General features: G+C 40.4%; 3 protein-coding genes and 1 long non-coding RNA gene across 7 annotated transcripts; 2 read left to right on the forward strand and 2 right to left on the reverse strand.

Annotated features, from left to right (window-relative positions):
- Positions 1-19,091: 19,091 nt before the first annotated feature.
- On the reverse strand, positions 19,092-29,835 carry FBXO4 (F-box protein 4). 2 transcript variants are annotated; one of them, XM_058172563.1, is made up of 7 exons: positions 27,328-29,835; positions 26,314-26,549; positions 24,221-24,441; positions 22,461-22,533; positions 20,907-21,073; positions 20,638-20,813; positions 19,092-20,009 (listed from the first exon to the last, which is right to left on the reverse strand). In XM_058172563.1, exons 1-7 carry the CDS (start codon positions 27,529-27,531, stop codon positions 19,932-19,934), a joined length of 1,155 nt encoding a protein of 384 aa, XP_058028546.1. In that variant the 5' UTR covers positions 27,532-29,835; the 3' UTR covers positions 19,092-19,931. The 2 variants fall into 2 exon arrangements, with proteins under 2 accessions (XP_058028546.1, XP_058028547.1); XM_058172564.1 differs by having other exon boundaries at positions 26,314-26,506; positions 27,328-27,464.
- LOC131192938 (uncharacterized) lies at positions 29,193-31,929 on the forward strand. The gene is made up of 3 exons (XR_009153816.1): positions 29,193-29,324; positions 30,463-30,513; positions 31,328-31,929. It is a non-coding gene; the product is annotated as an uncharacterized LOC131192938 (long non-coding RNA).
- RIMOC1 (RAB7A interacting MON1-CCZ1 complex subunit 1) lies at positions 29,903-40,358 on the reverse strand. Its single transcript, XM_058172566.1, has 6 exons — positions 40,201-40,358; positions 36,176-36,282; positions 33,701-33,847; positions 32,966-33,097; positions 31,369-31,483; positions 29,903-30,282 (listed from the first exon to the last, which is right to left on the reverse strand). Exons 1-6 carry the CDS (start codon positions 40,292-40,294, stop codon positions 30,017-30,019), a joined length of 861 nt encoding a protein of 286 aa, XP_058028549.1. The 5' UTR covers positions 40,295-40,358; the 3' UTR covers positions 29,903-30,016.
- A 5,264-nt stretch (positions 40,359-45,622) lies between these two features.
- OXCT1 (3-oxoacid CoA-transferase 1) lies at positions 45,623-121,501 on the forward strand. Of its 3 annotated transcripts, none has more exons than XM_058169907.1 (17): positions 45,624-45,858; positions 52,555-52,663; positions 56,289-56,379; positions 69,125-69,260; positions 70,478-70,627; positions 71,009-71,115; positions 75,493-75,553; positions 85,148-85,255; positions 93,507-93,621; positions 93,730-93,824; positions 94,074-94,122; positions 95,873-95,945; positions 96,610-96,685; positions 106,870-106,959; positions 112,519-112,599; positions 113,789-113,890; positions 118,456-121,492. In XM_058169907.1, exons 1-17 carry the CDS (start codon positions 45,748-45,750, stop codon positions 118,489-118,491), a joined length of 1,590 nt encoding a protein of 529 aa, XP_058025890.1. In that variant the 5' UTR covers positions 45,624-45,747; the 3' UTR covers positions 118,492-121,492. The 3 variants fall into 3 exon arrangements, with proteins under 3 accessions (XP_058025891.1, XP_058025890.1, XP_058025889.1); XM_058169906.1 differs by lacking the exon at positions 112,519-112,599 and adding an exon at positions 111,285-111,365 and having other exon boundaries at positions 118,456-121,491; XM_058169908.1 differs by lacking the exons at positions 93,730-93,824; positions 112,519-112,599 and adding an exon at positions 111,285-111,365 and having other exon boundaries at positions 45,623-45,858; positions 93,507-93,566; positions 118,456-121,501.
- The last annotated feature ends 16,148 nt before the right edge of the window (positions 121,502-137,649 follow it).

Below are 137,649 nucleotides of genomic sequence, written 5' to 3' on the forward strand. Positions count from 1 at the left end.
CTACCAACCTGCCTTCCACTGAGGACCTGTATACTGCACCAGTCAAAAAGAAGGTTGTGAAAATATTTAAAGACCCCTCGCATCCTGGACATAAATTGTTTCAATTCCTACCCTCAAAACAAGTCTATATAGCACTGCACACCAGTACAACTAAACATAAGAACAGTTTTCCCCGAATGCCGTCACTCTGCTAAACAAATAATTCCCTCAACACTGTCAAACTATTCACTAAGTCTGCATTACTATTACTATTAATCTTCTCATCGTTCCTATCACCCATCTCCTCCCACTTATGATTATATGACTGTAACTTATTGCTGTATCCTTACAATTTATATTGATTGTTTCCTACTATGATTCGATTGCTTATTTGTATCTATGAATATCATAAAATGTTGTATTTTATGATTCTTGACGAATGTATCTTTTCTTTTTATGTACACTGAGAAGATATGCACCAAAGACAAATTCCTTGTGTGTCCAATCACACTTGGCCAATAAAGAATTCTAGTCTATTATTTAAAAAAAATAAATTCATGCACAGACAAAATTCTTGATATCCCCCTTCCATCTTCTTACCTCTCATATGAAAAGATGGCTGGGAACTGATTGGGGATGGGTTGAGAGGTACCTGGCTTTTTTTTAAGCATTTAAGAATAGATTCTAAACATCGGCAGGTGGAATCTGGATCAAAGAAGTGAAGATTGTTATTAGCACTTGCTCAATTTGCTAAATAAACTAAGTTTGTAGCTTAAAACAAACAGTATACATGCAAATCCATATGTACATGGATTAGGATTACCACACCTTGATGACCAAAATCTGAGGAAAGGGTTAAAATTTCCTGTTCCCATTTGTTGCAATTTAATGGTAAGGCATATTTGGGCTAACTTGCGATGGGACTCATAATTTACATAAATAAAGGTATGCACTTTTAGCAATTCTCACAGCAGGAGAAAGGAACAGTGGTAATTGTGTGGTCCATTTTCCACTGTCTGCGCTCAGAAAAGTCAAGATGACATGATATGAAATAATGACAGCACTCTTTGGCTCCATCCACATCATTGCAGAAGGTTCTTAGTGCTTCAGTCAATTCTTTAAACACCAAATTAGGAGAAGAAATTACCTGTGAATAGAAACACAATTAGAGGAAATGTTCCTTCTCTTTTGTGCAGTAGTATGAATTGGCTGAGCATTTCCAAAAACTGCATCAAATAACCAGGGAATTGACTGTTAATAGTGACTGGTTTGTTTATTCTTTCTTTTTCACAAAAGAAAATGTACCCGAGATGTAGATTTTGGGTGATTTGCAACAGTAATGAGGTTCTTTGTTTTTGACAGGTGCAGGGCACATTGTGGTTTGCCTATGTCTAAAAAACTTATATTGCTTGGTGTCACAAATGCAGTTTTTTTTATGAGGGTTCTAACTCACATTTTATGACTGATTGAAGCATTCTGCAATAACAATACCACAATGTGTGACTTTTTTGCCGTTTTCCAGCAGAAAACGGCGAAAATACTCATTGGATATGTTGGATTTACTTAAGGATCACATGGTTTGCTTATGTTGTGACCCAGGCCCAAGTAGGTAGTAGGAAACTCAGTCCGTGAAAACAAACAAACAAACTTTATTCAAACAGCTGAGAATTACTTCATTCCCAGTGTAGTTCAACTAAATTAAAACAAATTCCTCCCAACACAAATTCCTCAGTCCTATTGCAAACCTTGGTCCAATTGGCAAACTTCTTGGCAAACATTCAGAAGTCACAAAAATAAATGCAAGGCGTAGATGAAGCAGAAGATGAAGTTACCAAAGTTGTTTTCCGGCAAAGCCCAAACACCGTTGCTGGTCTGTTTTAAGTCTTACGGGAGGCGCCAATCATCTCTTGGTCCTACTCCCGAGTTGTCCTTTTTGCTTGAGCTGCTCTTGCCTTCTGGCAGCTCTTCTCATGCGTGCATTAGGAACAGGCTCCTCCTGTTCCTCTGCCTCACTACTATCAGACTCTGGAGGTTCTGGAGTCCGCACCTCACTCCCCGATGGCCCTGGCCTCATCTCAGCCTCATCGCTGTCCGATTCCGTTGCCAGCTCCGCAGGCTGCTGGTGGACCACAACACTTTAACGATTACAGTGACTCACTTTATGTCCATTGTAAAAACCATTGTGCATTTTATGGATCCTTATTGTATACTTCTGCATTGTCCCTCAGACTTCTATACTACTCTGTCTCACATCTTCTTTCTGTACTATCTCTATCTCTATCTCTTCCATGAAATTATGCCAAAGGCTATGTTAAGTTCTTTGTCCTGTTTCAGGCACACAGCCAGAAAAAAGTTTTTCCTCCATGCAGATGTATGCTACTGGCATGATTAGTGAAACCATGAGGATGGTTTTATTTGCATAAGATTTTCCCAAATTACGGTGTGTAAAAGATCAACCTAATCACTTCCATCATCTGAATTCACACGCATTTCCCTAAATTCCTTATTTATTTAAAGGATTTTTTAAGCCACGCTTTGCCTAGGGGAAAAAGAACAGCAAAATTGCAACAGTCTGTTGACACATGAAATTACTTAATAATGAACCAAAGTATCTTTCACCCTATTTTGTACCTTACCAAATTAGAGGGATTAGTGACACGATGCGAAGGTGCCTGATTTCTGATTTAGAGGCATGTTGACTAAGAGGCAGAAGTTTGAAATAATAGAATGGGGGGGGGGGAAACCTTCGTGAAAGAGACACTGTATTCATTGAAATTGTTGCTCAAGTTCTTAAGAAGAATAATTAGATGACTAACGTAATGCATGTGGCTATATAACCATCTATTCATAACAAAGTGATGATTAGCTCTGCAGATTATTTGGTTTCCGTAATTAGACACTTTGACACTCATTTCAGCAGGTGTTGACTTCTGCTGAAAAGCCTACAGTGTGTAATAGACTGCAGAGGCTAGCATAGAATCTGCATAGGAACTAGAACTAAGGCAATTTGCACCTAGGAACTGCAAATGTCTACTCACAATTATATTTATACTGTTAGGCTTCTTTTTATCATCTTGGTGACCTACAACTCACATACCAAAAGTAAAAGCAGGAGCTGGGCCACCACAAAACCAAATGTTAGCCCTTCCTATTCCATGTATAGAGACTGGCTTGAAGCTTGATTGGCATCCTCTACTTCAGGGGTCTCCAACCTTGGTCCCTTTAAGACTTGTGGACTCTGGGAGTTGAAGTCCACAAGTCTTAAAGGGACCAAGGTTGGAGACCCTGCTCTACTGTGCTCTACTGATATTCTAGAACAGGGGTGTCAAACTTGATTTCATTGAGGGCCGCATCAGGGTTGTATTTGACCTTGGGGGGTTGGGTGGGCATGGCGACTGTTGGTGTGGCCAGGATGAGCATGGCCAGCTCGTGTCAGGGACACCTATGGTGGCCCAGGCAGGGCTGGGAGGATCCATTAACCCTCCCTCTCTTCCTTTCCTTCTTCCCTTTCCTTCTTTTTTCTTCCCTCTTCATTCTCCTTTCTTCTTCCTTCCCTTCTTTCCTTCTTTTTCGATCCTTGCTCTCTTCCCATCTTCCTTTCTTTTTCTTTCCTCTTTCCCTTTCTCCTTTCCTGTCCCTTCTTGGATGCTTAAATGCAAAGGGGGAAACATTTCTGGATGCCTCCTTGCCTTGTGATCAAATGCCACTTTTGCTAGTAGTTTGTTTTGCTAGCATTCTACCGGCAAAAACAGAGCTCTGGGCTCCATTTTTGGCCCCGACAGCCTCCTGCAGCCCTCTGCCAGCAAAAATGGAGCTTGGGAGGGCCACACATGCGGCCTCCCAAGCTCCATGTTCACTGGCAGAGGCACTGTGGGCCGGGCCTTTGTTGTTTACAGGCTAGCCCAGCAGGCAGATGCGGCCTGTGGGGCTTGAGTTTGACTCCCCTGTTCTAGATTTTGGGTGGACTGGGTTCAGTGGCAGAGGGTGGACTTCAAAATGGACGTCCCCACTGTTAGTCTATTACTATTTATATTACCTTGGTTTTAATTTAGTAAGTTGTATAAATGAAGTGCTAGAGTAGTATAAAAAGTGTTTTCTGCCAGCACACAGTGCCGTATGAGGTCTCAAATTGGTAGACGTAGCAGTAATGTTCTCATGAATGAATGACGGTCTCACCAGGCAGCATATCTGGCTTTCTTACTCAGTTAAAACCAACTTTTTGTGCAGCACAAGGCAAAGCCTTTTTTCTAGAGTGCACCCAGCTTGTGAGTATAAGGAGCTTTCACAGGACCTAAGAATCTTTGGAAACTGCCACTCACATATTATGCAGAGAGATATCTCCATAGAAACCAGATTTTTAGCTAGATCTTTCTAGCCAGATTTTTCTGCAGCCTATGTCAAAATGGCCATGCCAGACAATTTCCAGCAGCCAGCAGGCTGATCTCTCTTTTAACTCATCCCAGTGGTGGGATTCAGCTGGTTTGCACTGGTTTGGCCGAACCTGTTGTTAATTTTTTGCATAGTTCGGCGAACCAGTTGTTCCCACCACTGGCTGGCCCCGCCCCACCCACCCACCGGGGTTGCTATTCAGGGTGGGGAGACTGAAGGGGCATGGCTGGGAACTGTGCTGATCAACTGGGAGGCAGCAATAGACCAGCTGCACTGATCAGCTGGGAGGCTGATCAGTCAGTTCAGTCAGACCTTCCAATTTTGCAAGATATTCCCCCCCCCCTGAGAAGTTGGAAGGTTTGACTGAACTTGTAATGTATCTTTAAATGTTTTGGCGGGAAACAAGCACGTTGCTGATTGGTTGAAGCCGCCGGCTAAACTGTATTTAAAGAGAGGGTTTTTCCCAGCCCGGTTGCTGGGTTCACCATATAGTAAAGAGCTGTTGTCACTATCCTGGTCTCCTGCCTCGTTATTGCCCGAATCTAACACTGGCGACGAGGATGGGATCTCGAGGCTAAGAGCGCCAGGAAAAGAGCTGAACTCACCAGAGACGCGAACCCAGCAAAACAAGGGCGGAAAGCAGTGATGTCCGGCTACACACCGCCAGCGCCATTCGACCCAGCCAAGGAGAAATGGGGGTCATACATGGCTCGTTTCGAGTGTTTCCTCGAAGCAAACGAACTTCAAGGGGTTTCCGACAACAGGAAACGAGCCTATTTTCTGAGCCACTGCGGTCCAGAAGTCTTCGACACCGCAGAATCCCTGGCTGAGCCAACGCCGGTACAGTCGGTACCGTGGCAAACTCTACAAACTCTGCTGAAAGCGCATTTCGCACCGATGCCATCCAAGTATGTGCAACGGTTTGAATTCGGGGAGCGCAGACAGCAAGAAGGCGAGTCCATTAGTGCATACATGGCCGCCCTAAGAAAAGCCTCAAAACATTGCGAGTATCGAGATTTGGACGAGGCATTGCTGGAGCAACTCATTCGCGGGGTCAGGGACATCCGTTTGCGGAGAAGGCTGCTGGCGAAGAGCAACCTAACGCTGGCAAACGCCCTGGACGAAGCCAGGGCTCAAGAGATGTCCACCCAAGCGGCAGAGACCTTACAGAAGCAGGTCACACCAACGGCTGGTGCGAAATCAACCCCGGTCCACAGTGAAGAGGTCCAGGCCGAATCGGAAGGGGAGGACGAGGAAGGAGTTTTCCACACCGGGAGGCCGGAGAGAGACGACCGGGGCGACTGCGCGAGTTGCGGAGGGCAACACCAACGACAACAATACAGATTTAAAGATGCAACATGTCGGCGATGCGAAAGGAAGGGGCACCTAGCACAGGTCTGTCGAGCTCCTCAACCTTCCCGCCAAAAATTCAAACCAACCAATCAGAGCGCGGGAACGACGAAACGGCCCGCGAGTGGTCAGTTTAAAAAAGGCGCGAAATTAAACCAAACTGTCGTGAGAGTGGGTCACGCATCAACTCGCCTAGAAAAGAAAATCTTCACAAAAGCAAAGATTGAGGGGGTGCCGTGCCGACTGGAGGTGGACACCGGCTCATCGATCACGATCATGTCCTGGGACAACCTCGTGAGAGCCTTACCCGCCATCGCAAAGCGCAAGCTGCAACCACAAAGACTAAAAGTACAGGACTACCAGGGGAATCGCATCCCTGTTCGAGGGGTAACGTCCGTCCACGTCGAATATGGACACTACAAGAAAACTCTGCCCATCACCATCGTCGATGGGACCCTGCCAAGCTTGTTGGGACTGGACTGGTTCTGAGCGTTGGGCATGGGAGTGACCTGAATCTTCAGAAACGAAGTCGACCTCAAAGACGCACTCACGAAGGAGTTTGGGGACGTTTTCAAAGACTGCCTGGGCAAGTACAAGGGGACCCCTATATCCTTTAACTTAGATCCCCAGGTTGCCCCTATCCGCCTAAAGGCTAGGAGGGTCCCGTTCGCCCTAAAGCCCAGGATTGACCGGGAACTGGACAAACTAGTAAACCAGGGAATTCTAGTGCCAGTAGACCATGCCAAGTGGGAGACCCCTATAGTCACCCCAGTAAAACCGGACGGATCGGTCCGGATTTGTGCTGACTACAAGGCAACGCTTAACAAAGCGTTGCAAAAGAGTGCTTACCCCGTTCCGGTGGTACAGCACTTACTGCACTCAATGGGGCAAGGGCAAGTTTTTGCCAAGCTAGACCTTGCCCAAGCCTATCAACAGCTGCCCGTAGACAGCAGCACAGCCGAAGCACAGACAATTGTGACTCACAGAGGGCTTTTAAGTGTACCCGATTACAGTTTGGGGTTAGTGTGGCTCCAGGGTTATTTCAGAACCTGATGGAGCGTCTATTGCAGGGATTACCAGGGGTGGTACCATACTTTGACGATGTACTGGTATCCGCTGAAAACCTAGAGGAATTAGGAGCGAGGCTGCGAAAAGTTTTGGGCATTTTCCGGTTTGCCGGTCTCACTGTTAAACTAAACAAATGCCAGTTCGGGGTTGAGTCTGTGGAATTCCTAGGCTACCGGATACACAGGGAAGGGATCCACCCCACTGAGAGCAAGGTACGGGCCATCAGGAAGGCCCCGGTGCCCAAGAACAAAACAGAGTTACAGGCATTCTTGGGTCTGGTCAACTTTTACGCAGTATTCTTAAGGAATAAGGCAACAGTAGCAGAGCCGCTGCATAAATTATTAGCTAAAACGGCTGCATGGTCTTGGGGAAAGGCGGAAGCTAGGGCATTCGAAGGGATAAAAAACCTCCTAACGAGTGATAGCCTCCTTATCCAGTACAATGGCACACTACCTCTAGTGTTAAGCTGCGATGCATCTCCCTATGGGGTGGGGGCTGTGCTCAGCCACAGGTTACCTAATGGCACGGAAGCCCCCATTGCATACTACTCCCGAACCATGTCATCAACGGAAAGGAATTATAGCCAGCTCGATAAGGAAGCCTTGGCTATAGTCGCAGGGGTAAAGAAATTCCACGAGTATGTATTTGGTCGTGATTTTGAAATCATCACAGACCATAGACCCTTGCTAGGTCTGCTGGCAGGCGACCGCCCAACGCCCGTGGCACTTTCGCCAAGACTGACCCGATGGACTATATTCCTGGCAGCGTATTCTTACAAATTGCTACACCGGCCAGGAAAGGATTTAGGGCATGCAGACGCACTGAGCAGATGCCCGTTACCAGAGAATATTGAAGACCCCACTCCAGGAATACCAGTTCTGCTAATTGACTCTTTGGACTCTGGCCCAGTCACATCCAAAGAGGTGGCTAGGGCTTCGTATAAGGACATTACGATACGAACTGTACTTGGTTGGGTACAAAGAGGTGGCTGCTACCGGCGGCTTTTTAAAGATTTTGTAAGGAAACGAGGGGAACTTTCGGCTCAAGGGGGGTGCCTGCTATGGGGGGATCGAGTAGTGATCCCAGAGAGATTGAGAAAAAGGATGTTGGATCTCCTTCACGAAGGTCACCCAGGGATCGTAAGGATGAAGGGTCTAGCGAGAAGCTATGTGTGGTGGCCCTTAATGGACTCGGAAATTGCTGAGAGGGTAGGGAAATGCCAGGCCTGCCAGGAGTCCAGACCGCTACCCCCAACGGCCCCGGTTCGGGAATGGGAGAGACCCCAAGGGCCCTGGTCTAGGATCCACATCGATTTTGCCGGCCCCTTCCACGGCCAAACCTTTCTGGTGGTAGTCGATGCCTACTCCAAATGGCTGGAAATCATTCTCATGAGATCCATGACAGCCGAGGCAGTAATCTCAGTCCTACGGCACCTATTTGTAACCCATGGGTTGCCCGACACGTTAGTATCTGATAACGGCCCGGAATTCACGGCAACCCAGTTTGAGGGGTACTTGGCAGAGGAGGGCATCCGGCATGCCCTCTCGGCGCCTTTCCACCCTGCGACGAATGGCCTTGCAGAACGTTCCGTCCGGAGCGCAAAAGAGGCATTGTCCAGAATCAAGCCAGGCGACTGGCAAACAAAAATAGATACCTTCCTGGCCGTCCAACACAGAACCCCCTGTGTCACAACTGGCAGAAGCCCAGCAGAGTTATTGATGGGTCGGAAGCTCAGGTGCCCACTAGACCGTTTAAACCCGAACTACACACCAGACGGTTACAAGGGGGCACTTGGCAAGACAAGAGGGATGGAAATAGGCGACCGAGTGTGGGCACACAACTATAGCGAAGGCCCGACCTGGTTAGCAGGAAAAATCTTAGAAATAACAGGTCCCAAATCATATGTAGTGGAAATACAGGATGGCCGGGTATGGAAACGCCACATAGACCAAATAAGAAAACGCATAACCGAACAATCCGAATTAGACGAAACAGGCCCTGACTATACAATGTTTGAATCCACAGCTGACTCAAACCCGGGGCAAACGCGGGACTTATCTGACTTCCAGAAGGTCCAGCGACACCAACAGGTTCCGTCAGAAAACAGCAGGGACGACTCTGCAAATAATCCAGGGCCGGATGGCCCAGAGGAGGAGCTGAGAGGAACAAACAGTCCCTCCGGTCAGCTCGACTCACTCCCAGGAAATGAATTGCGCAGGTCCGAAAGAGTCAGGAGACGCCCAGTCTACTTGCGTGATTACGTTGAAAAATAATATGTAAATCTCATGTAAATAATGGTAAAGTGTTTTCTGGGAGGGAAGGAGTGTAATGTATCTTTAAATGTTTTGGCGGGAAACAAGCACGTTGCTGATTGGTTGAAGCCGCCGGCTAAACTGTATTTAAAGAGAGGGTTTTTCCCAGCCCGGTTGCTGGGTTCACCATATAGTAAAGAGCTGTTGTCACTATCCTGGTCTCCTGCCTCGTTATTGCCCGAATCTAACAGAACTTTTTAAAAACTGGTAGTCACATGGTGTTTTGTTGCCCTGCACGCAGGAGAATGGAGCTGGAAAGCAGATTAGTGAGGGAATGGTGGCTGCTCTGGAATGGGGCGGAAGTGAGGATTTTGCATTATCTTTGCTCTGGGATGGGGTGGAGGTGAGGATTTTGCATTATGATTGCTTATAAGAAAGTAAGAACCAGTAAAAGAGGAATGGAAAAATCCCTATCTGTAGATCAGCTTTTTTCAGTCTTGGCAAGTTTAAGATGGGTGAACTTCATGCTGCCTTGGGAATTCTGGGAATTGAAGTCCATGCACTTTAAAATTGCCAAAGTTGAGAAGCACTAGAGTTTAGGATTTTCCATTCCTGTTTTATTTAGAGTTTGGTGTAATTAAATAAATCAGTTGTGGTTTCCTTAACTAATAGTGATTAAAGCGGTATGAATCATTACTGGACTTTTTGTGAGAAACTGAAATTAAAAATTGATCTAGGCTTTGATGATTAGATATGGGATTATGGAAATAATGTAGACAATGTAGTTAATCTTAGAGTAAGAGTTTGATATATTTTTTATTTATATCTGTACCAAAGAAAGTTGGAGTCATTCTTTTTCAGTTTTCCTTCTTTTCCTCTTTCACTCTTTTTCTTTCCGGAGCCTTTTCTTTTTTCAAATCTGTTTTTTGTTTATCCCTTAGCTTTGTATTATTATTTTTTTGATGTATGAATGATCAAATACTCAGCCATTATAATTCTACATTCCTTATTTACAGAAATCATATCAAAATTTAGAATGAAATCCACTGGGAGCCATCTCATATAACACAGGCTCTGAGTCCCTCTAACCAAAAAGTGTTTATCAATAGAAGAGAATATTTGTAGCTCAGGGTTGAACTGTGGGGTCCTTGAGGCTCTCTGTGCTTGATGGTTTTCTTGCAGATGTTTCATTACCAAACTAGGTAATATCATCAGTACTATAAGGGAGTGGAGTTTGCTCTTATTTTCATATACTAGTGGCTTACCTTGTCAGCGTTGATCAGTTGCTTCACGAACAGTGTTTTGATTGGTGCCTTCTCAGGCAGAGAAGGGCTATTCAGCACCCCTCCCTCAAATATTCTTTAAAATACAGAGTTTCTTAGCATTCCTTTAGGAAGCTCCAACATGCAAATTATGGTTACTCATCCTAAAATGAATCCTCTTTATCTGGAGCTTCAAAATTTGCTGTTTCCTGGGAAGATGTGTAGCTAAAAGTCAGTCTACATCAGGGGTGAAATGCTCCCGGTTCGGACCAGATCGCGCGATCCGGTAGTGATGGGGGCAGGTAGTTCGGAGAACCGGTAGCAAAAATCCCTGGCTCCCCCCCACTGCCCACGCCTCGCTGTTCTTCTTCTCTGTCCCTGAAGCGCTCGGTGGTGATATAGCTGCAAACAGCCTTAAATGACTGCCACGGCACTTCAAAGGGCCGCACTACAGCTGATCAGCACTGTAGTATTTTTAAAGAAGGTAGACCGGGGCCTGTCAGTAAAAGGCAATTGGTAGACCAGGGTCTGTTTTTAAAGAAGGTAGACCGGGGCCTGTCAGTAAAAGGCAATTGGTAGACTGGGGCCTCTATTTTTAAAGAAAGTAGACCAGTGCCTCCTAAATTTTGTATACTTTATTATTTTTATTATTTATTATTATTGACCATGCCTATTCAGTCACCTGACCACCAAGCCACACCCACCAATTAAGCCACGCCCACAGAACCGGTAGGGAAAATTTTTAGATTTCACCCCTGGTCTACATTTACTGTACAATTGACTTTGGGGATATTTCTTCATAACCAAACAAAAGTATATTTTCTGTGCAGTTCACACCCCTTCCTGTCTGGATCTGGATGTCACAAAGCAAAGACCACATTTTGTAATTAACCCCCCACACCCTCTTTTGACTGGCAGAGTGCTACAGGAGGCCCACCCAGCCACGCCTACCCAGCTGGTCATTAGGGCAGAAAATCAGTTGTTAAATTATTTGAATCCCACCACTGCTCTGCCCCCAGGTTGTACCACTCCTTCTCTTACAGTGGCAGAAGCCAGCCCCTAGCTGCAGCATCATCCATATCATTAATTCAATATCTTAGATTGCATTAATGCAAGAACTACATCAGGAGAAAACGGAAAGGGCTAGTTTAAAACTGGAATAAGTAAATTTCACCTTGATCTCAGCTATGAGCTGGGGATGATATTAAAGCAATGATCTGAGGACATGCATATAAAATTATCTACCAGAACAAGAAGGGTCAAGTTATTTGAAGGACCACCTATTTCCCATGTCTGTCTGTCTGCCTGCTAAAAATTGGCGAAGTTGGTGTGCTCTGTGTCCATTCAGCTAGCAATAGCAATAGCTCTTAGACTTATATATCATTTTATAGTGCTTTTATAGCCCTCTCTAAGCGGTTTACAGCAGCGGTCACCAACTGGTGATCCATGGACCACTGGTGGTCTGCGAGAACATTTTGGTGGTCCGCAGAAAAATTATTTGCATTTTTTATATTGCACTAAATCAGGGGTTCTCAAACTACAGTCCCTGGGACAAATAAGTACAATGAATGTTTGTGTTGCTGCAGAGAGTCTTCCCCTTTGGGGTCTCTTTGTGTGGGTCAAAGGGGGACAGAAATTCTGACTTGGGGTCTGCTTCGGCCTCCTGGTGCGGGGCTTTGGGTGAAGGCTGGAGGGAAGTGCCGCTGGTGGCAAAGAACCGGAGGGCCTTGTTCCAGTGGGACTGCCTCATGGTCTGAAACTGGCTGACCATCTCAGCCCAGTGAGCCTCTAGGCACCGGCACCTGGCCTTGCACTCACGCAGGTCTTCCCTCTGCTTGGAAAACCTATGCTCGTAGTCCTCAGTGAGGTGGTTCTGCTGAGCCTCCTTCTCGACCAGATCCAAATTGAACTGAGCTGTTTTGCCAACTTTTCTCATGGTGGCTACTTAGCTCCAACAACTGCTTCCTGTTGGGGCCCTAAGGAGCCCAGGCGGGGAGGCGAGGAGTGGCTGAGAGGGGAGGGGCGAGTACAGGCTGGCGAGGTGACCCTCGATGTGACATCGAGCTGCCCATGCCCACCCAGCCGGTCATTAGGCAGATCATATTAGTGGTCCACAGGATTTAAAATTATGAATTTAGTGGTTTCTGAGGTCCGAAAGGTTGGGGACGCCTGGTTTACAGAGTCAGCCTATTGCCCCCAACAATCTGGGTCTTCATTTTACCCACCTCAAAGGATGGAAGGCTGAGTTAACCTTGAGCAGGTGAGATTTGAACTGTCGACTGCAGCTAGCAGTCAGCTGAAGTAGCCTGCAGTGCTGCACTCTAACCACTGTGCCACCTTGGCAGTTAAACTATTGGGACCCCAGAAATATCTCCTCTGTTGCGGTTCCTGCTTTTTGGAATGATTTTACTTCCCAAGATTTGTTGGGCTCCTATTTGCTGGAGTTCCAGGTCTTGACATATGTTGAATTCTTAGCTATTTTATCACATATACTTTTTTTTTTTTTTTGCATCGTTGCTTGGTTTATGTGAGTCCCCAAAGTTGCTTTGGAGTTGAGCAGCATTACATTTTAATTTTAAATTGAAAATATTTCTTTAGCAGAAATATTTATTTACTTAATTATTTATTTGAGTAAATAAATATTTCTGCTACAGCTGGGGAACATGAAAAGCTCTTTGACTAGGAAATAAAAACCAAAATATCAAATCTCAATTGCTTTATTCCATGTAGGTTACATTACTCAGTTACTCTTCCAAGACACTTTTCACCTTGGACACTAACACGCCCAGATTAATATTGGGATTCTCTGTAATTTATCATCTACATTTTTTATTATTGCCTCCCTAAGTTGTAGAAAATATTTGTGTTGTAACTGAATTGCCAGCAATCCCCTAGTAATTGAGAACATATCTTAAGTGGAAATAATGCATTTGTTCTATTATAAGTGCCCAGAATTGGTGGAATTCAAAGATGGTAGATGTTGTAGAGAGAAGTGCTCTTGTGAAGCATATATGCATTTTTTGATAGGGAAAGGAATCTCATTTAGATGAAAATTACTTATGCCTACAGATTGGAATTTGCTGATTGTCAAAACTGAGTGCCTTGAGAATGTACAGGTTTTTAACAAGAACAACATTTTAAAATATATATTTTAGTGAAGGTGTTTACATGAATAGAACACAAAAATGATACAAAGCAAAATATATACAAAAACATATACAAAGCAAAAGGGGAAAAAAAGAAAGGAAGAAATGTAAAAGACAAGACACATAAAGACAGAAGAAGAAGAAAAAAGAAATGGCTCTCAATTTCCATTGCATAAATTACAAAAAGAAATAATATCTCTCCTCCCTCTCTAAGATTACATTTCAGTTTTCCTCTATCCCATTCAAGCCTCTTTGATCTACAAATGTCACCAACATTTTCAGCAAAAAAGGGTAATAAAATCATAATCAATGCCAATGAGTATGGGATTTGGTGGTCCCTGTTTATATTCAGTAGCTTGGCCTACCAGTATTGTTGGTGCTGTGATTTTCTTCTTAACATCATTTTCTGCTTGATTGCCTGGTGTTAATTTTGCTTATCTGGGTGTAGGCTGCTGGAGAGGATGTGTTCTGGACTTTTCCTTCTTAGCTTCTTCATTGTTTCTTTAAAGATATAACAACACAGGGCTGAGCACGTAGGTCAGACAGCCAGCCAAAAACAAGCCAGCAGGAGACTTAGATTCTAAACAGTAATGTACCTCACTGTGCATTTGAGTAGAGGCTTGATTTGGCTTATTTCCTGACAGAAAATGTTGAGGACAAATTTTCCAAACTCAGTTCTGTTGTGTTTACCTCACTGTACCACACTTAGAACCCGGGATACCAACTCACCATGTCTCCTGTCTTTTTCCTTGTTTTATGTTGTACCTTGATGAACGTATCTTTTCTTTTATGTACACTGAGAGCATATGCACCAAGACAAATTCCTTGTGTGTCCAATCACACTTGGCCAATAAAATTCTATTCTATTCTATTATTACTGGTCTACCGGATTCCTAGTCTCAACCTGTGCCAGTTTGTGCCAAAAGAAAAGGCCACTTTTCTTTTAAAAGTTCTGCCTGAGCTTTGCCTATCATTGGATTATGGCAGGCCTCCAGCTTGCTATCTTGTTGGCTGGCAGACAACTGTGCTAGCACAGTAAAAAGTTGGCTTGTTTCCTTGTCGTTCAGAGCTACAAAAGACTTTTCCATGATAAAGGAAATTTGTTAGTTTATTCAGTCTCATTCATCACCTGGATTGCAATCTAAATTTGTTCTCAGCTTTGCTTCTTCATCTATGGACCTTGAGGCTATATAACACTTTTTGGTTCAAACAGGTACAGACTAATACTTACCTATATTAAACTTAAATGTTTCATCATTTTGAACGGAATCTAGATTTTTTGGGAGTGTTTCATGGGAAACAAAAGTATCCCAGATCTTAATGAAAATTTTTCAAGCCATCCATTTCATGTTTTTTAAAAAAAAATTCAGTGTACACAGAATAATATTTTTATTAGACCTTCCACCGTCCACCCCATCCCCACCAATGTCTGGAAAGAATCAGCAACCAGACTGAGTGGATGGTCCTTCACCAAAAAGCTACCTCCAATTTGGTTCTTTTCTGATCGCAGTGTTCAGCTCTGTGACTCACCACATAAAATAATCTGCCTCCAAATCCTTCATCCTTTGCGACGTGCTGATGCACAATTGTGCATTAAAAAGTCTGAAATCCAGAAAATTAAACTTAAGTCACTGTGATACCTTAGATACATAGATTCCATGTTCTTGGCAACAATGCAGAACTTTCTGACTTACTAGTCTAGTGTTTCTCAACTTTGGAAACTTTAAAATGTGTGGACTAACTCTCAGAATTCCCCAGCTGGCAGCAAGATTGAGAAACACTATTCTGGTTTAATTTACAACCCTGGAATTTTCTGTTTCCATGCAAGTATTAAGCAGCCCTGTTCCTGCCTAGCTTCCGAGCCCAGACAAAATTAAAGGTGAAAGGTGAGAGCCACTTCAACAAAAAGTACATATCTTAAAATTGTAAATATTGGGTACAGCTTTCTCTTTCTTTTAAAGAGATCTCTTTCCTCACATATGAAACCTGAACACATTCATAAATATTTGTTTATTTTCCTAAAGCAGGGGTGTGAAACTTGTGGCCCGTTGATCGGATGCGTCAAGGGCTGGCCATACCCAGGTTTAGCGAAGGGAAAAAAAGTTGTGATATGTCACGTGACGCCGCTGTTACAACATGAATTTAACACCCTTGTCCTAAAGCAGGGGTTGGCAACTTTAAACACTCAAAGAGCCATTTGGACCCGTTTCCTAAACAAAAGAAAACTCCAGGAGCCACAAAACAAAGCCAGCATATGTAGTTGAATTAAACGTTCTGCTTTCTTCTGAAATGTTTCTTTTCTTGGATTTATCCATGGTTGGCCTACCAGGAGTTGAAAAGCTCAATAAATCGTGTGCCGGCGGGTGTTGCACATTGGTGGTTGTGACTCATATTTTGAGTGACAGGGAGCCGCAGCAGAGGGATGAAAGAGCCAGATGTGGCTCCAGAGCTGCGGGTTGCTGACCCCTGTCCTAAAGGAATGAACAGTTCTATTCTGCTTCCAAGCTTTCCAAGGAATTACTGGGAACAGTTTTGCAATTAAAAAACAACAACAAAAAACTATTATTCAGTTTCCTTTTCATAAAATATTTAGTGCAAAATAAATAGAGGGTTTTAAAATATTTCTTGCAAATTTTCTGTCTCCAGAAACGACTTACGCTATTCAGAAGAAATTTGAAGAAAGCAGCTCTGATTTCTAAAATCTGTGAAAGTATTCATACTTTTATGTCACAAGGATGACATCTGGTGGTTGGTAAAGAATGATACAGCAATGATATGGTGATGCAATCCATATTTCTTGGAACTATGTTCACCAAATTCCACAGAACCCATTTCTGAATTATATGTATACAGGAGATCAGTGAGTCTACATATCCAGTTTTTAAATGTACAGCATACTGTAAATATTTTCAGTACTTGAAAACGAAAATGAGGTCATCCATTATTATTTTCACATATATTAAAACATGTCTGCTTGTGTGTTCAGCCTTCGACTTAAGACCACAAATGAGACCAAAATTACTATTTCTAAGTAATTTGATTATTAAGTGAATTGCATCTGATTTTGTTGCCACCGTTGCTGAGAAAATCACTATAGTTGTCACTGAATCATACAACTGTTAAGTAAATCCACATTTCCCCATTGCTTTGCTTGACTGGGAAATGTAAGAGATGACTGGGCTAGAGCCTGAGGGCGGGGTCAAACATGCCATCAGTCTTGAGTCCCTTTGCACCCACAAAAGATCTAAATCCAGCCCACCTTGAATTCTAGTGACTCTTATCTATTGCCAATTTGCTTTGACCATTAGCAATTCAGATTCTTGGGAGATCTGGCAATGAACCTTCATATTTGTGTGAACTGCCTGGCCTTCTGATTTTCCCGTGCTTGACAGGAAAATTGCAGGTGGCAATCACATGACCATAGGATTCTGCATCTGTCAGAAATGCATCCTGATTGCCAAGCGCCCGAATTTTGATCACATGATGCAGCAATGTTCGTAAGTGTGAGGACCAATTGGAAGTCACTTTTTTCAGTGCCGTTGTGACTTTGAATGGTCACCAAATACACCAACCTGTATATTAAATCACAAATCAACTCCTATTATTTTTAAATTTCATTATTGAAGTGTCCCGAGGAATGCATGTATGCTTTTTTTTAAATTCTTTGAAACTTTCCTTATGAAATATAAAGGGGTTTACATTATGCAAAATCAAAATCAAAACCATTCAGCAGGCATTGATGTTGGCTGTTGGTTCCAATTGTTGGGGAGCTTTTGCAACCATTTTATACTAGCAACAGATAATATGAACATGAACCTCTGGAGTTAGCTTAATAGCACATCCTTATCAGGGTCTTGATCATAATTTTAGATGGCAGAATCATTGCCAGGAATATTTTTAGGAAAAAAATGCTCTCTGGTGGATAGCACCTATGGATGATGTGATGACATATTTGGGAAATAACTTAGGAATCTAGAGAAGTTCCTATTTATGAGAACATTGCTTTTACATAGCTATGATTCCTTCTCACTTTGGCAGATCTTAGATTAGGAATCTGGTTTTGTCCTCTTTATCTTAATGTTATAAGGTAGTATGTTGTCAGGCATGAAATACCAGGTTTAGATGTGAAGGTTCAATCAAGGTTCAATCAAGGGTCCTTGAGTGGCTCAGACTGCTAAGACCGTCTGTTATTAACAGCAGCTGCTTGCAATTACTGCAGTTTCAAGTCCCACCAGGCCCAAGGTTGACTCAGCCTTCCATCCTTTATAAGGTAGGTAAAATGAGGACCCAGATTGTTGGGGGCACTAAGTTGACTTTGTATATAATATACAAATGGATGAAGACTATTGCTTGACATAGTGTAAGCCGCCCTGAGTCTTCGGAGAAGGGCGGAATATAAATGCAAATAATAATAAAAAAATCAACCTGATTGCCCAGGGGTGTCAAACTCAATTTCATTGAGGGCTGCATCATGGTTGTGTTTGATCTTGGGGGCCTGGGGTGGGCATGTCTAGGGTGGGCATGGCCAGCTTGCCGTCACTTGTGTCGGGGGCGCCTGTGGGGGCCTGAGCGTTCTGCCAGCGAAAACAGGCTCTGGGGGTGGTGGTCAGTTTTCACTGGCAGAGGCCTGCAGGACATTGTCACAGCCACAGAAAACATGCTCTGTTTTTGCTGGCCGAGGCACCGTGGGCCGGTCCTTCTCTGTTTCCAGGGTGGCCCCACAGGCCAGATCTAAGCACCCCGTGGGCAGCATCCAGCCTGTGGGCCTTGAGTTTGACACCCATGTCTATGTACAAGAATCTTCTAAACTAAGGTTAACACTACTTAGAATAATTCTAAGCAGTGCTAACCTTAGTTGAGAAGATTCTTGTACATAGACATGGGTGTCAATGGTAGTCAAGGAAGTTTGGACTTAGTTCACTTGCAGCTATGTAGGGACTAGTCCAGGGGCTCCAACCTTGGCAACTTTAAGATTTGTGGATTTCAACTCTCAGAATCCCACAGCTGGCTGAGGAACTCTGGGAATTGAAGTCCACAAGTCTTAAAGTTAGCAAGGTTGGAGACCCCTAGACTAGGCTGATTCTTCTTTTCACCCCACCCTCCAGGTACTGCCACTCCTTTCCCGACATATAGAAAGCAAAAATGATCAACAGTAGAACGGTGTAATCTGCAAGAGTTGCTAAATGACAATTTCTAAATGCATGTTTAAAATAATTTGTAAGACAGATGTCAATTTATGACGTTGCCATTCAAAGTTACTATGATCCTCCCCAGGGCTACATATGACCTGAATTGTAACTAAACCTAAGAATTTCACCGACCCTTTATTTTCTAAGAAATCAAATAAAAACTGAGGGGGAAAAAAGCAGGAGAATGCCTTTTCAAGAGCTGTTTTGTGTTTGTTTTGCTTTGCACTATGGAAGATTGAAGACTGAAGAGGAAATACTGGTGTGGGTTTCCTTACATAAAGAAATACTTGCACAGAAAGGGTTAATTGGCTAGCAGTAACTCGGGGCTCAATTTCAGTCAATAATAATAATAATAATAATAATAATAATAATAATAATAATAATAATAATAATAATAATAATAATAATGATGTTTTAATTTGTATACCGCCCTTCTCCCGAAGGACTCAGGGCGGTGAACAGGCAAATAAAATACAAACAGAAAAATACACCATAATTAAAACAACCCTTAAAAAACTGATTCAAATTTGCCAAAAATTTAAAATACATTACACCGCATAAAATTACAGAAATTTAAAACCCATCAAAATTCAATTAAAATTTAAGATTTCGAGTTTAAAATCAGGCCAGTCCAGCCATACAAAATAAATAGGTTTTAAGTTCGCGGCGAAAGGTCCTAAGGTCAGGTAGTTGTCGAAGCCCGAGGGGAAGCTCGTTCCACAGGGTAGGAGCCCCCACAGAGAAGGCCCTCCCCCTGGGGGCCGCCAGTTGATACTGTTTGGCTGACGGCACCCTGAGGAGTCCCTCTCTGTGGGAACGCACCGGACGCTGGGAGATAGAGGCCGGCAGTAGACGGTCCCGTAAGTAGCCCGGTCCTAAGCCATGGAACGCTTTAAAGGTGGTAACCAATACCTTGAAGCGCATCCGGAAAACAACAGGTAGCCAGTGCAGTCTGCACAGGATAGGTGTTACGTGGGAGCTCCGAACCGCTCCCTCAATAACCCACGCAGCCGCATTCTGGACTAGCTGAAGTCTCCGGGTGCTCTTCAAGGGGAGCCCCATGTAGAGAGCATTGCAATAGTCCAGACGAGAGGTAACGAGAGCATGAGTGACCGTGAAGACTGTATGTAAAGGAATTACATTTGTCATTGCATAATCTTCTTTCCTTATTTCCATGTCTCCATTAAAACTTGAGGAAGATTTTCCAGCTCTTACTAACTGAGATAAATGATACCCTCATCATATTTGGCCATGTAAGATAATTTTTTATTAGAACTGACTTGATTATTATGGATTTTAATGTTTGACATGTTCCAGGAGCCACTGAATTCCATCCAACAGTCCCACCAGTGTGGCAGCTTCGATGTCCTGAACCTGTAAAACCCAAGAAAAAGACAGATCCAAACTGAAACAAGTATTGTGGAATTTACAGTTGCTCTCAAAGAATTAAAACAAAATGATTTAATGATTCTAATGACCCTCAAATTCTGTAGCCATTGCTACCACATCTTGTAGCAGTCACAAAACTTAATTACATTTAATTACATGAATGTGGGAAATATGCCTTTTTAACCTACTGTCAATCAATTTTGTAATGCAAAGTTGACTACAATGCAGGAAAATATGCTTTAAAACTGAGAAATGAAGTAGCAGAAGCCATTCCCTCTGGTTGAATAAGAGAGGGAGAACAAAGCAAAATCAAGCTGAGCTCTTGACTCTTTTTATTAATCACTTAAGAGCAGCTGCTTCAGATCATTTGAACATGTTCAGCAGTAGCCGTTCATTATATTCAGTATCAATTAAAAAACTGGCATGTGATAGATTTTTCCTTCTCTTCCTTCTCCATCTATCCTCCTTCCTTCTTTATCTGTTATGTCTTTAGATTATAGGCTTGAATGCAGGCCTATATGTCCATCTTGAGCTATATACTCTGGCAATGTGTATGCATGTCTGCATATGTGGTTAGATAACTGAGTATATAGTTTCAAAAAAATTACGGTACCATCCATGGTCGGTCAAGCAGGTTTAGTTGCAGCTGATGTGCCAGGTAAACACAAGGAATCCTTTCCTTTGAAGCACATGAAATGCAAGACAAAATCAACAGAGGTCTGGTCGAAGGCCCAAGTGTGGGATCAAGCATTGCTGACATCCGAGCAAATTCAATTTGGCGATTGTGTCCTGCAAAGAGAGATGGTTGTTTCATTCACCTCTGCCTGATGCACCTTAAATGTCATCCTTTGAAAAATGCCAGCATCGTTCAAAAACTCTTACCTTTATTGTCCTCCGCATCTGCAACGTAGATGAATCCATCGGCTAGCCTGCACACATTCTGAACATGTTCAATTAGCTTATATTGTGTTGTCCCATCCACATGGCTCACTTCGTAGAACATCTTATTGATGGAATTTGTATCTGTTTTGTCTCTTTGCCTTTCTTTTCTGGAAAAAAAGACATCCATTATTTCAAAGACTCTGGGAAAAAGTAAAGCAGGGTTGCATGAGTTCTTTTGGGATTTGTGGCCAGATGTGGGTCTTATGGAATGTATCAGGGGTCTCTATAGCTGGAGGGGGGTGGGAAGAGAGATGAGCATGATCAAAGTGGAAAATAAACATATCCAGCATTAAAAATGCATTTTAAAGTCAATCTCCTGATTTCCTCTCATCTCCCAGTTAAACCTTAATTAGTTACAAAACTCTCTGTGTGTCTTAGAGTCAGTGTTGATTCTTGGTGGCTGTTTGGATTAATCCCTGCAGTTTTCTTGGTAAATTTTCAGAAGTGGTTTGCCATTTCCTTCTTCTTAGATCTGAGAGAGAATGACTGGTCCAAAGTCACCCAGATGGCTTCATTCCTAAGGCTTTGTGGTCTCCCAGTTTCTAGCCTAGTGCCAACCACCACATTAACCTGGCCCTCAGTCATAAAACTCAATAATTTTAATTTACTACAAATTGATCTCAACTGTGGAGGGGAGCAAGAGTCACCAAGTAACCCTTGAATGAGTCTCATAACCTCGTCCTATCCCAGTTTTACAGCCTTGATTTAAATGATCTGATGACAAATGGTTTTGAATTGTGATGGCTGACGTGTGTCACAGATAACATGCAATGTCATTTTTGGTGACATGCCAGGAAGTTATGAGACAGGGCCTCCTCTGGAGCTTCTAAAAAACATGCGAGAATGGGGTGTGCTTTTTTGCTCTCTTTGGAGGCAGCAAGACCACACAAGAGCATTTTCAAAGCATTCAGTCTTCAAATAACCTGGAACTGCCTTGGATAGGCATTCTGAAAAATATTTACGAGTCTGTAAATTTTAATTTATTTATTAAATAAGAAATTTAAATAATACTACTCTTTATGATGTTCCTCTGTTTTTGTTCTCTCTCTCTCTCCCTCTCCCCCCCCCCCGTGTGTGTGAGACACCCACCCACACCAGTAGAATCAAGATACACATTTTCTGAATTTTTAACATGCCCAGCCCAAAAAATTCACCATCACTGACTCTGAAAGAACAATGTGGTCTCTTCAAGGCTAGCTGATGTACTACTAAATAATTATCTTGTCCACTGGAAAACTGTTGTTTGGAAAATACAATGATATGACCCTTAATTCCAGCAAAGGATCATATCTAGGAATGTTCTTTAAAAAACTGTCCCAGGCAAATATTTTTTTCAAAAGAAGAAAGTATCTATGGCTCAGGATTGAACTACAGAGTTCAAAGTGCTCTCTTAGCTTGGTTGTTGAAAGGTTGTTCAAAGTTTAGGGAGCACCAAGAACTCAAAACAATTTTTCGAAATTAACTTTACCTCAGAACAAGCTCAACAAATCTTACCTAGTTTTTGAATACAGTGTCAGAATGTTAAACTTCTGGTCATTCAATTTAAATGAGACTCCAGAGCCTATTCCTATTAGATGAAAATTAAAAATAAATACAGTGTATAAATCAGAACATCTGTTTTTAATGAAGAATGTATTCAGGTTCATACAAATGTCTAAAATCAATTATTTCTGGATGCCTGAAAATGTTTTCCAGCTGTGAATCATAATGTAATTGATTAGATGAGATGTTTAAAAATGTTTAATCTTTCAATGTTTAAAAATCTACAGAGAAATGCCCACACCTTGGTTGCACCAAGATTTGCTGCATCTTGACCTGAAAATTGTAAGATTAATTTTAAATCAAATGACTTTAATCTCCTTTCTCATACTAAACTGACACTAGATACATGGTCTTAAATGGATAAAAACGTTTTCATGGAAGATTTGGGTAACTGCTGGGATCTAATGACTAAAATCAAAAAGTTTGTAGCATTTTCTGTAGGAGATGACCTAGCTGAACCAAAGGATGGGTCAAATGCATCACCAGTTTAGAGTCACTAGACCCCTGTAAGAGACCTAAATCCAGCCCCCCTTTGAAGTTTGTTGACTCTTATCTGGCAACAATTTGCCTTGACAGTTAGTAGATCAGATTCTCGTGTATAGGTTGCATGGAATACAACTCATACTGCTTTTGAACTCTGTCCTGACTCCTGATTTCCTGCACCTGACATTTTCTAATATATAAATACAATTTGTCACCTGGCACCCATTCTCACAATATTTAAAATTATGTCTATGTTATTAAATCCTATGAGACTAAAATGTCATTAAATAAAGTCTGGATTATAGAAAAAATGTAAATCATACTCTAACAACATAGCAAGAGATTAATTACATGGTATAGGACCAGGCTATCTGAGAAACCATATCATCCCAATAGGATTGACCTGTCCCACCCGCAGTGGAAGAATGGGCATGTTGTGGACAGCAATAGCACTTAGACTTATATACAGCTTCAAAGTGCTTTACAGCTCTTCTAATCGGTTTACAGAGTCAGCATATTACCCCAATAATCTGGGTCCTCATTTTACCAACCTCAGAAGGATGGAAGGCTGAGTCAACCATGGGCCTGGTGAGAATCGAACTGCTGGCAGTTGGCAGTTAGCCTGCAATACTGCATTTTAACCACTGAGCCACTACAATTCCCATTGGTCAAGGAATTCCAGCTGGTGGTGTTCAGAAGAGCCTTTTCTGCCACGGCCTTGCCCTTTAGTACAGTGTGTCCCTCTAAATCCGTACCCATCCTTTTGCACCCTAAATCCGTACCCATCCTTTCTAAAGACTTGCTTCTGCCAATTTGCCCAATGGGGGTATCTTATCCTGGAGGTGATTAGCAGGTTGAGATAGGATCCCATCTCCTTCCTGGGTGCATCATGTTCCCTTCCTTCTCATCTTGCTAATATTAAACCAATTTTAACATTATTTTAATGTTTTAGCTTGTTTTTATGAGTATAAGCTGCCTAGAATCTCTTCTAAGCAAGGCGGCACATGCTGTACATTTACCAAAGAAATACAAATAAAAAATAAATTTACGTTATGCTTATAACAGGAAGTCATTTCTTCATCCACCCCACCCCCCAGTTTTCTTTGGTTTCTGCAGTTTTGCCTTTTTTATTTTCTTCTTTCACTCTTAATATTCGTTCTTGTTAGTTTTATTCATTTTATATTCTCACAAAGATTATAAAACAAAAACGAAAAAGAAAACCACATTACCCTGTATTTGTCTAGAAGGCATGCCAGCTAGCGGCAGAATGTCTGGGCTTGCCATCATTGTGTATACCAAAGATTGATCCAAATCTTCCAAACCAGGCCCAAACATAGCAAAGCAAGGCTCTGTCTGTGAGATCAGTGACTGTAGAAGAGAAGACAAGGTGCTATAGGTAGTCCTATTGGGTTTCAAAAAACGTTTATGGAAGGAACAGCATTTTTTATACCTGCATTTAAAAAAAATAGCAATCAGAGTTAGTTGACAATGCCCAATAAACATGGTGTGTTACTGTATTATACTTTCTTTCTTAGCAGTTTCTCCCATGAGAATCTAGAGCAGGGGAGTCAAACTCAATTTCATTGAGGGCTGCATCAGAGCTGTGGTTGACCTCGGGGTGTGTGTAGCCAACTGGGTGAGTGTGGCCAGCTTGACCCCACTCACTGGGCATGGCCAACTGGGAGGGTTTGGCCAACTGGGTGGGTGTGGCCAACTGGGCAGGGTGTGGCCAGCTTGACCCCACTCACTGGGCATGGCCAATTGGATGGGTGTGGCCAGCTTGACCCCACTCACTGGGTTTGGCCAACTGGGAGGGTTTGGCCAACTGGGTGGGTGTGGCCAACTGGGTGGGTGGGGCCAGCTTGATGCCCCTCCCCAAACAGTTGGCATGTTTCCTCTTTGCACTGGGTAGACAGGGCTGAAGAAACATGGGCTGGTCCCTGACATATTTCAGGATGGCCCCATGGGCCAGATTTGGCCCGCGGACCTTGTTTTTGACATCCCTGATCTAGAGTCACTGAGGTGAGGTGAACAGTGTAGAGATGAAATAAACAAATAAACAAATAAATTGGTGTCCCTGGGGTGAGGTGTGGTGGGTGGGAGGAACTGGCTAGAAAAAAAACCAAAATGTGGTAAAATGTAATTTTCTATCACACCACTGGAAATTATCATAGTATAATATACTATTAAGGGATGTGGTGGGTCAGTGGCTAAGACGCTGAGCTTGTTGATTGAAAGGTCAGCAGTTCAGCGGTTCAAATCCCTAGTGCCGCGTAATGGGGTTAGCTGAACTCCCATTACTTGCCCCAGCTTCTGCCAACCTAGCAGTTCGAAAGCATGTAAAAAATGCAATTAGAAAAATAGCGACCACTTTTGGTGGGAAGGTAACAGCGTTCCGTGCGCCTTTGGCGTTTAGTCATGGCGGCCACATGACCACGGAGACGTCTTTGGACAGCACTGGCTCTTCAGCTTTGAAACGGAGAGTCGCCCCCTAGAGTCGGGAATGACTAGCACATATGTGCGAGGAGAACCTTTACCTTAATATACTATAGTTGTCATAATATAGTTGTGTAAAGACAAATGATACCAAATATGTGCCATGTTACATACAGGTAGTCCTCAACTTATGTCCATCACTGGAACCAGGAATTCCATTGCTAAGCAAGGTGGTTAGTGAGCTGTGCCTAATCGTAATGACCATGGTTGTTAAGTGAATCACTGCAATTGTTAAGTTAATCATGATTTAAAAGACAATCTAGTTTTCCCCTTTGTTTGCTAGAAGCCTCCTGGAAATGGTGAGCGCATGACCCCGGATGCGGCATGCTGTGTTGCCAAGCACCTTGATTTTGATCATGTGATCATGAGGATGATCACATGATCATCCTCATTAGTCATTAGTGTGAGGCAGTGATGGGATTCAAGTAATTTAACAACCGGTTCTCTGCCCTAATGATTTCTTCCAACAACCAGTTTGCCAAACTGCTCAGAAAGTTAACAACCGGTTCTCCTGAAGTGGTGCGAACTGGCTGAATCCCATCACTGGTGTGAGGACTATTTGAAAATCACTTCCCCTCCAAGCTGTTATAACTTCGAATGGTTGCTAAATGAATGGCTATAAGTCAAAGACTTGCCATATTGTATAACTAATGAGTTTATTTTTTAAATTTACTTGAAAATGAGAGCCTGCAAAGCTATTCATATTCAATGAAGCTTTGCTTCATTAAATCAAATGGATTTTATTCTGGCATGGAATGCCAAAATAAAATGTGCATGGAATTAATTTGTTACTTTACTTTTCATCATTAGATGATCAAATACTTACGCTGCCATGAAATTGCTGTGGCCAATATCATCTAGCTCCGCAAAAGGCTGGTTAAATATCTTTGCATCTGGGAGGGATTCCCAATCTATGGAATTCCAAGAAGGAAGATCCCGAATGAAGAAATATCTCCAAAGCAAGGGATCCTGGACCGTTATTCTCCAATAGTGGTTGGTGCTTCCCAAATAAATCAGCTCTTTTGGTGTGAGAAAGGACATAATGTATAATTTCACATATATCTGTAAATGAGACAACAAAAATGCAGTTCAACCAATCAAAGAAAAGCTGATTTTTTAAAAAAAACAACATAAGAACCTGTGACTTCAAGAAAAATCGCAAAGTTTTATGGAAAGCTCCCCTGTTTACAAGATAAAAGCAGTGCCCTTAACATTTGCAGGATTTGAGAACTGTGTGAGAGAAATTGGAGATCTCAGTTTTTCCACCAAAAGCTACAACAAGTTTGTGGCTTTTCTCCAGCCGGTTTTTCTCCAGTGTTATCTTAGGACAGCGGTCTGCAAACTTGACTCTTTTAAGACTTGTGGACTTCAACTCCCGGAGTTCCTTTGGGAACTTTGGGAGTTGAAGTCCACAAGTCTTAAAAGAGCCAAGTTTGCAGACCCCTGTCTTAGGACATCCTCAACCGTCTTCATTTTTTGGGAACATGAAGATCTGAGATGCTACACAGGGTGCCTCATTTGACTTCCACCTGGAGAGCAAACATCAGCTGGAAAACAAGCTCTTAATTCATTCCCTGCATTCTCCCAGTGCCTTGCCTCCGAAAGAAAAGCAGCCGCGGGGAGGGCTCGCCTGAGCTCAGCACCTCTTTCGTGAACGGAGCTTATATATTACTGGACTCGCCTCGCCCACTGAACTCTGCAAAAGCGCGATTGGCTGAATCAGGCCAATGAAAAGGTGAAAGGGAGTCGCGGAAGAACGTAGAACATACCCGTCACCCTCCCCAACATAACGGGAAGCGGCCGCGTTGGAGCTGGTGAGGTGGCTCGGGCGAGTTCTTACCGGCAGGGTTTCCAGGGCGCTGGACGGGCTCGCATGCCTCCCTATTGCTTCCTCCGCTTCCTCCTCCTCCTCCTGCTTCTCCGGGGCACAATCGGTATTTCTCCATAGCCTCGTCCGTTGCTCCCACTTGTCCCGAAGGTGTTGGAGGCTGTTGCGCAGCGCGCATTCAAAGGCGCGCCGGTCTCCGCCGGGATTCGCGGACATGGCAAAGCCGCCGGCTGTAAAAGCTACGCCTGGTTTGCTTTCGCGGAAAGAAGCGGATTGCTTTCGACTCCTCTACACTGCAGGGCGGTTCTGGCTGAGGGCGAGTGGACTTAGCCGTCCGGACCGATGGAGGAGCCCAGCACCTCTGTCTCTCGGCGCGCTCTCTTTGCCGATGGTTTATCCGCAGGTGGCAATGTTGGGGTTGATCAGTCAACTCGCTTCCCTTTCCGGGCGTCCCGCCTTCTGCCGCGATTGCCCCGCCTAAAGGATGCTCAGCCTCCAGTTTGTGCAGTTTGAGAAGAGAAGAGAAATAAGAATTAGTATTAGAATAGAATAGAATAGAATTTTTTTATTGGCCAAGTGTGATTGGACACACAGGAATTTGTCTTGGTGTATATGCTCTCAGTGTACATAAAAGAAAAGATACCTTCATCAAGAATCATAAGGTACAACACTTAATGATAGTCATAGGGTACAAATAAGCAATCAGGAAAGAATATCAATATAAATCATAAGGATACAAGCAACAAAGTTACAGTCATACAGTCGTAAGTGGAAGGAGATGGGTGACAGGAACGATGAGAAGATTAATAGTGCAGATTTAGTAAATAGTTTGACAGTGTGTTGAAGGAATTATTTGTTTAGCATAGTGATGGCGTTTGGGAAGAAACTGCCCTTGTGTCTAGTTGTTCTGGTGTGCAGAGTGCACTGTAGCATAGTTTTGAGGGTAGGAGTTGAAACAGTCCAGAATGTCCAGGATGTGAGGGGTCTGTATTTTCACAGCCCTCTATTATGATTGGTCTACAGTAGTTTTCAAAGTAAAGCTGTAAGAAATACGTCCAAAGTATTTGTGTGTCTTGAATGTTGCTGAGGATATTTTTTAGAACAGCGAAATGCTCTATTCGTTTCAGGCCCTTTACCAGTTCTCAGGACATTGGCCACTTTTTGTGGAATATTTCTTTAGATTTCAATTTACTGAAATCTTCTAATCCACTAAACAAAATGTGAAAAAAAAACCAAATACTGAAATATGTATTTCTTTCCATTTTAGCCAGAAAGACATGTCATTCCGTATAATTTTCCCTTGAATAAAAAGTGATTAATACTTCGTGCAGACATCTCTAGCACTAAAAATGTCACAAAAAGCTAGGTTAAACAGCGCAGTTTAAGGTGATGCATCCTTTTTACACCATGGCAAAGAAGTCTGAGAAAAATAGGGCAAAGCAATGTGAAATGGAGTTTGTGTACCTAGAAGCATCAAAGGATAGTGGGACCCTGCAAGTAATGTACCCTTGGACTATGACATGATTTCATCTTGCCATAGGAAGTGAAGACCGAGCTTACGAGGAATCACTTGATAGCTTGATAGAAGAGCTAGGAGGGCAGGGCAGGGCAGAGCCCATTAGTAGAAGCAAAGCAACTCCCTGTTCAGCGGTCAGTGTTTTTTGGAAGGTTGGCATGGCTGCTTTGAAAGTCATCCTCAAGCTTTGTGGTGCAAACCATCAGCAAAACTCCATGGCTGTGCATCCTTACTCAGACGGCTGGGATTAGTTTTTGAAACAGCCCAATAAGCTTCTGAAAGAAATGGCCACTTTTAGCACTGAAGAATCACCTTGTGCTAGCATCCATTGCAAAGGAGTCTTTTGGGTGCTTTGCATAATCCTAATAAAGGCTTCTCCTCTGTCTTATGTAGACAAATCTTAGCAGCCTGCCCCCTGAAAGAAAAAAAAAATCCCTCAAGGTTTCAAGCACCCCTGAACACTGACAGCCGTATTACTGCTCCACAGCTGCAGGTAATCCTTGATTTACAACTGGCTCTTTAATGATGGTTCGAAGTTATGATGGCAACACATACCTGTCCCATTTCCTGTGGTCATCTGGGCCCTTGGCAACCAGCTCACCTTTATGGCTGATTGCAGCATGCTACGGTCACATGACCATGGGTTGCAATATTTTTGCTGATTTCTGACACTTATTTCCAGTTTCTGGCAAAAAAAACACCAATTGGGGACAATTGATTTGTTTAATGAGACCAAGTTTGCTTAAGGGCCGCATTTGCAGCTCTCCCCACTTTCTGATATTCATTTATTTCCTCAAAAAAGTGACACAGCTTTAAGCAAACTTTTTACTCCCCAAAATGAGGCAGAAAACTGCAGCACAAGTATTTGGCAGTTTTCCCTAACCCTCATAAAAATTTCAGGAACTTCTGGGAATACAACAAGAGTAGGGGCTTGGAGGGACCATCTACAATTCATAGGTACCTCCTACCTGAAATCAATCTCTACCCTCTAACCCTTCTGAAATTATTCCAGAGTAATTTGTATTACAGTTCCAACAATTTCTGTATAATTGAAATCAAGAAATGCACACCATCGTTAGCTCATTTTGAAAGAGATGCACCCACGGTTCAACCATAAAACAAATTTATATAATTTTCTTCACTTTAATACTTGTTTTCAGTACACGCACCATATGCTTATGTCAGTTAGGATGACAATTGTTTAAAATAATCCAATATGCGCTTTGCATTCTTTGTATCCCAACCATGTGATCTTAAAGGTCCTTCACACACTGCAATGTATTTTGTTAACATTTTCTCTCCAATTTCTTGAAAGTCCATGATGATGTTTTCTGAACTGCCCGGCGATTCTCTATGCAGTTCTGTGCCTTGATCTCCACAGTATTTCAGCCCCCAGTAACACATTTCTCCACAGTACATCATTGCCAACAGGTGGGTATCACTAAAAATACCTGCCAGAGGGGAAAGAAAAGAACATTTGGAAGGTATTATTTGCATCAAGCAAACGTTAAGTCTAGTTAGAGTTACTTGCCCTTCCTTTCCAGTATCTAAAAAGATAAAGCCTCCTTTATGTTATCATAATGAATGTAAGGGTGACATGTAAGAGACTGAAAGATGTATTCATTCTACAGGTAGTCCTTGAGTTTTGACAGCAATTGGGAACAAGATCTCCATCACTAAAGGTAAAGGTTCCCCTTGCACATATGTGCTAGTCATTCCCGACTCTAGAGGGCGGTGCTCATCTCCGTTTCAAAGCCAAAGAGCCAGCGCTGTTCAAAGACATGTCCATAGTCATGTGGCCGGCATGACTAAACGCCAAAGGCGCACTGTTACCTTCCCACCAAGTTTTCTACTTGCATTTTTTACGTGCTTTTGAACTGCTCGGTTGGCAGAAGCTGGGACAAGTAACAGGAGCTCACCCCATTACGTGGCACTAGGGATTTGAACCGCTGAACTGCCGACCTTTCGATCGACAAGCTCAGTGTCTTACCCACTGAACCACAGTGTTCCTCCATCACTACACGCAGTCATAAAGCACAGTGTCATAGCAATGAGCTGCAGCTGAGAAGACTGCAGCATAGAAATCAACCAGCCCAATTAAATCATTTAAATTATATTTTTCCTTATTATACTTAGCTTTCATTCTATATCACTGTGGTTAGTAAAAATCCCTTTTTGCACAAAACTGAAAACTTTCATCAAAAACCATGAAGAAAGCTTTACGCTAAAAAAAAGCTATGAAAAGATGAGGGGTTTTGGAGTGGGGGAATTAAAGGGTAGAATGAGGGTGTAGCCCAAATAAGAAAGGGCATGCATGAAGTAATAATTATATTAAGCAATAATTATTACAGAATTCCCTAGTTCCCGGTTTATTTTACAGGGATGATATGAGAGAAAATGAGACCTAAAGCATCTGAAAATAATGCGCAAATAAATGCTTCCAACTTGCAAGATTTAGCAGCTTTCTCTTAAACATCCCTTTATTTCAATGTGCAGCTGAAAATCCTTTCTATTAAGCATTAATATGGAACACTTACCTCCATTGACCAATATAGCTGTGCCTGTATCCTGAACTACAAATTCCTCATTTGGGTTGTCAGAACATCTAAACTCCAGCATCTTTATCAAGTAATGGATTCCTTCCTTAAGAAACTGAAGTGAAAAATAAATGGCATTTAAGGTAGCCTTTTCAATACATAGTCCTCACAACAGAACAATCTTCACGAAACACACAAACAAATTTCCATGCGATAAAAGTTACATTATTTACTTTCTATTTATCAGTGGACTCAAAAATAAGACTGTGGAAATAAGAGCAATGTACTTGATGGATGCTATCAATACATAACTAAGCCAAGGGCAAGTATTTGTATCTTACAAGAGGCTGTTTTTTTTTGATGCAGGTGTCCTGCATATGAAATGTTCTCTGTGCTAGTTATAGCTGATGCTAAATCTTGCTAGGTTTTGGCCATAAGGACTTGTTTGATCAGGCTTGAGATGGAATTTAAGCTACTGATATAATCATTATGTTTGCCACCTTGAATTGCTTGTAATAGATGGGATAAAAATCTAATAAAATAAAGATTTTAACTTTTGTAATTTTTATATGACTTCATTTGACATTGTCTGGTACTCTACTTTTACTAAAAACCAGGCTGAATTCCACTATAAAAAACTTAAAAGTTCATACCAAAACACGTCTTTTTTTACTCTAGAATAAAGTAAATACAGGAAGCAGTTTCTACTGAGGGAGATTACTGTCTTCAAAAACTATGACACTTTCCTTGATGTGAGCATCCTTCAGATCAGGGGTCTCCAACCTTGGCAACTTGAAGACTTGTGGACTTCAACTCCCAGAATCCCTCAGCCAGCAAAGCTGGCTGAGGAATTCTGGGAGTTGAAGTCCACAAGTCTTCAGGTTGCCAAGGTTGGAGACCCCTGCTTCAGATCAGTGATGGGTTGCTCCCGGTTCGGTCCGGATTCTATAGAACCGGTAGTAAAACCGGCGGGAGGCTCTGCCTACCTGCCACGACATCATCATGGGTGATCTGCGCATGCGCAGAAGTGTACGTGAGCAAAGCAAGGCTGCACATGCACTCCCGTTGCAAATCAGTAGTACAGGTAAGTAGAATCCACCCTTGCTTCAGATGTGTGAGCTTTCAATTTCTAGAATTTTCTGCAATGAGAGAATGCTGGCTAGAGAAGTCTGGGAGTTGAAATCCATACATCTGAGGAACATGCAGTATTTTTTCTTCAGTCATGATCGGGTCTATACTACAAAGCAGCATTCTCAATCTTGGGCATTTTAAGATAGGTGGACTTCAACTCCCCAAATTTCTCATCCTGCATAGGGAATTCTGGGAGTTTGAGCCCACCCATCTTAAAGTGGCCAAGATTGAAAAACACTGTTTAAAGGGAACAAGAGGGGAAATTCAATCTATGCTAAGCCATACATTTTGATTCACTGCCTTTTATTTGTACTGGAAAAATATTTAAAGAATTGTCAATTTCTCATAGTCCAAATTTCAACTGGTTCTTGTCTATGTAATTGGACCTGGAACTTATTTTGAAAAATAGGCATCATTTTTGCAGGAGGGGGCAATATTTTTATTGTGATGGAATGGGAAAATGTACCTTTTTAAGTAAATCAGTCTCCTTCCTCAGCCATTCCTTTCTTCCTTTAACTGTATGGCAAAACATGTAGATCAAAGCTCCTCTTCTCCAATAAAGGCATTCCAGCAACTCAATTCCAAGTACTTCAAGCGGCTAGAAAAAGATGCCCATCAGTGAAAAAAATTGAGCTTCATATAAAAGGGAAGAACAGATGCTTCAAACATGTAGCTAGAGCAAATTCCTATAAAACGGGGATTAGCATCCTTTCCAAATATCTGGCATTATCATGCCACCTACTGGTAGCATTATATGGTCAAAATATTAAACAGTATTAGAAATCTAAATATTTAAATGTTCAATAAGGCCAGCCTCGTGATAGCTTGAAAAAGCTATTCTTATTTTTTGTCATCTTTCATTTTAAAAACTGTCATTATTTGTAAACCAATAGGGCATAAAGTAAGATGTTATGTGACACATGGTGCACACAGGTATTACAACACCAATTCCAAGTATTAAAAATGTGTTTTTTACTTGATAAAATTTTAAAAAGTTAAATGGCACACAAAAACCAATTAGACATTAAGCTAGCTTATACTGATCTGACAGAGAAACACACTGCTGGGTATGATTGCTGCAAAATATACAATAAAAAGTGCAGAAATGAAAGATCAGCAAGTTTTTTGATAATGGAAGGGTTTTATTCAATGTTGATCATATTCTTGAACAAAAAGTGATTATGGCTGACTTAATACTTACTTCTTGGAAAATACCACTTTCATTGACCAGGTTTTCTGGCTCGGAAAGTGCACCAATTAGTTCCTCAACTTTCTGCAGAGAGGATTCTTCTGGAAACTCTTCATCAACAAGTTGGTTTTCTTCAAAATACGTGATATCTAATAGTGCCTTTAAAGAGATGGAAGAGTTTAGGTTTTGTTAGATACAGCCTGCTTAGACCTTCCTAATTTTGCCAAGAAATATGGCTGCATTAAGTCAAAGGTGGATTTTAAGTTAATTTTCTTTGCATTTCAATGGTGGCACTTTCCCTTATTAGTATGGCAGCTATTTTAAAAACTATGCAAAATTGGGTTATCAATTTACTGAAGGGTTCACAGTTTTGCAACTAGAAATTATTATTATTTGCAGATTACTGTTTTCCAAGCAGAAAAGCCCATTGGCCATAATCCTGTGCTCCATTATCAAATCATTCCACTGAGATCACTTGGAACACTCTTGGGAGGAGGGACCTTAGGAAATCTAAGAACAGAAAAAGAACTATCGATATATTGCACAACATTTTGGGCTGGGATGGTATTTGGCTTCTTGAGAGTTGTGCTAGGCAATGCATGCCAACAAATGGATGGGGAAAAACAGATCTTTTGGAGCAATAAGTTCCATATATGGTCCTGAGCAGACATATGATCCATATTGTCGTGGCTGTCAGCTGCCAGCCCCTCCAGCAGCCAAATGCTCTCTACATGGGGCTCCCCTTGAAGAGTACCCGGAGGCTCTAGTTGGTTCAGAATGCAGCTGCGCGGGTGATAGTGGGAGCCACACGTTGCTCCCATGTAACACCTCTCCTGCGCAGTCTGCACTGGCTACCTGTGGTCTTTCGGGTGCACTTCAAGGTGTTGGTGACTACCTTTAAAGCACTCCATGGCTTAGGGCCAGGGTACTTACGGGACCGCCTGCTGTTACCGAATACCTCCCACCGACCTGTATGCTCGCACAGAGAGGGACTCCTTAGGGTGCTGTCCGCCAAGCAATGTTGGCTGGCGGCCCCAGAGGAGGCCTTCTCTGTGGGGACTCCATCCTTGGAACGAACTTCCCCTGGACTTGGCAACTGCGGACCTTGGACTTTCCGCCGAGAGCTGAAGACCTATTTGTTTGTTCACGCAGGACTGGCATAGGATTTTAATAGGATTTTAATTAGTTTTAATGTTTTAACATTCTATAATTCGGGGTTTTATTTTAAATGTTTTAATTCGGCCATTTGTATAATAAGTTTTTTAATTATGGTTTTATGTGTATATTGCTGTTGTTTTTTATTATGGCTGTAAACCGCCCTGAGTCCTTCGGAAGAAGGGCGGTATAAAATTTTAATAAATAAATAAATAAATAAATAAATAAATAAATAAATAAATAAATAAATAAATAAATAAATAAATCAGACGAGGAGGCAGCGTGGAAGTCAGGGTCAGCATCAAGGCAACCTGAGAGCTCCGAGGGGGAAGAGGGAATGGAGCTATCAGAAATAAAAACAGAGGCGGAACCTGGGTTGTCCATCAGCCCTCAGATGGAGTGTCAACAGCCCCCAGGTCTGGAGATGGCTGATGAGGAAAAGGAGGAACAGCTGGGTCCAGTGCTTGATGCACGGATGCACAGAAGGCAGAGGAGAGGAGAGCAGTGGAAATCTATGGGCTGATCCTAGGGACGGAAGAGCCACTGCTGCTAGTGAAGCCCCACTTTAGCTCTGGGGATAAAAGGCAGGGGGTGGAGATGAATAGGTGTGGCAGACAACTATTCATTTCCTTTCCGGAGAAGACTTGCTGGGTGTGTGTGAGAGATATTTTTTGCTGGGGTTGCTGGCGCTCCTAATAAAGGGAACATTTATTTAACTACAGAGGGTTTGTTGTGTTTGGGAGCCAGATTAGAACACATATGTGGCCCTGAGCAGACATGTGGATTTCAACTGTCAGAAATCTCCAGCCAGCAGGAATTCTGGGAGTTGAAGTCCACATATCTGAAAAGTTGCCAAGTTGGGGATTTAGGTGCACAAAGATGCACAACACTGATACAGCTTTTAAAACTTCTATGAGCATTTACCAGTTTTAATAACCTGTTTAGAACAATATGTTATGTGCAAAATGTGTCATCTACATAGCCATAAGTGAAAAAAATGCACTGAAAACAGCTTTAATCAATGAAGATCTCAGAATGCATATACAATCCTAAATCATCCAGTTCACTTTCAGTATTTTAATAACTAGTTCAAAGGTTAGACAAGTTGGTCTGGTTTAATCATATTTAAACATACAATCCTGGTTTTTATTCCCGGTGCCATTAATTTTAGCTCTATTCTAATTCAAAAAGAAGATAATTCAATCAATTGGTTCAATATCCCTTTCATATTTTGTTTTGAATGTCTCTCTAACTTCCATTATCAAGTAAACATGTTTTGATTTCAATGAACTATATTTGCAAGCGTGATGAAAATTCTTTAATTCATAATACCTGTGTATAAAGTTGTATAAGTCTAGAGTGTGTGTAGTTGTCCCCGGATTCTTCCGAAAATTCTGCTAGGTTTCCCAGGGTAGTAGAGGCCTGAATTAAGAAAGCATCTATCGAAAGAAGACATTTGATATTTCAATAAAACAGAGCAAAATTATCTATGCAATCAAAACTCAGCTACACTATTTTTCAAGAGCAAAGCATGATAGCAAAATGTTCATATTATCTGAGTCTATATTGAAGGCCAGAAAATATAAGCTCAATGTATACCTACTTACAAAAAAAGCTCTACTTTAATATACTGTGGCTTATAAAGTAGCTGTAGCTTATAGTCAGTAAGCTACAAGTTACAATGGCTTTATATTAACTGAAAGAATTAAGAATACAGAAATTCCTGGGTACTATTACTGGGGAAGTGTTAACTAAGAAATACTACTACTTTTATATCCTGCTTGTGGGGTTTTCAGAGGTAAACAATAATGAGACCAAAGTCACTTTTCCAGTGTTGTGAACCAGGTAAGATCAAATCAGTGAACGGAACTGGAATTGTAATGAACTCCAGAAATGAGGCATTCTAGCAATCTGGAACCAAAGCCAATATGGGATGAAGTGAAGCCTGGCTTTCCACAGGCTCTAGGAGAGAATTACAGTGCCACAAAAATAAGACCAAGTTCCAAGGTATTATGGAATAATTTAACTAAATATTAATAAATGTTTTAAGAAGTGTTCCCCATGGAAGTCACTATCTATTCTCAAGGGTCAATGGAATTATCATTGTTATGATCATTGTCCAAAGTATTATTAGTTAAAAAGCAGAAGTTTTCATTTATTAAAATTTCATGAAGAGGTGGATGATTTGAAGAGTTTGGGGATATTGGTTTTAAGCAAATATTTACCAAGCACAAGATGCAAGTAGAGGGGGTCTTTGGGTAATGACCACTCATTAGTTACTGTGGTCATGTGATCATGATTTGCACTTCCTTGCCAGCTTCTCATAAGCCAGGTGGGAAGCTGGAGAAAGTTGTGGTCATTTGAGATCCTTGTTTAATATTCACAGTCACTTTATGACCAGACGCTTAGCCAAAGAAATCCTGGTCCCAATTGCCATAGTTAAAGCAAGGTTTATATGTAGGTATATAAGAATAGTTTCAATGTTACCCCTGTGATTGGGCTTCTAAAGGAAGCTGGAGTAGCTAGAAGTAATTGAAGTTATGATTTGACATTTAGGCAGTAGATTTAGTTGGTGAAGCATAGCAACTGGGTCCTTTTAAACACTGTCTTTTTATAATTTAGAATTATAACTTTATGATCCTATATTTTCTTTTCACTTGATTATCTGTTTCCTGGGTATAAGAGTCTTGCCCACAGATTCCAATACATGTTTGACTTGCTTTTACAAACCCATCATAAAGCGTTTGATGCTGAAGTACTCAAGGGCCTGCTTGGGTAGACTAAACAAATCTCATCTTAAAAAGGGAGAAGAAACTTGTAAGTCACAAATGGAATAGAACAGGAATTCCTTCTTACAGAGTTTTCTCCCCCAGTGGCTTTTCAGCCAAACTACAGGGCTATCAAATCACAGAGCTGCTGAGAGCCACACAACAGTGTATACTGAAGTACACATTGCTTTACAATATTTGTTGTTGTCATTCAAATGTATCCAGTTTCTGTGTTTTGCAAAACTATAGCTAAGTATGTTATACAAGATCAAGTCATTCCAAATCATTCAGTAAACTACAGATAGTTCTTGATTTACGACTGCAATTTGAGGTGATGTCCCGTTGTCTGGAGGCCGTGCGGGTCTGGATGGGGGAAAACAGGCTCCGACTCAACCCTGCCAAGACTGAGTGGCTGTGGATGCCGGCGTCCCGGTATAATCAGCTGAGGCCATCGCTGTCTGTGGGGGACGAGTCATTGGCCCCCACAGAGAAGGTCCGCAATCTGGGCGTCCTTCTGAATGCACGACTGTCATTAGAAGAGCATTTGAGGGCCGTCGCCAGGGGAGCTTTTTATCAGGTCCGCCTGATACACCAGTTGCGTCCCTTCTTACACCGGGATTCCTTGTGCACAGTCACTCATGCCCTCGTCACTTCCCGTCTGGACTACTGCAATGCTCTCTACATGGGGCTTCCTTGAAGAGCACTCGAAGACTTCAATTAGTTCAGAATGCGGCCGCGCGGGTGATAGAGGGAGCGACTCGTTGCTCCCATATAACACCTCTCCTGCGCAGGCTGCACTGGCTTCTGGTGGTCTTTCGGGTGCAATTCAAGGTGTTAGTTACCACCTTTAAAGCGCTCCATGGCATAGGACCGGGTTACTTACGGGACCGCCTGCTGCTACCGGCGATCTCCCATCGACCAGTGTGCTCCCATAGGGAGGTTCTCCTTGGGGTGCCGTCGGCCAGTCAATGTCGGCTGGCGACACCCAGGGGGAGGGCCTTCTCTGATGGGGCATCAACCCTCTGCAACACGCTACCACCAGGTATCCGTCAACTCCCTGATCTTCGGACCTTTCGACGCGAGCTGAAAACATTTCTGTTTCACCATGCAGGACTGGCCTAGTGGGGTTTTAATAAGGGGTTTTATTGGTTTTAAGTTCTTCAACCAACTCTAAATTTTCCTTTGTATTAATTGATTTTACTTTGACTGTAAACCACCCTGAGTCCTTTGGGAGAAGGGCGGTATAGAAATCGAAACAATAATAATAATAAAATAATAATAATAATAATAATAATAACTGAACTCAAAATTTATGTTGTTAAGCACCATTTCATGACCTTTCTTAACACAGTTGTTAAGCAAATCATTGCAGCTGTTAAGTTAGTAGCGCTGTTAAGTGAATCTGGATTCCCCGTTGATTTTGTTTGTGAGAAGGTCACAAAAGACTATCATATGACCCCAGGACACTGCAACCGTCATAAATATGAACCAGTTGCCAAGCATCCAAATTTTGATCATGTGATCGATCATTGGTCCCAAGTATGAAAAAACTGTCATAAATCACCTTTTTCAGTGCCATCGTAACTTTGAATGGTCACTAAATAAATTGTTGTAAGCCAAGGACTACCTATATGCTCTAAGCATATGATCTGTAGTTAATATTGTCATTATCATTCCTTGGATTTCTGCTTAAACCCACCCAGGTGATTACAAGGATGTATCTATATAGTTTTTCTTGTAATCTGTAAATCAAGGACTACCTGTACAGTTAAGCATACAAAAGCTTATCCAAATGTATGAATAAGGCTTTTGAAGGGAGAAAACTCTGCACCATTCTTCCAACATGGCAGATGGGCATATCCTGGTTATGGCGTTTCCAAGAGATAAACAATAACAGTAACAGTAACAGAGTTGGAAGGGACCTTGGAGGTCATCTAACCCAACCCCCTGCTCATGCAGGAGACCTGTACTATGGATTCAAACCACCGAACTGCTGACCTTTCTGATCAACAAGCTTAGTGTCTTATTATTTATTTATTTATTTATAAATAAATAATAAGCCACTGCGCCACCTAGTCAGTTTATATATAACTGTTTATATAACTATATAACTATAACTATATATAACTAACTATATCTATATCTATATATATAAACTCTCTATAAAACTATATATAACTCTCTCTATACATATATATAAAACTCTATAATTATATATAACTATAACTAAAACTATATATATATAGTTATATAGTTTTATCTCTCTCTCTCTCTCTCTCTATCTATATATAGTTATAATTTAGTTATAGTTATAGAACAATAAAGACAACACTGGTAAAGTGACTTTACTGTGAACCAGGCACGATTCAACTCTCTAATCACACCACGGCCATCCACCTCTTTCAAAAAGAGCACCTCGTGAAGAAAACACGCCCTTCCACCCTCCGTATCCAGCCTGCTCTACTCCAAGGGGAAAAGAGACCACGGGATGCGAAGGTCCGGCGTGCCGTGGAAGCGGCCAGCCAGACTTTGCGGCAACAAAGAGAACCGTATCGGGGCAGATCCGGGAACTCCGCCGTCCCTTCTTACCGCCAAATTCTCCGCCTTCTCGCCAACGGTTCAGTCTCTCCGTTAACTCGGCGAGCCGCCGCTGCAGAAGACCGGCAAAGGCAGCTTCGGCCATAAGGAAAAACCGGGGCCGGGCTTAGCTTCAGTTACACATATCACGTGACTCATCTGCCTCGCCGCGGCCACGTGATCACCACCCTCTGTCACGTGGGAGGCCCGCGCCAAAGGTTTCTCTTGTTGAAGTTTGGCGACGCAACGTGGGTTTTTTTTTTAAGAGGCGGCGTTGGTTGCTAGAGATAGGAAACTTTAGAGGTGCCATTCCTTTCGTGTTGCTCCTTGCTCTCATAAAACAAACAAAAGGCACGTGGGAAGTTCGAAAGCATCCATAAATAGGTCAGTGGGGCAAAACTAGTTTTATATTTTGTCCAGAAATTTCACGCGTAGGGATCGATATCTAAATACAGAGTCACCTTACCTCTCCTTTATGGAAGAAAAAAGGGAAAACTGCCTTTGAAATTATTTCTATTTCTCATTTTAAAATCAGAATGGCATAATAATGATATTGCGCCCCCCAACACATGTTTTTATACTTCTTAATGTAGATCCTTTTCGGATTTTTTTTCCTAAATTCCTAAACTTCCACAGAAGTCAATCAAATAACATTTTTGAAGGATTGCAAGGCTTGTATGTGGACCCAGACGGTAGAATTGGAACAAAAGTCCCTGCTTCTTCAATACTATTTATGTTTCACTGAGTTCACTTACATTTTCTTCTAAGAAAAAATGTATAAATTTATAGTCTCGATGGAAGTGGGGAAAGGAGGATTGCTGGGGGTCATTTTGAATAGAGAATTTGATGCTGAGAGTTCAAATAAGTTTCAGGATCCCCAGGAACCATTTAATAAAATATAATTATGTCAGTGTTAACAATTATTTTATTTTATTTTATTTATTTGTCAAGCATGTATAAGGTCACAGATATAAGTATAAACACGATTATGAACAGGAAATGGATACGATTAAATGGGGACATTAGGACAGGGACGGTAGGCACGTTGCTGCACTTATGCATGCCCCTTACAGACCTCTTAGGAATGGAGTGAGGCCAGCAGTAGACAGTCTAAGGTTAAAGTTAAGGGGGTTTGGGGAAGAAAGTAAAAAAGTCAAAGGATGGCTTGAGTCTGTTTGATGATGACTTTTAACATGGTATAAAGTTGTAGATCCATTAATGTCCAGTCTTTCAAAAACTGGAAAAGTGTTTTGCTGAATAGTACAGGTACCTCTGCCAATTGGAACCAGATTTCTGTTTGTAATCATTACAATTGTAAGTTGAGACACCCATATGACTGGATTCGCTTTACAACATTTGCAGCAGTGAAGCCATCCTTTTAAATGGATGGTTTTTGCCAGAAGCCAACAAAAACGTTGCAAATTGTGGTGATATTACTGCAGGATGCTGCAACTGATCATAAATGCAAGCCAGTTGCTATGCACGTGAAATGTAGCCACATGACTTTATGTGTTTGCACTTGTGTTTACTATGATCAGAAATGCTTTAATAAAAGCATTAGTGTAAAGCACCCCTTTTGGCCCCATTGTAATATTGAATGGTCATTAAACGACCAGACAAATTGAAGATTAACAGCAAAATTATAAATGACCTATTGGTAATACTAATAAAAATTTGCTTAAGCCAGAATACCTCTGATGAAAGTTACTATTTGTAAGATAAAACTTTTCATCAGGGTGGTTCACAATAGTACGTTTATCATTTTAGAGCAGGGGTGTCAAACTCAATTTAATTAGCATTAGCCTTAGCATTGTGTTTGACTTTGGGGGCCAGGGCAGGCATGGCCAGGGCAGGCATGGCCAGGGCAGGCATGGCCAGCTTGACATCACTTGTGTCAGGAGTGCCAGTGGTGGTCCCAAGCTCCATTTTCGGTTGCGATGGCCTCCTGCAACCCTCTGCCAGCGAAAATGGAGCTTGGGAATACTGCCTGCAGCCTTCATGAGCTCCATTTTTGGCGGTGATGGTCTCCTGCAACTCTCTGCCAACAAAAACAGAGCTCGGGAAGGTTGCATGCAGCTCTCCTGAACTCCATTTTCGCTGTCAGAGGCACCGCGGGCTGATCCTTTGCTGTTTCCAGAGCAGCCCTGCGGGCCAGATCTAAGCACCCCGTGGGCCAGATCCAGCTTCCGGGCCTTGAGTTTGACACCCCTGTTTTAGAGGGTCCAGTACTGCTAGAGTTGAAAGCATCTCCCTTAATTCACACTATAGTGGAACTGGAAAGCTGTGGAATATGCCCAATGTTTCTTTTTAAACTAGGGTTGTGCTCATTTAGAAAATGCCTCAGATCTCCCCTGAACACAATTCTATTATCACTACTATTCATTAAAGCTGGCCAAGTCTAAAAAATGCCACTGCTTTAAAAATTACACTAGATTTAATAAGCATATTTTTTCAGTTATATGTGGACATTTCTAAAAAGTTGGACGTGTGTGTGTTTAGTGATTCTTGGAAGCTTACAGTATTAAAATTCTCAAACCCATCAAAAATAAATCAAAGTGCCTAAGGATAAATAAATAAATAACTCTACTTACCAATATCAAAATGAAATAAAACAGTTCTTTTACCCACCTGACCCAAACACCAAGGTAAACAGCCAGGTGTGGAGTTTGGAAAAAAAATGGATACAAAATATCTCATGGATTTATAATTATTTCACTTTAATTTGTTAAAGTTCAAACAAATTAACATATTTATATGTAGAAGAAAACGTGATGAAGAATGCTGATTTTTATAGAGAAGAAAATATCAAGCAAGCAGAGTTAGCAAATAATAGAGTAGGAGATCTGGACTGTAAAACTCTAGATGACCATTAGATGGCAGCAAAGAGATACAGAAACAAGTTTTTGCTGCCATCTAATGGCTGCTTAGGGATGCAGTGGCTCAGTGACTAAGACACTGAGCTTGTCGATCGAAAGGTCGGCAGTTCAGTGGTTCGAATCCCTAGTGCCGCGTAACGGGGTGAGCTCCCGTTACTTGTCCCAGCTTCTGCCAACCTAGCAGTTAGAAAGCATGTAAAAATAGGGACCACCTTTGGTGGGAAGGTAACAGCGTTCTGTGCGCCTTTGGCGTTTAGTCATGCTGGTCACATGAACATGGAAACAGTGGTGGCTCTTCGGCTTTGAAACGGAGATGAACACCGCCTCCTAGAGTCGGGAATGACTAGCTCATATGTGCGAGGGGAACCTTTACCTTAATGGCTGCTTGGATTTTCAATGTCCTTATGTGACAGCTCTAATAAAGAGCCAGCAGGATTAAAGTCTGTGTAATATAGACTTGAATTTAAAGCCCTGGTTTCAAGCTGTGATTTTAAGAATTCTACTGGGTGATTTCTTGCTGCCTTTCCAGGTTTGGCTACAGTCCTGCTTTCTTCCCAGATGTTGCCACATAGGCCCGCTTCCTCCTCAGATATGCTACCAAAAGCCACTCACGGCCTATAGCTTGCCTTCCCACCACTCTAGTACTATGGTGTCCAGCTCTTTAGGGCAGCAAGGACAGAACAATGGCAGACAAAGCTGACCAAATCGGAAGTGTGCTTGAAATGTCAATAAGTGCCCCTTTAAATCCACCCATCTCTGGCCACCAAACTTCACTGCAACTGTAAACTAGTAGCAAAATGCAACAGATTTTACACATGTTGCAGTTGCAGCCCCCTCAAGCTCATTTTCACTGGCAGAGGCACCACAGGCCAGTCCTTTGCTGTTTCCAGAGCGGCCCCGAGGGCCACATCTAAGCACCTCATAGGCCAGAGCCAGGCCCCGGGCCTTGAATTTGACACCCCTGGTCTAGGTAATGGTTGCACCATGGTTAGGTGCAAATAAAGAAAACCTTGACAAGAAAACCCAAGTTTATAAAATTATGTATGGAAAAGTCTAGGTTTTTTTGGGGGGGAACAAACCAAAAGAGTTGATAAGAGGATAGGACTAGTATTCTATGCACATTTGTGGCCTTTCCTGGATCAGAATACCCTGTACTCAGTTCAGTCCCTAGTCAGCTCACAGCTGGACTATTGTAATAGCTTTGCACTTAGACTTATATACTGCTTTATAGTGCTTATACAGCCCTCTCTAAGCAGTTTACAGAGTCAGCATATTGCCCCCAACAATATGGGTTCTCTGTAATGGTCCTTCTACATGGAAAGGCACAGAACAGATTGTAGGCAGGCAGACTGGTAACATATGCTTTGCTGGGAATCTGTTCTTTACTGTTGATACTGTGGTATGGAATAGATGCATAGGTCAGTACATCAGTGGTTACTGGAGAAGGGAAAAGATTGGGTTGAGGATGTAATCAAGGCAGTGAGATGTGTTGGGCTGGGAGAGGCAGAAAGGGAAGACAATAGTGGGAAATGCATGAGGAATTGCTGAGAGGTAAAGAACATTAATCTTTATTTCACACACAATTTCACACACTATTGTGTTTCACTCGCCACATAAACCTCTCTGGATTTCGTCCCTCTGTGAAGGAGATGGATGGTTTCTAAATACATGAAATAAAATTTTGCACTATCTGAAATCCAAAGCAAAGTAGAATGTTCCCGATTTCTGCCAAATTGCAGGCAATTCCAGGTGTCTGAGCTTAGTTCTTGAATGTAATGATTTATTATAGATTCTAAACAACTATTTTCTGTGATAAAGGAGAACATTTGTAGCTCAGCGTTGAAATAAGGGATCCTAGATGCTCTCTGAGCTTGGTTGTTCTCTTGCAGGCATTTCATTACCCCAACTAGGTAACATCCTAACAGGTAACCTGACCAAGGGCCCTTCAACTATTTTCTCTTTTGTGTAGAAACTTAGCAACAGCAAATTACAACAAAGCTGAAAATAAAACATGAAACCAGTTTAGACTGCCTTTAATAGGGGTTTAAGTTGTAGAAAAGGGAAAGCTTCATAGGGTGTGAAACTAAAATGGAAGTTTTATGTGGGAATTCTACTTCTAACCCCAACTCCATTCATTTTCAGTGGTTTTTAAGTCTGAGTCACTGCTCTGCACTCTTAAACTTGTGTATTTGTTTATTCTCACTGTAAAAATGTAAACATGGTTACTTCCAAGTGATCTGCCCCATTTTATCTTACACGCTGAGTCTATCCAAGATAAGCTAAGAAACAAACTTTCTGAGCTGTCTGTAGTAGTTTCCAATATATTTTTTTCCTGGGCCTAAGCTCCATTCAGCACAGGTTTACTTACTTAGTTTACTGTAAATCTCTGGCCTGGAGGCTTTTTTCTCTAACGATTCGCTCAACTCCCTATAAACCACGGGCCCTTCTCTGCGGTTTTGGAAAGGGTTAAAGGAAAACGTCAGGGCCGAGCCCCTAACCCTCCCCCGGCCTGTACGGAGATCGGCAGCGCAGCCTTTGCCAGCTGGGCGCGGTTTCTTTCCAGCAGCATCGCACAAAGGGGGTTGGGCATCCGCCGCCGCCTTCTTCTCCTCTTCAAGGCCGCCTCCACCGCCGCTCGCCCAGCTTTCTTCCTCCTCGCCTTGCACGCCGCACAAGCCCGAAGATGGCGGCTCACCATCTCCTCGCCCGCTTGCCCCGCTGCCTCTTGCCCCCCGCTTCCCGATGGGGGTCAAGGCACAGGACGGCGCCGCTGTCTCTCGGGGCTCAAGCGAAGGTAAAGCCGCCACGTCGGGAGGTTTGGGTCCCCCCGCCGGGCTTGCAGCGGCGTTTTGCTTTCAGCCGACCCGCGGTTGGTCAATGCGGGCATCCTTCGCCAGGTTCATGGAAAGTGGGGGCCGGGTGGCTTCTGCCGGGTTGGCCGAGGGCGCGCGCGGGAGCGCAGCCATCCATTTGGAGATCCTTTTCTCCAACCGGTCTCTTTAAGGGAACTTGATCCCCCGCAGTTAGCGGGGGGTCAAGTTCAGCTGCGCGCCAGCAAGAACCTGAGCCTGGTCTTGGCGGGGTCAAGCCGCCCTCGCAAGCAGAAGAGCCGGTCAGACCACACGCAGTCGCGTCTCGCGTTTCTTTGCGCCCTTCTTGGCTGTGGCGCGGAATCCCCCCCGACAACTAGTTGGGCCTGTTTCATTGGCTCCCACCAGGATCGGGTTTAGCCTCAGGGCTCGTTCCATTCCCCCATGCAAGGAAAATATTTCACCCCAGCCAGGGTAGGAAAGGTGACCTCCGCTCTGCTGCAGAATGAATGACGCGCCTGCATCCTTTTCTTCTGCCGGCTGGCTGGAGAGGTCAGCGCATTACGGGCGGCGCGTCCTTGGACGTGGTTGCCGAAAAAGGGGACCGACGTGACCTTGAGGGAGAGAAAAGGAGCGTTTCACCTCTGTTTCCGCAACTGGGTGCTTCATTTACTTAAAACGGAGGAAGGGGGAGATCCAGTGGGGGGCCCGATCCTCCAGAGGCGGCTTTAATGGATCTCTTTGAAGATCCATTAACGGTGACTGAACGGAAAGGTGGCTTCTTACAGCTCGATTCTGCGGGTGGCTTACTCGGAAATAAAGCGTGCTACTTTTAAAGAGCCTTTCCCTCTGTGAGGCCTTATCTGTCTGGAAAATAAAAGGTGTGTTTTTTTAAAACAACAACAACAACACACATGCATCTCTCCTCTCGGAAATATTTATTGGAGGACTTTTATTTTGTGACAGCTTACTCCGGGCTTTGGCAGTGTTTTCCAAACTTGACAACTTTTGTTGTTAGTTGCTAAGTTGTGTCCGACCAATCACGACCCCATGGACAACTTTTAAGATGGGAGAATTTCAAGTCCCAGAATGTTGGCTGGCAAATTCTGGTAATTGAAGTCCTTATCTTAAATGTACCAGGTTTGTAAAACACTGGGTTGCCATATCTGAGCTTCAACAATCTGGTTGATCACAACATAAAACTTAATTGTTGTTGGACGGTGAATTCCATCGATGGAATTGGCCCAGTGGTGGGATTCAAGTAATTTAACAACTGGTTCTCTGCCCTAATGATTTCTTCCAACAACCAGTTTGCCAAACTGCTCAGACAGTTAACAACCGATTCTCCAGAAGTGGTGCGAACTGGCTGAATCCCACCACTGAATTGGCCTCTAAATCAGAGTGTATTAAGAATTGCAGCTACTACTGGTTCCTGGCACCTACTGATCTGAAAAGGGCTAGTAATAAATGTTCTAGTTCAGGTGGAAATTCCAGGAAGAAATACAGATAGTCCTTGACTTATGATCAGATGTTTATCCACCATTCAAAGTTACAACAGACTCCCCCCCCAAAAGTTATGGTCCAAGTTTGAAGTTTTGATCCACTCCATGCAGTCACATTACTGCATTTTGGCCACTTGGCAACCTGCCCACATTTATAGTTTTGCTGTGCTCCCCTGATCAGGTGGCCATAATTTACAATGTTTTTGCCAGAAACAGGAAGTAACTGATCACAAAAGTTATAAAATGCATCAGGTGATGTAACCTGCTTTACTACCATCATGACTTTTGATTGTAATTTTCAGGCTCAATTATAGTTGTAAGTTGAGGACTATCTGTAGTTATCTTAGTTGACTGCAATTCCCCTGGACCATCCTAACTGGTATTTCTTGGAGCTTATTCCTTACATCCTGAAGGCCATTGTAAAGTAAAGCTTGCTTCAAGAAGTGACTGTCTTCTCAACATTTGAGGAGAAGCATGTATTATATGTATTATATGTATAATAGAATAACATGTATTCTATAATTGGGTTTATATCCCTGCCTTTCATCCAAAAACTTAAGGTGGCATATATAGCAGTCCCTGTATTTTTCCTACAGCAACAAGCAGCTGGGAATTTGGGGCCGAGAGCCCCAAGATTCAATGAGGTTTATTTCCTTCTTGCAGCCTTAATAAGTCAGAAAAGTTATCATGTCAGATGATAATTTTACTATCTCCTAGAACAAGGATATCCAACCTTGAACAACTTTAAGACGTGGATTTCAACTCCCAGAATTCCCCAGCCAGCCATGAATTCCGGGAGTTGGAGCCCACAAGTCTTAAAGTTGTCAATTCTCAACCTGTGATCCATTTTGGACACATTCTGTAAGTTAGCCCATTTGAGGTACCTTGGTTGAAAAATAGTTGCCCAATGATGCACTGTTTTGCCCAGTTAAAGGTTATGGGAACAAGAGTTTTAATAGTATATAGATGGATAGATAATGTAGTGATGGGTTAATCATAAAAGGCTCTTTGAGTTAGCTGGCACTATCTGATTAGTTGAAAACTCTGCTCTTGTCAGTAAAAGGTGATGAACTTGCTTGGCTGTTTCGTTACTCCAATATTAGTGAAACGTAGCATGTGCCATGTGATTTTCCATGCCAGGGAGAACAAACTGTGAGCTGCTGCTTTCGGTTTCAAGAGCTTTGTGACCTGTGTTATGCTGCCAGGCATACCTTATTAAGTACTTTATTTTTTTATTTATAGAATTTATATGGCTGCCTCCTTTACACAATAATCCTATGTAACTCACAACAGGCAAAACTGAGTGACTGACATGTCTTGTTTACATAAATAAGATTAAAAAGTACAGAATCTAAAATACCAATAATAAAATATACGAAACCGTGCCAGTGATAATAAAACACTGCATTCATTTATGAAAATCCACATTTTCCGTGCCCCCTTTTAATGACAATTATGTTGGTGTTGCTTGGAGGTTGTCAATATCGTTCTTTCTGATTACAAAGGAATAATAACTGCCTAACTTTTGGCAACTTGTGCCCTCAGTTGATAATTTCTGGACAGAATGATTGCGAGAATACTGTATGATTCTAAAACAAGTCACACAGTTGAATCCTAATTTGGAATGAAAATTCATTTATTTTTCTTGGGATTATTTTGCTGCTTGGTACTTACGTTATTGGAAGAAACTGATTCGCAATCAAGACCTGTTGAACTGGAGAACTAAATTAAATTAGTTGTTTTGATTTGTCAATGGCATATTTGGCATTTGGCATTATAAATAGGTTCACCTTCGTTCTTGTTATGTTTAGGAATTGCTTAAGATAGTAGTCACTGTTTATGAATCAAGCTGTGTTTTCTTAGAATAGGGCCATGCATAGACAAGAATGTTGCAATTATGTTTTTTTACCTTGGAATAAGTTCCTTATTTTTGATAAGTTTTTTGGTAAGTCAAGACTATTATTATTTGTAATACTTCTATTTTTCTACCTATACAGTACCCTTTTTTTCTGAAAAATTAAAGAGTAGTTAATTGTGCAGTAATCCCAAAGTTGTTAGTACTTGTCTTAAATATTCAGGTGAATTTAAGAGCTAAACATTGCGTACTAGATTTTTGTATGTCTTTTTCATATTCTGATAAAGGAAGCAGCATTTCAGCAGATTTTTGTGTTCAGGAGAACAGCATTTCAAGCAATTCCTAAGAAATATCAATATTTTTCTTAGTTAACTTTTCTTTTTTGCAGTACCTGGTAACTTGCTCTTATTTAGTGCTAAATAATATGCTGTTCAAGAAAGATGAGAAGACAGTTCCAAGTATGTGACATCAATAAGGAACAGGCATAATAAGGACAGGCAATGAGGAGGCAGTATTAGTAATGTTAGTAGGAATGATGAAAGCTGTTGGAAGGACACTAGATAGGGTAAAAGTACTAGAATCATATATATTAAGAAGAAGCATATACTAAAAGTACAGATTCTTATTGCAACCTTCCTCAAGGGAGCATACCCCTCTATGAATGTGGCTATTGTGCTTCTAATGTGATGATTCTGTTTCCACATGAAAGCCAATTCAAGCAGGTTCAGGATGGTTTCATACAGAATGTACAGCCAAGCTCTTAATATCCTGTAATATACAGTTTCATGTCTGCTACTTTTGCCCTAGACTAAGTGTGTCCCTCTATAACAGTGTTTTGCAAATTTGGCAAGTTTAAGATGGGTGGACCTCAACTCCTATGGTCGCTGGGGAACTGAAATCCACTCATCCTAAAGTTGCCAAGTTTGAAAAACACTGTTCTAGACCATGGCTGGCTCAAAAATTCTGAGAATTGAACTCCACAGGTCTTAAAGGGGCTGTTGTTCCTCACATCTGCTCTAGAGTCTTCCAGATGCATCTTACAGAATTCCTGGCCCTCCTAGTATCCCAATATAGGGAGGGTTCTAGATTGCAGAAAGCTGCCCTCAAGAATTTGCTGATAGTAGCACATACTGCTCACGTCTAAGTGTAGAATTTTTTCTACTGGGTTCTATAAGTTATTATCTGATATAGTAGTTTTATGTCCCTCTTTTTATTTGGAAACTCAGAGTGCTCTATGTAACGCTTCCCTCTTGTTTTTCCTCATAAGAAGGAAAATATCAGTTGGACTGAAAAAGAGTGACTGGCCCAAAATTACCCAGAACATTAAAATTTGGGTTTTCCTGCTCCTGGTCCAACACACTGTCTCTCAGTTGTTTACTATAAGGAATTGGGTCTTTTCCTCAGCAATCTATAATGTCTGGATCATTTTTTCCCCAATATTCATGTCTGCGGTCTTTCCTTTTATCAGTGAATAGCTAAGAATTGTTCTCTTCTGCCCAGCAATGTTATAAAAATGTCTGCAATGTCATTTTTTGACTAAAATGACATTGTAAACATGCACCATCAGAAAAAAGAATGGAGTTTTGTGCAAAGATAATGTGTACACAAATTTACGTGTATTGTTGTTGTTAGTTGCGAAGTCGTGTCCAACCCATCGCGACCCCATGGACAACATTCCTCCAGGCCTTCCTGTCCTCTACCATCCTCTGGAGTCCATTTAAACTCATGCCTACTGCTTCTGTGACTCCGTCCAGCCACCTCATTCTCTGTCGTCCCCTTCTTCTTTTGCCCTCAATCTTTCCCAGCATTAGGCTCTTCTCCAGTGAGTCCTTCTTTCTCATTAGGTGGCCAAAGTATTTCAGTTTCATCTTCAGGATCTGGCCTTCTAAAGAGCAGTCAGGGTTGATCTCCTCTAGAACTGACTTGTTTGTTCGCCTTGCCGTCCAAGGGACTCGCAGGAGTCTTCTCCAGCACGTGTATAGATGTGATGTTATGAATGATACAAAGCCATGATTCATATGATGTCATAAATCATGGTTTACAAATCACTAGGGCTGTGCTCATAGTACTATACATGCTAAGTGAGAATTAAAGAAACCAGTTCTGGTATAACACGATGTGGGAACATGGATTGCTTGCCTGTCAAATGTTCAGATGCTTGTTGCTGATCAGCAACTTCTCATGTTATAGATCTTTAATTTTAAATTGGATGGGAAATCTTCTGTCTTACTTAGTAAAATAGGATAGATGGTTCTTAGTAAAATAGGATAGATGGCCATCCAACTTCCAGTGTTTGACACTTGTTTTCTGATAATCTGATTTCATATAATTGACATGATTTTTTATACACATACAACTGACACACACACACACACACACATACATATATAATCTCTCTCTCTCTCTCTCTCTCACACACACACACACACACACACACACACAGTGAGAGACACAGACACAGACACACACACGTTATATTGTTTGGATGTTTTGTTATGCAGGAGTACCTGCTGTTACAGCTCATCATAAGAAAACCTACAAGATGTATAGAAACTGAGATTTTTGTCTGTAATTGAGATCCCTTTAATTTCTGAGACTTCACTGTGTTCTGTAAACTCTTTCACATATATCCTGATGAAATGTGATTTCATATAGGTTTTGTTTGTCATAAGAAATGTAAGGGCTCTTTGTCCCATTTGATAATTATATTCTTTAGGATCCCTTTTTGGTTTCCAATTATTATATATATTAATTCAACTTTGCAAAAACATAGTTGTTAAAGGTGTAAATATGGTCTTGGACTATACTTCAGAAATATAGAATTTACTTTTTCTGAAAAACTTGGGTTTTACTGAGCCTAAATGAAAATCATTCTTTCCAAGCAAAAGGAAAACAACCACTAAGAGATATGTGCTTTGTAAATTTGTGAGATTCCTTTATAACATATGCAAAGGAGTCACAATAAGTTTCTATATGGTTTATATTTAATAAATGAGGACTGAACTAGTAAATTATTTGGATTTTTTGGGTTAATTTTTCGTTTATTTCCCATATATATAGTTTTTATTTTTGGTTGTTAAATTCATTAGTACAATAACAAGGGTATTGCATTCTGCGTTTGTGTGTGTGTGTAGTTTTAGTGTGATGTAAAGCTCTAATATGCATTTTGTGGATATGTTGCAATTCTAAATCAGTGTAAATTGCTTTATGTACATCTGTATGTGTTATACAGAATACATAGTCAATACATGCTATTTGGATATTGTCGGATCCATGACATTCTCATCTCCCCCTCCCCTTTTTTCCCCTTTCTTCACTTTTAGACTTGCGGCTGCTATTTTTCAACCAGTTCCTGTCACAATACCCAATTTTACACTGATCCGGTAGAAGCAGTAAAAGACATACCGAATGGGTCTACTCTCCTTGTTGGTGGTAAGTAGTGAAATTCCACTATTTTTCCCATGTAAACTACAGGTAGTTCTCACTTACTGATCTTTTAGCAACTGTTCAAAGTTACAGCAGTGCTCAAAAAAGAAGTTTACAATTCATTTATTACCTTTGCAGTGTTCTTAAATCACATGATCTCTATTGTAGTCAATATGTGGTGTCCTGTGCCTCAGCTGTGACTTTCCTTTTTTTTCCTTTGTAGAGCTGAGAGATTGGAGAGAAAGATTTCAAGAGAGTAAGCTATTTGTTTGAAAGCAATGCAATCATGGTGGGAAACGTGGATATGCTATGCAAACATCTTACAGTATTCTTGAAATCTCCAATCTCTTGGCTCTGCCAGGGTTAGAAAAAAAAAAGCAAGTGGTTTCTGTGGCAATGTCTTCTTTGCCTGACCCCTTCCCCCTCCTTTGCCAGAGTGGAGGGATTTGAGAGGAAGTGATTTCAAGAGAGTAAGCTGTGTAGCTTACCCTTGTAAGGTAAGGTAAGATATTTTTGTTTTATCTTTTAGGATTGAAAGGTGCCCAGTTACCCTGTGGTAGGATTGGCGGCCAATAAATAATAATAATAATAATAATAATAATAATAATAATAATAATAATAATAATAATAATAATAATAATAAATGTGATCACTTTGCTTTCAATTTGTAGAAGTGCAAAACAACCTTACTTTGTACAGATCTCTTTGTTTCTAATCCTTTTTCTCTGCAAGTGGGAACTAAAAAGAAGCAATTTCTGAAGTAGCCTCTTCTTTGCCTGATCCTTGCCCCCACACCTCCCCATGTTGCAGAGGAAGAGCAAGATATTTCAAGAGAGTAAGCCTGCGCTCCCAGCCCTGAGCTGTGGTGCAGTCTCCTTGCTTTTGATGGGTACAAGATAGTAAGCAGGCACTTGAGCATTCCAAAGGGTGGAAAAGTGGTTAGGTGAATAGAATCTGAAGGTGTGAAAGTCAATCCAAATGTCTTGTTTCTTTCCAGCTGGAAAGCACAGTCCCAAACATGCGATTTCCTACTTAGTGACTGCCTCCACTTACTGATGGATTTGACAGTCCCAGTTAGGGTTATTAAACAAGGGATACCTGTATGTATTTTAATCTGTAATTGTCAATATTTTATGCATGCCTCTATAAGAGATACATGTAGATTATGTACACCTGAGATGTATGAATGGATGTATGGAGAGAGTTTATAGTATTTTGGCTGGTTAAAAAAAAACTAAGTGGAATAAAAACCAGTTAGTACTTTATTGGGAAATATTAGTCATGACAAAATTACTATTGTCCAGTGGTGAAATCCAATTTTTTTACTACCGATTCTGTAGGTGTGGCTTGGTGGGCGTGGCAGGGGAAGGATACTGCTAAATCCTCATTCCCTCCCCACTCCTGGGGCCAGCCAGAGGTGGCATTTGCCGGTTCTCTGCATTACGCAAAATTTCCGCTACCAGTTCTCCAGAAACTGTTGGAACCTGCTGGATTTCACCCCTGCTATTGTCCCACTGTCTTTTTCTCAGATAAATTTAGCTTAATCTATAGCCCTGTGATTTAGTGGAAATGAAGGAATCAAAAATACATGCCAGAAAAAGACAATAGCAAATGTCTTCCTTACTGTTACAAAAAGTTTTGTTTGAGCAAGACTTTAACTCAAGACTTTAACTTAAAGGTTTTGGTGACCACCTTTAAAGCGCTCCATGGCATAGGGCCGGGTTATCTACGGGACCGCCTACTGCTACCGAATACCTCTCACTGACCCGTGCGCTCTCACAGAGAGGGACTCCTCAGGGTGCCGTCAGCGAGGCAATGTCGTCTGGCGACGCCCAGGGGAAGGGCCTTCTCTGTGGGGGCTCCCACCCTCTGGAACGAACTGCCCCCAGGACTTCGTCAGCTTCCGGACCTTCGGACCTTCCGCCGCGAGCTTAAAACATACCTATTTAACTGCGCAGGACTGAGTTAGATTTTAGTTTGTGGGTTTTAACTTGGGTTTTAATTTTTTATATTTTTAATTATTAGGCTTTTGAATAAGTTTTTTAATTGTTTTTAGAATTGTATTTATTGCTTTTAAATGCCTGTAAACCGCCCTGAGTCCTTTGGGAGATAGGGCGGTATATAAATATAAACAATAAATAAACAATAAATAAATAAATAAATAAATAACTCATGTTCTAAGATTGCAGAACTGCTCAAGCATGTAGAAGCTGCATGGCTTAATGAGACTGAATATATTGAATTATTCTGTTTATAATTTGGGGTAAAATAACGTTGAAAAAAATACTTAATGTTCCAAATACAGTATGGGCCAAAATGCAGATATTAGTTCCATACCCCATAAAGATCCTTAAAAGCTGCAAGTGTAAAAAGTTTTAAATAATGGATGCAATATCCTGAGACCCCAGAAATCAGTGACTCTCTAGAAGTTACCACTCAATCATGTCTTTTGAATACGATAGGTGGAAGAATAATAATTTTGATTTATCTCATGAAAATATTGATGGAAATTAAATCATGTTTTATATTTTGTTCTAGCTTTGACTTCTAATTTTGTCCTGATCCTACTTATTATTGGGCAGTGACTTCTGGAATCACATTCAAAAGTTGCATATGATTGTTCCCTCAAATAAGGTTGTTCAACATTGTCCATTCTTCTTCTAAATGGCTTTGATTTCTTCTATAAATTTATGAACAAGAAAATTGCTTCAGCCTGGAAAATAGGAGAAGATAATAATTTAGTAGATTGTTTTAGTGTGAAAGCTGAAGTATTACATGACTCATTCGCAGGAAGATTAAAGCAGTATAAAATTCAATGTATAAGAAAAGCATGATTGGAGTTAGCGGTGAGCAAATATGCATTCTGAATACAAATAGCTCTTGCTTAGCGATTATTCAGTTATGATGGTCATGAAAAGGTAACTTTGTGACCAATGACTAAATGTACAACCTTTGCAGGTTTGTAAAGAAAAGGAAATCTGAAATAATATCATAAGCAGACTTGTGACCACATTTTTCACTTTGCAACTGCTTAACTTAATAACTAAGTTGCCAGTCCCAATTACGGTCACTAAATGAAGATTATAACTTATAATGTTAATAAATCTGTTATAATAATTTGGTAACTTCCTTTACTGTAAAAGTTTTGGTTACGAAAACTACCAAATCTATTATAATAGGAGCTTTTCGTCAGTCACATGATGTATATTTCAATCCTACCTGTGCAGAAATAGAATGAGATCCAAGGTGTTAAATATCTTCCAAGACTTTTCAGTGTATTACATTCTTATATATTACCAAGAAAATATTTTCTTTTTTCATTTATGATTCAGGTCTTCTTCTCTCTCCCCCCCCCCAAATTTCATTTCACAGCTCACACAATTCACAGCTCATTGGGATGCTAGGGTTTGTATTATCAGTGAGTTTCTGCCAGCTTCTTCAGGTCTTTTGTGCATGACAAACTATGGTGTTGGGGTGTCTTATTCCAATTATTGACTAAAAGTTTTAGCTGCTCCAAAATCCAAGTTATAGGATGCCTTCTCCTGAAATAGAATTGGGTCAATGGATCGGCATGGGAGAACTATATTTTCAAAATAGAGTTATTCACTGCTTAACAATTTGTGTCACATAGGTTTTGGGCTTTGTGGAATTCCAGAGAACCTCATAGGAGCTTTGTTGAAGACTGGTGTAAAAGGAATAACCGCTGTCAGTAACAATGCAGGGTACGTATTTTTCCCCCAATACCATTGGATTAGGATTATTTTAAACATCCCTAGTCATGCTGCATAAGGAAAAGAAATTCCTTATCTTTGCTTTGTGAAGAACCTATTTTGCAACTTTAACTGATGAGGCTACTTTTTTTTTTTTTTGCAAGTTCAATTAAGCCTGAACTTTGGTTATATTCTTCTCTCTCTACTTATTTTGCTGCACCTGTTAATGGCATGACTACCCAGCTGTAGTACATAATCATGTCATAAACAGGGCTGCTGTCATTGCTATTGCAGAGGGTAAGTTATTCATTCATTTAAATATCTGCTATAAACTTTGGTTGATCACACATAAAAGACATGGGGTTGAAATAATAAGGCATTAGATGACAGAATGCCAGAACGTGAAATACACAAATACGAAAACATTTCAGAGTTTTTTAAATCAGGAGTTTAAAACTGAAGTTTGTACATTGCCCAAAAAAAGATTGATTTTTGTAATATAAAATCATCACTTTATTATTGTGCACAGTTCTTCAAGTATTCATATGTAAAGCAGAGGTTCTCCAACTGCAATTCAGCAATACAGTGATTTCATAAAAGAGATAAAATGAATGAGTACAGCATCCCTCCCTATGCATAATGATCTTATCGAGCTTAAAGAATGAAAGTAAAAAAAATGCATGATTTTCTTTAATAATTAATTTTTTGATCTCTGTACACAAGAAGCAATAATATAACATAGCCATGTAATATAAAATAGTTTAATTTTAAACTACCTCAGTAAAACTGTATTTTAAATGGGAAGGATGAATTTGCTTTCACAATGTAAACCTGGCTGTTGTGGCTTATTCAACAAGCCATGAAAAACATGATGGTTTAACATTGCAAAATGGCTAGTTTTATGAATCGGGCTTTATTCCTTATTTAACTCAATTTTTTATTTTATTTAAAACATTAAAATTCAAACTTAAAAAAATAAAAAATACAAATACAAAAACAAAACAAAGCAAGACTACATCAAAAAAATGCATAAACAAGACAAAACAAACATATGTAAATGGTCTCCCCCAATTGAATATGATAAATATATTTTAAAGATAATAACTCCTCCTCCCTTGTGAAGCAGGCACATAATTTATAAATTTCTAGAACACTGTTTACCCAACCCACTTAGCTTGGCATCTACTTAATATATGAAAACATAGTCAACAGGTATAACCAACAGCTAAATTATGAACTAGGCTTTATTTATTTATATAAATTTATAATATTGAAAATACCAATTCTTGGTCAGGGACCTCTAACATGAATGTTCAAATAATGCTAGGAAGACCCTCACAATAGAAGTTAGTTTTTAAGGTACTTACTTGTATTAACCTCTTGTTAATCCTTGGAAGAGTAACCCATTTTTTTTTGTCCAAATAATTAAAGCACAGGTGTCTTTTTTATTCCTTTGTTTAACTATGGGAGCATTGCCTTGGAAATAATCCAGTGCATTCTCAATTCTGATAATGGATCATTACAAAAGTCCTTGTATCATACAAATGGCTCTCCAATCTTTTCTTGGGTCCTCTGAAATTAAAACATTTAAAATAATTTAAAAAGGGGAAAAAAAACCCTAAATTAATAACTCTTTTGTTATACATTATATACAAAACACTGAATCCTATATTTTTCTTTAAGTAAACGCTCCCCTGTTTTTATTGATGTAGGTGAGTATTTCATGCCAAATATTGTAAGGATGTGAATAACTGTTCTATAGAATAGAAAACCTGATTTAGACTGGCCATTTTAACACTTTCGAATGTAATACTGAGGTTAAACATTGAAAGATTTTCTCCCTTCGTTATCAATGCTACTGTTGACAGTGCAACAAAATGATTAGATAAATCCACTTTTTCAATCATTCAAACACTTTTAGCAATTTTTCATTTCTTAGTCTGAATACTATTTTCAGAAACCTGATACTGTGCACCAGAACTATGTGAAACTTTATCATGATGTTTATGAAATACCGTTTTTTTTAACTAATCGTCTTTGTTGAGAATTGAGAAAGATTTAGACACTGCTGTAAAACTGAGAAATTTGGCACTGTATTTTGTACTTTTGCCTTTTCAGTGTGGAAATACTTAAATTTATGATAGTAAATTCTCTAAATTGTTATTTGTGAGGGACTTTCTCTTTTTTGTTGTGTGCTAATCCCAGATCTTAAGTGTGTAGGAGAGTGGCAGGACTTAGGGCGGAATTAAAAGAGGGATCAGCCTAGAGTCCCTGTGTATTGTATTCTGACACTACTGTGACCTGGGGCAGGGGAGATGGCAGCTGCCACTCAGGAAGCTTTGACAGCTTTCAGAGGCTTTGTGCTATAGAGAAATAGACATGAGATCTTGTAGTTGAAATTAGATTTCAATTGGATTTGTTGCTGCTAAATCAGCTTCCTGTTGCGCAGCAATAGGCTTGTCTGAGCTGCTTGATTCTATTGCTGTGCCGGCAATGGAATCCCCAAGGCTGATAATCTGTGGGGATTTTAACCTGCCTCCAGATGGCATCGAATTGGGAATGGTTCATGATAACCATGAACTTGACCCAGATAATCAAAAGCTGCGAGTTACCAGAGATCATACATTAAATCTAGTTTTATCTTGGGGCTGTTGCAAACTGACGTGAGGGCTGGAGGATATTGGTGTCTTTTGTCATGGCCAGGTCATTCTTTGATTGCTTTTTGCTTGCTGGCGACCCTTCTCCCGTCAAAGAGGTGTGCCTATCCTAGAAACTGGATGGGTTTCAAAATGCGCTTTAGTTTTTCCTGAGATATGCTGGTCTGTTTCTCTGTGGGTTTCTCTCTGGAATGGGGAGGTGATGAGGGCCTTAATCAGGTGCCCCTCACTTAATCATCATTTATTCAGTGACTGTTCAAAAGTACAACAATGCTGAACAAATGGTAATTATGGCTGGTTTTCGAAGTTAGGGCTGTGGTGATACCCTTGTGACCAAATTCTGGCACTTGGCAGCTTGCCTGCATTTATGATTGCAGTGTGCACTTCAACTCTCATTACCTGCCTATATTCGCTCCCCCCATTTCTCCTCTTTTGGCCATCCTGCACTCCACTGCCATCTCCCACCCCTGCTGCCCCCAGCTGACCACCATCTTCTTTCTCCTGCTGCTAATGAGGCATTGCCTGGTCGACCACTGGTCGGCCCTTCGCAAGGCTGCATAAGGCTTCACTCTTCTCACGATGCCGTCAATGGATCCTACTATCTTGGTCAATTTTCATCAGGTCTCCACCTTCTCCCTTCTGAGGAAGGTTGTTGTGAAGGTTGCAATTGCAGAGGTTTCTGAGAGAAATATATTATCTGCAGTCTTTTAAATCAGAATTCAGGCCAGAACATAGTACTGAGATAGCAAATGTTGGAGCTGGGACAGAGATGTTACAACCATCCCAGCTCTCCAGCTGTGGGGATGTTGGGATAAGAAATTCAATGTTATGGTGGTTTTTCTCCTTTCTGTGTGACTGATTCCGGTTGGTATTGGTGTGGGAAAAAGTCAAGTCCAAGATACCTGATTTGTGAGGTGTTGTTTCATTCCCTCTCAGCCTTCTTGTTTAATAGTTAAATAGGAATGTTAGGAGAGGTCATCCATCAGTTTGGGGTTAGGTGTCATCAGTATGCCAAGTAATGTTCTCAAGAACTTGTCCTGGGTTTTGAAATCTGAATAGAGAGGAATAGGCTGAAGTTCAACCCTAGCAAGACTAAGTGGTTGTGGATTCTTGGACCACCCTGATCTGGGATTTTCTATGTCTGGTCTTCAATGGTTGCATTGCACCATTTGGGTCTGGTCTGCAATCTGGGGATCCTTCTAGAATCTCAACTCCTACTTGAATAATGTGTGCTGGAAGTGGCACGCAGAGCCATCTAGAATCTCAACTCCTACTTGAATAATGTGTGCTGGAAGTGGCACGCCAGCTGTCACCTGTTGTTTTTCTGGTTCTGGTGTGCATGTGTTGCTTATGTGCCTTGCCCTGGGTCATAAGAAGCTTATTGGTAAATATTATAGGCCAGTGTTGGTGAACCTCTTCAGCACCAAGTGGTGAAACAGGTGTGTGTGCGTGTGCACCAGAACGCCATAAACCAGAAGAGCAGCTACCTGGAGAGAGAGAGAGGGAGAGAGAGAGAGAGAGGGAAGGCACAGTTCTGAGAACAAAAACAGTTCAGGACATTTGGTCATGTGTGTCTTCGTCGCACAGAGTGTTTGCTGGGGCCACTGCACAAACTGGAGCCGAGCGGGTTGCGGCAAGGCAGGGCAGGGCAGGGCAGGGCGTCACACTTGTTCCCAACAAAAGCTCCTTCCCTGGCATTTCCTTAAATCCTATTCTCCAGGTGACCCTTGTGAAGAAGGGTAGGGTGTCCTCCTCCCGAGTAGTCGGGTCGCCCTGTGCTGACTCCATCTCCTCTTCATTCTCCACGCTTAATGCTCAGGCGGGGGAGGTAGTTGCTCATCTCCGGAACTCCATGCTCCTTTGCTTCACTACCTGCCCTTTCCATCTCCTCCCATCTTTGGTCATCCTGCACCCTCTCTTCCTCTCTGGTGACCCTTTTGAGGTCCGAGGTACCTGGGACTGCTTCATCCTGTTCCTCCGGTCTTTCCTTCCTCCTGAGCCAGAGATGCTGTGCCCTCTTCCTCCATCTGTCCTGGTTCTATTTCCCCCTCCTCCTCCTCGGAACCGGGCTCTGACGGGGCCATGACAAAGCTTCTGGGTGCAATTCAAGCTCCCACTTACTACTACTTACATGGCTCATGGCATAATCCTGGTTATCTGAATGATGATCTTTCATCTGCAATGAAAGTCCGTCCATCCCATATAATCCAACAGATTTGGCTTGCTTTAGGTCCCATTGATTAAGTAATTGTATTTGATAGACCCTCTTTGTTGTGGTGCTTACTGTCTGAAACAGCATTTCTCTAGAGATATGTATAGTTTCACATTCTGTTTACACTTAAGCTTTAAAATTCTGGCTCTTCCCCGTGGAATCTTCCTCCAGATGCCAGCTGTTCATTTTGTGGGCTACTATTTTAACCATTTTATGCTTCGTAAAGTTTCCTAGAGTTGCAGGTTTGCAACCTGGAATTTGACAAATAAATGAAGGAAGGAGGAAAGCGAAGGGAGGTTTAGTGACCTCCCAGCTTTCTACTGAAATTCCTCCTTCTTAAAATCTGCTAGAAAAACTCCCCTATATTTCTGAAAGATTTGGAGAGTATAGAATTGAAACCAACTGTTGACATATGCCTTCTGTTGACAGAGGAGACCAACTGAATATCACCCTCTAGTTTTATTTTCTTTAGCAACGTATGTTGGTGGGAAAAATACATTATGTTCATAGTATAACCATCAATCCTGCAGAGAAAAATGAACCAAAAATATGTAACAGTGGCAAGGAAAGCAAAAGCTGCTCAATTTACTCAAAGGGAGCACTATGCTCATTGACCCATCCAACATGGAAGTTCTTTGTGTCCTATTGCAATAGCCTCCAGGTGAGTTATGAAGATGGGCAACATGAATTACATCTAGAATGATCCTCTATGGTAAATTCAGGAGGTAGCCAGTAGAATCCCAGATTTTTAAAAAAATATTAATAAAATAGGGGATTTAAAAACGATAAGCACATCTGTAAAAACAGGGTGTATACTTATCCTGTGGCTGGAACAGTTGCCTATGGAAGCTGTAGACTGCCTTTGCTGTGGATTTAGTAAGAATACAGGTCATCTTGATGAATTACATCTTGAGTTGGCAGACAGAAAATTGCAACAGGTAGTCTTCAACTTATGACCAGTCGCTTAATGATTTTTGAATTTATAATTGACTCCAAATATCCACCTTACAAACCGTCCTTGAGGTTACTACTGCTGCACACATACACACACACACTCTCCATGATTGTATTTTGTGCGCTTGGCAATTGGCTTACTACTGGTTGCAACATCCCATGGTCATATGACTGAAATTTGCAACAGGTTTTTTTTTGCCATTTCCCAACATAAATGCCCACTGGATATGCTGGATTCACTTATTGACTATGTGGTTTATCTAATGGCCACATGATTTGTTTAACAACCATGATAACCTGCTTTATGACCATCATAAAAATGGTTGTGAAATCTAGTCTGATCATACAGTCACCTCCACTTATGACTACAAGGCTTATGGTTGAATTTCCTGGCTCTATGGTGGTTTGTTACCTGTATTAATACATCCAGGAAAGAAAATTGCATGTTCTGCCACTGTCTACAGTATATAAGAAAGGAGAAGTTGGAGAAATCTCCACAAAAAGTAAGATTTCTTCTTTTGGTTACTTGATCCCTTCATTTTTGTTGCTAATTTGTTTTGGTTCTTCAAAATCCATCTGATCTGATCAACGTGTTTGTTCTAATATGTCTGTCATCAATTGCTTCTTTGATTTCTGGAATGCTCTTGCTAGCTCAGTGGTAGTATCTAGTCACCTTGTCTTGTATTAGCCTCTTTTCCAATTGCCTTTGATTTTTTTCCCCAAGCAAGAGGGTCTTCTCCAAGAAGTCTTGCTTTTCTAGTACACATTCAAAATATGTAAACTTCAAGGTCATTATTAGGGCTTTCTGTGAGCAATCTGATTTATTTTGTTCTTAAATTTGTTCTTAAAATTCAATGTATTTTCAATCACTTTGTCCAGTGTCAGAATTCAAATTTATAATTTCTCTTCATTTAGCCTTTTTGATGATCCAGCTATCATAATCATATTTCACATCTGGGCCTTGTATGTACCTTTTTTGACTTTGGAGTTTTGACTTGATATACAGTATGTGCTAGAAGAAGCAAATACAGGGATTTTTTTCCTCTGTAGATGTAATCTTGATTCATATTGGTATTCATGTTGAAATTAGTATCATTGATCGCATAAGTGATGGAAATATTTGTCTTTATAAAAGACCAAGTAGATCTAAGAACCTGCCCCACATTTCAGAGTAGTAGGTGTGAATTCTCTTCTTGTTGCGGGCTCAGTACATTTTTTATTTTGTAACTTTGTCTTGGCATACAAGCCACTGCGTGCATATGTAGTATTGAGTAAGTTTCAGTGTGAATTTTCTTAATTCACCATCAGTTGATATGCTGTCACAAGCTTAAGCATTCCTGTCTTGTTTTTGCTCTAACTTCATTCTGCTTTTTTCATCGAGAAAGTCCAAGCAGAATAGTTAGCATTGACCAAGAAGATTCCTGTCTAGATTTCAAACATCATCTATCTATAGCATCATCTATCTTTCAAAAATATGACTTTTCCCCCATATTCTTGAAGTGGTATAAGCTCGCATATTGCCTATCCTATTCACTTTCTCTAAGACAGTAAAAACCATTCTTTTCCCACAGGCCTTCAAAATCCTTGGAGGATTTGATAGTGCTATGATAAAATAGGGAAAGGGGGTTGCTATTCTTAATTTTTAATTGAATTAAATCAACAAAGAAATGCTTGTAAAATATATAACTGTGTTGAAATTCAACAAAATTTCCTGGCCGTGGAGTATATGTTTAGACGTCTGTTCTCAGAATTCTCTAGATCAGGGGTCTCCAACCTTGGCCACTTTAAGACTTGCGGACTTCAACTCCCAGAATCCCCCAGCTTAAAGTGGCCAAGGGTTGGAGATCCCTGCCTTAGATTCATGGTCATTGCTGAGAATTCTGGCAGCTGAAATCCACACATCTGATGGGTGCCAGATTATTTTACTAATTATGAATGTATATTTTTTTTTCAGAAAAAAAAATGGAATAGTTTTTTTAAAAATCTCCAGAGTAGTTCATCTGTCTTAATTTTCAAATGGTTTGAGTTGATAATGTTACTCCTGTATTTAAGATTAGCTGTTCCTAATTTTAGCTGGAAGATTATTTCTCAATGTGCTCAGATCAAGTTGCTCTGGACTATTCCTAAAATACAGAGGCTCCAAAGAGCCATGTTTTGTTGAGAAGCCTATATCAACTTGAATGGAAACCTGGGAGATTTTCCAAGATGAAATCAACCTCTGCATTGGGACAGAAGTGACAATGAAGTTTAATATTGGCTGGTAGACCATATTATATTTCACTTGTTAGGTATGGGAATGGCACATGGTGTGCACAATGAATATGAAAAAAAAAAGCTAACAACTTATACCTTTGTTTCCTTTCCTCCTTTGATTATCATAATAGCAATAACAATAGTACTTAAGACATATACCACTTTACAGTGCTTTACAGCCCCTCTAAGTGGTTTACAGAGTCAGCATATTGCTCCCAACAATCTGGGTCCTCATTTTGCCAACCTTGGAAGGATGGAAAGCTGAGTAAACCTTGAGCCAGTCAGGATCGAACTCCGGGCAGTGGGCAGAGTTAGCCTGCAATACTGCATTCTAACCACCAGGGCTCTTATCATTTAGAGGGACTAAGAAACGAATGCAGAAATAGGTAGGTGTTTAACCCTGTCTTACTTCTGATGATGTACAGGTAGTCCTTGATTTACAACAGTTCGTGTAGTGACCGTTTGAAGTTACAACAGCACTAAAAGAAGTGATTTATGACCATTTCTCACTCTTACGACTGTTGCAGCGTCCCCATGGTCAAGTGATCAAAAATCAGATGCTTGGCAACTGACTCCTGTTTATGACCGTTTCGGTATCCCAGGGTCATATGATCAGCTTTTGTGACCTTCTGACAAGCAAAGTCAATGGGAAAGCTGAGAAAGAGTCACTTAACAACCGTGTTACTAACTTAAAAACTTCACTTAACCAAATATGGCAAGAAAGGTCGTAAAATGGGGCAAAACTCACAATAAATGTCTTTGCTGAGCAACAGAAATTTTGGGCTCAGTTGTGGTCATAAGTTGAGGACTATCTGCAGTTACAGCTTCATAACATCTGGTTATGATGCAGAAGGCTGGCTTCAACAATCTACATGGAAATAATGTGTCAAGAAAATAAGCTTCATTCCCACCCCACTTCATCTTCTTGAAGGTCCCAATCTGTAATTCTTAAAATTCCATCTTTAGGGGTGGTATTCAGCAGGTTCTGACCAGTTCTGGAGAACCGATCTGTAGGGTTACCTAATCAAGTCAGCAATAGGTAATGGTATGTTCACTGTATTCCAGGGTAAAATCAGATTTCTTTATCCACGTCACTCTTTCAAGGCATTATTTCTAAGATATACACAAACTTAGAACAAACCCATTAACAGCAGGAGGATAACAAAACTGATAACATTATCTAATTAACTGGGTAAAGCTATTTCATACTTCTAATAAGAAGCACGTATTTCTCTTGTACAAGTACAGATAGCCCTTCACGTATAGTTATTCATGTAGCAACTGTTCATACTTACAGCAGCACTTTAAAAAACACTTGCAAATGTTGCAGCATCCAGTCACATAATCAAAATTTGGGCACTTGGCAACCAGAGTGTATTTATCATGTTGGCAGCATCCTGGGGTATGTGTGATCACCGTTTGTGACTTCCCAGCTGGCCTCTGACAAGCAAAGTCAATGCGGGAGGTCAGATTTGCTTAATGACGCGTTTTGCCTAACAATTACAGGGATTCACTTAACAACCATGGGAAAAAAGTGTTTAAAAATCAGGCACAATGCACTTAACAAGCAATGGAAATTCTGGTCCCAACTATGATTCTGGGTTGAGGATCATCTGTAGGCTAATGCCAGGTGGCTGTTTTGTGGCCAAAGAATCCTTCAAAATGGCAGCAAGAGCTTAGAGGGGCCATTTCAGAGGTGGTATTCAGCAGGTTCTGACCAGTTCTGGAGAACCAATAAATGCCACCTCTGACTGGCCCCACTCCCATCTATTGTCTGCCTCCCAAGTCCCAGCTAATTGGGAGGAAATGGGGATTTTGCAGTATTCTTCCCCTGAAATGCCCACCAAGCCACACCCACAGAACAGGTAGTAAAAAATTTTGAATCCCACCACTGGGTCACTTGGTTTCCTTATTTATACAACATACCAGTTGCTGTTATTGAGAGTTCTTAGGAGAAAGTGTAGCTGCAGTAAATAAGATTAAAAAATTAAAAATAATGAACACATAAACAGCAGCAATTGTTATATTTACTAGAAAGGAGGATGAGCCCCTTTTTAAAAAAGATAATCGTCCATTAAGAAGGAATGATTCCACAGAGAAAAGTGCTCTATTTCTATTGCAAACTTTTCAACAAATCTAAGATGACAGCTTCCTTTTAAATATCCAGGAGAATGGATTGAATGAGTCTTCAGGGAAAATGCTTACTTCCAAATACTTTATTTTTCTTCCTATAATTTTCCTCCAAGTGCATAAGGGTCTTCTCTTCCCCCCTCCGATCAACCGAGTATTGGTCCATTGGTTGATTAATTGTTTTGTCGTCTGAGCCTGAGATTGTGAGCTGAGAGAGAGAGAGTGACAGACCCAAAGTTATCCAGCTACCTTTCATGCCTAAGTAGAATGCTGAGTTTTTGAATCCCAACTTGATGCTAAATCACTAGACCAATCGAATCTCTCTCGCTTTCAGATACTGTGGTCCCAAAACAGTGTTGTTATAGCTTTTGATTTTATCCTGGAAACAAATCAGAAGCTGGTGAAAACGGTTTCTCAAAGCTCAGAGTCAGGGGTGGTATTCACTTACCTTCGCTACTGTTTGCAAATCGGAGCACGCACGTGCGCTCGCTACGCTTGCTCATGCTTCCTCCACACATGTGCAGAGCTGTCTGTGCATGCGCAGAGGGTCAAAAACAGGATGTGATGACCTCTGGGTGGGTGGGCGGAGCCTCCCGTCGCTGGCACTACTGGATCACGTGTTCCTTATAGAGCCAGCTGAATTTCACTACTGCTCAGAGTACTGAGTTTTTTCTCTTTGAAAAAAACTTCAGTTCTGTTTTTGAAATATAGAAGTTGTGAATTAGCATTCACAACTTAGAATATTTCTACATTTCAAGTTATAAGCTATGCTAAAAAAACACCACATGATCAAGAAAGGTTAAAATTTCTAGAACATTCATCTCATCCCTTTTTAAGGTAAAGGTAAAGGTTCCCCTCGCACATACGTGCTAGTCATTGCCGACTCTAGAGGGCGGTGCTCATCTCCGTTACAAAGCCGAAGAGCCAGCGCTGTCCGAAGACGTCTCCGTGGTCATGTGGCCGGCATGACTCAACGCCAAAGGCGCACGGAACGCTGTTACCTTCCCACCAAAGGTGGTCCCTATTTTTTCTACTTGCATTTTTACGTGCTTTCGAAACTGCTAGGTTTGCAGAAGCTGGGACAAGTAACGGGAGCTCACCCCGTTACATGGCAGCACTAGGGATTCGAACCGCTGAGCTGCCGACCTTTCGCTCGACAAGCTCAACGTCCTAGCCCCTGAGCCACCGCGTCCCTTAATATTACACTGCATCCCTTTTTAATATTACATAATTATGTACAGAATCTGAGATGAAACAAGCTTTTATGTGTTGGAGACAGGTTACGCCAAAATATATACCGTATATACTCGAGTATAAGCCGAGTTTTTCAGCACATTTTTTGTGCTGAAAAACGTCCCCTCGGCTTATACTCGGGTCTCTGACTTATACTCAAGTTTTTTTAAGCCCTCGGCTTATACTCGAGTATATACGGCTTATACTCGAGTTTTTTTTCTTTTTTCACATTTTACGGACTGAAGCCCTGCGGTGCAGTGAGAGGCGGGCGGGGGAGCCGCCAGCCTTCTCAGCTGAGGGAGGGAGGGTTTCCCCAACCGGTAGGTGCCTCATTTCCCACCCTCGGCTTATACTCGAGTCCCCAGTTTACCCCAGTTTTTGGGGTAAAATTGGGGACCTCGGCTTATACTCGGATCGGCTTATATTCGAGTATATACGGTAATAAAATGTGAATAGTTATGTTGGAAAAGTATAAAATCAATAGAAGAGAATGTATGTAGCTCAGAGTTCATCTGTAGAATCCTTAGTGATCTTTATGCTTTGTTTGCAGATATTTCATTACCCAACTAGATAACATCATCAGTGTGAGTGTGTGGTTTGTTCACTATATTTTATGCAATAGCTTGCCCTGCCTGTGTTGATGGAAGTGTACTTTTCTCTTTGATTAGGAATTATTTTCTGCTTGATTGTTTGTCTGGTGTTAATCCCTGCTTATTTGGAATGTTGGGTGCTGGGGAAGATGTGTTCTGCTCTTTTTGTTTCCTTCTTAGCTTTTTTATTGTCTCTTGAATGGTGTGCAAATATGACGTGTTCCTATGTTTCCATAGAAACCATGCCCATTATAATCCATATCATAAACCATGTTTTATAGTCTAAGATTGAAGTCAATAACTTGAAAATCACCCACCCCATTCTTGCACACTTCAGAGCTACTTCTGACTATAGTTGCTGAAAACTGATGGCATATTTTCCCATGTTTTGAGATAGGAGAGGCCTGAAATATATCTCTATAGAGTATAAAAAAGACACCTTATATCTATAAATCAGACATTCTTGTTCTTGTCTACTGAGGTTTACTTTCGGTGTTCACTAATCTTCCTCCAAAATATAACATTTTTTTTCTTTTGCTACACCCTGAAAAGGCTGTGCTGTACAAGCCACCATAAACAAGTAGTTTATTTGACAGATTGCAGTTAAACTAAATTGTGGCTCAGTGTGACTCTTTCTTTTTTTCTTTTTATTTCTGGTCACAATATTGCAGGCATAATTTAAATGTTCCATCACTTGGTTCTCAACTTTAACCCTGTTTTCTCTGCAGAGTAGACAACTTTGGGCTCGGGCTTCTGCTTCAGACCAAACAGATCAAGCGTATGGTGTCATCTTATGTTGGAGAAAATGCAGAATTTGAGCGGCAATACTTATGTGGTGAACTGGAAGTTGAGCTTACCCCACAGGTAAAATGCTAATTGCCTGTTCTTTGGAGGAAGGCTCCTCATAATTATTGGCAGCAACTCTTCCGTTCCAGTTGTAGGATTTCCACAGCAGAAACTGAAATGTTGGTTGTGTAACTACTGTACTGCATGGCCCTTTTGTGTCTGTTGCAAGCCATAAGGATCAGACAGCTTTCCTCATTTCTGGTATTTTGCAGAGGCGTCGACAGACTTCCCATCTTGGGAATGTATTGAGTTGCACCACTATAGGAATCAGGGAACTGGACTAGATTAGTCTTTGGCCAGATTCTGAATCTATCTTAAAGCTTGGTCTATGTTGGAACACCAGGATGCACTATAATTACAACACAGTATTGAAATACTAGTAAGAAAACATAGACACTCACGTACCAGTTAGTTAAGAGTAGGAGAAGTAGGAGGTGTTTTTAATTGCATTTGCATTTTGCATTGGCAGTCACATTTTAAAAATCCATTAAGTATTTGCAATGTTGTGCTTCACTGAACTGCACTCTATTCTTCATGCACGTTTAACTAGCTTTTTGAAAAAGATTGACTGCCTGCCTGCCAGCCAAACTTCCCTCCTATGCCAAAGTTAAGAATATAAGTAGCTCATTTCATATTTACCACCTTTTGTAAGTTAATCTTTTCTTAGCTCAACCACATTGAGTAAATAAATTAACCACAGCCAGAAACGCTCTGGATGCGTTCCTTTCAAAATCTTCAGATTCTGGGAATATTCCTATAAGATGAAGTAGCACGTTTGAAATGTGTTTTAATTAGCATGGCAAAGAAGCCATATTTGCCTGAAAAAAACTATAATAAATATAGTTGGGAAATAGATTTTTTTAAATATTTTTGAGGAACAGTAAAATAAGGAGAAAAGTTTGGAAAGTACATGCCAGGTATTTCAGAAATGAAATATTGGTAACATTAAGATGATGATGATTGACCCTGCTAAACATTGACCTTACTTTATTATTGCTTATTAATAAACTAATATTAAAAATTAGAAAGCCTGAATACCTCTGTTCCACATTTCTTAGGAATGAGTATTCTATGAAAATCCTCTTGCAGTATTCAGGAGCCATCTCAGTGCACTTAGAAAAGATGAAAAGGTCCCTTAACAACTTTTGTCAAAGAATTGATGTACTATTATGAGTCACAGGCCTCCTTTATATCTGTCTTGTCTTGCCACGCATTAAGCCTTTTGTTCTTTCTAGGGTACCCTTGCTGAGCGGATTCGAGCAGGAGGAGCTGGCATCCCAGCTTTCTTCACCAGTACTGGGTATGGGACATTAGTGCAAGAAGGAGGGTCTCCAATCAAATACAACAAAGATGGCACTGTTGCCCTGGCTAGTGAGCCAAGAGAGGTAAAATACCAGCCAGAAGTGGGATTTGGGGGTTCTCTGAACTGCACAGAATCTTAGCTAGAGGTTCTCCCAAACCCCTGCGAACCCCTAGCAGCCCACTCCTGATTTGAGGCTTGTTCAGGAAAACAAAGTGGAGTAAGTCCTAACTTAATGCACTATATTAAGCAGATTATAAATCCACTCTGCAGATCATATTGTGCTTCTGATTTTATTCAGTCTGCAATTTCAATTTCCAGCTTTTATTACTGTCAGTGGTATTTTCACTCCATCTCATTTCTCCTCAAAGACTTATCGCCTTAAATTGTAGTGTGAGCTGATAATTTAAACAGAACAAATCTTTTCAAAATTTCTTAAAATTTTCTCCCTCCCTTTTTTTTAAAGGTGAGGGAATTTGACGGTCGGCATTACATTATGGAAAAATCAATTACAGGAGATTTTGCGTTAATAAAGGCATGGAAGTCTGATCGTGCTGGAAATATTATCTTCAGGTATGGCATGTTCACAGAGCAAGCATGTTTTTAACCTTGCTTTCAAAGAGTTTTCTGGGAAATATGAACATTCTGCATCTGTGACGGCGAACCTATGGCACAGGTGGCACACAGAGCCCTCTCTGCGGGCACGCAAGCTGTCGCCCCAGCTCAGCTCCACTGCACATGTGGGTGCGCCTCCCGCTGGCTAGCTGGTTTTTGGGTCTGTTGCACATGCACGGGTGGGGTGGGGTGTAGGGCGCATGCACGGGCGGGAGTCACATGCACATGTGCAGGGTTGGGGAGTGGAAGGGGTGCACACACATGCGTGGGGGGATGGGGCGCATGGGAGGTTACACGCTCATTGCCTTATGGGTCTGTGTGCATGCTCGCTTTTGGCACTCCACGACGAAAAGGTTAGCCATCACTGTTCTTCATCTTAGAGGAATTTTTTGGGGGTGGGTGTGCTGTTAGGATGCATCTTTTAATTATATTCAATGATGGGAGGCCCAGTTGTTCAGCTCATATAATTTATTTTGAGTTCTGGTTTGCTATTTTAAAAGGTTTTTAGTCCCCTACCCGCACAATGTGAGGAGTTAAAAGACTATAAAAATGAAACCAAAAAAAAACCAAAAACCTCACCATAACTTAAAAACAAAACAAAAGAAAAAAACCCAGCAGCAGTATATTTTATTATTGAGTGCAGAGTCTATAGCCCTAGAATTGGAAGCAGCTTTCTAAAATTGCTGAGACCTTTCTAAAACCCCAACACCTTTCCAAAAGCAGGTAACAAATTTAAATATTGTTCATTTAATAGAAGAAAATTGCAGACAGTCTTTGCAGCTGTAATGGCGGCTGCCCATTATGGCTGTAAGTTATAATGTTCATAAAGGGGGGGGGTCATCATATGACCAACTCAGTTATATGACTTTTTTTACAGTAATTAAGTCATTAATTAAGGTCATTAAGCAAACCAGAGACCCAATTTGGTTAAAGCACCGGGCTAGAAAGCAAGAGACCGTGAGTTCAGGTCCCTCCTTATCCATGAAAGCTGGACTACTCATTCTCTCTCAGCCCAGCTCACCTCGCAGGGCTGTTGTTATGGGAAAATAAGAGGAGAAAAGAGTGCTGGATATGTTTGCTGCCTTGAGTTATTTCTAAAAATAATAAAGCTGAGATACAAATAAATAAATTGTTTGCTACGTGTAGGGCGTTGCTGACAACTGGAAATGAATGCCAGTTTTGGGGGAAAAAAATGTAAATTGCGGACACACAACTGGGGGGGTGGAAATAGGGATGTCTAACATTCAGAACCAAGTTGTAAGAACCGTTCAAGGGGTTTCCATATTTGAGAACCACCTTTTTAGCCTGCTCATTTCTGCATCTAAGTCTCATTCGTTTTTGGAACTGGCCTGCCATTGAGAATCCAAGTATGGCCTTACAGCAGGGGTGGGCTTCAAAAATTTTAGCAAGGGGTTCTCTTCCCGGTTGCTGGGTGGGCGTGGCCATGGTGGGTGTGGCCTAGTTGGCCTCCTGCACCACGGCCGGGGTGTGTGTGCATTTTTGCCCTCCCCGGGCTCTGAAGGCTTTCCTCGAGCCTCCGGGACGGCAAAATCAGCCTCCCCAGGCTGCCTTCCCGATCTTCCGGTAGGCCCGTTTTTGCCCTCCCTGAGCCTCCGCACACACCCTACGCTTACCTGCATCCAAAACAGGCCACATGGGGACTCCTGGGAGGGGAGGGGCGGGTGAGGCCAGCCAGGAGTGGGATTTGGGGGTTCTCCAAACTGCACAGAATCTTAGCTAGAGGTTCTCCCGAACCCCTGCAAACCCCCAGCAGCCCACCCCTGCCTTAGAACCTGAAGAAGGTTATGCATTCCTGCCCTAGGTTATGTCCCAGAATCCTTTGAAGCAATGCAGGAGCTTCTGTCTCTGTGTAGTGAGGCTGCTTTTCAAAAGAGTGGCTATAGGAAGAAAGCTGATATAGCAAAGCTAAGCTGTTCCTGCTCATCATGACTAACGAGGGCAGGAGGTTGAAACAACTTCCCCATTCATGATAATGGTTGTCTTATTCCAGCAGTTTATTCCTTCAGTCTTTGCATTGGCAGTGCTTCAACAGCAAAGGCTTTCCTCTGGTTTTTGCTCCTTGCTCTGTTCTACCGTATTGAACAAACCCATGAAACAAAAATAAAACCACATGAGGGCAGTAGAAGGCTGTAGTTTTCAGCTTTGCATGAGCTGGAGCTGAAACTCTTAGAGAGACACTTAAAAAAAGTAACATTCTTAGCTTAATGTTAAGCCTTTTCTTAATATTAAACAGATGTATGCCATCATTCGGAGACATGCTGTCAAGGATACTGACATCCATATGAATTCAGTGCTAGCATTGATAAAAAGCAATTTGGTATTATAAGGCTGTGTATCCAGGACACATAACGTTAGCAAAACAGAGGCAGGGAACTAGGGGTTTTTTTTTGTTTTTTTTTGCTGATGATGGTATGAAAACTTTATTTTTTCCCCCAAATAACGTCAAGATGGTAAATAAATTGAGAGCAGAATTAAGAATTAAAATTTAAAACTATGATCTTTTCTTCCAGGTAGAAATGTCGTTATTCTTTCTAAAACCCAGGAATAATATAACTAGTTTCAGGACCGTTCCCAAGTGTTATAATTCGTAATAGTGACAGCTTATGAGATACCTCCATCAGTGCTAAGAGACTTGTAAATTAGAGGGGGATGGAAGGATGTTGTAGGCATAGTAGTCCTTCCAAACCAATGTTCCTCAACTCAGTAACTTGAAGAGCGGTGGTGGTGCAGTACTTAGAATGCAATATTGCAGGATAATTCTGCCAACTGCCAGCCGTTTAGTTCTCACCAGCTCAAACCTTTCATCCTTCCAAAATCGGTAAAATGAAAATCCAGATTGTTGGGGATAATATGTTGACTCTGTAAACTGGTTAGAGTGGGCTGTAAAGCACTGTGAAGCAGTATATAAGTCTAAGTGCTATTGCTGTTAAGATGTGTGGACTGCAACTCCCAGAATTCCTCAGCCAGCATTATCCTAAACAAATCCATGTTTAATGTAAACCATCCAGAACTAGAACATTTCCAGTTAACTTTCTCCAGCCGCTATCTGAGGATCACCCGTGAGGGAGACCCCAGGACGTTTCTAGTCAAATTCCTGCTATCGACAAGATTCTTGTAATATTGATTGAAAATCTTGCATTGTTATAACCTAAGAAAGTATTAGAGATTGTCAGGACATGGCTGGCAGAGAACATGCTTCTATCTGCTATTTATTTGTTAGATTCATGTTTCAACTTTTCTCCAGAAGCTTTATGGCTTCCATGAAGATTTGATTTCATTCTAGCCCACCACAACTAAGCTCAGAGACAATGACTTATCTAAAATGATCTAATGAATTTCCATGGTTGAATCTCAATAGCTTTATTCATCTAATATTTTAACCACTACAGTACAGTATATCCCTCCTCTGTGTTACAACTACAGGATATGAACATTTCTTATGCATTTGTTCATAAATGTACAGTCAAAGGGGTGTCACACATTCTTGTCTTATTCTGTTCTATGTGGAATCCATTCACTAAGCACTCCCCATGGAAGAAAGGGAATATTTGGGCGGGGGGGGGGGATTGCTGGTTTTCAACAAAAAACAGTCATAGGAATACATTGATTTGCTTAAGGGCTGCAATATTTGCTTAATGACCTCATATAATTGGTTCTAGTTACATGGATGCCCCAAAGTATGACCATTATGATTTATGATGGATAATCTGGGTTCCATTACAGTGGTATGTTGAGGACTACTTGGAAATGTGATTAATTGAGAACAATTGAAGATAAGACCAAAAACAAGGATAACACTTTACCATTAAAACTTACTCTCTTATTGTTTTTGAGGGGGACACACCAGTCGTGAAATTCAATTTTTTTTTACTACCAGTTGTATAGGCGTGGCTTGATGGGCGTGGTGTGGTTTGGTGGGCATGGCAGGGGAAGGATACTGCAAAATCTCCAATCCCACCCCACTCTGGGACCAGCCAGAGGTGGTATTTGCCGGTTCTCCGAAGTACTCAAAATTTCCGCTACCGGTTCTCCAGAACCTGCTGGATTTCACCCCGGGACACACCTGTTTAGCTTGTATGTAAGCAATCGATGCCTGAAGAACAAAGGGAAGCCCCTTTACTGGCTATGTTCAAGTAGAAGCTAGATAGCAAAGTGGGTTTGCTTTGGTTGGAATTTCTGGACCTGAAGGCCAATCCCCTTTCAACTCTGAACTGACTATGCTCTGAATTTTGTTTTGCTAATGCTTCTTGACATTATAGAAAAGGATAACTGCAGCTCTGTTAAGCATACGTTGCCCTCTTTCTTCTCAAACAGGAAAACTGCGAGAAACTTCAATCAGCCTATGTGTAAAGCTGCCAGAACAACAGTGGTAGAGGTAAGGCAGAGAAGTTATTCCCAGCCCCAGCGATGGTTCCTGGGCTAAATAGGATTTATCCTTCCTATTCTACAGTTTTTTGAGAGAATGAGATTGTTGTGTTTACAGCATCTTCTTCCGTACCAAATATACTCTTCCCTTGATTTTTGTTTTTACATCAAAATCAAAATCCTCTTTTGCAAGACCAGCCTTAAGCAAAATTGGGAAGAGATGAAGATGTGAGAGTGCAGTATCCCCTGCTTTCGTTTGACAAATGTATAGAAAGACCGACAGGCATTGGTGAATTGATGCATGACATATCTACATATTTAAAACCAAGCAGTTGAAGAGAATGAGGAGTTGCTGATACTGTATCTGTGCGCAGCAGAAAGGGAATTAGCAGAAGCATTTATATAATCCTAAAAAGCTGAATCCTTGTTTCCAAGAAAAGGATTGCTCCTTTTTTTTTTGAAGCTTGAGCTTTTATCCTTTGCATGCAGAATCATAGATCCTGTTTCTATTAGCTCTTCTGTTATAAATGTATTTAATAGTTGTCCCCCAGAAACAGTTCCAAGTGGTGTACAGTACAACATAGCTAAAACAACCGTGTAAGTAAAGGGAAGTTTTCCTCAAGTTGAACTGGACACTTGATGATACTAACACACATCTGGATGGTTGTCTTGTCATTTTCTCCTGGGTGTCAGGGTTTCAAGTAATAGGTCCCATTCGATAAGAACTCCAAGGCAGGCAAGTTCCTCAAAGAACATTTTATTAGGACATATCAAATTGGCAACTTCCTGGTGGAAAACTGGCTCTAAATTGGCTCCTCCCACTAATTAAAAGTAAAACTTCGTTATTCCTCCCTGTCTCAGTCACATGATCCAATCAGCATACAGTCCCGTTGCAAGATGACCTCAGTCTCTGCCCTGCAGACACCTGTACAAACGTCCTTGATTCCCAGGGAAAATAATTTTATTTAGGCTACAACACCCCAGCTAATCTCCACAAGCACCTCCCAGCCTCTTCACTCCAGGCTGTGCCACCACCTGAAGCCGTGAGAAAAGAAACCTCCCTAGAAACTACACAAAAAGAAAATGGCCACAGTTCAGCCAACTTCAGGGTTAACACTGGGATTCTCTGGGGGTCTCCCATACAAATGCTTACCAAGCCCAAACTTGCTTAGCTTCTGAATCTAATCGAAATTGACTATGTGCTTCCACCAAAAAAAGGCTTCACATGTTGTAAAGCTAGACTTAAGGGAAAACTCGATGGGGGAAGAAGAGTTGGACAAAGTCAAATAGAACAGGGGTTTCCAACCTTGGCAACCTTAAGACTTGTGGACTTGAACTCCCAGAGTTCCTCAGCCAGCAAAGCTCCACAAGTCTTAAAGTTGCCAAGGTTGGAGACCCCTGAAATAGAAAATCTGCTTATAGAGCTTGTCATCTGTTAAATTCAGTGGCAGAGAACCATTTAGGAAGTGAGGCTGTTGAACATTGAATGACGCGTTGGTCTTTTTGTTTGGTCTTTTGATGTCTTCAACCAATCCTACAGCGGGAAGGACTTCCTGCCTTTGATCATGGAAAGTTGTAACATTTAATAAAAAACAGCACCAAGAAGAGCCTTCACCAAGCTGGTACCCTTCAGATGTGTTGATCCTTCTTGTGCTGGCAATCAACTTGGAAAGCGATGAGGCTGATGAAGAGCATGGGCCAGTCCTGGAGGCTGGGGAAGGCCCGGATGAGGGCTCTGCGTCGGAGGCAGAGGTGGGGCCAGGGCCATCGGGGAGTGATGTGCGGACTCTGGAGCCTTCAGAGGCTGACAGTAGTGAGACAGAAGAACAGGAGGAGCCTGTTCCTAATGCACGCATGAGAAGAGCTGCCAGAAGGCAAGAGCAGCTCAAGCAAAGAGGATGACTGTTTGAATAGGGCCAAGAGATGCTTGGCCCCTCCCATAAGGCTTAAAAGACCACCAACGGCATTTGGCTCTTTGCCGGAAAACAACGTTGATAGCTTTGTCTTGCTGCATTTGTTTGTTATCGGCGTCTTCTGCTTTTTAACTTTTGCCAAGAAAGGCCTTTGGCAGTTTGCCTAATTAAGAGCAAGGTTGGTGATAAGACTGAGAAATTGTCTTGGGAGGAATTTGCTTTGATTTAGTTTGGACTACACTGAGAATGAGTTAATTCTCAGCTGTTCTAATAAAGTTTGTTTGTTTTTAAACTGAGTTTTCTACTACCTACTTGGGCCTGGGTCACAACAATCCTACAGGATTGGTAGCCGAATGCACCTGGACCAGGTTAAAGAAGACTTAAAGCAAGAATCTTCTTGCACTCTGTATTTCAGTCCCCATATCTGCCTCTACTCCCTCTATCCTTTTCATCCTCCACTCTGTTTTTCTTCCCTTTGTCTTCTCCTTTCATTATGTTCTTTGCAAATTGTGTTTTTTTTTCCTTGTCAGTGGAAGAAGCTAGAAAAACAAAGGTCTGTATTTTCTTTTAAGTTTTGACAGATTCAAGATGAATTTTGAGGATGCGGATTCTACAGAGTGTAGAATTCTTTCACCCATAACTAATTAAATAAATGTAATTAAAAATCCTGCAATGTATCCCAGGTTGCTTAGCAACAGCTGTCCTGTTCCATTATTATTCTGCTCTTTCAGGTACAGTGGAAAGTGTGTGGCAGCATTGAATGAGTTCCACTTCTCACCTAAATATTGGTATTTACATAGTTTTTATTGAATGTTTGAAGATTCTTAAAAAGGGTCAGTGTTTATACAACATAGTTTATTCATCTTAATTTTCCTTAGTTTCAGGCTTCCCTTGTTTTCCAGAATTATAAGAATTTATTTCCCGAACGAATATATAGGAAGCACATTTTTCAGATCCCCAAAACAACTTAAAAAGAACTCCATAAATTCATCTAATTCATATGATACTAGCCAGCACATTTAGCATAAAACAACTTTATCAAGCCAGTTGGATTTCTGGATAAAATCCTCCCATTCAATTTAGATGTATGTTCTGTGCATCTGTTTGCTATGTGTGCCACATTGACTGCAGCCTATTGTCTATTATTTTTTCTAAACATTTGTAGAAAACAGTGCATTAAATGTGCTATAACAAAAATGATAAAAACAGCAATGAATCTAGAGATTGCCAATTGAAGATTGATCAGCTAAACTGCTATCGAATTCTTCCCAAATTCCCAAGTTAGTGAGAATCTAGCTATTACAAGTGCTATAAACTTAAACAAGGCTTGTTAGCCTTTGAAAGCTGGTAGGGGTATTTGAAATTTTGAAAACGCATTGCAGGCACTTATGAAAGCTGCTGCAGAGGAGAAGGAAAATTTATCCATATAACAGAGTGAAGATTTCAGGATTGTCAGTTACAAGACATATTTTCTGCTTCCTGCCACCTTTCTAGATCTCTGTCCTCCACAAGTTGCTCTGGCTATCTTACACTTTAGTATCCTTCAAAGCACTGGATTCTAGCATGCTCATTTTTTAAATTTCTTGAGAAAGCTTATAGATCTATTTACATGATGATGGTGGAGGCGGGCACTTTGTCTAAAACCTTTTAAAGTAATAATAGAAGAAGAAAGGGAAAGAGTCTTTTGAACACCCAGTACAGGTAGTCCTCAGCTAGCTACTGATCACTTAATAACAGTTCAAAGTTACGACAGCCTTGGAAAAATGACTTAGAGAATCTATACTTGACCACTTCCAAGATTGCATGATTGCAATTTGTGTGCTTGGCAACTGGCTCATATTTAGGACTAGTTGCAGCATCCTGAAGTCATGTGATTGTGATTTGTGACCTTGTTGCTGAATTCTGACACTTGCATTTATGACTGCAAGACTTATTGATGGAAATTCTGGTCCCAATTGTAGTCTTAGGTCAAGGACAATATATGGATGTAAGAGGATGGTTGTTGTTAGTTGCGAAGTCGTGTCAGACCCATCGCGACTCCATGGACAACGTTCCTCCAGGCCTTCTGTTGGAAGAAATGTCCATCTGGGTTCAGTTCCAAGTGGGTAAAAAGACACTGGAAACATAGAGACTGCTTGGAAAGATGGTTTAATGGTGGACAGGAATCACATAGCTTGAGTTCCTGAGTAGAAAAGGTGATCACATGTTTCAAGGTGTTGGCTGAAGAACCAGAGAGGAAAGGAGAAGAAGAGGAGAAAAGGAGAAGAGAGAGACAAGATGCTGAGTGCCTGAGTTTATACTCTCTGTGTGGCCCCACCTTGGTGTTTCCTGTTTCTGTATAAGAAATGTACCCAAATTGGTTGTCAAACTCCCAGGTGGTCTAGGGGTCTTAGCTAACTTTGTAGGTTGTCTCTCAAGCTTGCTTGAGCCTTGCCATGTGGTGAGTTTCTGTTGCTAGATGGGTCCTATTGTGTTGCAGATGATGGTCCATTGACAAAGGCGGGGGTTGGGGGGTGGGGTGGGGGAATGAGTGAGCTTTGCTGAGGCCTTAATGGCCCATTGACAAAGGTGTGAGGAGGCAGGAAGCTGCTTTGTCTTTAAAACAGGTTTCTCCATTTCTCTCTTTTTTTTAATGAAAAAGTTTTATTTTTACATTCATATCCAATAACATATTTAATGTACAGTCATATATAATTAGTTGGGCTTGCCCAGTCACCACTCCCTCCTTTTAACTCTCTTCCCTCTTCTTCCTTCTTCTACTTTCCACACCTTCCTCCCCTTTTCTTATCTACATCCTCTCCTCCCTCCCTCCTACATCTTCCTTCTCCCTCTTCTACCCCTCTTTCTTCCTCTTCTCCTCTTTCCTACCTCCTACTCTCTTCTCCTTTCTCCCACCCCACCATTCTGAAATGGTAGCTGGGCAGACCCGACCTTACATTAATTATATTTATACATCTTCAATAATCCCTGTACATTAACCATCATTCCATTTTCTACCTTCATCCCCCCCTTAATTCCCCTCCCTCTTACCCCCCACCCCCCTAAGACTTCCCAGAACAAAATGTGGGGTATCAAAACTAACAATCATAATCCAAAATAAATCTTAAATTATAATCTCTAGTCACTCCACACATAATCACACTCTCAATTCCCCTCTCCTTCAAAAATATATCTAATACAAAATATTTCCTAAATTTACTCATATGCTATTTGATATTTTTTTATCTGATACTTATTTTGAATATAATCAATCCACATTTTCCATTCTAAAATATATTTTTCTTGTGTATAGTCTTTCAAGTAAGCAGAAATTTTTGCCATTTCTGCCAGATTTGATACTTTAAGTGTCCATTCTTCAATTGTAGGTAATTCTTCTTTCTTCCAATATTGAGCAATCAAAAGTCTTGCGGCTGTTATTAAGTTCAAAATCAATTTAGTCTCTATAGCTGTACAATCCATAATTATTCCTAGTAAAAAAAACTGCGGGGTAAACTTAATCTTCTTTTTCAAAATATTCTGCATGATCCACGATACTTTAATCCAAAATGCTTTAACTTTTTTACAAGTCCACCATATATGGTAATAAGTGGCATCTTCACAATCGCATCTCCCACATTTAGCCTGTACATTAGGATACATACATGACAACTTTTTGGGGTCTAAATGCCATCTATAAAACATCTTATAAAAATTTTCTCTCATATTTTGCGCTTGTGTAAATTTAACATTCCTCACCCAAATTCTTTCCCAAGTTTCCAACATTATTGGTTGCTGAAAATTTTGTGCCCACTTAATCATACAATCCTTAACCAATTCAGTCTCTGAGTCTATTTCTACTAATACATTATACAACCTCTTAATATGCTGTTGACCTTGATCTCTCATTTGTTTTAACAAATTATCCTCAGTTTGCTTAATACCTATTTTTTGATCTAATTTCCATCTAGCTTGTAATTGTCCATATTGAAACCATGTATAATTTTTCCCTTCTTCCCCCATCTTTTCTCTGGATTTTAATTGTAATTCCCCCTTTTCCATACAAAGAAGTTCTTTATAAGTAACTACCTCCATCTTTTGATATATATTTATATTTTCTATCATGTGTCTCGGGATTGCCCATATTGGAATCTTTCCATCTAATTTATATTGATATTTCCTCCAGACCCTCAATAATGCATTTCTAATTATATTATTTTTAAATATCTTATCAGCTTTCTTATCATATAATAAATAGGCATGCCACCCATATAACAAACCATAACCTTCTATATTCAAAACTCTTTCCTCAGTTAAATTAATCCAATCAGTAATTAATGATAAGACAACTGCTTCAATAATACAATTTTAAATTAGGCATTTTAAGACCCCCCCTTCCCCTTGTGTCTTGCATTATTTTTAACTTAATTCTTGGTTTTTTGCCCATCCATAAAAAATTATTAACCCTTTTTTGCCATTCCTGTAATTTGGTATCGTTCTTAAGTACCGGTATCGTTTGGAACAAAAATAGAAACCTGGGCAAAACATTCATTTTTATAGCTGCTATTCTTCCCAGCAAAGATAATTGTAACTTCTTCCAATTCTCCATTTCTTTCCATATCTTCTGCCTCAATACCTCATAATTATTTTTATATAATTTCACATTTGAAGCCGTAATGTATATTCCTAAATATTTAACCTTTTTAACTATTTCAAAACCCGTAGATTTTTCTAACTCTTTTTTTTGTTGTATATTCATATTTTTAGTTATCATCTTTGTCTTTTGCTGATTCACCTTAAATCCAGATACTTTACCATACTGATCAATTATTTCTTTTAAACCAATAGCTGAATGTATTGGTTGAGATACAGTAACAACCAAGTCATCTGCAAAAGCTCTTAATCTATAATCTTGATGTTTAATTCTAATTCCCTTTATTCGATCTGAACCACGTATTTTATTTAAAAGAATTTATAAAGTTAAAATAAAAAGTAATGGAGACAAGGGGCAATTTTAAAAGTTTCTTTAAACCACCATTTACTATTATTTGTGCTGTTTGCTTCTGATATATTGCTTTAATTGCATGGGTAAAATAATCCCCAAATTGCATTTTTTCTATTACTTTAAACAAAAACTGCCAATCCAATCTATCAAAAGCTTTTTCAGCATCCAGAAAAAAAAGTGCCACTGAGACTTGGTTATTTCGTTCCAAATATTCAAGTAAATTTACAATTTGCCTCACATTATATCTCATCTGCCAGGTTTCTCCATTTCTCATGCAGAGAAACACAATACTCTGCCCACTTCAATATCCTCCAAAATATTTCATTCTTCTAGGAGAGGGGTGAGTGCTAACTTCCTACACTTCCTACCCTCTACCATCCTCCGGAGTCCATTTAAGCTCACGCCTACTGCTTCAGTGACTCCATCCAGCCACCTTATTCTCTGTCGTCCTGTTCTTCTTTTGCCCTCAGTCGTTCTCAGCATTAGGCTCTTCTCCAGTGAGTCTTTTCTCCTCATTAGGTGGCCGAAGTATTTCAGTTTCATCAGGATCTGGCCTTCTAAAGAGCAGTCAGGGTTGATCTCCTCTAGGACTGACTTGTTTGTTCGCCTTGCAGTCCAAGGACTAGCAGGAGTCTTCTCCAGCACCAGAGTTCAAAGGCCTCAATTCTTTGGTGCTCAGCCTTTCTTATGGTCCAACTTTCACAGCCATATATTGCAACTGGGAACACCTAGCCTTGACTATACGAAGAGGATGGTAGAAATGGAATATTTGGAAAGACACAATGAGGAGACCACTTTGATTCATTGGAATCATTGACTGGATGGTAGGGAATGGAAGGATTTATATTCCTTGCAGACAGCTGGTCATTTGCATTCTGTTGAACTCTCTGCAGGAAATATAAATCCTTCCATTCCCTACCATAGACTCAGAGCTGAAGAAGCTTCTTGGAGGAGAAGTGAAACATCTTCAAAGAAAAACAAGAAGTCCAGTTGCCTCCTGAAAAAAGCACCTTTGGGACAACCATGACCTGGATGACTGAAAATCTCCATAGACATTTTATGGGGGCTCTCACACAATGAATGGCATGAGTTATAACTTGATGATACTAAGTTATCAGAGTTAAACAGGTATTTTCTAGAAACGGGCTCAATGGGTTTACTGGGGAAAGGTGCTTCCTGGGAACATTGCATATTCTCTGGTCTAAAGCACAGGTTTTAATCCAGGAATTCCAGGTCATAGGATTGCAGTAATTAAGACTGTACCCTTATTAGATACGTTTTGTAGTAAAGAATTGTCTGGTTTTTGTCTCGTTTTGTTCAATTACCTTTTCTTTTTCAGACCTTAAAGGTATTGTTATATGAACGACTTGTGAATGTTGAATTGATGCTTTTCGAGAATAATAGCATTCATTGACTTCCTTTTCTGCTTTGGTTTTCTGCTGTGTAGTGGTTACTAGTAGGTAAAGGCAGAATAGGAAAAAAATAGTATTTGGGGGTTTTGTGTCTGTCAAATTGATAACTGCATGTTTGTTTTTTTCACTGATCTTCACTCTGGTTTGTTGTCTCTACCTCTTCTCATCTGAGGCCATATGCAACCATTTGCGTCCATATGTTTATTAGGAATAAATGGTAGAGATCTTAGCGGTAAATGGGCCATAGCAAGTAATTAGTATTGGGGAAGACTGCAGTAATTTAGGCAGTAATTCATTGGCATGTGCCTAAATGATGTTTTGAAAATGTAAGACTTCTTACTTTCATGAGTTCTATTCTAGTGTCCCCCAGTGGCCCTGTTCTGGATCTCCCATGCACTCCTGGGACAAGTGGAGTTAGGTGATCATTTTCAGGGCCGTGCAGAGGAATTTGTTCAACACTTGATGGACAAAATCGCTTGGATTCATTCCCAGTTACATCCCATGTGTGGAGCAATGAAAAGAAGGACTATGAGAGACATGATAGCAGTGTTCCAATATCTCAGGGACTGCCACAAAGAAGAGGGAGTCAAGCTATTCTCCAAAGCACCTGAGGGCAGGACAAGAAGCAATGGGTGGAAACTAAACAAGGAGAGAAGCAACTTAGAACTAAGGAGAAATTTCCTGACAGTTAGAACAATTAATCAGTGCCTCCTGAAGTTGTGAATGTTCCAACACTGGAGGTTTTTAAGAAGAGATTGGAGAATCATCTCTCTAAAATGGTATAGGATTTCCTGCCCAAGCAGGGGCTTGGACTAGAGGACTCCAAGGTCCCTTCCAACTCTTCTCTTCTCTTCTCTTCTCTTCTCTTCTCTTCTCTTCTCTTCTCTTCTCTTCTCTTCTCTTCTCTTCTCTTCTATCCTATCCTATCCTATCCTATCCTATCCTATCCTATCCTATCCTATCCTATCCTATCCTATCCTATCCTATCCTATCCTATCCTATCCTATCCTATCCTATCCTTTTCTATTATCCCACCCATCCCACCCCATCCCATCCCATCCTCTGAACAAATGTCCTCAAATTACTGTCTTTTGGTATATTGGGATCACAACTTCCATAATGCATGGCAAGCACACTTTTGGATTGTGTGTGCTAATATTTCTGGGCATTGTAATACTAGCAGTTCTGGAAGAGAGGGCTAAATAAGGGGAAACTGCAGTCTCCTTATTCTTGTCGAAATCATGTGGTATATTGCACTAAATTCTGTCTTTATCTTTCCTATTTTCCTATCATTTCAGGTAGAAGAAATTGTGGATGTAGGGTCATTTCACCCCGAAGATATCCACGTCCCCAAAATCTACGTCCATCGTCTCATCAAAGGGGACAAATATGAAAAAAGAATTGAGGTAACTCCTAGGTGGGTTTGGAACTGGTCTGTGGATATGGGTGTGCTTGGAAAATGTTTCCACTGGCAATGTTAGTTTGGATGTGGTGATTATAGCAAGAACCGAGGAACAGTTTCATGTGCTAAGTCTCCAGAGACAGTGTTCTGTTTCCCCCTCCCAATGCTCCCAACAAAAAGTCAATCAAAGGCCTTCTTCAAGTTTATTTACATTTGGCTGGATTCCTTCTGGCATAGAGATGTTCTGGCCACGTCTACCCACGCGCCTGCCAAGTCTCTGGAGATAACTAGGAAATTATAGATAAGGCAAGAGTCACTCACGAGCATATTCTTCCCTCCATTGAAACAGTTTGCCCGCGCAAATTCACTGCTTTGTCCAAGACAAAAAGCCAGGAAGCTCCGCCTCCTGCTTTATAGCCCCTGTGGGTGTCACTCCGTGACTCATCATTCTCTGACCCTGTCCCAACACCTCCTCTGCTGCGCGCGCCGGTCACGTCTGCGCAGTCTCGCATCAAGCCAAGATTGTTCTTGGGGCATTGCCAAATCAGAAGAAGGCCCGGGGGAATCAGATCTTGCCAGCCCCTCCTCCTTCTCCTGGATCGGTGCCAGGGAGGGAGAGGGCCCAGGGGAAGCAGGCCTTGCCAGCTCCTCCTCCTCACTCTCTGAATCATCCTCCTCCAGGAGTCCGAGTCTGGGAACCTGGGTCACAACAGACAGGTAATCTCCTATCCCTCTCACCTCCAGACATTCAGCACAGGCAAATCTGATCTATGTTTTATACAAAATCATGTGTGAGACAGCAGATAACTTAAAAAGTTATTTCCTTATAGAATGATGGCAATCTTTGATTCCCTTATGGGTGAGGGCATCACTCTTAAGTGTTTGGTCCATATCTTAGGGTATGTGATACATCAAATCTGCTGATATTAAGGGGCCTCACTTTGAGATTGTTCTGAATTCTATGTATACTATTTTGAGCCCTGTGAAGGGAATTTGACCATAAATAGAGGCATCATCTGTTATTGTAACCTTACCTGTTGCAATTGCAGTCAAATGATTGGTTCATAGCAGATGTATCCCTGGTACTATTTTTTTTTCTTAAGAGAAGCTTACAAAAGGAAGAGATCTATAGGATGACAGCCCAAACAGTTTTGGTCTCTGTTTTTATATTTGATAGTGCCAAAAATGAGAGCCAGTTCGGTGTAACGGTTGGGATAATGGTTAGAAACTGAGAGACTGGGAGTTCTAGTCCTGCCTTAGGTTTGAAGCCATCTGGGTAACCTTCAGCTTCACTCTCAGTCCTAGGAAAGAGACAATAGCAACCCACTTCTGAAAAACCTTGCCAAGAAAACTGCAGGGATTGTCCAAGCAATCACCAGGAGTCAATATTGATTCAGTCACACATCCACAAAAATGCCAAAATACATTTTAATTCTGCTAAAAACAGCTCTTCACATTCCCAGTTTGAACCTAGTTTTATAATATTGCTTTTCTTTCTTTCTTTCTTTCTTTCTTTCTTTCTTTCTTTCTTTCTTTCTTTCTTTCTTTCTTTCTTTCTTTCTTTCTTTCTTTCTTTTTCCTTCCTTCCTTCCTTCCTTCCTTCCTTCCTTCCTCCTCCTCCTCCTCCTCCTCCTCCTCCTCCTCCTCCTCCTCCTCTCTCTCTCTCTCTCTCTCTCTCTGTTTCTCTTTCACTCTCTCTGTGTGTGTCTCTCTCTGTCTCTCTCTTATTTTACTTTAGCCTTCACCTTTGTGTCAATGTTGATTCCTGGTAACTGTCTGAGCAAGTCCCTGCAGTTTCTTTATTTCTTCACATTCAGCCAAAAGGTCTCTGTGTCGATTTGCCATCTTATTATTCAGCCACATCTTCAACTACCCTTCATCTTTTCTTTTCCTCAGGTCTGTTTTCCTTTACCCTTGTGACGACTCCTTCTTTTTGTCCTCTTGTTTTGAAATGTTTTATATAGCCTGGATTACAGTTGCAGCTGGGATAGAATTGGGTTTACTTATTATTTTTTTTAATCCTCCTTGGGATCTTTCTTGGTAAACAGACAATGAAGCTTCAAGCTTCCCTGTTTACCGAGTGGTGAGGTGTTGAGGGAAACAGGAACTGCGGAAAGAGTCTATAAAAATAGCATCCATCTATAAGGTGCTGATTGCATTTTCAGATAGAAATTATATTGGACGTAATACAGTTTTCCATTGCCTGCTGGGTGAGGATTCTGGTATAAAGCAGATTTAACTAGGGAGCCTGGCAAAGAAAGATAGCCTTTATCTTATTAAAGAGGAATAATTGCAGTCATATATCTGGCCCGATTGCAGTTGTGTGAGTAAAATAGCCAAAAAAATACCTAAATTCTCTTTATCCCATTCCCCCCCTCCCAATAACTGTGTTAAGATATTTATGCTCTTGACGTTCAAATTTCAAATAAGAAGCAGAGGCCAAGATAACAAGCTGCAGATTTAGACCCTGGACCTCGCAGTAGCAGCCTGACCATTGATCCACAGCTCTGCATAATGCATATATAGGAATATTCAGGGCTCTCGCATACACTGTTCTTGCAAACCATGGAGATGATAAAACTTCATTTCCCCTTTTGCAACCCCTGTTGAAAATCCATTCTGCCAAATAAAACCATCTGGCTTGAATTAGACCAAGTGCTGATTTATTCCACCAGGACAACAGATGATTAAAAAAAAACAAAAAAACACGAGCAGCACTCCAAAAATTATTATTATTATTAAAACAATCCTTGGCTTGTATTCAAGTTGATGTCTGTAAATCCTTGCAATAATCAATGTGGATTATTTTGCTTACTGGCTCTAGGTCACCTTGTCAATATAAATCACTTGTAAGTTGAGAATTGCTCAAAGTTTGTAACATCTTTCTTGGGACCTCATATAGACAAACATCTCTCCAGGTGTTGTTTGTTGCAAAATACACATTGCACAATTCTCCTGTTTGGGTTTCCTAGCACTTTCAGTAATAATGATGATGATGATGATGATGATGATGATGATGATGATGATGATGATGGAGGTCAACAAGAGGAAGCTGCCAAAAAGACAGCAAACCAAGTATCAATATAGAAAAACAGCGATGCAAACTCGAGTTGACAGCTGGTGTAACAAATCACTGCATGGACAGTTCCTTGAAAAGATCCAAGGGAAAGTAGATAAGGAAAAGACCTGGTTATGGCTGACCAATGGAAAACTGAAGAAAGAAACAGAGGGCCTGATTCTTGCGGCCCAAGAACAAGCCATCAGAACGAATGTAATTAAAGCCAGAATAGAAAAATCTGCGGATGACCCCAAATTCAGACTGCAAAGAAGCGGATGAAACCATTGATCACATACTGAGCTGTTGCAAGACAATAGCTCACACTGACTGCAAACAACGTCACAACACAGTTGCTCAGATGGTCCACTGGAACTTGTGTCATAACTACCATCTGCCTGTAGCAAAGAACTGGTGGGACCATAAGCCTGAAAAAGTGATCGAAAATGAGCATGCAAAACTACTGTGGGACTTCCGAATACAGACTGACAAAGTTTTGGAACACAATACCCCGGATATTACGATTGTGGAGAAGAAAAAAGTGTGGATCGTCAACATTGCCATACCTGGTGACAGCAGAATTGATGAGAAACAACTTGAGAATCAGGACTTGAGAATCGAACTGCAGAGACTCTGGCATAAACCAGTGCAGGTGGTTCCAGTGGTACTCGGCACACTGGGGGCTGTGCTTAAAGACCTAGGCAAGTACTTAAAAACAATTGGCGCTGACAAGATCACCATTGGTCAGCTGCAGATGACCACCTTACTGGAATCTGCTCGCATAATCCGCCGATACATCACACGGTCTTAAACGCTTGGGAAGTGTTCGACTAGTGATTAGTGATACGAAATCCAGCATAATAATAATGGTATCAAACATCCAACGAATATTTGATTCATTCCTGAGTTGGTCTCCGCACTGAAACTGGAAGATTTCTTACCCTTTGTAAAGAGCTTAGCGGATGGCCTTGATAGAGAGAGGGATATCTATTACCAAAGCAAATAAGATAAACATGGCTTAAGTCTATACATAGATAGAGATTTCTGAAAATGCTTAAGACGGACATAAGAACATAAAAGAAGGAGAAGGGAAACACATTCAGACTTGCAAAGATTCTCTTACTACGCCCATTCTAATATGACTAGTTTTAGGCATACGTAGCGTCTGTTTCTTCATCTGTTATACTTTGTAGGACTGACATCTCTTTTTGTCTCAAAACAGTTCATTGCAGCGTTTGTGTTGAGCCATAACAAATATTACTTGGCATTCATTTTGGAGAACGAGGGTGAAAGCTATGTTGTTCATGTGTGTATGCATGTGTACATATATTGTATTTCCTTTCTGAGCTGCCACTGCAAATATTACTCTTTAACATATGTTCTAGACTCGTACTAGACTTAAAGAGTAACATTTTATAATAATTATTCAAAGTAGATGAGGCCCTACACTAGCCTTGTCTTGACACAGAAGTTAGAAAAGGTTTTATAGGTTTGCTATATTGTCCGTGTGAATAGGCTTGGATTGCTTAGAAAAAGCTTGTTAAGGGGAGGAGAGAAGTAGAGTCTACATTTGGATAATTCTTGGGAATTATTCATTTTGCGTACTCCTTGCAAATCACATACTCACTTCAAACACTGGCATTTCATCTTGAAAAAATGATGGAACAGTTGATGAGAAAGGATTGATATTGTGGAGCATTACTGGATTTTTATTATTTATTAAACTTGCATGTCACCCAACTCCCAATGATTTGGTGGCAGTCTGCAACAATCAAATAAAGAAATTGCAATAAAAACCAATAAAAATCTGGCTAGTGTAACAGAACAGATGGAATGAAGCGAGGAGCCTCATTCTCCCTTGCCAAAGGGCCTGGATGAAGGACTAAGTCTTCACTGCTCTTCTGAACAACACAAGGGACCCCATCCAGATCTTCAGGGGAACCTCATGTAGTAGTGTTGCTATAGAGAAGGCACCCTTCTGTGATCCCAATAGATGGCATGGTTTAATTAAAGGAATTGGAGCGTCCAACCCGATCAGATCAGATCAGTCAAGCAGACGCTATGGGGGACGGGCAGTCTTCAAATAATAAGGCTCTTCACCATGTAGGGCTTTATTCACGCATGTTGAATTGCACTTGGAAACAAACTGGCAACCAGTGAAATTCACGAAGTGGAGGTGTTACATCACTGCTTGTGCTACTGCATTCTGGACCAATTGAAATTTCCTGGTGGTTTTCAAGGGCAGCCCCATGTAGAGTGCACAGCAATAGCCAGGCCATGAGTTGACATAGGGAAGGGTGAAGGTTTCCCCTCCTCCCATTTTATTTACTTACCTACACTGATTTATAATATTCTCCAGATGTTCTAAATTAAATTGCACAAAGTGGCTTTGGTGGATGCAGATTTTTTTATATGTACCCCCACCTCTCGTTACACACACACACACTATAGGAAATCATATTAGTTCATGGATTTGTCAGTTCTTGGAACAGAGTGTTGCCTTTTAATAACATATAGTGTTGGGTCTTAGTTGTCCCAAGTTGGTACTAAATCCATAACTCAACAGTGACTGTGGAATGCCGAAAAAAATACACACTAACAGATAATTTTGAGCTTTTATTATTAGTGTCAACTTCTGTTTTTATTACTTGAGGTTCACCACTCAGACTCTAGGGAGGAGAGTGGAAAACAAATGTGAGTACTGTTGAGCTCAGCAGTGATATTAAACTTGCCTGCCTTGTTCTTTGATCTCAGAATAGGGAAAGCAATTAGACTCATATACTGCTTCACAGTGCTTTAAAGCCCTCTCTAAGTGGTTTACAGAGTCAACATATTGCCCACAACAATCTGGGTCCTCATTTTACCCACCTCAGAAGGATGGAAGGCTGAGTCAACCTTGAGCCTGGGGAAATTTGATCTGCTAAATTGCAGGCAGCCGGCAGGCAGCAGAAGTAGCCTGCAGTACTGCACTCTTTAACCACTGTGCCACTGCAGCTCATAAGAATGATTTACCAATATTTCTCTTGTGTGAAATCACCCTAATCTAACTAATCAATCTATTGACTATGGACTTCTATCAATTAGATAACAAACCCTCCCACCCGAACAGCCGAAGACTAGAGAGCAGCCTAGGCACCCGTTCCTTGACAAAATCTGGATTTCTGTGTACTACAATGCAGGGGTGGGCTTCAAAAATTTCAGCAAGGGATTCTCTGCCCGGTTGCTTGGTGGGTGTGGCCATGGTGGCCGTGGCATAGTCGGCCTCCTGCACCATGGTGGGGGGCATTTTTGTCCTCCCAGGGCTCCGGAGACTTTCCTCGAGCCTGTGGGAGGGCCAAAACGGCCTCCCCAGGCTCTGGAGGACCTCTAGTAGGCCTGTTTTTCACCCTCCCCAAGCCTCCGCGCAAACCCTGCACTTACTTGCATCCAAAACGGGCCGTGTGGGAACTCCTGGGTGAGGTGTGGCGAGGTGGGTGGGGCCAGTCAGGAGTGGGATTTGGGGGTTCTCTGAACTGCACAGAAGCTTTGCTAGAGGTTCTCCTGAACCCCTGCAAACCCCCAGCAGCCCACCCCTGCTACAATGGTGTAATCAGGATAGGTCCCTCTGGAAATATCCTTAGTCTACAGCTGACTGTATTACTGATACAGATCTTAGCATAAACCAGAGACTTACAGTCTGAAGGCCCAGGCATGCAGCTCCCATATAACCTCCTGGGGGTCTTGAAAATTAATTAACAAATTCTGCAGCGGTTGGAAGAGCATCCAATCACTTCCAATAAAGTCAGCATGAAGTATGAAGCCAGTTGAGTGACCATAGGCCAGTCATTCTCTGACCTCTAAGAAGGCAAATCACATCTAAAAAATGTTAGAAAGAGATCTTCAGGGGACATGTCCAGGCAATTCCCAGGAATCAAATTGACTTACAGTCAGGTACTCCTGCCCAAAAATTATATCAGGAAGAGAAATAAAATTCAGAGATTTTCCTTTCGTGCTGAACCATGTAGCAAAAATTTGAAACCTGAGAAAAATTATGAATTTACCACATGTGGATTCTAAATGTGTGCGTGTGCGTGTTTGTTTATTTTGTTTGATTTGTATGATTTAGGGTTGTTTTCTTTTTTCCTTTCTAAATATTATAGCATAGATGAAAGGATAGAGGGTTAGGGTTATGCGCTCTGACATGAGTGACATCGACCTGGCCACGCCCACCATGGCCACGCCCACCCCGGTCCCCCAAGGTCAAACACAACCCTGATGCAGGCCTCAATGAAATTGAGTTTGACAGCCCTGATATAATATATACTATATAGAGAGAACATATCATATACTCTATAAAGTAAAAAGTAAGAGGTCTTGTCTCCTAACAATGTTTAATTAATTAAAGTCTACTATTATGCCTCAGCTTTTAAGAATGCATGATATACTTCATCTCCTTGGTTGCATGATGATAATAGACATGGATAATAGTATTGTCTGCATTTGCTCCTCCGCTTAGTTCAGTCCAGATCCTGTCCACTACATTCAACATTCAGTGCAACTTTTCTTCCAGTCTGTCCCTTTTGTGCAAATATATTGCCTATTATTAATTTTAATTAAATGCACATTTTAAAAAAATCAAAGCAAGCATTTTTAATAACTTCCTAGATTTCCAAAAAGATACAAAGTTAAAAGATAAACAAATCAAAAATTAGAAAAAGAAAATGGTTCAAAAGGCAATAAAAGTAAAAATGCAGAAAGAAAAATAAGAAGAAAAATCGGAAAAGAATTATTTCTGAATGAAATTCCAAAATCAGCTTTTCATTTCTTTCAGTTTCTCTCAAAAAGTCCAATAATGGTTTCCATGTAAAACTAAAATTTGCCAAAATCTTTCATCAAAGCTATCGATTTCACCATCTCTGCTAATTACACCAGCTTCACCATCCATTCTACTATTGTAGATATTTATAAGTCCTTCCACCTTTGAGCATATAAAAATGAAAGTAAGCTTTTGATCCTTTTTCACTTGATGTGTTTGGCATGCAGATCCCAAGACTTTATTCAAAAACCAAGTACATCTCTCAACTCAGAGAAAATTGCTATAAATAGTTCAGGCCCACCTAATACTATTTCTTACTGTTTTAAAGTACCTGAAGTGTCATTTGCTTGTTCCAGGTGTCACATGGAAGAAACACCAACTTCTTGCTCTCCTTTTTTTTCTTAGAGATTATCACTTCGCAAAGCTGAGGAGTCTCAGAGCAAACAGAAGAAAAGCGGTGATAATGTAAGAGAAAGGATTATCAGGCGGGCAGCTCTTGAATTTGAAGATGGCATGTATGGTATCCTTTAGCCATGGTGAAAGTTTTTTGCTTCCTTGTTTCTGAAGGCACAACGGAACAAGCAATGTAGATAAAAGTTGAATGGAACCTTAACTTAATTAATTAAAGCTAATTTGGGTATCGGCATTCCCCTTCTTGCCAGCAACTTCATCAGTCCGGATATAACTGTACATCTGCAGAGTGAAAATGGCGTCCTTGGTTTGGTAAGGAAAGAACAAATAATAATACAGAAACCCATCCACTAGCCTATTCCAGCCAAGGCCTTCCAGATAAATAGGAATATAGTTCGTATCATCCCTTTGTGTGAAATGGGACCTGTAGTTCAGCTGAGGGCATCAGTTTGTTGAAGACTGCTGTAAATATGGCTGGGGAGGTTAATACTTATGGATGAGTTCATTAAATATATGGTTAGAACAAAGATTCAATACTTGTTGCTGTTGTTGTTGAATTAGGGACCCTATCCATCTGAAAATGAAGTTGACCCTGACCTCATCAATGCAGGTAACTTTCTGTTATTTACATTTCTATCTTGCTTTTTCATTCAGAGAGATTAGTGCAACCTATTGTCTGACTTCAGATAGAATACATGGGGAGGACCAAAAAGCAAATGTTCCAGATGTAGAGATGTAGAAGAAGAAGTAGCTTTAGCATAGGGGCACACTATTTTTTCTGAGCCAAAGATTTACTTGGTCTTTTAGTAGAATGCCCTACACCACAAAGCAATTTTTTTCAGAGTAGCAGCCATGGCAAAAGCTAAACTTAAGGTTATTGCCACTTAAAGATAGTAAGATTAAATTCCAGCTAAGTGTTTAAAAAAACTTCCTCTTCTGTCATGTTAAAATAACAAGTTTTGTGTGTTTGGGAACCAAGACATTCAGGATTCGCACAAAGCTAGGAGGATGTAGACTACATGTACCTGACATGTTTTTTTGTTGCCAGTCACTTTAGTTACTCACATCAGAGTAACTCTAGTAATTCTTAGCTTTAGTCACCGAGTGAGAAAGTGAAAAACATCACAAATCCTCCTCTCCCAATTTAGTACTGCACATCTCCATCCTGATAAAATATTATATTTATTACTCAGTACCTGGGTATTTTTCTCTCTAAGTTTCTCCTTAGGAGATGATTCTGCCCTTTCACAAGTAAACAAAGTACCTCATGGGAGTTACTTGGTTCCAATGGAGCTGGCTGAACTGGGCAGTGACATTTCCTGGAGATTTTTCATCAGGGTCCTTGACTGATTCATGAGGGTCAATAGTTCTGAAACTATTCTCACACAGCTTTTCCTTTTCTTAGTATTCTTGGATCCTTCTCTCAATTGTAGTTTATACCTCCCTGCTCGTCACCCCAAAAATCCATTGAAGTAGCTCCCTCATGGGCTTTGTCAAGCCTAATTTTTGAAAAAGGACTTTAACCCAAACTTCCTGACTTCATTATTTAGTACATTCAGCTACAGTCCTTCAGCTCTTTTCAACTTCAGTTTCTGTACAGTATTTGTGCTAAAATATCTGTGTTTCAAGATGAACCACGTAGCTTTTTCTGAGCCATTGGCTTCATTTCTGCATTTCATAAAGGAATGGTCAGCACCAGAGGATCTATGGATGCCTGGACATTTGCAATACCTTCAAACAGTATCAAATTTAAAACATTTGATTAAAAAAATGCAATGTATCAAGCGAGTTTAGCACTCTCTTTGGGGCAGATGTGAAGTACTTGAAAAGTGTACATGGTTTCTCACTTTGTATTCATTTTTTTCTCAAACAGTAGAATAGCTACCATGAACTTCTTTACATTTTCCTGCCTTACTGAATATAGTCTGTAGAGATTCTCAGTCATCTAGGTCATGGTTGTCCCAAAGGTGCTTTTTCAGGAAGCAACTGGACTTTCTTGTTTTTTCTTTTGAAGACGTTTCGCTTCTCATCCAAGAAGCTTCTTCAGCTCTGACAGGATAGAAATCCCACTATTCTGTCAGAGCTGAAGAAGTTTCTTGGATGAGAAGTGAAACATCTTCAAAAGAAAAAACAAGAAAGTCCAGTTGCCTCTTGAAAAAGCACCTTTGGGACTTACTGAATACAGTAACCATTTTTTTTAACAATGAGGTACTTCAAGAAAATTTCTATTTAATGCAGAGGGAATGGTTTTTCTTTCTGTACTAATCATAATACATGAAGTTGATATGAGGAGTTGGCAGAATTAATTTCCAGTACCACTCTGGAAAGTTCTTTGGTTTTATGCCCAATTTCTTTTTCAGGTAAAGAAACAGTCACTGTATTGCCAGGTGCTTCATACTTCTCTAGTGATGAATCTTTTGCAATGATTCGAGGGTATGTAATGATCATCTTAATTTCACTAACTGTCCAAGGCACTGCCCCAGCTGGTAGCTGAATTTATTATTTAACCATCCTAAAGGGACTTCATACTTATGCATCAAAACAGTCATGCAGTTGATAGATATTGAATTATATTAGCAACTCCAGCCATTTAAAGAATTGTCAAACTAACTTTTTATATAAATCCTTCTATTTTATGAACTGAGTTTCATAGCATGGATGTTTTCATAACTAAATATGGAATGCACGAAAGTATTTTATTGTTTATTAGATGTTAACATTTATTTATAACATCTGCTGATCAAAGTCTCTGGTACCAAGCTACCAGTGGTACTGGTTGGTTGGTTTTGGGCTTAGCATTAACCCAATCATTATGGTTTATGAATCATGGTTTAGAGTCCCAGCCAATTGTGATTTATTCAATTAATTAATGCCACATTTTAATCTATTACTGAGTTCAGACAGACATAGCCTTCTATAAATTTCTTTGAGACTTCAGTCTTATGTTTATTCAAACACATTTAAACAAGCAATTCTTTAATCTCACTGCTATTTAATTTTTCAACATTTTGAGGATTAAAGTAACTAGTGTGCCAGAATTCTCTGTGTAATTGTCCTTCCAGTTGTGCACTGATGTTGTGCTTTGCTATTTTAACAGGGGACATGTTGATCTAACTATGCTTGGGGCAATGCAGGTATCTAAGTTTGGTGATTTAGCCAACTGGATGATTCCTGTAAGTAGATTTAATTTTATATTATTTTATTGCTTAGAATAATTTGAAGTGCTGATATATAGCTTTACTAAAGATGCTTTCTTAACATCTGTGTTTCAAAAAAGTGCCAGAAAAAGGAGAATATAACTTGTGAATGCATGCTCAAATAAATGTTATAGTAATCTCCCAATTTGCTCAGAAGGGATCACAATATTATACTTATCTTTTGTAACTGAAGATTTCCTTTAGAAATCTAATTTTAACTAAATCTAATCTAATAAGACTAACGGGAAAGGAAAATCCTGGTTCAACCTGTTTTGGGTTATTGCTAGGATCTCCATAGTGTTACGTGTAGTTCCTAATTACAGTATCAATCAGTTGCTCAGCTATATCATATAAACATAAAATAAAATTTTGAAACCTTTTATTTAGTTTCAGGCTGAGAAACCAATGATTCCAGATTCTGTGGGATGAGAATTCTGTCATGGTCATGATAGAAATTGTAATCCAAAACATCTGAATCACAGAGTAGAACCAAGAATTTCATAAAGCGAGAAGGGGCTAGTTAGATCCCGGCTGAACTGATCTTGTGGTTAGAAAGTTTTTTTTATAACATTCAGTCAGAATTTGACCAATTCTGTAATTTCAATCCATTTTTCCATGGAGGAAAGAACAGGTTTTGACCTTCTTTGTAATATCTATTCAGGTTTTTGAACAGTGCTATTTTATTATACTTCAATCATCTTTTCTCAAGGCTTAATATACCCAGTTTCTTCAATCCATCTTCATAGGACTTATTATCTAATCCCTTAGTCTTCCTTCTTGCTCTTTAAATTTGTTCCAGTTTCTCTACATTCATTTTAGAAGATGTTGCCCTGAATAGACAGAGTACCGTACTTTTTGGAATATAAGACACATTCCCCCCTCTAAAAGTGCATGGAACTTTTACACCAAACATTGCCGAATCCCACCCACCCACCAGCCCCCACCCTTTGGCTGTTTTCGGCCTCCGCGCATCATGTTTTCGGCCTCTGCATGCTCCATTTTAAACCTGTTCCAGGCTACAGGGATGACCACAGCACATCATCGCCAATCGCCACCTCAGTGTGTCACGTTTTCGACCTCCGCATGCCCCGTTTTTGGCCTCCGCACATCACATTTTTGGCCGGTTTCAGCCTACAATAATGTGCTGAAGCTGACCAGGCTGTTTGCTGTTTGCTGCAAGGATGCTAGCCACATGAATACCAATGGATGCTGGTAGGCAGAGGCAGAGTTTTTTTTTCTTGTTTTCCTCCCCAAAAATTAATGTGTGTCTTATACTCTGGAGCGTCTTGTACTCTGAAAAATACGGTACTTTGTGTATCTGTGTGACTAAGGAGACTAAGAATAAAGAGGAATAATAATTATTTTTTGTGATTTGAAAGTTATATTTCTGTTGATGCGGCCTAAACAAACATTATTATTTGCTTCCACATTACAGAATACATAACACAGAATGATAGAGAATTACACAGAATTGCACATATTCAGTTTGTAATCCACTACTATTCTGAGATCTTTTTCATAGGTTCTGTTACCAAATGAACTGAAGACCTTCACGCTTCTCTCTTGTTAAACTTCCTTCTGTTACTTAGGATACTTTTCAAGATAATTGTAGATGTTATTTCTGTCTTCCAGGGTTTTTAACTGCCTGTAATGGAGGGGAATGTTGGGGTTCTGAAGACCAAAACTGATAAAACTACAGCACACAATAACCCATCTACAGTAGAGAACCAGTTCAGTTATTTTCATTATTTGTTGCATTGATAGAAAGCATTGGTTTCTGTTCCAGCCATGCATGGCCAATCATGTAAATGTTAACTAAATGAAAAGCTAAGCAGAGATATAAATGGATCTCCCCTTTCCTTATTCACTTGCCTGCAAAAGATTTTAGATGAAAGGTTGGAATGCAGCAACTTGTATTATAGTTTTGTTGCAATAGCATTCAGAGCTCAACTATTTTTCTGTCTCCAACAATAAAACTTCTATAGCTCTGTCTGCAGCTATAGCTAATTTTCTCAGGGTTAATTAAGAGCTTCAGAGAAAATTTAGCTGGCAATCTCTTGTGGCTATCAGCACATGGATATTTTTCCCTTCAGATGCTCTACTCCCCCTGAGAATCCTGCACAGAATAGACTGATTCTAAAAATCTGGTTCTCCTCTACCTTTGATGATCTTCCTTAACCCAGAAACTCTTCAATGGCTCTTTGGTCTTCCCTGGAATCCAAGGATCTTACAGTAGCCTCCAAACCAACATACTTTATCTAAATCCAACTGCTTAAATCCAATTTAGTTTGCCACTCATAAATCCTCAGATACTTTCCCTGTTAGCTCCTTATCCCATTTCAGCTTCTTCTTCTTCTCTTTTCCTGAGAGGCTCTCTCTTTGTGCATGGGTCTCTAAGCTGGTTTCTCACAATTATTTTTTTCAGATTGAGTTTACAACCTTTAGGAACAGGTTGTCTACCTGGAAAATCATATGGTAGGATGCAGAAAGTGTTTAGCTTCTACATCTGTCACATATCCATGTTTGTTTCATTTGCAGATTTAATCAACATTCCCATCTTTTCTACATGCAAATCATTATTGAAAATATTACAGGACCCAGGATTACTTCTTGCATTATCCCATTTGATAATACAAGAATTTGATCAGGAACCATTGATGAATACTCTTTTTAGGTATGGTTTTCAAGCCAACTGTCAGGGTTCCAAGTGATAAATCCATGGCAAGCAAGACTCGAAGGCAACTGAATTCCCCAAAGATTACTTTTACTGGAAATATCATATTGGCACATATCTGGTGAAAATCGACACTGAGAACTCTCACGGTTTTCCACCATATTAAAAGTAAAAGATTTTCCATTTTCTCAAAACAATCACTGTGTTTTGGTCCAATTGCAATGATTCAATCACTGTGCAGTCCGACATCACTCCGCCTTACTCCGACCAGGTGTGAGATTGCCCTTGGTTCCCAAGAGAAAGTATTTTGCTTTGGCTACAAAAATCTCTCTATCTCAAATCCCCCCCTCCCTGACCCTCAGCTCCAGTGTGGCAACACTGAAGCAGACAAAATGGCTTCGTCAGGCCAGCTTCAGGATTGACACCAGTTATGAAGTCATTTAATTGTCATGCAATCTAGCCCACCGTTAACTAGTTTAGGGTTGAAGTATTTACTTAAATAGTCTGCTGAAATCAAGATAAATTATGTCTATAACATTGCTATAATTTGTTATAATCAAAAAAAGAAATGATTCTGTATCTCTTCACTTAAGCTGACTAACCATATATCCAGGAAACATAATTGCTTTCAGCAAAACTTCTTGTTACCCTTTTATAATTTTATTATACAGTAGTCATAAGTATGAAGGATTTCTTATACTTGAGGGCTTCTTAGGACAAATCTCTGATATATTTTCTCATTTAAAAAAGCAAAGAAAAAAGTGCATTGATTTGAATGCTTCGTTTACCAATTAAAGCACATTTTATTCCTTGTTCTGTATTTTACCTATTTCCATACCTCATTGATTTCTTCCAGGCTGGCATTCAGATATTCATTGCCAGGTTTAAATTTTAAGTGACAGGAAAAAATTAATCAATTTTTAGAGCTAAACAGATTCATTATAAAGAGGTGGAGAGAAATAAACTTTAAAAATCCACTTGGCAGTTTTCTTCTTGCAAGAATTCTCTTTTATTACTGTGGAAGGCTGGAGTTAAGATTCAATAAATTTCTTGCTGTGAGCCAGCAATGTGTGATATTTCACTAGTGGCAGTGAAGCCTTTTCATGTATCCTCATCCGACATCAGCTTAGCAATTCAGAGAAAAAGTAGGCTGTCTCACCCTCAAGGCTTGCCAAGGGAAGAATTAAGCTGCCTTATGATTTAGGCCCTCTGTGATTTCCTTGAGATCTAACAGTAACAGTGTTGCAAGGGACCTTGGAGGTCATCTAGTCCAACCCACTGCTAACACAGGAGATCTGTACTATTTCTGACAAATGGCTGCCCAGTCTCTTCTTAAAAGCCTCCACTGATGGGGCATCCCAACTTCCAAAGGCAATTTGTTCCACTGGTTGATTGTTCTCACTGTTAGGAATTTTCTCCTTAGTTCTAGGTTGCTTCTCTCCTTAATTAGTTTCCATTCATTGCTTCTTGTCTTGCCTTACATTCAGGTGCTTTGGTGAATAAGTTGGCCCCTCTTCCTTGTGGCTGCCCTTCAAATATTGGAAGACTACTATCATGTCACCCTGGTTCTTCTTCTCACTAGACTATGTATACCCAGTTCCTGCAATTGTACTTTAAATGTTATAGCTTCTATTTTATTTATTTATTTATTTATTTTTCAAATTTTTATACCGCCCTATCTCCCTAGGGACTCAGGGCGGTTCACAGCCAAAATAAAAATATATACATATAAATACAAAATAAAACATCAGTTAAAAAACTTATTAAAAATGGCCGAATTATTAAAATCACAATATACATAATAAAACCCATTTAAAACCATTTAAATTTTAAAATCTAATCCAGTCCTGCGCAGATAAATAGATGTGTTTTAAGCTCGCGGCGGAAGGTTCGGAGGTCAGGAAGCTGACGAAGACCTGGGGGAAGTTCGTTCCAGAGGGTGGAAGCCCCCACAGAGAAGGCCCTTCCCCTGGGCGTCGCCAGCCAGCACTGCCTAGCTGACGGCACCCTGAGGAGTCCCTCTCTGTGAGAGCGCACGGGTCGGTGAGAGGTATTCGGTAGCAGCAGGCGGTCCCGTAAATAACCCGGCCCTATGCCATGGAGCGCTTTGAAGATAGTTACCAAAACCTTGAAGCGCACCCGGAAGGCCACAGGTAGACAGTGCAGTCTGCGCAGGAGGGGTGTCACATGGGAGCCACGAGGGGCCCTAATCATCTTTATTGCTCTTCTCTGAACTCTTTCCAAAATCTCGGCATCTTTTTTCTATTGGGATGACCAAAACTCAATGTAGTATTCTAAGTATGGTCTTCCTCTGTTAATGCAACCTAATATTGTATTAGGTTTTTTGGCTGCTGCTGCACACAATTGGCTCCTGTTTAGATGGATGTGCACCAGGACTCCAAGATCCCTCTCACAGTTATTACTATTAAGCCAGGTTTCATCTAATATGTACCTGTACTTTTGGTTTTTCTTGCCTAAGTGTAAGACCTTGTTTTTCTGTCATTTAAATTTCATTTTGTTGGATAGGACCCAGTGAACAAATCTATCAAGACTTGTTCATGGTCTCTATCAAGACTTGTTCATGGTCTCTATCTAAACAAAACATGCCTATCTAAAAACAAGCAGATGTCTAAACAAAACTAAGAGTTTCTAAGAACTATGGAAAAAAAGATAACTTCTGACTTTCTTCAGTATAGATAAAATACCTAAAAAATAAAATACCTAAAATAAAATACCTAAAAAGATACCTAAAAACCAATCACCTTTTGAACTAGAATAAACCATAACAAACAGTAATTCTATCATCATAAACAAATTTAATAACCACAAGCCAATTTTAACCAACGTTAAAATTTAATTTCTTTCAGTTTCAAACAGTTTCAAAGAAAAAAAAATTCAAGAGTGATTTCCAAGTAGAAATGAAGCTAAATAAACTTTAATAACAGAATAAGAGAGAGGGAAGTGACCTTGGAGGTCTTTTAGCCCAATCCTCTGCTCAAACAGGAAACCCTATACCATATAATCAAAGCAGTCAATTTCTCCATCTCTGCCAACACCATTAATTTAACCAGCCATTCTTCCATTTTGGATAAATGTGAGTTCTTCCATCTCTGCATACAGAGATCTTGTCAGTGATATTTGTTTCTTCATTGGCATGTCAGATGGCATTGTAAAAATATTTTTTCATTTTCAGTTGTGTTCCATGTGCATAATAGTGTAATTAGGGTTTATTAATATTTATTACTTCCCTTCAACAGAAGTCTCCCACCATGCTTAAGGCACAAGTGAGTTGCAACTACTAGTGGGAACATCTGCTTGAAAGATATTAGTCTAAATGTTACATTAAAAGTGAATTAAAGAAAGATTGGAGCCTGTGCCTTTATGTTTGCCATCTTTTCATGTGATCTTTATAGGTAAACTTGTAAAATCAAGCCAGAAGCATAAGTGAAGCAGATGGTATAGAATAAGCTTCTTGTTAAGACAAAATAATGATAAATATTTTTTTTCTTACCATCTCATTTATCCTCCTTACGCAGTCACATATTTGAGTAGTCAATTGAAAGGAAATGTAGGCAGGATGGAGAAAAGAAGGCCAAACACAAACTGGATGTTGCAGATGGAAGGTTCATATATTCCACAGGTTACATCTTTCATGGGCCCCTTGGCTTGTCATCACTTTGATGGATAAAGGACTGGGTAACTGGGTTTTAGGGGTTCTGGATCTGGAGAACTTCCATTATTTCTGGATAGGGTATAGCTCCCTCAGACAAAATTGTTTCACGGTCTGGGCATCTTCTCAGGATTCACAGCTCAATAAGCAAGTAGCAGCTGTGGCCAAGGAGATCTTTGCATCAAATCCATTTTGTGAGCCAGATGTACCCTTTCCTGGATTGGGAGGCTCATAGTCACTCCTTAATCACTTAATCACTTCCCATAACCTATTGCAGTGTCCTCCACATTGAGTTGTCTTGAAAAGGATTTGGAAACTGCAACCTCTCCAGAATGCGTTGGTGTGGAAAGTTTTGGGTGCACCCACATTATGTCTCTGTAACACCACTCTTAGTAAGGTTCTAAGAGCAATTCAAGGTGCTGAATTGTACAGCACACAGGGATCAAGTCTCTCTAGTGATTTGCATCCACACCATCAGAGTGGGCAGGATGAACAAGTGGGAGGTCCCTTTTGTTAAATGCTCTCACCTCTTGGGAGCAAGGGGACAGGCCTTCCTGTCACAGCATCTGCCCTGTGGAATGATCTCTCTCCTGAGGTTCAGATGATCCCAACACTGAAGGCCTTAAAATCCCTGATTCTTCCCTCAATTGTAAGGGCAAGAGCAGGCGTGGGGGTTCGGGAGAACCTCTTGCTAAGATTCTGTGCAGTTAAGATCCCATTCCAAATCCCACCTCTGGGTGGCCCTGCCCATCCCTCCCCTCCCAGGAGTCCCCACACGGCTTGTTTTGGATGCAGGTAAATGTAAGGTGTGCATGGATGCTTGGGGCGGGCGAAAAATGGGCCTACCAGAAGTTTGGGAAGACTGGAAATGGGCCTGATTCTGGCCTTCAGAGACCTCCAGAGCCTGGAGTGGCCGTTTTTGCCCTCCTGTAGGCTCGAGGAAAGCCTCTGGAGCCTGGGGAGGGCAAAAAGCCCCCCTTCCCCTCAGCCGTGGTGCAGGAGACCAACTAGGCAACGCCCACCATGGCCACGCCCACCCAGCAACCTGGCAGAGAACCTCTTGCTAAAATTTTTGAAGCCCACCCCTGGCAAGGAGGTGTGGGCTCTGCTGTGTGTTTTTGGTTTGTAATGGTTGAAGAGTTTCTTTCTTTTTTTTTGCCTAATGTCTCTCATTGTTCTTTCAATTAGTTTTGTGGTATGTAGTTCTGTTTTTATTCTTGCTAGTCACCCAGAGTTATTTGATTAAGATGGGTGGCCTTATAGTGTACATAATCATTTTTTTTCTTGGGGCATGGATAATTAGACTTTGCCCATTCAGGTGCACTGATTTCTTTTTAGGTGATTTATTTGACTAGGAGCTGTTTATATCATATTCTAAGACTAGCCTTGCTGATTCTAGGAATCAATCCAATCCTGGAAATTATTACATCTGGAATGCATGTTGCTTTTGTAGGCTTCATGTAGCTACTGCAGTTGTCTTTTTCTGGTACCTGTTGTTATTCTCAGCTCTTTCTCTAGTAGTTTGTTCATTTAATAAAATTATTAACCACCTTGATCACTGGCTAATAAGCTATAGGCAGCATATATACAAGTTAAAGATGTATAAAGCAGCAGACATCAACAATACCATAAAAACAGTCACTGAGCAGGATTCCAGATCATTCTGCTCTAGGCCTTCTGGGAAAGTTACGTCTTTGTGGTTCTTCTGAAAACCAGCAGAGAAGGGGCCATATGGGCTTTGGGGGGAAAAATGCCCATCTCCACACAGAACAAGTGACAAGCTGAGGACTATCTATAGTATGATAATTGACTAATAGAAAGGGGTCTATTGTACTGAAGTCCAGTTCATCTAACGAAAAGTTTGGAGTCGTTGGACAGATTCAGAATTTTGAGTTCATGCTATGAACTTCCAAGATGGCTGCTGGAGTAATATCTCCAATAAACATCCCTGATTTAGGTAAAGGTAAAGGTTCCCCTCACACATACGTGCTAGTCATTCCCAACTCTGCTCATCTCCGTTTCAAAGCCGAAGAGCCAGCGCTGTCCGAAGACGTCTCCGTGGTCATGTGGCCGGCATGACTCAACGCCAAAGGCGCACAGAACGCTGTTACCTTCCCACCAAAGGTGGTCCCTATTTTTTCTATTTGCATTTTTTACGTGCTTTCAAAACTGCTAGGTTGGCAAAAGCTGGGACAAGTAACGGGAGCTCACCCCATTACATGGCACTTTACACCGTTACAGTTTCTGGTAAATCCCTAATTTATCTGGTAAATCCCTAATTTACTAGAAAGCAAATTGGTGAGGTTGCACCTCTCTTCGGAGAAGGGCGGGATATAAATGCAAATAAAATAAAAATAAAATAAATAAAATAAAAAATAAATATTCCCCTAGCTTCCTGGGGTTACCTTTGGAAATGTTAGACTAGCCCAAGCTATTAAACATCCTACGTTTAAAGCAAAATATTTAGAGGTGGAAGAGAGACAAAGTGATAGATGACATCTTCCTATGATAGACTTATCAATATTAATAACAGAAAGAGTGATGATGATGATATAGTGCAGCAGCGTAAGTAAATTACCAAACCAATGACAGATACTCTGAGGCTATTAGTGAGTGAATCCAAAATAATAAATGTGGCAAACATTCTTTAGAGAATGTGTGAATATATGGAAATGTCACTTCTTATTTTTATTTGCTCTTCTGGTTCAGAAAATGACTGTTATGAAATACTTGCTTTTGAGAACTGCTTTTCCTTGGCAAAAAACTTTATTATCATCCTTGCCTTACATGGTTTTGAACCTTTTGATCTGTTTGCTTTTTAAAGCCACCCTCAAAGATTATTCTAATCTCTCGGTATTCGACTTTGTAATGCTTTGAAAGAACCCTAACGTTAACGAAGTTGCCATTTCCAATTCCTTTTCTAGCTCAAGCTACAGAATTTGCCGATTGGTTATTGACATTCTTCAAATTTTACAGAGAATTTTCTGTTTGGAACATACTTGCTTTCAGCCTCCTTAGAAGAGGGCTAGTGTTTGATTAATGGTTTCTAGGCTTGCAAAAATAACATATTGCCAAGGCATTTTTTTTTTATACAGTTATTTTGATTTACTTCCTGGGAAGGCAAATATAAATAAATCTCGCTTAACACCTTTTGAGTACTGGTACACACTGAAAAGTGTTCTTTCATTCTTCCTCTCTCTTTTAATCAGCAAATCCCCCCCTCCTGCCGCATTCCCCTTTCTGCCCCTTACATTTGAACACCCAGAATTAATTTTAAGCATCCACAGGATGGAACTCAGGAATAAAGGAGAAAATTGATTATACGTAGAATATGTTAGGATGATACTAACATCATAGTAATATGAAAACCTGGAATCCATCAATAAAATGTAAGCATAACAAAAAAGCAATAGAATAAAATCAAACAGGATTAATATGAACTTGTCTCTTTTTATTTAAAATCAATGGCATTTCTGAGCCGTACTGCTGCTATAAATTGGCAGATTCACTGAGCCTTCAAGCAAACAAGCAAATCTTGGATTATGCATCTCAAATGTGAAATTTTATCTGCTTTAAGATAATAGAAAGTTTGTCATTTGTGTATTGACCTTACTTTCTCATGTTGAAATGTGTCTTATTAGTGATCCATTTCCCTTGGTAATGGAGGATGGATTGAGACAGAGAGCTCTTAATATTTACAGGAATTAACCTTAAAAAGCAAAAACTTTTGAGATATTTGTATTTTAATTTCTCCCTCCCTCCCTCCCTCCCTCCCTCCTTCCCTTCCTTCATTCCTTCCTTCCTTCCTTCCTCTAGGGAAAGATGGTGAAAGGAATGGGTGGTGCCATGGATTTGGTGTCCAGCTCAAGAACTAAAGTAGTAGTGACTATGGAACACTCAGCAAAGGTAAAAACTGTGTGTGTGTGTGTATATATATATATATATATATTTATTTATTTATTTTGAGTAAAATTGTGTGTCATCAAAATTCTGTTTGCAATCATGGAGAGGAAACTTCATCTCGTGTCAATGTATGTACAAGGACTATGGTTGCATGACCATCATCTTTAATGTGACCTTTGCATGTATGTATGTATGTATGTAACAGTATATGCCATTCATCTTGAGGTTCAAGGCAACTCTGGGTACCTTTTCATATTAAAAAAAAACGGGGTAGAGTTTTGGTTATACTATGGTGGATATCTTCTTGACTTTTTAACTACAATCTGTGGACATCCCTTTATACATTAGAATGAATTAGAATGTAGTAATTGTTTTCTGTAATAAAAAGAAAAGAAAAGGATATAACAAAGAATGTTTCAAAGTGTTTAAATTAAAAAAGAGCTGATATACACAGCTACAAAGAAGAGTAAGCATTACTGCAAAATTCTACATAATGATCACTGATTACAGCTTGCAAAGTACTTTCAAGTTGCTTCTTAGAATACTTAATCCAAATGAGCAATTAGATTGGAAAGCAGAAGTGGAGAACTATTAACTTAGCTCCCCTACAGCTGAGCAGTTACTAGTAAAAGTATGAAACTTTTTCCGGCAACCAGCAAACAGATTAAAGTGTTCACAATTAGAAGACATCATTTTTTTCCTTCATTTTAAATTTAATATGATACCAATCACTATTAACATCTAACTATTTACATAATATAATCACATCACATTCATGGTATAAACCATGGCTCTCCAACCTTGGCAACTTTAAGACTTGTGGACTTCAACTCCCAGAATTCCTCAGCCAGCAAGTCTTAAAGTTGCCAGGGTTGGAGACCCATGTATAAACTACATGCTTGTTGGGAACAGTTTAAATAAAGTTGAATAATAATACCAGTTGAGAAGCAGAAATGAGGGAAAGAAACATGCCGAAAAGGCAACAAACTATTCAAGCTGGAAGAAGTTACAGGGAAACATTTGATCCTTGGACTACTGGCTACCCTTTTGTAGGCAGAGATGTTACAATATGGTGTAAGATAAAGTTGGTTCTGTAATGATAGCATAATATAAATACTATTTATAGATACATATAAGTATACTGTGAGTACATAATATAAATACTGTATATAAATACATATAATACTTGAGAATCTTCCATCTATTAATGCAGTCATATGTAATGTAATAACTATTTTGGTCTGCGGTATGAAAAAAAATTCCAGCTTTGAAGTACTTCTAGATAGATTTGTCATTCAGAATTTCATGGTGGAAGATGAAGTTAAATCTGGAAGTTGTTGTTTATGTACTGGTAGTGTACCGTATTTTTCAGAATATAAGACGCACCTTCCCCCCCCCCAAAAAAAGAGGGTGAAAATCTGGATGCGTCTTATACTCTGAATGTAGCCCCGCTCAGCTTCTCAAACGGAGGTTTCAGAGGCTGAAAAAAGGATCAGAAACGAAGCTTCAGAAAAGAAGCCCCCAAACAGCTTCAGAGGCTTTTTTTCTGAAGCTGTTTCAGAGGCTTTCAGAGGCAGAAAATAAAGTTTTTTCTGAAATGGAATTTCAGAAGTTTCAGAGGCAGAAAAACAGCAAAAAAAAAAAAAGCAAGTCACAGAGCTCACAACCAAGGAACCTGTTGCTAAAATTCACCTCTGGGAACAGCTGATTGGGGGTATTCCGGGAGGCCAATCCAACTGCCAATCGGCTTTTTTCGTATTTTCCTCCCCAAAAATTAAGGTGCATCTTATACTCCGAAAAATACGGTAAATCTACTTTTTTATAGTACCAACACTTTCATGGAACTTTGCAGATCTGTTTATATTATTTGAATGAAGTGAAAAATAGTACCCAAGAATCTATTTTACACCTTGATGTGTTGCTTGTCCCTTGGTAGAGGAATATAATGTAATCACATCATTGTATCGAACAGAAACCTTATGTATTTCATATGACAAAACGTACGAAATATAGCTTACTTATCTAAGTAGTAAACTAATACTAGAAAAGAAAAATATTCAGTGGTCTTGTTATAAACTGGAGCTATGGTTATGTGATTTTTTCAAGCCTCAGAATGTGTCAGTAACATCAATGGGCACAACATAACATAGGCCAGATAATTAACATGATGCGTATGATGCATGTTTTGATGATTCTCCAAAGAGAAATATTGCTGACACGCTTTAAGACAATGAGGTACCTGCTAAATTTGGGCATTCAGTAAAAGAGTCAGAACCAAGGTCTGGGCTATGAAAGAGAAGTATATCAGGACCCTGGAAAGGTGTGCTGCCATAATTACAGATTAGTTTGAAAGAAAAAAAAGTCTGTTGATCTATCATCTGTTAATGGCCAACTAAAGACTTAAGAAGAGGGGCAAAGTTGCTAACTTTAGAACACTGTTTGTATTTTCCAAGGCCTCAGAGTTTTTGATGCCTGAAATTGCAGTTGTTACGGAAGAGTTATCTTGTGAGCCCAATGTTCAATCACTGGGAAGTTGCATTCTCAAATGGGATGACATAAAGGAAAGGCTCCCCTTAGTTGGCCTGATCTAGAGTTCATTCTACTCCATATTCTCAAGATAACCTTGATAAGCTCCTGAATGTATGGACATGATAGCATAGAAGGAAGAAGGTTGGCCTTTTCTATCATAAGTATGGTTCTGATGTGTTGAATGTGCACCCTAGTATAGTTGGAAAAGGCCAGGCTACAGAAAACTGAATTTAATTTGTTAAAACTTATTAATGACACAATGGAAATTAGCAGGATCGAGGACAGGAAATGCACAGATTAAAGTACTCAGATTTTACAAAACATTCTGTGAGCAAGCCCCAATTTACGCCAAAAATGAGCCTAGACCAGTGATGGCTAACCTTTTTGTTGTTATTGTGCTGAAAGCGTGTGTGACAGCATGCATGCTGTCACCCATAATGCAATGCATCCCCCCTAAGCATGGGCACATGACCCCCCCCTCCGCTTCCCCTGTGCCTGCATGTGTGAATCCCCCTGTCCCATTATAAGCCTAGTAGGCCTCCCTGCTGTTACAGGTGTTATGCCAGCCTTGTATGCAGATTTATTCCTCTTTAGCATTCATCTTCTTGATGGCTTGTATAGCGTTTTAACTGCATTTTGATTAAAACTACTTGAAACACTAGCAGCCTCCCAGGACCAAAAATGGGCCATGGAGGGGTACTGCCCCCCCTCATTCCCCTGCCCCCCCCCCCCATTCCCCTGCCCCTGTGCATGCACACACTCCCCTGCGCTTGCGTGCATGTCTCCCATATGCACCCTGGCTCTCATCCCAAAAATCAACTGGCCAGAAGGAGGCGCGCACATGCGGTGGAGCTGAGCACATGTGCCATAGGTTCACCATCATGGGCCTAGACCAGCGGTCACCAACTGGTGGTCCGTGGACCACTGGTGGTCCACGAGAAAATTTTGGTGGTCCCCAGAAAAATTATTTGCATTTTTTATATTGCACTAAATCAGGGGTCCTCAAACTATGGCTCCTGTACCGGATACATGCAATGAACGCTTGTGTTGCTGCAGAGAGTCTCCCCCTTCAGGGTCTTTTTGTGTGGGTTAGGGTCTGCTTCAGCCTCCTGGTGTGGGGCTTTGGGCTGAGGCTGGGGGGAAGTGCTGCTGGTGGCGAAGAGCCAGAGGACCTTATTCCAGTGGGACTGCATCATGGGCTGGAACTGGCTGACCATCTCAGCCCGCTGAGCCTCCAAGCGCCGGTACTTGGCCTTGCACTCCTGCAGGTCTTCCGTCTGCTTGAAAAGCCTATGCTCCTAGTCCTCTGTGAGGTGCTTCTGCTGAGCCTCCTTCTTGGTCAGATCCAATTTGAACTGAGCCAGATGTTTTGCCAACTCTTTCTCATGGTGACTGCTTAGCTCCAACAACTGCTTCTTGTTGGGGCCCTAAGGAGCTCGGGCAGACAGGGGGTAGGAGGGGAGGGGCGAGTAGAGGCCGGCGAGGCACCCCTTGACGTGAGTGGCATCAAGTTGGCCATGCCCACCCAGTCACATGACCACTAGCCACACCCACCCAGCTGGTCATTAAGCAGATCATATTACTGGTCCATGGGATTTAAAATTATGAATTTAGTGATCCCTGAGGTCCGAAAGGTTGGGGACCCCTGGCCTAGTCTATACCGATTCCCAAATCCTCCATGAAAACTTCAATTGTACTGTATTTGTAGCATTTGAAAAGTATTATGCTTCTGATTTTGAAGCAAGTAGGACTCTTGAACAGTGAAGATTTATTAGAGTGAAATCTGTGTTCTGTTGCAGGGCAATGCCCACAAAATACTGGAAAAGTGCACTTTGCCAATTACCGGGAAACAGTGTGTGGATCGCATCATAACAGAAAAGGTAAAGTACTTGGTTTGGTTACTTTTAGCTTATTTCCTTTCTCACATAAACTGAAGAACTTGGGAGGGGGGAACCTTGTTATCTTCATAGCAAACCTGCAAGAGAGCAGAACATAAATTGCCTAAGGTAAGCCTTTGAATAATAATATTCAGATATTGTTTTGTTCAAATGACCATTTTTATCTTGGTCTCAGAAAACAAGGCCCAGTGCCTGCATTTATGCTCTGTGTTATTTTCAGTTCAATTAATAAAGGGAAAAAGCCTGAAGATTAAAATTAATATATAGAAATGTATATTTAAAATAATAGTCTCTTCATTATTTTTCTTTCCAACTCATGTCTGCCTCCACCGTGTAAGCTTACCGAGAAAGAGAATTAAAGTCTTTTCAACTGGAGCTGTCATTCAGGCTAGTAGGCTGTTGCTCCAGGGTGCCTAATTATTTATGGTTTGATTCCCCAACCTGACAGATTTTGGCTCTGCTGGCTCAGAAATTTAATCCCAGACCATCTGTGGCCTCTTGGCTAGAGAATACGGATTCCTGACTGTTTCAATGGTGGGACAGCGAAAGGATTTTGAGATCTATTTATTTTTGTGTGATCTTCCATTTTCCTAAAGAGCTTCTTTTCCCTACCTGGCTCCAGTTTTCTGGGAAAATATTAGACTGTTCTCCTGAAGCAAACCTTTCATTAATGCTTTGTAGTGTTTATCAACAGGTTTCAAGGAAGGGACTATAATACTCTTTTCTCATGGTGACTGCTTAGCTCCAACAACTGCTTCTTGTTGGGGCCCTAAGGAGCCCGGGCAGACAGGGGTAGGAGGGAGGGGCGAGTAGAGGCGGAGGCACCCTTGACGTGAGTGGCATCAAGTTGGCCATGCCCACCCAGTCACATGACCACTAGCCACACCCACCCAGCTGGTCATTAAGCAGATCATATTACTGGTCCATGGGATTTAAAATTATGAATTTAGTGATCCCTGAGGTCCGAAAGGTTGGGGACCCCTGGCCTAGTCTATACCGATTCCCAAATCCTCCATGAAAACTTCAATTGTACTGTATTTGTAGCATTTGAAAAGTATTATGCTTCTGATTTTGAAGCAAGTAGGACTCTTGAACAGTGAAGATTTATTAGAGTGAAATCTGTGTTCTGTTGCAGGGCAATGCCCACAAAATACTGGAAAAGTGCACTTTGCCAATTACCGGGAAACAGTGTGTGGATCGCATCATAACAGAAAAGGTAAAGTACTTGGTTTGGTTACTTTTAGCTTATTTCCTTTCTCACATAAACTGAAGAACTTGGGAGGGGGGAACCTTGTTATCTTCATAACAAACCTGCAAGACAGAGCAGAACATAAATTGCCTAAGGTAAGCCTTTGAATAATAATATTCAGATATTGTTTTGTTCAAATGACCATTTTTATCTTGGTCTCAGAAAACAAGGCCCAGTGCCTGCATTTATGCTCTGTGTTATTTTCAGTTCAATTAATAAAGGGAAAAAGCCTGAAGATTAAAATTAATATATAGAAATGTATATTTAAAATAATAGTCTCTTCATTTTTTTTTCTTTCCAACTCATGTCTGCCTCCACCGTGTAAGCTTACCGAGAAAGAGAATTAAAGTCTTTTCAACTGGAGCTGTCATTCAGGCTAGTAGGCTGTTGCTCCAGGGTGCCTAATTATTTATGGTTTGATTCCCCAACCTGACAGATTTTGGCTCTGCTGGCTCAGAAATTTAATCCCAGACCATCTGTGGCCTCTTGGCTAGAGAATACGGATTCCTGACTGTTTCAATGGTGGGACAGCGAAAGGATTTTTAGATCTATTTATTTTTGTGTGATCTTCCATTTTCCTAAAGAGCTTCTTTTCCCTACCTAGCTCCAGTGTTCTGGGGAAATATTAGACTGTTCTCCTGAAGCAAACCTTTCATTAATGCTTTGTAGTGTTTATCAACAGGTTTCAAGGAAGGGACTATAATACTCTTTTCTCATACCGTATGATACCAATCTGTTATCTCGCTGTTGCCAGGCTATACCATCTATAAATCGTTGGTGGGGCAGGATATCTTGATAGTTGTGCAAAAAAGCTCTTGACAGATTAAAAATCAGCCTGTCAAGGAAATAACTGGGTTCAGCGCTTCCTTCCATTCTTCTGGTTTTTACATACAATGAGCTTAAACATAATGTAATTACTTGCTGATACTTAACTCTGGTTTGGGAATTGTAGCATCAACGCCCAGTTTCTTGAGTGAGTGAATTGTTCATGCTGCTTTTAAAGTAGGTGGAAGGGAAGAAGTATAAGTGTCGGAAAACAGAGGAACAGGCACCATACATCAGGACTCAAGAGCAGAGATTGGTTTTCAGAGTTTGAATCAGCCTTCTAGGTCAGCATTCTAACTAAACCTCTTTATAACTTATTTCAATCCTTTAGGCTGTTTTTAATGTCGATAAGAAAAAAGGACTGACGCTGATCGAAATCTGGGAAGGCGAGTCTGTAGATGAGATTAAAAAATGCACTGGTGCTGACTTTACTGTAAGTCTCTAACTAGTTAAATATAGAAATAAATTGCTAAAGAAGACAGGATTCTCTTAGTCCCTTACTCTTGCCCTAGTGCAGGGGTGTCAAACTCGATTTCATTGAGGGCATCAGGGTTGTGTTTGACCTCAGGGGAGTTGGGGGTGGGAATGGCCAGCTCAACATCACTCGTGTCGGGGGCACCTGTGGAGGCCCGAGCGCTCTGCCAGTGAAACGGACTCTCGACCTCTGTTTTCGGCTGCAACAGCCTCCTGCAACCCTCTGCCGGCAAAAATGGAGCTCTGTTTTCACTGGCAGAGGCACCATGGACTGGTCCTTCATTGTTTCCAGGTCGGCCCCGCAGGCCAGATCTAAGCACCCTGACCTTGAGTTTGACATCCCTGGCCTAGTGCAATTCAGGCTGTGGCTTTCAAACATGAATGACAAAGGTTAACAGTTGATAATAGTACAAGGTTGTTGTTTTGTGGTGGTATAACTTGTCTAGACTAAGGGGAGGAAAGTAATTTGACTGTTTCAGTTTCTTAGAAAAAATGGTTCATTGGCTTGACTTAGAATGAGCCCATCTTCTGGGACTATTATAATGCTTCTGTACAATGTTGTCTTATGCTTGCATGTTTTTGATTACATTCATAAGATACTGTGAAAGAAGATTGGAGTAACTGACCATTATAGGAATATAAACATATTTAAAATACATAAAAGTAGCAGATTGATCTGGATAGCAACATGGATCAACATTCCCACTTTCTGGCACTATTTTATAAACTGAGGGTTCAGCAACTAAGGTTCCAAGCCTTAGATCTGGCCCACCAGGACACAAAAGCTTCTTGGCCTGCACGTACAAACTTACAGGCAAATAAAATATACTGTACAAAAATAGGAGAGGTCTTGGCCTTAATGTCTTCCTGAAAGTTTACCAGTTTTGATCTTGTGTTTTCTACCTACAAGTCATATTCCTTTAATAATTGATGCTACCCAAGGCTGCAAGCCTTTAAATATCAATAATATGTTTCATCAAGCCATCAATTAAAAAAACATAGTTTTAGAACTATTTTTAAGATTTTATGTAGCAATGTATTAGTTGTATGCTTTTGTGGAGATCAATATCTTAGTGGTAGCCTTGAGATCTTGCCTTGCATTCTTACAAACAAAAAGGAATCATTGTTTTCTACATTGCACTAATATGCTGAAATCTCCAAATTAAATTATGCAGCAAAAGGCAGAGCATGGTAAAAACATACAATTATGCTCCAGAAAATTAAATGTGGAAACAATGGAATCAGTGGTCTTTAACTGGATTAGTTTAAACATACCCAAACCCATAAATCCAGTCGAATTCAATCCTTTATTTGCTTACACCTAATGGGCAGAATCTTGCCAAACTAAAGCCATAACTTTCTAACCTATTAAATATACAGTATCTTGAGTTTCTAGGATGGTTACTTTGAATCTCTGGAAAAAACTGATGGCTTGATAGTGTGGCAGTGGTGAAATCTGAACCAGGTCACAAGATAGCGCGGGTCACAACCACTGGTTCGCCCAAACCGGTCCAAACCTGAAGCAGCCCACCTCTGGCTTGATAGAACACATTATTGACATTTAAAGGCTTACAGCCAGGGGTGAAATGCTCCCGATTCGGACTGGATTGTCTGATCCGGTAGCGATGGTGGCAGGTGGTTCGGATAACCAGTAGCAAAAATCCCTCCCCCACCCAATGCCCAGCTGAGCTAAGCAATCATCAGAGGTTTTTTGTTTTTTTTACTTTTAAAAAACATTTTTTCTTCGGCTGAAAAAATGCTTTTAAAAAGTAAAAAAAAACTTCTGATGATCGCGCGGCTCAGCTGGGTGCTAGTCAAAAAACAAGGGGGGGGAGTCCGTTTTTCCTCCCAGCAGGCTTCAGGGAAGTCTGCTGGGAGGAAAAATGGACTCCCCCCCCATTTTTTGATTTGGCTAGCAGGAGTCCCCCCTCCTTCTTTGGTTAGGCTAGCAGGCTTCAGGTAGGCTGGGAGGAAAAATGGGGTGTGGGGGACTTCATTTTTGAGAAAGAGAGTGAAAAAAAAAGAAAGAAAGGAGGGAGGGAGGGAGCCAGGGAAGGAAGGAAGAAGTACAAACCTGGCACTAGATGCAGCTTCAGAGGATAATCCAGGGCTAGAAGGGACCTAGAGGTCATCTAGTCCAACCCAGCTCCAGCAGGACATTGTTAGTGGTTTTCTGTCTTTTGATCCCCCAGTCACATGGTTACATAGCCACGCTCACCCAGTCACATGACACCCCCCCCAAGCCATGCCCACAGAACCGGTAGCAAAAAAATTTAAATTTCACCCCTGCTTACAGCCTTGGGTAGCCTTGGATAGCATCAGTTTTTAAAGGAAATGACTTGTAGGAAGAAAACACAGGATCAAAACTCTCCCTCACTTCTACAGGTGCACATTCCATCACAGCTAGAAAGATCTGGAAAGAGTAGATAATGCTGTCTGTGACTTTGGCCTAATTTCAGTCTTTCTGCCTACTCATCCATTGGAAGAGATCAATCAAACCTCTCCATTAAAAGCTCTTTGTTTCAACCTGATGCCTACTGTTTATGGGTAGGAGTGGAGAGACAAAATGTCAGAAAGAGAAAAAAAAGGGTGTGACAAATAATGACACCAGTGTTGGCTGAAGCCCTGTTGACTGCTTGTTTCAGAACATGTGGTCTTTGCCAGATTACTGCTGAGAGAAGACAAGAGAAGTTTGCCCACACACTTGCTATTCAAGCTTATGTATTTTAAGTCCCAGTGAACTCAGTGGGATTTTAATGGAAGAGAACAGAAACCAATCTATACATGGATTAACTTCCTCAATCTAGTATCCTCCAGATGTGTTGGATCAACTCCCAGAACTTTCGTGCTAAATATTTGGAGGGCATGAAGTTGAGGAAAGATGTTGGAAGCTTTTGGTTTGCTTCAGTGCACGGAGACAGTTGTACATAACTGAGTTAATCCATGTATACATTTATTTCTATTCCGTTCTGCTGAAATACATGAAGGGACATCAGTACGCGCTAGAATTTTTATTGCCTCCAGCACTTAACATTTCTTATGTCATGATTGCATTGTTGTGCAGGCAGCAATCATATTTGATTAAAGACATATTTTTTTAAGAGTTGAAAGCAATTTGTGACAGGACAGCTTTGGTGTTAGGGCAAACCAGGAATAGAAGGAGAAAACATAAAATCTTGCTGGGTCTGTTTTACCTTTGGGAATTGCATTGCTCATCCAAATCAGTAGTAGTAGAATGAAAATTTAGTGTGAGACAGTACTCACACTAGGCATGGGATGCTGTGCTTTCTAATCCAGACCTGGTTGAAATCAGATAGCACTCAAGAATCTATGGGGCTCTCTAAATGAGCATATGGGAGATATGGGGCTCTTTCTCCCCTCCCTTGCTGCCAAAACACAGGCACTGACCCATCATTCGAGAAGCAAGCAAAGTCTTTATTTTTAATTATTTCATTCAACATCGTTATTTCTGGTAATTGCTTTTATCTTCATTCTTGAATCCCTTTTCTCAGGAAAAATAGAATTTGCACAGTGCATCTTGAGCGTTCAAAACATTCCAATAAAACTGTTAATTGTTATTATGACAGATGGTTTCTGGATACTGGCAGCTTACCTAAAACATGCTCCATCATCAATTTGTAGTAGCTGATATCGAATTATAGTCTCTTATGATACAACGGGGTATTGGAAAAATGGAGCTGGGCAATGCAAAAAGTATTTGTTAGCACACACATCCCAACTTGAGCGTCCTCCAGGTTAAAGGCATTTCAACTCTGCAGTGCCTTTTTTGCCTGGGGAATTCAGGAAGTTAAAATCCACATAAGGCAGAGGTGTCCAAACTTGGCAACTTTAAGACTTGTGGACTTCAACTCCCAGAATTCCTTAGCCAGAAAAGCTTTGCTGGCTGAGGAATTCTGGGAGTTGAAGTCCACAAGTATTAAAGTTGCCAAGTTTGGACATCCCTGACATAAGGGTTTAGTTTAGAAGGACCAAATTCCGGACCCATAGATTTAGAAGGTAGAATTATACCTAAGCATTCTCAATACGCTCATTGTCTCCCATAACATGTGTTTGTTCTGCCAGTGCTTCATATACCTGAAAGAGCAAGATTTTTTTTCCTATTTGTATGAGGGTCCTAAATTATTTTTAATACTCCAATCCAGCATAATATTTCCAAGATGTTTTGGACCCATCGATATACTTAGATAATAACAAAGCAAGTGACTGCAGCACAAGGCTTTGTTCAAAAGTGTCTTCCTTAATCTCCAAAAACAGAGTTCAGGGCTTCCTGGTTCATGATACCATAATCTATTCCTGTTTCTTCTCTCCTCCTCTTTTCTGGAAAATTGAAGTTGAGACTCAAGTTTTTATTGGAGGCAAAAACATTGTGTTTTCTTTGTCATTTTATCACTACTATAAGCACTGAAGACTGATAGTCACTGGCTGTAATCAGTAGCTACTTCAGAGGGCTGCAGCAATGCTGGTAATTAAGTGTCAATTCTTTTTCTTCTTCTTTCTTAACAGGTTTCGCCAAACCTCATGCCAATGAAACAGATTTGAACCTGAAACGTAGAGGGGTCCTTTCTTCCATACTTCCAGGGAAGGGGAATCAAATGTCTTCTTTTTGCATTTATGCATTATTCAGAGGTCTTTGTAAAGCAGTTTTTATTTAAGTAGTTAGCATCAAGCTGACTTGTAAACATTTACTTGTATGCAACAGTACAGTACAGTTTCCAAATTGAAGTTTTCATTTGGTACTTAGATATTTTTAATTATAGTATTACAAGTTTGACTGTTATTAAACAGTAGTAGAGGAAATGACTCAGTTAAGAATGATCATCTCTTGTCTTCTTAAGCTGAAATATGCACAAATTTTTCCAGACAGATAAAACTGCAGTTAGGTAGGTTATAATTACCAACTTCAGAATAATCCAGCCATTTTCAGTGCCTCTGAATGTGTCCAGGACCATATATGACTCCTTTTATGCTAAAGTTACTTTTACATGCAGAAAAGCTATTTGGGAATGCCTATACACTAGTTACTACTATCACTACTACACAGACACGAACATAGATCTGAACACAAACAGGCACATATTGTTTACCTAAAATTTATGAATCACCAGAACTTTGGACATTTAGACATATTTTCAGGGTTGCATTGCTAAAAGACTACATAAGGGCTCTTTATATTTTCTGATAAAGTAAGCATTTTTAAACCTTCCAGCTACTCATCCTGTGAAATACAAATATGAATTTAGATGACTGGAGCATATATTTGCTTGTTGAAATCTCAGAACCCCAAAAGTCTAGAAATCCTGTTTCCAAGATTTGCAGTAATATATGAATTCTGTTCTGTGTAACATATAAGCACTTTCTGATGGGTTATCCGGTAGCACTTACTTGCTGAAAGCATGAACATATGCATTAGAAATTAAATGTCTGGCAGGATAAAATGTGCAAGATAAATTGGGGAGAAAATTGCTTAATTTGCAGAAATAATAGTGGCTGCAATATCTACCAGTCCCTTTGGATTGGTTTGGCACAAAAAATTGTTTATTTAACTGCCAAATATGTACGGCCCTGAATTGTATTAAAAAATGTACAATGAATTGCACATACCAGAAGCTTTATTGCAATGGAACTTTGTCGTGATGCTGTTACAATAACTTTCTTAGTCTTACTAACCTTATTTATTCAGATGCACATAGTCATACATCTAATGTGTGGAGTCCACATTTTCACTAATATCCAAAAATAATTGTTCACGTAGATTTTTAATTACATCAATTTAGGTGCTATTTGGAATTTGACTTTTTCCTTTAGGTTTTCATATAATAGCAGACAGCATCTGCTTTTCTTTCTTGGTCTGAGAGATTTTTTTTTAAAAAAATTCCCAGGTCAAAGCTTCTTTCCTCATTTCTTTCTTTCCTATCTAAGCACTGATTGCAGAAGCATTAAAGCTTGGCCTGGTCATTAGCATTCCAGTGAATACGTCCTTGCCTTTTTAAGTGACAGTGCAAAGAAATCAGGTTGGTTTTCAGTAACCAGTGCCTATTTCCAAGTGCAATCTGATGTAGATCTTTTTTTTTCCTTCCCAAGAAGCCCTTATGATTTGAAACAAAGAAATTAAGGAGCAACACCTAAGCAAAGATTTTGGGTGATGAAATCTGAACTTAATTTCTGTGTGATATAGGAAGCTTTGAATGCCTGCTTATGGGTTAATGAGCGGCTAATAGTATTTGTTCCCCTAGAGCAGTGCTTCTAAACCTCGGGCAGCCTGAAGATGGATGGACTTCAACTCCCAGAATTCCCTAACCAGCACGGGGCTGGGAAATTCTGGGAGTTGAAGTCCACACATCTTCAAGTTGCTGAGGTTGAGAAACTCTGCTCTCAGGAGAAGCAGGCCTTTTGCAGCAGGAGACGAGTGTTTAGGGGGAAAACACAAGAGATGCTGAAAGTTATTAAGAATATGTAGCACTTCTGGCCTCTCTTTACTCTTTTTTTTCCTCTTCTTTTTCTTAAATATTAGTTTATATTAGTTTTTCTCATTCTGTTTTTAACATTTAATAAAGTTGCGCAAAAAAAAAAAAAAGGTTTCACCTGAACCCAGAGATGATTATGAAACCAATAGAGTAACTTGAAGGCAGGTTCAAAGGAAGCAACCTGTACACAAAGTATAATTAGCAGGACACTGTAATAGTGGCTTTTTAGCATAGTTGGATGGTAGTACCAAGTCCTAGGGGCACCAATAGGAATGAATAATTTGCAGAAAAAAATGGAATTTATTATTGTCCCAGTCATCTGGAGATTTGGGAAAGGTGCATATAATATGTGAGTTCATCCTCTAGTCTGGTCCATCAATTTACCCTGATTGTACACCTGATATAATAGTACTTCTGTCCTTCAGTAGAATGTTTCTATTTTGGCCCTTCTCTTTCATGCCTTGTGTTTGTCAAATGTTTCACTCTGCTCACAGATAAGGAATAAAAGTGAACTGACTAATGAATGTGCTGTATACTGTATGCCCGATCTTTTATATGTAACTTTCAAAATAATAAAACAAAGCGCACAACGGTTGTGTACTGCCCTGTTATTAAGTATCAACTTGCATGGTGGAAATGCTTTATGCCCTGCATCTAAGCCAGATCCTCCGATTCAGGTTTAATAGCAATAGCACTTAGACTTATATACCGCTTCACAGTGCTGTACAGCCCACTCTAAGCGGTTTACAGGGTCAATATATTGCCCCCAATAATCTGGGTCTTCATTTTACTGATCTTTGAAGGATAGAAGCATGAGTCAATCTAGAGCCACTCAGGATCAAATTCTTGGCATCACTAGAATTAGCCTGCAATACTGCATTCTAACCACTGCATCACTACGGCTCTTAATAAGCATGAAATGCAGCGATGCGCAACTTTGAAAGCCAATGGCGTTTGAGAGATGTGCCTGGGCTTGCATCTTGAACAATTGGGTGGGGCCAGGACAAAGAGCTATCCAGGGCTAGGCAAAAATTTATATGTGCTTTAATATACTGTATATATTTGAACACAAGGAATATTATTACTTGCAGAGGTGGTATTCAGCAGGTTCTGACCAGTTCTGGAGAATCGGTAGCAGAAATTTTGAGTAGTTCAGAGAACTGGTAAATACCACCTCTGACTAGCCCCGCCCCCATCTATTCTCTGTCTCCCGAGTCCCAGCTGATCAGGAGGAAATGGGGATTTTGCAGTAAACTTCCCTTGGAGTGGGGTGGGAATGGAGATTTTACAGTCTCCTTCCCCTGCCACGCCCACCAAACTGGTATTAAAAAGTTTTGACTCCCACCACTGATTACTTGCCATAGTTTTCCCTTTCTGTCATATTATAATTCAGTTCAGTGACAACATGTGGAGCTCACAGTTAAGTTTTGGGGATAGCGGATTATGTATCTCTTATTAAACATCTAAAGCAACTTTGGTGCTTTTTGATTACCATCCAAAAAGGGAACTCTTCTACTTTTAGCAAATTCCAGAGCAATTGTATGCCTTAATTTCAGAAGGGCTTACTCCTAAGTAAGTTTGTTGAGTGTGTTTGGGATTTGCAGCGTCAGCTTTAACATTGCTTAAGGTCAAGTGAACAAAACCTATTGGGTCGCTTAGCTTAGCAGTGTGATATTGTGAATTAATGTTTGGTTTCCTGTAGCTGTGTTGCTTGTGGAACATTTGTACTACCCAGCCTAAATATTATACGCACCATATGGTTATCCTGCTTTTTGTTTAGAAATAGCTACTCGGGGGTGTATTTCAAGCAAGGCTATTTTGGCTTTGTTCACATGATAACAGTTATCCATGATTTAGTCAACCACATTTTCTTGGTTTGCCACACCCTGAGTCATTAACTGTCCATATGGCCTGCGTTTGCACAACATGCTAAGCTAAAATCCATTGAGTAGTTTACTGTGTATTGTGCCAATAGAAATAGAAAACATCTGAGATTCCTTCAGCTTGCTGAATTGGAGTTTTCAGCTTCTTTACTTTCCAACCTGCCTAAAGGATTTTCGTTTGAAAGAAATGCCATTCAGTAGAATGTAACTTGTGAGGGGATTGTTGGTCCACAGTTATTGCTGACTGGAAGCCCCTTACAGATTTTTTGCATAAAACGGGGAAAATGAATTTAGGATTTATGTTTTTGGTGATTAGACATGAATTGAAGTTCGCACAACTTTGTGGAGGAATTCTGGGAATTCAATTCCTAGAATTCCCCAGCCAGAAGAGAGTTATAACCATAGGGTAAGAAGTAAGTTTATATGTGTACTTACTGTATAACTTACACAGTAAATAAGATCGGAAACTACTTCTTTGTATCCTTTTTCTTTCTTTTCTAATTTTCTTCTCTTTTCCTCCCTTTTTTGCACTTTCAGCTTTCTCTTTGATTTCTTTTATTGCACTTTTCCCCTTTATATGAGTTTTTATCTTCTTTTAAAAATATCTAATAAAATTATGCACAAAAAAATGAAGGGATCATTTGAACTGAGCCACTGAATGGAAAAATAATACAGAGACATAAAAACCAGTGACATTAGGAAGATTGTGAGGAACAAGCAGCTCCTTCAGGCATAAAAGATAGCAATTTAAATTAAATAGCTTCTTGGTTTGGAGTGACTGCATGCAGGGTTACTCACACGGCACAATCATTCCAGCTATAAATCACTGTAGTAAAAAAAAATCCCTAAAATACAGTTGTTCTTGAAGTACATGCAGGAAGTTTGATGTTATTTGTCAGATATTATTTGCTCTAGCAGAGGGAAAACATTCCCAAATGCTTAACAACACAATAGAAGTAGAAAGTGTATTGTTGCTATGAGTGCTAATGGATGTTGGCAATGGTCAATTCTACCCCATCAGATTGACGGAAGGAAGAAAAAGTGCTTCAACTGAGTTTCTAAAAATTCTGTGATAAGACAGTGAATGAGCACAGAATAAAGAAATGAGAAATCACATTCACAGGCCCGATCACACTGAAATTTTGGCCAGAAGGAATCTTTCCTTCTTTCCTGGGTTCTTAAATATATCAGCCCACCTTTCCCATTTAACTGTTTCAATGCTTGTAATATGACCATCTTGAGCAGGGGTTTCAAACTCGATTTTGTTGAGGGCCGCATCAGCATTGTGTTTGACCTGGGGAGGGTATGGGGAGGCATGGCCAGCCCGATGACAGGGGCGAGGGTGTCTGTGGTGGCCCAAGCACTCTGCCAGCATAAACAGGCTCCCGAGCTCTGTTTCCAGCTACGACAGCCTCCTGCAACCCTCTGCCAGCGGAAACGGAGCTCAGGGGGCCCGCAGGCACCCCTCGAGCTCTGTTTTCGCTGGCAGAAGCACCGTGGGCCTATCTGCTGATCCCAGGGTGGCCCCATGGGCCAGATCTAAGCACACTGCGGGCCGAATCTGGCCCCCGGGCCTTGAGTTTGACACCCATGATCTTAAGCAATGCTGACATTGCATCCCAATTCATAGAAAAGAAAGTGGGGAAGATTTGAAATGATGTGGTCAAACCTGCAAGCTGTTCCTGAGTACTGAGCACATGTGATCTTCTCTTCTAGGGCCTTGCTTGCAAGGCCAATAAGAGGTCAGAGGTGTTGATAAATATAGAATTCTTCTCTCCTAAAGTAGCAAATAATATTGTACAGTTTGGGGGCAATGGGGTGGAACTGTAACAAAACATAAATCTTCCTCTTTGACAGTAGCTAGGGCCCAAGTTTCCTTAACCCTATTTATTTATTGCAACAACTACAGTATTGTTATTGCTTCAGTGAATATCCTAAGTGTTGCTCATTTTTCACTATAGGGTATGCTAACTCTATCACTCTCATGAGTCTGCATGAATTTAATGTTACAGTACATCACTCTGAGTCTTTAGACGCTGCAGATGAGTTAGTTCACTCTCACCCTTTATTTAATGGGCTGTGCAATCAGATGACCAGTTTATACGTCCGTTTTTATGTTGAATTCATTTCTTATCATTTTATAATAATTTTATTCGTTTTTGTGCTGTTATGTCATTGCTTTTATTTCAAAGATCTCTTAGAGGTTAAAGGGACAGGAACACCACAGAAATGCTGAGTGCCCCGTCCTCATTGATGGGCCATCCAAAGGGAGAGTGTTGAGTTGATCACAAACTAAAGCAAAATGGCAGCTCTAGGATTGTTCTAACAGCAAGAAATGAGACCTCGGGATTAAAAACCATTTTTCTTCCTTAAACACAGCGTCATAGATGACAGAAAATGGAGAGCCTACTTTTCTTCTGCCAAGCAAAGAAAAGGCTTCACCAATGCATCTTTCTTAAAGTGCATCTGTCCCTTTAAACAGGGACATATTTCATTTGCAAGCCAATTAAATAAAAAATGATTTTTCATCAGCAATCATTACAAGCTGACAAAACTGGTTATTGATACCACTATTGTGGTTCAATATTTCAAAATAACATAATCCTGGATATTTTTTCAAGGGAATAGGATTTACAAGCTGCCCTTCTCAACCTTGCTCGTTCTCCAGTTGAGCGCTAAGCTTTCATTTTACTTTGCTAGCCTGGCCATTGCTGGGAACTCCATTCATTGAAGAACACACAATAGAGTGAAGTTGGGCTGTCTAGTAGGAATTCATTTGGACATTTTAAAATGATTGGTCAGGAAATCAAGTTGCAAGTACAGGTAGTCCTCAACTTATGGCCCATAATTGGGACCAGATATTATTTGGTAATAAGCAAGGTGATTGTTAAGTGAATTGCACCTGATTTTACAAACTTGTTTCGCCATGGTTTGTTAAGTGAATCATTGCATTTGTTAAGTGAGTCACATAATTTCTAAGCAAATCCAGCTTTTCCCATTTATTTTGCTGAAAAGTCAGAAGATCACACACTGTATAACGATCACATGATCCCGGCATTTTGCAACTGTCATAAATACATGCCGATTGCCAATAATACACATTTTGAGCATGTGACTTGGGATGCTATGGCCGTCGTCCAAGGATTACCTGTAATTATTAAATCTCTTTTTCATTTTTCCATGGTGCAGTGTGCTGCCTTTGGGTTCACACTCCTGGAATATGAAGCACAAAAATCAACACTTTGTGGAGCATGGTTTTGATCTAATCCAGTTTTGAAAAGTACAGGTAGTCCTCAATTTATGACCACAATTGAGCTCAAAATTTATGTTGTTAAGTGAGACATTTGTTAAGTGAGTTTTGCCCCCTTTTTAGGACCTTTTTTTTGCCTGAGTAGTTAAGTGAATCACTGCTGTTGATAGATTAGCAGCAACTGTAATCAGTTGTTAAGTGAACTTGTCTTCCCCATTGACTTTGCTTGTCAGAAGGTCGTGAAAAATGGGTCACATGACCTTGGGACACAGCAATGGTCATAAATATGAACCAGTTGTCCAGCACCTGAATTTTGAGCACATGATTGTGGGGATGCTACAAAAGGTTGTAACTGAAAAATGGTCATAAATCACTTTTTTTCAGTGCCGTTGTAACTTTGAATGGTCACTAAACGAAATGTTACAAGTCGAGGACTACCTGTACAAGCCATGTTTTTTTAAAAATAATCTCTTTCCAAATAATTGTCTACCTGTTCTTTCCTCCCTTACCTTTAGCAGCAAAGATATTTCTAAAATGGATTAAATTGTTAAGAGCTTTTCTTTTTCTTTTTCCTTTTTTTAAAAAAGGTGATGGTTAGGTTAGATTCTTAAATTCATTTACATTCCGATAAAGAGTTGCTGAACATGATTATCCTCATGATAAAATGTCGTGAAAAGGCTTCAAGTGTTATTTCAACACTCTTACAGTTTATTAAGCTAATCTACAATTATTACATATTCAGCAAGGCTGGATTGTACTTATAGAGCGCATTTTCTGTCTATAAGCCATGCTGGAAAAAGATTTTTGCTTTTACGGCCTTATCAAATGGTGCCATTGGTTTGACTTGGCAGAGTCTTGTTGTCTCTTTCAGCTCTACATCAAGGCAAATGAAAGACACGTGCACAAACCTGATTATCTGTAGTACCTTGTCACAAAATGTAATGTTATTTATTTGTTAGACTGATATTCTATAGTCAGTGGTAATGTATACGGCACTCCTTTCTTCCAAGTTTCCTTTCACTGACAATCCTGCAAAGGAAATTGAGGGAGGATCTGTCCTAAATCAGCTTCTGTGTCTGAGGGGGAAACTTCAATCTGGATCTCCCTTGAAGTTATGGAAGTGATGGAATTCAAATCTTTTGACTACCGGTTCTGTGGGTGTGGCTTGGTGGGTGTGGCTTGGTGGGCGTGGCAGGTGAAGGATCAGGGGTGGGTTCTACTTTACTACTGGTTCGCATCGTGCCCGTGCACATGCGCAAAAGCTTCTGCGCATGCGCAGATCGCTCTTGATGATGTTCGGGTCAGTGGGCGAAGCCTGCCGCCGGTTTTACTACCGGTTCTATAGCAACCCACCACTGAGAAGGATACTGCAAAATCCCCATTCCCTCCCCACTCCTGAGGGAACAATATTGCAAAATCTATATTCCCACCCCACTCTGGGGCCAGTCAGAGGTGGTATTTGCCAGTTCTCCAAACTACTCAAATTTCCGCTACCAGTTCTCCAGAACCTGTCAGGACCTGCTGAATAGCACCCCTGAGTTATGGTCTGTAAGAATGTCCTTGAGAAACAGGAGAAATAGCAGCAGATTATCCAATGGTCAGATAAGAGACGTTTTAGGTGGCAGGCAAGGAGCCAAGAAATTATTAAATATAACATTCTCCAGGTTGCAAAGGTAAGAGAAGGCTGAGGCTGCTAGATTTCAAATTGTATTTTTCTGTCTGCTATTTGGTATGGATAAAAGAATGGCTGTTCCTAAAAGAAATAAAAGATTGTTACAATTAGAAGAGCATAACCTGAGGTTTGGGTGGCATAGTTTAGAAGTAGAAGTAGAATTCTTTATTGGCCAAGTCTGATTAGACACACAAGGAATTTGTTTCCAGTACATAAGCTCTCAACGTACATACAACAATAGTGATCAGCAACAAAGTTATAGTCATAAGAAGATAAGGAGATAGGTAAGAGGGAAGATGAGAATAATGATTGTAATTTTAGTTTTTTATGATATGATAAAGTTAATGTACATTAAAAAAATCATTATTTTATTTTTATTTATTTATTTATTTTTGTCACAACATCATATAAAAAGGATTATATAGTATATAAACATATATATGAGTAAATATGTTAGGCATGCCTTATTGAAAATATATAGAGAAAATATAGTGTGCCAGCAATGGCTTGTATTGAGAGCCATATAGTTAACTAGGGGCCTCTCCTGAAAACAATTCAAGGAAAATTCACTGATTTCACAAATTGGAAGGGATCATTCAGTGTACTGAATCCAATCTCAAATGAAAGCGTCCCGTTTCCTAATTTCCTCTCAAAGACATCCAGAAGAGAACGTGCTGCATTTTATTTATTTATTTATTTTTATTTATTTATGTATTCAAATTTTTAATGCTATCACTCTACTTTTTACTGCTTTAATTTTTTTTCTAACTTTTAGAAAAGTTAGAAACGACTATCTGGTTTTGTATAATCCTGTCCCTGCTGTTTTCTTTTCCAAATCTTATCTTCTATGGAACATTGAATCACGTTCTCTTTTTTGCACACCTCAGAACCCATATCTGAATAAGTTTCCTTAGCTGATGCTCAGTCCATCTTTATATATTGGTATCTGCTCTTTCAGTCACGCTTCACTTGAGCCATTTTTCAAAAAGTGTATTATTTATTTCAAATTAACATTTCATGTGACCTTTAGTGAATGCATATTGCAAGAAATGTAGGCTTCCACATTTGAGACGTAGCTTGTCAACAGTCTTCTATCAGATTTCTAGAATACAAGAATACAATTAGAGCAGTTCTACTTCAGAGAACATGATCTTGCCAGGAATAATAGCTGCAAGGCTTTTCCATTGACAAGCATCTTGTTTATGAATTATTTCATCTTTGCTATATTTCCTTTGGACTATATTAACCACAATGTTATTTATAATTGCCAATGTTCTTCTAATGTAATCCAGATCTGGTGTTGTAAATTGTATCATACACATCTGCTTCTTTTAACTTTGTCATTGAAGTTTGAAGTTCTTCATCATTTTTGTTCATAAACATATGATAATAAAATAGATCCCTTGTTTTAAACTGGTATTAAGTATAAATACTTGTACACACACACACACACACTTCAAAAATGGGCAAAAGTGTGGCAACAAATACAAAATAAAAATGATCTCTATTGTGGTATTAGCTTTATTTCCTTTATTTCCTGCAAGTCAATAAAATCTTATCTATAAATCTGTGATAAAAGGACTACATTTATCCCCTAAAACAGTCTATGTAACCCCTAAACATCAGTAAACTCTTTTTTTTTTAATGGAAGAAGGAGAAGATTCTAAAATTTGTAAGAAATAACCGTATTAGCTTATCTGATTTTCAAATTTAATATTAAGGAAACAAACATAAATCAACTTCCCTTGTTCTCCACCTGATTTTCTTTTATCCAGAAATGCTTATTTATGCTTGAAATAAAAGAGGGAACCAGAATTAATGAAAGGAGACAAGGATCTTAGAACACATAAGGGAACATATTTCATTAGGCCATCCATTTTTCACTTCTGGGAAAAAGTACCAGAGCTTTGTCACTTTTTTAAAAACTCCATAATTCATATCCCCTTATCTTTCCTGAACAAATGTTGTTATAGAAAGTCAGAAAGCATCCAGGAAGAAGTCGATGGCAAATCACTTCCGTACAGTCATCAAAGAAGGAAGAAGTAAAGTTATAGAGTTGCATAAAAATGAATGTCCTGGTTGAAGCGAAGGAACGAGAGACTGCTCAAATATTTCATTTTATATTTGTAGAAATCTAAGACGATTATTCTGAATAATATGAGAGTGGAAAATATTTTGACATCTGCAGAGCCACTATAAATTTTCTACAAGTAGGGTTACAAAATTGGTTGGTGTGGTACTATAAGCAGTCTGACAGTTGAATAGCAATTATTGCAGTTGGAAATTATCTTTTGCCTGCTTTGGTTATGGACACTAACTTTGTGCTGTAATATGAAAGAAAACAAATCCATGATTGCTATTCAATGTGACTTGGATAAGTCAATGATTTGTCAAAATAACAAATTGACTTCAAAAATAACAAGGGAGTCAAGCTATTCTCCAAAGCACCTGAGGGCAGAGCAAGAAGCAATGGGTGGAAACTAATCAAGGAGAGATGCAATTAAGGAGAAATTTCCTCGCAGTTAGAAGAATCAGTGGAAAAACTTGCCTCCAGAAGTTGTGAATGCTCCAACACTGGAAGTTTTTAAGAAGAGGTTGGATAACCATTTTGTCTGAAGTGGTGCAGGGTTTCCTGCCTAAGCAGGGGGTTGGACTAGAAGACCTCCAAGGTCCTTTCCAACTCTGTTATGCTATGCTATGCTATGCTATGCTATGCTATGCTATGCTATGCTATGCTATGCTATTCTTACATATATAAAAATAATAAAGTGGGATAAAAATAAATAAATTGGTGTCTGGCAGTTTCAAAGGTCATGTGACTAGAAGGCTACTGTTTCACATTTTTTTTATTTTTTTATTTTTATTTATTTTATTTGATTTACTATTTACTAAGCTCCTGTTCCTGGCACATATATTAGCCCTGAATGATCCATTCAAATTTAGCTCATGTATGTAAAAATGGGAAAGAAACAAAGAAAGGAAGGAAGGAAGGAAGGAAGGAAGGAAGGAAGGAAGGAAGGAAGAAATAGAATAGAATAGAATAGAATAGAATAGAATAGAATAGAATAGAATTTTTATTGGTCAAGTGTGATTGGACACATAAGGAATTTGTCTTGGTGCATATGCTCTCAGTGTACATAAAAGAAAAGATACCTTCATCAAGGTACAACACTTACAACCGGTGAATCTCACCACTGTACTGGATTCAGTTTTTGAACTAACCTCCCCAGAGAAGCACACAAGCTCCCAAGTCTATGTTCTGTTCAAGCCTAGAACCAGCCTTTTCATTCTCTCAGACCTTTTCATTTCATTTTTCTCTTGTTACCCATGCAGGTTTTTATTTGTCCTGTGTCCACCACTGTTTACTGCCTGCTGTTTGTTGCTATTTTAAAAAGAGCCTATTCTTGTGCATTCACTTTCCAGCTATTTTTGTTTGTAGGTGTGTAGGTAAGTAGATGATTTCTTTATTTAAGCTGCCCATTTGTCATGTGACATTGGGTGGTTAGCAGAGCAGGAGTGCTATTCAGCAGGCTCTGATAGGTTCTGGAGAACCAGTAGGGGAAATTTTGAGTAGTATGGACAACCGGCAAATGCCACCTCTGGCTGGTCCCAGAGTGGGGTGGGAATGGAGATTTTGCAATAGCCTTCCCCCCAGGAGCGGGGAAGGAATGGGGATTTTGCGGTATCCTTCCCCTGGAGTGGGGTGGGAATAGAGATTTTATAGTATCATTTCCCTGCCATGCCCACCAAGCCATGCCCACCAAGCCACACCATACCCATAGAACCGGTAGTAAAAAAATTTGAATTCCACCACTGTAGCAGAGGGTTTAAAAAGAGGGCTTCTTGGTAGTTTCTGAGCTTGGTTGTTTTCTTGCAGACGCTGTCAGCTTTGGAAGCCATATTAGGCCAGAAGCTTCCATGTTGCCACTTTCTCATGTGTGGGAAAGTAGGAGGGGGGATTTAGTAGAGGGGTTGTCTTTAGACATAATAGGATTCTTCCGGTCGGTCAAGGTCAGCCTGATCCTGCATCTGGAGAAGGAGTGGTCGGAGTGATGTCTTGAGATGGGACAGTTGGCAATTGGAGCATGTGATCTACTGAGGAGAAAGGGGATGGTTTGGGGGGGCTTTGATTTACTGAGGGAAAACCCGGACCTCTCAGATTTGGGTTTTCCCAGATGTGCCAATTACAATATCCTAGTAAATAGAACTTTGAAGGATGCTTGCTTCAGAGTTTTTATTTGGAGTTGGGGTTTTTTTTTCCTGGAACGCTGACAGACACTTCATTACCAAACTAGATTACAACCTCAGTACCAATGCTGAACCAACCTCACGGAGCACCAAGGACCTCTCATTTCAACCCTGAGCTACAAATATTGTCCTTTAGGGGGATACAAAAAAAAAAAAAATCAAACAAAAATACAACCAAAATCCTTAAGCCACCTCATGCTGCTGTTTTCAAATCTGGATTCGTCCACAGTGTTAATTTCTCCTGTGATTTAGGATAAAAAATGTACCTGCTTGCCAATTAATAACCAAATGTGTCTGGCAGCTTACAAGGTTCAAACAAAAATCCCCTTTTAATATACTTGGATCTTCAACTTGCCAAGAATATAGATAAATACATGCTTGCTCTAGTAGGGCAAATGGGGGGGGGGATTTCATAAACATTTCATTTTCAAAATATTAAAAGGAAAGCCCAATAATACTAAAAATCTGACAGATTAAAGCTAAGTTCAGGGTAAAGGCAACCTCTATTTTGGCCAGAGATATTCAAGGGGTTTAGCTTATCATAAAAGTATTCTTATTAAAGTAGTTATTTGTGTAAAGGATCTAAGAGGCAGTATCATAGGAATCATCAAAATATACACTAATCTTCATGTAATCTTCATTTTAATTGCATCATCCTTTTTCCAAAGACTTATAGTAATGGAAGTTTTAGTCATTAAATTATATCTAATGAAATTGCATATAGGCCATTAAACACTTTTAATTCATATTTTAAGTATTATGATATATTTCAATTAAAATATAAATCCAAGGTTTTTTTTAACAGAGTCTGTACAAAATATGAGCCCTACTATTCTATGGATAGTAAATTCCAAAGACAGAAAATTATTTTTTTTCCAGTTAATAGTATAACCGGAAGGTATAAACAGAGTTTAAATTATATTGGTATAAAATTTCAAACAGTTTTGCTAATGACAGTAGTTTATTGTCCAAAATAAAGTAGCCATGATATCATCAGCTTATGAAAATATTTGTTCAGTATCAAGTCTCTACATGCCCCGAAATATCTGAAGATTCGCTACAGGTAGTCCCCAGTTGACAACTGTAATTGTAAGTGACACACTTGTAAATCAAAAACATCATTCCAAACATCGTTCCAACTTACGATGGCATGTCCAGCAGTTCCAGTTATGATCATTAAGTGAATCACGCTGCATTATATATGACTTGGGACTGTGACTTGTGACCACTCAGGGGCTACTCCACTGACTTCGCTTGTCAGACGTCAGCAACGAAGGCTGCAAATGCCAATTATGTGACTGTGGGATGCTGTGAACATTAAAATTCTCTATAGGTTGCTAAGCATCTGAATCATGATCACATGACTGCAGAGCTGCTGCCAAAGCTGCAAGACTCCTCACTCGGTGGTGTTGTAACTTCAAATGGTCACTGAATGAGTGGTTGCTGAGTGAGGTCTACCTGTAAAAGAACTCAAAGGCTTAAGCTAATCAAAAAAATTAAGGTGATAAGGGCATAATTGATGGGGGTTGCAATAGCAATAGCACTTAGATTTATATACCACTTCATAGTGGTATATAAGCCCTCTATAAGCCTCCAGCAATCTGGGTCGTCATTTTACCAACCTTGGAAGGATGGAAGGAAGAATCAACCTTCCAACCTTGGAAGGATGGAAGGCTGAATCAACCCATTGCTAGACTGAACTTCTAGCAATGGGCAAAGTTAGTCTGCAATACTGCATTCTAACCACTGTGCTACCACAGCCCCTTGATGGATGGTGCAACAAATTCCAGCCATAAAGGGAAAGTATGAAATAGTAATCTAGTAAATGAATAATTATGGAAACCCCTATCTTTTTAGGATAGATTTGATAAATTTAAACTGAATCACATCAAAAGCCTTTCCAGCATTCAACATCATTCAGCCAATTTCAAAGTGTCAGTGGTAATTTTCAAAATAGCAGTTGCTAATGTCAGAGGTTTGTTTATTTTTCATACATCCAGTCCTGGATAGACTTGGATAGATCAATGAAGCTATTATTTTCTGTAATTCCCTAGCTAGTGTTGCAATTAATATTTCAACATTCAACATTAAACAAGGATAATTTCCACAGTTAGTAGAATATTTTTTTCTAATATAGTACTATTAATAGTATTATAACACAGAACTATAATATAAGCCTGGTAAAACGATGGGGAAATAATAGTGATTTTAAATGATTGATCATGTACCTTTGACAATATGGGCTCTAATAGATCTATGAAACCTCCGTGCAATTCAAATAGAAATGTGTCTGGTGCAGGGGTTTTATCCATTTCATAGTTTGAATTGTTTCTGCAATTTCTCATGTTGGTGGCTGAAGCAGTTGATTTTTAAATTCCTGAAAGATCACTTACATTTCAATACTTCTCGAGAAATTAATAATTTGCTGCACAGTAAGAGATATCCATAATTTATATGACTGTATAAAAAATATAAAACTGATTATTAATAGATTCTGTCTTAATTTGTAAGTGACCAACGTTGGCCAGAATTCTAGATGTAAAGCGTTGTTTTTGTTTCAAACCATAAGCTTATAAACTTTCCAGTTTTCTATCCTTATTCAGAGGAGGGTTCAGATTAATGTGTCTCAAGGAATATTCAAATTGTTCTGAATTTGGTAGACCCAATTTAACCTTAGCTGCTATAAATACTTGATATGATTCATCTGTGAGGTTCCTGATACATAACAAAATGAATCTAACTATTTTTTTTCCCCAGATGAATAAAATTAGCATCTCAGAGCCTCTTTTCTTTTTTTCTTTTTGCTGTGACAAAAGTGATAATAGATCCACAAGTGGATGCTTTAATTGTGTCCTGGGCGATTAACATATTGGTAGCATCTCAATTTATTTTAAGAAAGAGCAAATTTCCTTCTTAATATTTTCTACCATGGAAGACAGTTCGGCGAAAAGTAGAGCCAATGACCGTGGCAAAGAGCTGATGAGTGGACCAGCTATTTGAACCTCTCCAGATAAAGTGAGGAAATTACCTACAAGTCCTCTAAACAGTTGCTCCTCACAAGGAGACTGCAAGAGAGTGTGTCAACCCTTTGTTGTGGTCCACCAGCAGCCTGCGGAGCTTGCAGCAGAGTCGGACAGTGAGGAGGCTGGGGAGGACAATGGGCCAGTCCTGGAGTCAGGGGAAGGCCCGGATGAGAGCTCTGCATAGGAGGAAGAGATGGGGCCAGGACCATCTGGGAGTGGACTCCAGAGCCTCCAGAGGCGGACAGCAGAGAGGTAGAGCAACAGGAGGAGCCTGTTCCTAGTGCACACATGCGAAGAGCTGCCAGAAGGCAAGCGCAGCTAAAGCAAAAAGGACAACCTGGGAGTAAGGCCAGGAGATGATTGGCCCCTCCCATAGGCTTAAAAGAGCAGCAACGACTCTTGGGCTCTTTGTAGGAAAGCAAAGTTGCTACATTGGTTTCTAGTCAGCGTCTCTTGTTTCTGAACTTTGTGGGGCTTTGCCAAGAAAAGCCTTTGGAAAGGTGTCAAAAAGACAAAGATTTGTGATAAGGCCGAAGGACCTTTTTTGAAGGATTTGTTTTGGAATTAATTTGGACTAAGCTGAGAATGAAGTAATTCTCAGATGTTCTAATAAAATATGTTTGCTTAGGACTGATCGTGTATGGTAATAACTATTTGGATCTAAGTCACAACACCCTTAAGCTGACCTGACCAAGGCATTTTGAGGCTTCAGTGTTACCACACTGGAGCTGAGGTTAGGGAGAGGAGAATAGAGATAGTGGGGGTTTGTAGTCAAAACAAAATATTTTTTTCCTGGGAACAAAGAACATTTGAATAGGTGGCCAGAGAGAGGAGGAGCAAAGTTGCCTGACAACCAGACCACACCTTGTTTGAACCATATGACTGTTTGGGAAAAGGGAGAAACATTTACTTTTAATTAGGCAAAAAACGTGGGAATATTCAGAATTGATTTTCACCAGCTTATGCCAATATGATATGTCCAATAAACCAATTCTTTGAGGAACCTACTTACCTTGAAGTTCTGTTTGTTATTGATGTTATTGATTACTTAGAACCCTGACACAGTGGTTTTCGGTGGGTTTGAGGACAGGGATCGATGAGAGAATAACCATCTTGCTAAAAATCACAGTTAGGGTCTTTAAAAGAACACTAAGTGGAAATTGTTTATTAACTAATTTTTAGCGGTTGGAAACCTTTGGATAACAAGTCTTAAAAACACTGGGAGAGTCTACTTTCAAACCTTAACGAAAGAACATAGATCAACTCTTTGGCAGCAACCAGAGCATCAGTAATTCTGGATCTGTTGGCACTGATGCAGCCTGGAGATGTTGGAGGGAGTGTGGCAGTGGCAACAGCAGATCCTGCCTGGTAGCAATTAAGAAAAAAATGATCACCACTTGGGCCCAATCACATGCTGTCTTACTGAGAAACTAACATGGATCTGATATAGTGATGTCAGGGCTCATAACCTGAGGAGACCTTGTCCATTTGCTTGAGGTTAATATGCTCAAATTCCTACCAGATAATCAAGCTAGACCATGCTTCAATCAACTCAGCAGGACCTACACAACCTGAGGCCAGTTTAGAGCAGATCAAAGCAATTTTACCAGTCAGTTGCCTCAAACAAACTTCCCAATAACCTTTCCAATAACCTATAAGAAGGACTAGTCAACTCAAGCATGGCCAATGAACAGAAATCTGTAGCTGCAATAACAGAAAAAGTAGTGAAAAGTAGTGATTGTGCTGCCTACGTTTGTTAGGACTCCCTCCTGTTGCGGGGAAACCTGGAGGAAGGAACATTTTGTACACATAGCCTTAAGGTATATGAAATAAAGGCAGTGTATCCATCAATCAAGCAAGCGAAAACATCTGAAAAATAAATTGACTGGAACAATTTTGTGTTCAGCTCAAGATAAAATCCACAACTAAAACAAGCAGTGGCACCTCACCTGCGGAAGAGAAAATTGATGTCCTGGAGAGACACCCTTACTATTCTTAGATGGCAACCAGTCTGGAGAAGGATCCAGCAGAAGGTAGAGCAAATAAGGACACAAGGATAATCTTCGAGTCCTTTTACATGTTTTGGCATTTCTTGCTTGCTGTCTTAGGAGGCTCAGATTCCTAGCCTGCACTTGGTTGACCTGTTTACATTTCAAAATAAGGCAAGAAAAATTTTGGAATCAGGTGGTTCTTGAATAGACCAGACTAGCCTAGCCTAGCCTAGAACATAGCTAGTATGTCATCCAACACCTATATAGATTTATCTAATGAAAGATATTCAAGCAGAGAGAAACAAGGAAGACAAATCACTATTTTGATGGATGGTCAAGGCCATTCATCTTGGTCAAGGCTATTCATCTCATTGAGGACAGACTGATGAGGTGTAGGCCATCCCAAAATACTTCTGCTGGGTCAAGTTGCACATAGTTAGCTTCAGGCTGAAAGATTCTTAACACAACAGACATTTCAGTGTGGCTTCCTTGTATCCATACCATTGATCTACCAGCTTGCAACTGAACAAATGGAGTTGAGGACTTTCAGGCGAAAGCGTGAATAATTTTTATAGCATTCAGAATGTTCATTTTCCAGGAGAGGTTGGTCAAGAAATTGTACCAGCAGGTACCAGCATCTGGTTCAGTCTATCTGGGCTCAGAAGCTCTACAGTGTCAGACTTAGTTGTGTTTTGTGTGACTCTACCAGAAAATCCCAGGGCTGCAGATTACACTGAGAAGTTTGAAAACATCCCATAGAAGGCAATGATAAAAATATATCCCACTGTTGTGAAGAAAACTCCATGGATATGTCTATGGAGGTTCCAGGAATGGAGATCAACCCAGAAATATTCTCTTTTAAAAGTCCACCAGTTCTTTATCATGATTGTAAAGTTTGCCATGGCTGGCTACAGATTGGAGAATAGGCAACTTAACCCAGCTTGATTTCTTTAATGGTAGTAGGTAGATGAGAAAATGATTGAAATAAGAGATGATCACAATAGTATTCCTTTGTACTTTGAAAACAGTCTCCAAAGGCAGGCATGGCTATTCCAAAGTAGACAAGGAGTATGGGATTGTACTGGTTTGGTGACATTAGCTTTCCCCAAGCTTCAGATGGGGATTGGAAATTCCAAGTCCAGCCCCAAATGACTCGAGAAATACAG

Source organism: Ahaetulla prasina, chromosome 2, assembly GCF_028640845.1.
Source record: "Ahaetulla prasina isolate Xishuangbanna chromosome 2, ASM2864084v1, whole genome shotgun sequence".
Classification (NCBI taxonomy): Eukaryota; Metazoa; Chordata; class Lepidosauria; order Squamata; family Colubridae; genus Ahaetulla; species Ahaetulla prasina.

What these genes read in the sequence shown, in the direction of transcription:
- FBXO4 (XM_058172563.1), bottom strand. Translation starts at nt 27,531, where the DNA reads ATGTCCGCGAATCCCGGCGGAGACCGGCGCGCCTTTGAATGCGCGCTG. An exon ending in GCCTTCTAGACAAATACAGG is followed by an intron (nt 22,534 to 24,220) that starts GTAATGTGGTTT and finishes TTCATCTAATAG; the next exon opens with GAATAGGCTCTGGAGTCTCA. An exon ending in AGATGCGGAGGACAATAAAG is followed by an intron (nt 20,814 to 20,906) that starts GTAAGAGTTTTT and finishes CTCTCTTTGCAG; the next exon opens with GACACAATCGCCAAATTGAA.
- RIMOC1 (XM_058172566.1), bottom strand. Translation starts at nt 40,294, where the DNA reads ATGGCCGAAGCTGCCTTTGCCGGTCTTCTGCAGCGGCGGCTCGCCGAG. An exon ending in AGACTGATTTACTTAAAAAG is followed by an intron (nt 31,484 to 32,965) that starts GTACATTTTCCC and finishes TTTTCACTTCAG; the next exon opens with TTTCTTAAGGAAGGAATCCA. An exon ending in AGCTATATTGGTCAATGGAG is followed by an intron (nt 30,283 to 31,368) that starts GTAAGTGTTCCA and finishes CCCCTCTGGCAG; the next exon opens with GTATTTTTAGTGATACCCAC.
- OXCT1 (XM_058169907.1), top strand. Translation starts at nt 45,748, where the DNA reads ATGGCGGCTCACCATCTCCTCGCCCGCTTGCCCCGCTGCCTCTTGCCC. An exon ending in AAGTTGAGCTTACCCCACAG is followed by an intron (nt 69,261 to 70,477) that starts GTAAAATGCTAA and finishes TGTTCTTTCTAG; the next exon opens with GGTACCCTTGCTGAGCGGAT. An exon ending in GCTGGAAATATTATCTTCAG is followed by an intron (nt 71,116 to 75,492) that starts GTATGGCATGTT and finishes CTTCTCAAACAG; the next exon opens with GAAAACTGCGAGAAACTTCA.